Consider the following 144,179-nt stretch of genomic DNA (forward strand, 5'->3'; position numbering starts at 1 on the left):
TTTACACAGCACAAAAGACACTAAACACACTAGATATACATTTATCATCACAGTTTGACAATGATAGTTTAAGGATAATCTTCTACATTAATTTATTTCTTGCTACAGTCTCGGCAAATGTACAATATACTACAGTATTTACAGCGCTGGTGATGAATGTCATCATTATGGGTTTATTGAGAAATCTGTGTCTTCTTCAATATCCAGCTCCTGATCCGAATCATCAGACACGTCTGAATCGAGCTCACTGCGCTTGCGCGTGGCGTCTGGACTCGATCTGTCAGTGTTTCTCTCAGCTCCTCGGTCCTGTAGATCTCTCTTGACGCTCGATGGATTCTCCTGTTTCAATACAAACCATCAAACTTCAGTTTACTTTTTTACTGATCTCAACAACAACGCTAAACAACATCAGACATTTGTCTTGTGTTCATTACCCGAGCGCTTTTTTAAATATATATATTATCTTTATTTAACCAGAAAGAAAACTCATATTTATATATATATATTATTTTTGTTTCTGATTTTCCCACAGAAAATTAAAAAAATCGTTAAATTCGCAAAAGCCACAGCTATTTACAATAATGAAACTTTATTTATTTTACATTGCAGATAGCTTATTCTAAACATTCAACCCTGCAACATTCTGGGTTGTTTCATGTCACGGTTGAGTAAAGTAGGCTACTGACGAATTAAATTAAATTAATCTTGAAAATGTCCTTATCTGAGCCAACCATGAGTTAAAACAACACAGCATTTTTAGCTCCCATATTTTAAAAGATGCCTAAAACGAAAATGCTTTACATTACTAGAATATTTCAGTTAGAATAATTTGCGTATTTTTTATTACATTTAAGTTTATTTTTATAGCCCTTTTTACAATACTGCATTGTTGCAACGCAACTTTACAGAAATTACATTTTTATTGTTTTTTCCACTATGATTAGCTGTTATTAAGGTAGAACCCACAGAAAATGTCAGCAATTACAGTTATAATAATAATAATAATAATATATTAATATGCAATAACAACAACTTATAAAAAAAATCATTATTATTGTTGTTGTTATTTTTATATTATTATGGTTATTATTATTATTATTATTTCATAAAAAATTCGTTTTTAACCATTAAACATTTTTAAATTTCTTTTTAAATATATTTTATTGTTAGTTCGTTTTAGTTTAGTGAAGATTTTCTCACCTGTTTTAGTCGCCTCCACTTCGCCCGGCGGTTCTGAAACCAGGTTTTCACCTGCAGACCATTTGAATAAAAATGAATTTAGATTTAATGACAACAAAATAAAACATCTGACGTACAATTTATATAGTTTTATGAATAAATATATCTAATATAGCCTATTTTTTGTTGTTGTTGTTGTTGTTTATTATTATTATAATTATGAATAAATGCATGTAAAATGTTCTAGAAATGCGCACCTGTCTCTCGCTGAGTTGTAGGATTTTAGCGAGTCTTTTTCTCTCGGGTGGTGACAGATACTTCTGCGTCTCAAACTTCTTTTCCAGCTCAATGGTTTGATCATTAGAGAAGCGAACCTGACCACCTTTACGCTTATGAAGGGGTCGCTGAATAAACGGCGTCCACATCAGAGGTTTACCTAAAAAACAACAACAACAAAAAAACAATCATTACTTTACAAGACAATATGCAGTATACAAAACATATTAATCCTCTATATTATTAAATAAATGAATCCTAAAAATAGACAATACAGTAGCCTATATATATAGAGAGAGGAATGTCAATTTGTGTATAAATGAGAAATGGTTGACATTGAGCAGTGATCATTTAGTGTTGCGTGTTGATAGTAAAATGTGTTGTATATGAACTGAATCTCTTTACAAGCGCGTCTGTCAGCATTCACATCCGCTGAAAGTTTGACTTTATGAGCAGAAGGACTATGGCAAAATTTCCGTCAATGTGTTTCCTGTTGGTTAATCTGGTGAATGGGTCGAACATCCGTCCAATCCACTCACTAAACACATAGGAAACTGCGATTTATCCTCTTTTAGAAAACAATCTTATTAAAAGCTTTCAGAGGTCAGTCTGTCAGCGCTCGAGCTGATCAAAGTTTATCTCCTGTAAACTACAAGAAAAATCTTTTTGGATCTAGTTGTTAAATATGTGTTTAATTATAATTGTATAAGATGTTATTTCTCAGCCGCCTAACACTAGTTGCTATCTTGTTCACCTTTTCTAGATTCAACTCTACTTGAGATAATGTTCAATGTTGCTGCTAAATAAATAAATGTAAATATGTAGGCTAGTTAAAAAATGTTTTAAGTGTGTGTGCACTGTAAAAAAACTTTTTACTGTGTGTGTGTGTGTGTGTGTGTGTGTGTGTGTGTGTGTGTGTGTGTGTGTGTGTGTGTGTGTGTGTGTGTGTGTGTGTGTGTGTGTGTGTGTGTGTGTGTGTGTAATGAGCTAATAGGAATGCATTTGTTTTGGTTATATAAAACTATAGCGGATTTAACAATTCATTTGATTCAGTTCAGAAACATTTTCTTTTTTAGATGAAGGTGCACGAGGTGTTTCATATGTTATAGGGTTCAGCCCATTGAAGGGAAACGAACAATCTGTAAAAAACGGATCCCGGCTATCAGAAGTCGAGTGTTTCCTGAATATGTGTGTATTGAGGATGTGGATAAAATAATCAGCAGTGTGCACGAGTCCTGCTCCAGGAAAACATCTCACAGCTTCTGAAAGCACATTTACTCCTATCGAGAGCTCAAGATTTCCGGAATGAACGGAAAGGGTCAGGGCTTGCTGAACACAGGCAGTTTGAACCTCAGACCAACACTTCTGTTAACACAACACATATGAAACAGAGCTTTTAACCTCCAACTCACCCATCTGTGTGTATGTGTGTGTGTTAAAGACGTTTCCTGGAATGTTGTCTTCTCAATTAATTTTTGCTTTCTTCTCATTTTAATATGTAGTATCAGAGCCACAGTAATGCGCTTTGAACTGCAGTTTCGAAATATAGAAGAGCTTCCTCTTCAGGTCAGTCTGGTTGATATTATTAACCACATGAGCTGTTGGTAAACAGACCTCATATAGCTCTGCTTTTTTTGTCAAATCATTTCGACACCGTTTTACAAATCGTTTCACCACACACACTAAGTGAACAAAATGTGAAAATGTATCTGTTAAAACTAAATAACTATTTAAATATTGACTTAAAGGGCTACACTGCAATAAAAAAAAAAAAAGTTTTATTAATGGAAAGTGATTTAGATTAGCTATAATAAATCTTGATTAGTACTGAATTCCTACCTATAAAAAAGTGGGCCTAAATGCTTACATTTTGACGAGTTAAAATAATGTAAAATCATGACGTATTGATCTGATCATTATTTATGTATTTGGGTCATTTTTTATGTGCCACCCTCCAGTCACACCTGAACTCATTCACCGGTGAAATCCACGGCGATGACAGAATGTGTTGATGTCAAACAGTTGGTGAAAATAAAAGTTTAGATGACAAGTAAATAAAGATCTCACCCAGTGGGTCGTGTCGGATCAGCGCGTGGGTAAAGTCGCCCACGGAGCGCTGGAACGGGTAGATGGACGCGTACGTAGCCGTCAGAGCGTGCGGCGACAAAACCGGGTGGATCGGCGTGGGCTCGTAGATTGGGGTCCGATAAGAGGGTATCAGACTTGTGAAAGATGAGTTTGGAGACGGTAGTGTCGGGGTCGGCACGGCCGGGCTGGACGCGGACCCGTTTCTGCCCAGAATGTCCTCAATGTAGAAAGGCGTCGGGTGAACCGACGGCGCGGGCGTTGGTGCGTAAAGAGGCGCGTTCGCGTGATGGAACTGCATGTCGGGTGAATTTCAGCTCAATAAACTGATGTCAGTAGTGATGAAGTTTCTCTGCAGACCTCGCCGGTACTTCTGCTTCCATGTAGTTTGTCAGGTTGCGCGATGAGGTTGTTGGTGAGGGAGGTTGTGTCCTGTGAGGGAGGGAAATAACGGGTCAAACTTCCTGCAGGTACACGAGCTCTGATTGGTTCTCGATGAAGAATGAGATGAAGATGATAACGAAACCTGGAGAAAGTCTGGATGCACCTGGACGTGAAGACAGGCGCGCTGTATTGTTTCAGTGTCAGGATACAAGCGCATCATAATTCTTATGCTGTTATTTATTCATTCGTTTTCATTTTATCAAAGGGTTTAAATAAATGTTATGGCTAACATTGAATAGCTCGTTTTCTCGAATTGTTAATGATTAAATTTACAATTAAATTAACGTTAAATTCTGTCGGGTTTTTAGTCTTTAGGTTCATTTCTATTTGGATGCGATTTCACGATTTTATCAGTGTATGTGTGCTGAGCCGAACGAGCAAAAGATAAAAATAAATCACCGGTAGCACATGATTGAATGAAGTTTTCTTAAAATGAAATTAATGTTAATTAATGTTAATTTCATATTAAGAAAACATTATTCAGTCATGTGCAACCGCTTTCCACAAGTCTTTTTTTCAGTGTTCAGTCTACAGAACATTAATTAAGCAACAGGCCTCCATCAATAGAAGATTAAAATAAAGTCTTATGTCGACAGAACAACAACAATTGTCGGCTTTATATGCACACAATTGGTGTAATAATTTGTGCACATTTGGAAATATTGTGACATTATGAGTTGTTGTTTTATAATGATGCCCAATCATTCATGTCAACATGTTCGTATTTATTTCATTGAATGACATTTAATTGTGTTGGATTGTTGATCTGGGTCACCATGAACTGATCTACTCATGTGACAGATTCAAGTGGGTCGTAGATCTTACACAGATAAGATCTAATATCACTTTGCATTTATCAGAGGGGGAGATGAAGCCATTTCATACATGAAAGACTGATCTAGGATCGGCTAATATTTGAGCTTTGACAATCATTGCCGTTAATTGATCCGCTGTCACTGTTGGCGCCGCACATCCAGCGCGCGCACAGAAACAAGCGATTCCTGACGAGAAAAAAACAACTAACATTTAACAACAATTAGAGAAAAAACCTCACATTTAATTACATTTAAAGAGAAAAAACTCACATTGAACAACAATTAAAGAGAAAAAAACTCACATTGAACAACAATGAGAGAGAAAAAAACTCACATTTAACTACAATTAGAGAAAAAACCTCACATTTAATTACATTTAAAGAGAAAAAACTCACATTGAACAACATTTAAAGAGAAAAAACTCACATTGAACAACAATTAAAGAGAAAAAAACTCACATTTAACTACAATTAAAGAGAAAAAAACTCACATTGAACAACAATGAGAGAGAAAAAACCTCACATTTACCAACAGTGAGAGAAAAAAATCTCACATTTAACCACAATAAAAGAGAAAAAAAACTCACATTTAACAACAATGAGAGAGAAAAAAACCGCTTTATTTTACAAGAATCGCAGAAGTTTTTTTTTTTTGTTATTTGGCTATTTGATATCAATAATCACGAACTTTACTCTTTTCCAACAATTATATTAATCTTAAACGTATTTTCCTATTTAAAAATCAGTAGCAATTTAAATGTAAGATAGTGTTTTTGCATAATGTCGTCATTTGATACTCAGTCCTTTGATAAGAAAGTATAATCAATAAGTCAGAAAAAGACTGATAACTCTTATCAGAATCGTTAGGCGCTATTGATCACAGGCAGGTTTCAATTAGCAGGTGATAAACATTCAAATACACAATTCATTTACAACGAGGAAAGACTAACTTAATACTAACTAATCACTCAAACACGAATAGGAAACGTTAATGTAGGTGAACAGATATAATCTTCTTTCTCTCATGTGGTGACAGCTGATGTTTGACATGATTCGCTGTCTTTTCTCAATGACTGTTCCTAGCTACAGTTTGATCTTTGTCGTCAATTTCAATCATTCATTTAAAATCAAATAAATACTTTGTCTTAAAAACAACAGTTTAGACTTTATTTGTAAGAACATTAATGTATATAAAAAATAACAATATCAAGAAAATATTTTTTCACAGAATGTTTTATATTTTTCATTACGTAAGATGATTTTATACAGAAAACAGGAAATCACTAAAATAAAAATAATTTAAGTGTCACATTTATTCGTCTAGCAGACGATTTTATCAGAAGTTAATTACAGCCCTGCTAAAAAAACAATAGACACTATCACATAAATTCTTTTGGTTTTATTTGGGAATTTTATTGGTTCTAATGGAATATAGCCCAAAACACACAACATTTTAATGGTCCATTAGAATTTGATTTTTTATTGTTTTTTTCAGCAGGGAAATGAAGGACCATGTAACACTTTGCTTTAAGAGCCATTAATAATAAAAAAATAATATTTTTATCACAAAGAATAATTTCCAGTGTTTTTTTGATTTTACTATTGTTGTTTCTGAAATACTGTGCTGTTTTACATCGTCACCATTTAAATACCACATTTATTAGATCCTATATGTAGGCCATATATGTATTTGTTGTAGCTGTATGTATTTAATTGACCCCCAGGTGCCACCAACAGTTACAGTATTGTGTGTGTGTGTGTGTGTGTGTATACACTCTAAAAAAACAAACGGTGCTATATAGCACCAAAACTGTTGATTTGAATCGTAACAATAGAAGAACCATTTTTAGTGCCATATAGCACCGGTGAAGCACCTGTGTAGCACCTGTGTAGAACCATATAGGGGCCATATAGCACCACTATAGCACCACATATGGTTCTACAAAGCACTATATGGTTCTACACAGGTGCTTCACTGGTGCTATATGGCACTTAAAATGGTTCTTCTATGATTACGAGCAAAGAACCACTTTTGGTGCTATATAGCACCGTTTGTTTTTAGAGTGTATATATGTGTGTATATATATAAACAAAAAATAAATTGGGAAACTGTTGTTCTTAAAAAAGTTTTTTGTCAAATAAACTGAAAGGTCAATGCAGTATTTTTCAGGCCTGTAACACTTTCTGGCATTAAAGTCACTACGGAAGCTGAGCTCAGTGTTCTGAATCTAGAATTTCTATGTGTGTATGTTGTCGTCATCTAGTGGTTATAGTTTGTAAAACATGTAAGTTGGTTTTAACAGGAAACAAGTCTTTGTTAGCACCTAACCAACCCAAATCGTTGAATGTGGAATTTACAGAAATGCTTAAGTGTACTCAACTTAAGTCTTTGTTGAGTAAGTTAGAAGGCGAGTCCTCTTTTTATAAATCAAGCTCTAAATTACATGTGGCAGATTTACAGCAGCTTTTCATACAATAATACATAAAAGTAGATTAAAACAAACACAAAATGATACCTGACAAATAAAACGACGGCAGAGCTATTAAAAACGCAAAGACGTTTAATTCCTAAAGGTGTCACCGGTAATTATGTCCCTGTAACAACAGACCAGCCGGTGGCCTCGGGCTCTTCTCTCGCGTGTTGTGTTTCACTCATATGTGTCCGCCCCCTGATTCTCGGCTCTGGTTGGTGAACATCAGTTCCGCCCCCGGTCGCCATGTATCGCTCCTCACGAAACCTGCAGCGCTTCAGCGCGAGTCTGTCGAACCTCAGAGCCGTGCAGAGATCCATCACCGTCCGGAACATCAGCACGGTGCCAGGCGTGCTGCTGAACCCACTCAGAATGGTAGAAAATCTAACTGTTATTGCAGTGTTCAGTCAAAGTAGCCTGGAGGCCGACGCATGACCTTCATGTTTACAGCTGTCAGATATTAAATATCTTCTACAGTATAATCATGCACGTGCTTCATAGCCGTTTAAACACACACGTGCATCCGCTGTCGCTAATTCTAAGTCGTAACGTTAGATACTTAACGGTGTGATTGAGAAACATCACCGTTAGTAGGCTTTTTACTTTCTGGTTATTTGTCTTGAAATCTTTGCGAGTATTCATCTGTAAAAAGTGAAGAAAACTGTAATCATGTATATCAGATAGTAATTGTGATGATTGTGTGTTTTTCAGGCTAGTTCACAGTCATACAGGATTGAGAGAGACACATTCGGAGAGCTCAAAGTTCCTTCTGATAAATATTATGGAGCTCAAACCGTCAGATCAACAATGAACTTCAAGATCGGAGGAGCAACAGAAAGAATGCCAGTGAGTTCTAGATCACATCATCACACGCTGTAATGTTCTAGATCACATGGGTCTGGGCTCTTTAAAGTTCTGTGCAGTGTAATGATTGTAATGATTTCCTCTCTCTGTAGGTTCAGGTGATCAAAGCCTTTGGAATTTTAAAGAAAGCTGCAGCAGAAGTAAATAAAGATTATGGTTTGGACCCAAAGATTGCACAAGCTATCATGACAGCTGCCGATGAGGTGATTTCTCTTATGTTTGACTTTTACTGCAGCTAGTTTGTCTGTAAGTTTATTATCTGTTAAATACATTAGAACAGTTGAATCATGTGAGAGCTGTTGTGTGTTAGTTGCTGTGTTTTCATGACAGTTAAGGAAATTATCATGACTGTGATGATGACTACTGTATATTAAAGCCAGATTCAGTTCATGTGTAATGTGGGCTCCAGTGTTGCTCAGGTGTTGTGTTTGGGTTCCAGGTGTCTGCTGGGAAGCTGGATGATCATTTCCCACTGGTGGTCTGGCAAACAGGATCTGGAACTCAGACCAACATGAACGTCAATGAGGTGATCAGCAACAGAGCCATTGAGATACTCGGAGGAAAACTGGGTAGCAAAGACCCTGTTCATCCAAATGATCACGTCAACAAGAGCCAGGTCACTGCACGCACGCACACATTTAAAACACTAACATTGAAATATACTATACTTGTAGACACATTTTGTTTCGTATACTTTGTCATATTGCCCAATCCTAAAATAACTCCACTGGTTAAGTGTGTGTGATGTTGTCTGTTGTTTTGTTTATTTCAGAGCTCTAATGATACGTTCCCCACTGCCATGCACATCGCTGCAGCTAAAGAAGTCCACGAGGTTCTTCTGCCAGGTCTTCAGGTGCTGCACGACGTGCTTGCTGCCAAAGCCCAGCAATTTAATGACATCATTAAAATCGGCCGCACACACACGCAGGACGCCGTCCCGCTCACTCTCGGACAGGTACAAGTGTTTCTCTACGGTTTCTTAATGCTGTGTGAATCATTTCTGAAGAGTCAATACTGGAACCACATCCTTGTTGCACTCACACTTTACTACTAAAAAATGTTGTGCTTTTATTTAATAAAGAAACCAAATCAGCAATTTCTGGTATATTTGTGTGAGCAGGAGTTTGGAGGTTACGTCCAGCAGGTGAAGTACAGTATTGAACGAGTGAAAGCCTCTATGCCCCGTGTTTATGAGCTGGCAGCTGGAGGCACCGCGGTCGGCACCGGACTCAACACGCGCATCGGGTTTGCTGAGAAAGTGGCCGATAAAGTGTCCGCACTGACAGGTCAGCATTAAAGTATGTGCCAGTTTGAGTGCAGAATATAAGACATTCAGTAGCCGCTCATTGCTGCCCTCCTGTGGTCTTTCATAGGTCTGCCTTTTGTGACTGCGGCCAATAAATTTGAAGCTCTGGCGGCCCATGATGCTTTAGTGGAGCTGAGTGGCTCTCTCAACACCGTCGCCGTGAGCATGATGAAGATTGCCAATGACATTCGCTTTTTGGGCTCTGGACCTCGCTCGGGTCTCGGCGAGTTGATCCTGCCTGAGAATGAACCTGGATCAAGTATAATGCCAGGTGAGACATCACTGCCAGCCAATCAGAGACTCAGGTTTGTTTTAGATTTTTGATGGTGTCATACATCAACATTTTATGATTTTATGTTTTTTTTGTGTACACTCCTCTGACCCCTTTAAAATGCAACACAGACACACAATATACGTCTCTCTGTTTATCTTTCTGCACTCTTGTCTTTGTCAGGAATGGAAACTGATGGTTGTTTGTTGTACAGGTAAAGTGAACCCCACCCAGTGTGAGGCCATGACTATGGTAGCCGCTCAGGTGATGGGAAATCATGTGGCCGTTACTATCGGAGGAAGCAATGGACACTTTGAACTCAATGTTTTCAAACCAATGATAGTGAGTACAAAATGTTTCTGTTCGTTTAGCTATAAGATTCACTTCAGAAGATTCATGCACTGGTCACATGACTCTTTGAGCAGTGACGCAAACGATTCACTGATGAGATGTTTTCTGGATGTGAACACTTTTTATCTTTTTCTTCCTCTCTGGCAGATTAAAAATGTGCTGAACTCTGCCAGGCTGTTGGGCGACGCCTGTGTTTCATTCACTAATAACTGTGTTGTTGGAATCGAGGCCAATACTGAACGAATCAACAAACTCATGAATGAATCACTGATGCTGGTCACCGCTCTGAATCCTCATATAGGTAACAGACAGCAGAGGGCAGTGTGTGTGTGTGTGTGTGTGTGGGTTTGTGTGTGTGTGTGTGTGTGGGTTTGTGTGAGAGGAACATTTGATTTGATATAAATTCCAGCTGTTTCAGGTTTATTTTTGTTTTGTGAAGCAGGTACTGCATCTGTTGTACTGCTATAAAGAAACATCTGAGACCGTTTAAGAAACATTGTTCTCTGTAGTTATTTAGTGCAAATGTGGGTCATGGTCAAGTTAAAGGATTATTTCAGCCAAAAAATACACATCTTAAAATACATCTTTATCATTTAGTCTGCCTCATGGCTTTCTGCTATGAACAAGCACAGAAATCCATCAGATAGATGTGACTCTGTTGTTGTGTTTTGTATTGTTGGTGAATGTTTTGACTTTGTTCATGACACACATGATGATGTTTCGTACAGTCACATGTTGTTTTTTACTGTATGTGGCTTCTCTTTTTGCAGGTTATGATAAAGCTGCCGCTATCGCAAAGACGGCACATAAAGATGGTTCGACGCTGAAGGCTACAGCCATTAAATTGGGCTTCCTGACAGAAGAGCAGTTTGATCAGTGGGTTCGGCCCCAGGACATGCTGGGACCAAAATAAACTCTAACCACAGGACGGCTCAATGTTACAGGAATTCTGTCTTTGTATAATAAAAGGAAGTTTCTTTAAGATTCATCGCCTCATTGTGTCTGATCATAGTGCAGCAGAGATGTTTTTCAGTAAAGATTTCTGTATGTTAGTGAGTTTCTTTCCAGACTAAGGTTTCTTTAAAATATATATATAAAAATCTATATTAATAGTGCCATACACAGTAATTGTCATAAGACTTGTTTTCATTTTAGGCAAAATAATTCAAATGTTTTCTTGAATAAAGAGCTGGACATATTTTCCTCCATGGTCAATAATGACAATATAAATATTAACAGATATCTGTCTCTTCTGTTCTCATCAGAGCATCAGTTTTTGTCAGACACTTAATAAAACCAGTGATCTTATCCCATCTGCTGAATTAATCATCATACACCTTTATTAAATCTGTCTGAAAGTCTTCAGATGAAATCAACTTGAACAGAATGATTCTGCAGTAACATCATATCTAAGGTTTATGAAGCGGTGGTCTCTGATGATAATAATACTCAGAGTAAAGGTCATCAGCTGATGTTCCTCAAGTCAAACTCTGGCATTTCTCCCGCTCGCTCGGATGTTGTTATTCAAAGCAGTGTGAGATCATTTCCAGTGGCTCTGTGTAAGTTATAAAGATTCATCCTGGACCAGAGGGACTGATGGAGACCAGCGTGAGGTCAAAGTGCCATATGGTTCACAATAGGAGTAATGCTTCTTCATGAGACAGCTAAGGTGAGGTGTGATGGTTACCTAGAGACACACTTGTGACATGTGGCAGCTCTGCGGGGTCGAGCTTTGTGTTTGTGCATAATAAGTTTGTCTTTATTAGAGAAATAACCTCTGTGACCTTCATCATCAGATTCTCTTGAGCTGGAGAATGGGGCTAGTTGTCACAAGGTCTATATCTCAGTACCTGTAAGTTAAACTGTCTGTATAGGACAAGGTTTGTTCAATACAAGTATTAATCCATACTGCTGACTGTGAAAGGTTTCTGTCTATATCGGTGGTCTCCAAGAAGTCTGTGAGTTGCCCACCAAAGCACATTCTATTAATAGCTTTAATTTTAATATTTCTTTATTATTTTTTTATATTAGCTTAGCTTCTTTTATGTATGTTCACATTTTAAGGAATGATTAAACAAAAATATCAAGTGAAATCATTTTTTTTAGTAGACTCTATCAAAAAGTAGCCCTTCAGATTGTTTTATCCGTCATGGTAGCCGTTGTTTAAAAAAAAGTTGGAGACCCTCTGGTCTATAAAAAACAACTTTAAACTTCTCTTACTTACAAAAGAGCGCAAAAAAGTCTTCTCTCTGAATGTATATATTTAATAATAACTATCATGTATCACTCATTGATCTGATGATAATGGATAATTGATGTTGTATCTTAACACAACAGACAGATTTTGACTAACTTCAGTCTTTAGCTAATGAGATCCTAACATAAAATGAAGGAATGATTGAATGTTATTGAGATGTGAGAGAGTCTGTATGATGTGATACAGCAGATCTGTGCTCTGTAAGTAAAGTTGATGCTGACTATATGTATTTACAACCCCTGGAAATCCTATAAACTTTAAAAGCTTGTCATTATACTTGAGATTAATGAGCACTTATACTGTATACAAGCTTTTAAAGTTCATTTGTAGAAGAGTTTTCATGTAAATCATCAACTGACAGATGACTAATGCATGAGCTAGCCTATGTAAAAATGTTTTTAATTTAGTATAAAAAAAAAAAAAATTATTAGAATAAATTTAATCAGATTTTTTAAACTGTGATTTTCCTCCGATCTTCTAATAGGGTTAGTCCACATCAATTATTTATAAATTCTCTTTAAATGCAATGTTTAAAGTGCAGAAAAAACGGCCATATTGTGACCCAATAGAGTTTTTATTGATGCTAGATTTAAAGTGAATTATTAAACATAGCCTACTGTGTGTATGGCGACAAAAACTGCGGCGGGTCTTGACAGCATGAGCGCGCCTTTGATTGGCCGCGGACCGCTGCGCGTTCACGCTCTAGTTGTGAGATTTGCGCGCAGCCGCTCACTGGAGGATGGCACATCACTAGTTGTCATACCGAGGGGTAAATACTCATTCTTACCAATGAATAATCACCAATTTCCCTCGACTCCCAGCTGACAAACTGTCCTGCGCGACTAAACGCGGAGAGAGGAGCGTCGCGCGCGATATTGTGTGAGGTAAATTACGCTTTTATTCGACGCATACGGGATGAAATCCTTAAACACCTTCATTTCATCCTCATCAGTCCGACAGCTTCAGATCCAAAGATCTTCTTCAGAAATCACCTCAGATTCATCACGAATATCGAGCTGTTTGTTTGCTTTTACTTTCTTGTGTCTTGTGAAGGACTCGGTGTCAGTATGTTGTTGTATTGTGAGAGATTCAATACTGCAGTAATGTTTTTAAAGGTATTTGTCCAGATGTTATTATCACTAATGTATGACAGCTCTATTAATGTCAATTTAAGTGTGCTTTTTTTAGCATGACAAAAACTGTACATTTGTATTGGCAAAACATTTGCAGCTTGGTTGTGTACAAATAAAAGTAAATAAAAAAGTAAAAATAAAGCAAAGTATATATAGTGTAAAATATTAAGTTATAGAAATAAAATAAAAGAATAACCAGAAAACACACAAGTTAAATAACAGAATAAAGCAGTTATATATATTGGGGATGTTTCCCGGTTTAAATTAATCCAGGACTAGGCATTAGTTATATAAAGACATTTAAGGAGTTTTTACAAACAAGCCCTTACAAAAAACAATAGTGATGTGCATCTGTAGAACTTGTTAAAGAGTAACTAAACCCTAAACCAACTTTTTTTAGTTAATGATCTGTAAGAATGATGCTTTATTAGTGCTGTTCATTTATTTTAGTAACTTTTTTGCCATTTGGATATAAAGTGTTTCAATACTGCAATATATGGTGTAAAAACGTCTGAGTGCTGCCCTCTTCAGGTTGAACGGTGGCTACTGCAGTTGAATTTTCCTATTGGGTGTTGGGTCCAAAAAATGACTCGTGACGTAAGCAGGTTTAAGCTCACCACGCCCTTGTTACGATCTCACCACACACTTGGTACGAGCTTAGTTCGTCCCCTCTATCTCCGTTGGGATCTTCCCACTTTTCTTGCATTTTTCAAATATTGCCAGTGGGCGGAGTCAGGCTCTGACCAGGGGTTTAGTTACGCTTTAAGAAATGTCCGTGCAAGTTGTTTTTAAATGTAGGCAGCTCAAACATGCGTTTTAGTCTTGGACTACTAGAATAAACCCTGTCTTGGAAACTGCCTCATAAAGTATCTACAGTACACTTAACAGAGAGATTAAAGGCAGTGTATGTGATTTGATACAGAAACATTTTTAGTTATGTTGGTTAAAAGTTTAATCGATAAGGACTTTGTGATCAAAAGCTGTAGTACATGAAATAGCTGTGCATAATATCGGCTGTGCGATTTAGAATAGTTATCGGCCAGGTGTCATTAGTGTATATTGTAATTTATCATCACATTCATAATTTTTATAAATAAATGTCCTCTGTGAAAGGAATAGGACCAATACATTTATAACCAATTATTGCCCTCGAACAAAAAAAAAATAATTAGAAGAATGCAATTTTTGTTCTCCTCTGTAAACTTGTTTTTGTGTACCACTGCGCACCCTGTTCATGCCTGTGTAATAAGTTTACCATGAATGAATACAATACATTATCCCTTAAATGTCACCCTTAATTGAACATGTTTGTTCGTCATGGCTCAAAGCCACTTGCTGTAAAACTTTTCTTCGTAATAGCTTTGCGTTAATTACAAGTGAGATAATGAAATATTTAATCTCTAATCAATATTTTTAGCAGATTTGACATATTTCCCCCTTTTGCAGCGACATTTCTCTTGCAAGTTCTGCAGACAGGGTGCCCATCCTCGATTAAATTGCCGTCAGGGCCCCTATAATAGCCAAAATACAACCACACCTCAGATTTTGTCCTCTTGGATGGCTGAAAAATCGCCATGCCTTCTTGTGCAAAACTATGTTGCATGTGCGCGCCTGCGTCAAACTGATTCTGGCTAGATAGGATTTACCGTGAGTTTTCAAAATCACGTAATCAAACGAACACGGTTGTAATGATAATTCAATTTTAAACGATAATACTAACCGTCAGGACATTTTATCGTGGTTAATTGTTAACTGGTAATCGTCCCATCCCTACTCTATTTAAATCAGAACATTGTAGTTTGTGTACCTTTACGAATAAGCGTAACAGTATTTACATTTTTAAAATTACAAGCAATCTACTACGTCTGCACAACAGAAATTGTGCTTTATTGAGGGTGGGATTGTGATTTCAGTGCTAGTAGGCTTAAGTTAGCATTTTTCAAAATCGTGCACACTACCTTTAAGTCAAGGCACATTGATTTTCTCTTATATTATGACATGCAGACACATATTGTGCTGTTATCTCTCTCTGTCTGTTTGTAGGAGTGTCCTGCAGGAGGTCTTGCTCTTCTGTTTTAGTGATGGCACAGCCGAGCACATGCGGTCCGAGCAGCAATGGTGTTACTGATGAGGCTCCTAACATGCTGGTCTACAGGAAAGTAAGTGCCGTGACTGTCATGTGTTATTCTTGAGCACCTGTAAACAGCAGCAGGTCTCCGTCTAATACACAATCCTGCATAGATGATGGGCTTGAAATGGAAATCAGGCGCGAAATTGACTGCAGACTGATTTAATTTCTGCAGCTTTCATTTCCGCTGGATGTCCTTAGGGATTTGTGTGAGGTGTTTCTAGGCTGTTTTATGAGTGAGAGACTTCTCTTATCTTGTCACAAGAGATCAGGTGATCTAGTTACTTGTATTTATGGTCTTAGAATTTACATTCAAGGCCATTTTAGTTCAATAATGAACTTGAAAACTAATATGTGTCTTGTTTGAGTCTGTAGGGCAGGTATGGTTGATGATTTTTTATCTTTGGCAGATACCTGTAAGATTCTCACAGTGTTTTTTTTAGTCTGACAGCTGCTGTGTATCAAAGGCTTGAAAAAATATGTTACTGTTGTTGATATGACTATTCAATGTGGATCAAGACAGGTTTAGTTTTGTTGGGCACAGCGGGTCGGTCGGCAAGACAATAAAGGTCTCAAGAATTAGAAATGGTTAGACCAGATTGAGGTGAGACCATAGGCTTCTCGAGCCGTCTTTTCCCCTAAAATATATTTGGTACAGCTCCTGGAGTCTTTTGGCCAATCAGAGTTAAATTAACAGCATCATCATCCTGTCCATGGATACAGACAAGTTTCCGTGGCACAGTACGTTTGAGAACTAGAGCTGGGCAAAAAAAACTCGCCTGCGATTCTCCGATTCTCAATTAGTGATCGGCCGATATATCGGCCGGCCGATACATCGGGCCGATTTTAGCAGGTTTTAGGTGTATCGGCATTTCCCCGGCATTAATTACAGACAGGCGCCCACAGGCAGCTCTGTGTTGCTGCCTGCAGCCCGTGCATTGCCCCTCCCCCCACTAGCAGAGCGGAGCGCTCAAAGACTGCTCTGGTAAGTTTTAAACTTCAAAGCATCTTTTAACTGTTTGACTGAAATATTGCCATATTTGAAAGTGTAAACACGTTGCTCTATATGTGCGTGCAACCATAGCTAAGAAAGTTTGGTGGTCCTAATGGAAAACGCGAATGCCTATAAAACTGCTTGCCATTGTATTTAGGGAGCTTCAAATAGCTTTTAGGCTAACCGTATGCATACGGCAGCTGTTACGAACACTGGTCATAGGATTATATAATGCTGACGTTGTTCCGTGATTTCGTGGTATTAATAGGAGTTTTATTCAGCGACCACCAGTCTGACGTTTGGATGCGACGCGTGCTCATAATGCCGCAAGCGAACGCAGGTCATGTGATCAGCCGAACAGCTGATCATAGCTGGACAGGGTGGGTTTTTAATTCTCATCTCCATAAATATATGTAGTAGTAAAAGGCTAAAAATCTATATCCATTGCTGATAGTTTCTCGTCATTGTGGAGAGCGCAGTTCATGGTTGCATACGTTTATGGTTGTTAACGCGGAGTTTCGCGGAATTTTCGTCAGCGAAAATAAGAAATTCGACCCAAAGCACTTAGTTCCAAACAGTTCACACATGACTTTTATGTGACCGGAGAAGTCTTTTTTTGTAAGTTTTGTCAACATTTCCGTTCACTGGGAGCGCAAAGATACATGCACTCTCTCATCCATGTCTCTCTCACTGCACCTCTCCCACGTGCACGCGCTCTACTATCTGACCGAAGTCCGTACACAAATCCTCATGTATTTGTTCAGTTTTATGCGTTTTAAGCGAGCTGAGGCAAACTAACTATCCCTCGCATTTATTATAGGGCACTAGGGTGTGTGAGGTACAGAAGTGGGGCAATTGGCATGTTATTCAGAATTCTTAAGTTGTTTTTGATCAGTATTGCTGTTAACATTTTCCTTGTCTTCTTATTAAAGACATTTGCTCTACAAGAGATTAAGTTAAGTGCACTAAAACTTAGACCTAAGCATTAAATAGGTTGTAAATAGTTGGTTACTTTCATGGATAAAGTAAAGTGTTCCCCTTGTTATGCTGCTTGGTTGCTGCTATTGTGTGCAATGGTGTAATTATTATTTTATTTATGTATTTTAAGCAGCACTGAATTTTCTTACTTGTTCTACCTCACCTTTTCTTACTATTTGTTAAATATAGTTCAGTAAATGTTCCTTTTTTAAATTAAGAGTTGTAACATTTGGTTTTATCATTGTGTCATTTTTATGATATAAACTGAATGAGAAAAAGCAGTATCGGCTCCAAATATCGGCTAAAGAAAATCGGCAGCCTGTATCGGTCATCGGCTAAGGCTGATGGAAAAAAATTGGTATCGGCACAAAAAAAATCCATATCGGTCGATCCCTATTCTCAATGCGTGTCTCCTCAGTAAAACCGGTTCGGTGATTTGTAGTAAATCACAATTACATGCTTTCAGATGGATCAACATTTACTAAAAGAAGCTGAATTTCACCAAAAAGATTGCAAAATCGTGTTCATAATTGTGGGAAATCGCCTCCTATATTCTATGCGATTTTGCCTAGCTTCTTTGTGAAATACGGCTCTGTGTAGTAAATGCCGAACCAGCTTTACTGAGGAGACACTCAGGCGATTTTATTTGCCCAGCTCTAAGCACAACAGTAAGGCTAACTTGTCAAATGCAGTTAGTAAGTGTGTTGTGATACATCAAACAACTTATTAGCAGGTAAGCTAATGTTTAAGCTATTAAAATGCCAGTTCAGAACCAATCAGACTAGTTTTGCTGAGTTTAAGGCTAACTCCCACTGTACGCATATCCTTGGCTACTTTATGTTTCCTTTGTTTAAAGTTGTTATAGTATCCTGAAACAGTTTTGACCATGTAAGTGCGTGTTTTCTACCTGTCCTTTATACAGTTTTATAAAAGTCATAAAGAAGTACATTTAAGCTTGGGTTATACATCAAATAATGAAAGTTATGAAAAGTAGTTTGAAAGTACAAAGCATGAAAAATGGTTAACTATCTCTCAAGACCAAACTATAGAATATATATATATACAGTAGATTAGTTAGTTTTTAGGGTCTCCACTCATTGGGGGTCATGGGGGTACATGATAATGATAGGAGATGTTTAGGGGAGCTTCAGTTGCAAAGGGTTGAGAACCACTGCTGTATTATTTTTCAGTCAGCAAGTGTGCAGGATTTTTTTGCTTTAAACCAAAAAACTTGTGGAGGCCAAATTACCAAAATAAATCTTTTTTGATCATCTAGACTTGAAGTTCGAATAGATTTGATTGGCTGTCAATGGTTTATCGTTCATCAGTTGGAAAAAAAATTGCCGGGAAAGTTATTCCAACAACATCGGTCATCGTATCTTTAGCGTTATAGTTGTAGTGAGAAATCCGCTTTTCTCTTAATATAATAAAGATTTTTAAAACTATACTTTCTAAAGTTATAATGTGAACGGCTCTTTAATCCCCCTCATCTTCTACGACCTGATCAGATAAACTCTGTGTTTGGTACACAGGGCAGAACTGTAGGTCGCTAACCGGTTGAGTGATTTGACTCTAGTTGTGTTAAGTGTCTTCTACAGGATGATGTTTGTGAAGTGCTCTAATGGCTCATCATCACTGATGCTGTGTGTAGGTGAGCGCCTTCATCCACTTTGTGTCAGCATGTTTGTAGGTGGTTTTGTAAGTAAGTTGCTCTGTGTTGCTCTTTTGGGTTGACTGACTTCTTTTCCATGTAGAAAAGTTGAAGCATTTGTGGATTCGAACCCTTAACTCATCAGTGCAACACTCTCTACTTTTAGTTTAAATCCTGCAACCTGTTGGCTGGTCACATTACCAGTAAGAAATATTGTTGGTTGATGTTTGTAAGCAGAAAGTAACTTCTCGTATATTATTGCCTCCCTAAGACAAATCACTCTTTTATTATCTTCTTAAGAATTGTAAATATGGCTGCAAGAACAGAAATAAGCAAAAGCTCTGAATAATTGATGGTCTTCATGAGCAGTTAACCTGCTGTATGTTTCTGTCTGGAGTCTTTGACATTAATACTGTTAGATGAGTGACAGGTGGATTATTTATTTTATAAATTTGATGTGTCTCATTTCTTTAAACGCACTCTCTCTGGTGTCACACACCATTTGTGTTTGCTCTGTGAGTTGTCACTGTGGTTAATGATTGATAAAAACAGAACCAAAGCTCCTTTAATTTATGTTTCACCAGGCAAATGTGAATAGTTGTGTTTGATTATTTAGTTAAACAAGACCACTATAGTAATAATAAACTATCAGAAGTATTTGACTTATGATATCAGGTAAAAATTTTTTTACCCTCAAATCTTTTAAAAGAAGTCCAAATTAAATGTGAAGATTTTGTGTTTTTGTATGGATGTAATTGTGTGCTTGTGTGCATATGTGTGTACTTATCTAAAGACTGTGTGTAGATGGTTGTAGATGGGTGTTAAATGACTGATCAATAGTTAAGTTAACATGGACACCTTTAGCCTCCATCAGAATGAAATCATTAAATCCTATCATAGCGTTTACATGAACACTTAATAATGCGATCGGATTGATGTGGGTGTTTATATGGCACAAGCTTCAAATCAGTTTTGATCATCTAACATTCGCACATTGCACAAATATAATTTCATGTTGTTTCAAGATACGCATACAAGCCATCCTCATAAAATCGCTATTCATCTATTTCAGGTCATAATTAGTAAATGACGAGCACATAAAGCTTTGTGCCGTGCTGATTATCAAGCAGCAGCAAAAACACCCATTCCTGTGTGCCCAAAAAACGTGTTTGACTTCACACGGTGCTGCAGAGACCGACCGTGAGAGTCCACAGTTTCCTTTGTACTGTATCACTCCAGCAGCGCAGTGTGAAGTTCAACACACGCATTTGTGAATCAGAGTATAAATCGTGAACTGGCCGGACAAAGCTGTCTCATATCACTTTACAGGGGATTGGAAGGAGATTAGGAAAATTTAAGAATGACAAGACAATCACTTCATGTGACTTCCTTCAACAACACAAGCTAAAACACAGCACATGCCATCGCAACAAGAAGTTATGGTTCAGCTCTTTGACACAGGGATTTAAACACAGATCAACATTAACAATGAGAAATGTCAGCAAACTGAGATCATTCACCAGCATGACAGCACAAAGCATCACACGCTCCTTATCATCTTATCATAAACAAACATGTATGCTCACTTCTCGAGAAAATTTATGGATAATTAGCAAACTTTATGGGATCTTTACGGTAGGTGTGTGAATGCACGCATATAGGTAATATGATACAATGTAGTCTTATATATCTACATACATTTAAAAAAAAATGAAAATATAAAAGACTTTGTAGGATTTATGATGCTGATGACAGTTGTACTCAAAGTCTTGTGAAGAGTTACGGTATACATTAAGCCTGAACATTAACAAACGCAGGCACAGACCAATCGAAACGATCAACCAATTCTAGTCCTCATGACCTTTTTCTTTAAAAAGAACAGATTTTGAACAAGTTTTGCCTTTTAGGCATGTATATGAGTTATTGTATATGAGTTAATTCACAAAAAAAAACTTACGGTAGAACTCCAGCGGTTCAACATCCTGAATAACCACAGTATGTTTTCTCTTCAGATATTCATGCATCGAGCTGTGATATGCTAACAAAACCTTACCAAGTTTACAAACCAGCCTTTTATTACCAGCTAATCTGAAGTACTCCCATACTTTAGACCCCTTTGGCCTTTGCAAACTAACTAGTTTGTCATTGCACTCGACCCCGGTTCATCCATCATCTTTGGAAACGGTGGACTGGTGGAGATGGGGATAGACATAATGTTCGCACCTTCTTATTTTAGCGTGAGAACAAAATTTAAAAGGTAAAATAATAAAATTTATTATAAATATTGTTGTTGTCTAATTATCAGCATCGACGCAGTCATTTGTGTCAACCAATCACGCTAACTTTACTGAGATACTAGAAACCAGATGTAGATGATATTTTGTCATTTGACAGGGCAACTAAATGCAGGTCGAAGAGTTTGTTTGTTTTCAGAGATTTGAGTTTGCCAGGTTTGCAGATTAGTGCCATTAAATCTTTAAAAGACTTTCAGAGTTTGGTTTGAGGCACTTAGTAAACTATAGATCTACTTTAAATCATGTATTATTTATCATGTATTACAGTTTTTTATTTCTGTTTTTTCTCACTCTTGAGAGCAGAGCAGTGGCCGGTTCGGTTTGTCTGGAAAGCTCAGCAGGACTTTGTGGAAAACAGAATTGATTTTTTTCTCTCGATCGTTTTGAAAAAGATTTGATCATCAATACTCTCAGCTGGAGGAATAATACATCAAACACCACTGCAGTACAAAGACAGTCATGCATATTCAATCAGAAGAACCAATTAAATACTGTATTATATGGGACTAATCTGGTTTGATGAAGCAGGTAGATGTTGTCTTAAGTGTTTACTCGTGTTGAGCTGCAGACAGACGTATTAAACTGAAGGAATGGGTCAGACCTGAGCGTTCATTCATTCATCTCAATAACACAAGCAACATTCATTAACTATCATTAGTGATTATCTTCATCTGTGACCGCATTCAGAAAATATCAAATTAACCCTGATATCTAATAAGTTTTGATATTAAAGTGCTGACTATATACTACACTGATAAAGTGTGTCAGCCTGATTCAAATCTGTGCAATATTGAGTTCAATCCAAGGGGCAACCTTCTGATCTCTCAGATGAACCCAATACCAATGCATATATTTATAATGTATTTATTTAAGGTATGCCTATTAACAACCGGCCGGGGACTACAGCTAGAAATTAGCCGTAGAGGTCAAAGCTGCTCCTTTTATGAAAGAAAACTAAACTAAATTAAACTACAGAAGTGATTTAAACTACAGTTGATTGACTGCAAGCCCCGCCAACTATTGTGTTAAAAAAAGCTCTTCACAAATCTATGGATGACGTCAAAGACACTTAGCCCATTTTTTACAGTCTATGGTTCAATCAAACTCTTTCTCTTTGTCTTTGTGTGCTAAGTTTGGTGGCTGTTAAAGTTTAAGATCGAGGTCATGGGAACAAACACACACACTTGTATTTTTGTGTGTCTTTCATTGCTGCTGTGAGCCTGTTAGTGCTATTTACATTTCATCTCAGTCTCTCAATGGATTACCCAGCATGCATCATGCTGTGCTATCCAAACAGAACAGAGACTGAGAGAATGATGGAGAAAACGTGCCAGAAAGAGATCTTCTGATGAGAACTTCCATCTTGTCAAACATGAAGTGTTATTTTAATTTCAAAGCTTTCTTCTGCTTCAGACATGTTGTGTAGCTAAACCCAGCACAAACACTAGATTTATTTTTATATATAACGTATATCATGTATGTTTTTGTCACATTGTTAGGTGGTAGGCAGTGGGTTCTGAGTCACAGAGTATTTCTTCTGATGGGTCTGCAGTGTTAATGTAATGATACGATAATGAAAGGTTTTATATGGAAAAGGTCCCTGCTGTTTCTTTATAATGTCCACCTAAGCAATTTAAGTCCTTCTAAGCACAGCTCACTTTGTGTTAAGTGTAGTTAATTGTTTAATAGTAATATTTCTCTGTTTCTTCACAGACTGTGGTACAGTTGTTCTTACCAGTGTTGTCACCCTATACTAAAAGCTTAATTTATTGTGAATAAGGGCTTTAATGTAGATCTGGATGAAATATAGTCACTGAGACTTTTATGAGGCTTTCTTTGGTATTTAAGAGCTTGACAGTTTCATGTGATATATGAGAACAATAGCCTTCTCCATTTGTGATCCACAGAGGACTGAAGGTGTGATGAAACAGTAAAGCTTGGCTTGTCTAAGTGAAAAAGAAAACTTGGTTAAAGGGTCATGAAATACTAGATGATAATAGAGGAGGTTGTGGTGCACATCATAGATAGAAGACAGTGTTAGCATCCGTTCATTTTAAGAGATGGAGAAAACTGGGTCATTTCATATTCTGGGTTTAAAATCTACATTGTGTCTCATAATTATTATTATTTTTAATTATAGACAAATATACAGTACTATGTATGATGCTCCTGAAATAAAACAAATGTGTGTGTTCGTTAGGGGTGCTCCGATATATCGGCCGATGATTCTTGCTATGCTTCTCAATGAAAATGCCGCTACATCCAAAAGCCAGAGGGCGCTCTCGTGCAGAAACTCAATATGCGCTGTAGATGAAGAACCAAACATACGCATCTATGACACGCAGCTCTAGGAAATGTCTTAAGGATATATTTATATTGCTGTTCTTCAAACCTTTTCAGGTAGTTCCATGATAATAAAGAATATGTATAATGATTATGTTTGACAAGTATTGCTTTTTCAAATGCATGTTATAAACGACTCAAACTAACAGTGATTTCAGATCGATAAGGACTTACTGATCAAAAGCCGTAGTACATGAAATATCTGTGAATAATATCGGCTGTTCAATTCAGAATAATTATCGCCCACGTATTATCAGCGTATATCTGCATTTATCGATGCACCCCTAGTAGGGCTGTTCAAAAATATCATTACAGCTAACTATCGTGGTAACTTTTTTACACAATAGTGTATTGATATTTCAATCTCTATGTCGATATTTTTAAAAGCCCATCATATGCCTCTGTGTGCATCAAATGACCTCCTCTGCGTCTTCTGTAGTTGTCGCTGTCCAGTTGTCTGTCATGTCTCAGAAGTTAGCGGGAGTGAGAAAATTTAAAAACACCTGCAGCTTTCAAAGTCGACGCATGGGAGCAAAACAAAAAAGTTTATTAAAAAGGCAGCTCTATTTTTTTACATTTTTTTATATAAAAAAAGGAAAAAGTATTGCAATGTATCGTAGCATGCAGTTTATTGCAGCGTTTTGTGACACACTGTATCATGGGTCATGTACTGTGATATGTATCATATCGAGAGGCCCCTGCCAATACTCAGCCCTAACCCCTAGTGTTCATGTGTGTGTGTTTATTTCCTCATGTCTTGAGCTTTATGTTCAATGAGTTTTAGAGTTCACATTTGATATCTAGTTTTCTCTATATTATGTGTTTTTGGATTCTAGTACCTCGGGGTGCACAGTCTCTCTCGATTATGTTTGTCTAAAGTCATTCAGATCAGCTTGTCTTTTTTGTGGGCAGCGTGCATCAGCGGTCATTATAGATATCCACAGAAAGCGAGGTGACAGATGTTCTCTCATATGTGTCCTGTTGTGCTCTTCTTCGGTCTTTCTGCTGGTTGCTGTATCGTTATTGATAGTAGTTGCAAACAGATGCTTTTAGCGTTTGTAACTTGATAAAAGACTGGTTTAATGTGTAATATAACACGTGTTTGAGTTCCCATGTGGGATGGACAGTAATAGAGATAGACAGTAGTTGGTTGAACTTGAGATCATGAACAACCCTTCCTCCTTATATCTACAGTACTTCTCTTAAAAGCTTCTGATGTCTTGCTCTGGTTCGGTTCGGTTCTGATAAAAAACTACATACATTATCGGTTGAGAATGTGAAAATCATGTTTGATGAATAATTTTATGATGAAATTATGTTGTTATAAATCCCATCATCTTCAATGTTTCTCTTACAGACTTTAAGGGCAGCAGTTCTGTAAGACTTCATTGAAATGCCATGAAAAACAAAAGAAATTTAAATGTGGATGCCCTTATAAAAATATATGTGCTGAAATATATTTTGAAATATGTTTACAAAAATATATTTTTCACCAATATATATTTTGGCCATTTTGTTTTATATTTTAACATATATTTTAAAGCATTTATATTAACGTTGCATTGAAAAAAATTGTATGTTACAAACCTGTAAACATAACAGGTTTGAAAAGATAAAAAATTAATTGCAAAAAAAATATACTTAAAATTTTATATTTTATACATACTTATACATTTTAGATGAACTTTTATATTTTGGCAAGGAAAAATATATTTTTTGCGGTATGGGTTGTAAAACTAGAAATGTATTTGTTACCACTGAAATAAATTTTGAAATATATGTTAATATATGAAGGTTCAAACTAAATATATTTTCAAATTCAAAATATATTTAATTAAACTTTACTCTCTACAAAATGTATTGTATGTATTTTTGGCCAGAGAAAAAAATGTTTTTGCTGTATGGGTAAAACAGTTTAATGAGCAGTAGGAGTGTGTGCTGGTAAACAGCAGGTTAACGTCACGTTCAGATCACCAGCGACTATCAGTAGCAGAGAAACATCATTCATTTTAAAGAAGGCTTTACGACTTCCTGTGATACGAGTGAAAGTGATCGTTGGCGTCAGGAAGTGGGCATGTGCAGCAACGCTACAAAGTTGAGAAAAGTTTAATTTTATTCAAATGATAAGGGACTTTCAGAAGTAAGTAAGTTCTTTTAAATTTAAAAGAAGCAACTACCAATGAGAGCGAAGCATTGGAGTTCATGTCATCGTCCTCATCAGCTACTGTAGTGGACGCTACTCATTTATTTATGACAACCAGATTTAGAGAAAGTCGCTGGTGGTGTAAGAGGGAGTTTAAGCTGTCAAATGTGAGGATGACCCTATGTTTGATCACACAGAAATTAAGTTTTAATTACACAGAATAAGATGTTAATTATAAAGCATTAATTATTCCAGACATGAGGTTGATCTCTTGTGTGTTTTCTAGATGGAAGACATCATCGCTCGCATGCAAGATGAGAAGAGCGGGATTCCCATCCGTACAGTCAAGAGTTTTCTGTCCAAGATTCCCAGTGTGTTTTCAGGTACGAGTGAAACTATTTATTAATTTTTTCATTTAGCTGATGTTTTAATCTCAAGTGACTTACAATTGCTATATATGTCAGAGGTCGCACACCTCTTGGGTTGTGTGGGTGCCAACTATGGGTTAAGTGTCTTGCTCAGGGACACAATGGTGTGACACAGTGGATTCAAACCCGGGTCTTTCACACCAAAGGCGTGTCTTATCCACTGCGCCCACCAACTACACAGTGATTTAAAAAAAATAAAAAACTTTATTTGGTTTAAAGAAATTCTGCCTCATATTTCAATTTAGAAAGGAATTAAAAGTAATATTTTACATAAAGTATAGGATTTTTATTGTGACATTTTCATGACAATTAAACCTGCTTAATTTCTTTACTACAAAGCCAATACAAATCCCATACTCATTACTGTAAAATCATCCTGTCTGGACATTTTTTAATAAAAATAATGGAGGGTTAATACACTAACCGTTATGAAAACAATGAGAGAGAGAGAGAGAGAAAAGATTTTTCAATCATTTATTATAAATAGTCTATTTTGTGTAATGAAATAAATGAAATGAAATAAAGTACCTTTCTATGTAAAATATTTAATTCACTGTATATTTCTTAAAAAGATGTGGTTGATATGAATATTAATAATCAATAGGACTTGCACAAAAATACCTGTATTGTTATATTCATTGCAGCTGTATTATAAATGTACTCATACTGTGATGTGAGATACGGTCATACAGGCCACCTCTTGAGAAAGCCCATCAGAATCAGAAGCCTTTTAATAGTCCTGTCGCTGATGATGGAGACACACGGTTAGACACTGATAACAGAGATGAGCTGAACGCTCCACAGAGGAAAAGTCCTGATGTGCACACTAATGAGGGAACCATCAGACAGAAAGCACACGAGTGAATGAAGACAAACAGAGATGAGATCGAGTCTTTGAAGAGAGGTCACTGCATTGAATAAACACAGACTGATATCTCCTTCAGTAAATACAGCTTCTGGTGTTTTATATAAGCATTGAACTAACATCTAAACCATTAAACGAGAAAACGTCTTTTTTCATTCATTTTGTTCCATAGACAAAGTAACAACATTTGGATCAAAATGGGGGAGAAGAAATGATGACAGAGTTGTAATGTTTAGATGTTTATGATAAGTCACTTCACAAAGAGAAAATCAGCAGATTTAATGATTCATAATGTCTGAGTGGATAAGAAACGGTTAAATCCTCTTCAGATCTCCTCTGCCTGATGCTCTGGTTATATAATCAAGTATCTTACATAATCATCTTCATTAAAACACTGAGAAACCTTTACCACTACACTACAGACATATGTCTATACAAAACACAAATTCAGTAGTGTGTGTGTGTTGTGTATGTTTGTGTGTGTGTGTGTGTGTGTGTGTGTGTGTGTGTGTGTGTGTGTGTGTGTGTGTGTGTGTGTGTGTGTGTGTGTGTGTGCTTGTGTGTGTGAAGTGAGAGAGATCCATATGGTCCTGCTGCTCTCAATGTGATCATTTATTTTGATTACTTTATTGCATAGATAGATAAACAAAAACAATGCATTAAACAAAAACACCATTGAACCCATTAGGAGGATTGACAAAAATAAACAAATAATAAAACAAATATATAATAAAAGATTATAAATCTAGAAACTCATTCCAGATATTGATATGAATACTTGTCCAGTGCGTTGCAAGCACATTGTCTCATTGTGTTATTGTGTTCTGATCAGCTGACAGTTGTGTTGTCACTGTATCTGACATTTGTTCATCACATTTAACTTTAATGTCATGTGAGTGTGTCTAGATGTGATAGTCTTTGATCTGATTTGTGATGTTTTGATCTTTGAAGTCGTAGCTAATGTATTGGCTTGTAAATTACATCTGTTTTATTTCCAGTTGTTATTGTCAATATGTTTTGGCTATGTTGTGTCATGACTGTTTGGTATTTGCGTGAGTAGATTACATACAAATTCAATGCAAAGATGCAAATAGATGAGACCTTGCACAGGGCGATGCAAATTATGCGAATTGGGCGACGTGATTGATGCGGGAAAAAAAACGCTATTCGCCTTAAACGCCTGTTTGCACAAGTTGAAAATATTCAACTCAACTGAAAAATTGGCATGACAAGAAGTTAAATCCTGCGAGTAATCTAGTGCGAGGAAAACGATGCTTTGTGTTTGGTGTGTACGCCCCATTTACATCCCTGCTGGAAAAACCAACATGGACCAGCATAATTCCCATGCTGGTCTATGCTGGTCCATGCCTGTTTGGTGCTGGTTTAGCTGGTGGTCACCATACAACATATGCTGTACTTGCTGGTATGACCAGCATGGGATGCTGGTGCTGGTATGCTGGGTTTTTCAGCGGGGATTCTGTTATATTTATAAGTAATGTGTGTTGTTATCTTCCATCATGTGCAACACACACAGTGATCTGTTAACATCTCAAAAACCATGTTTGTGTTAAATGACCCTTTACATTTTTTGCCACATTCTGTTATTGGTTTCAGAGCTTTCTCCAGCTGAGATGTGTTGTGTTATTGTAGCAGATGTGTTGAGTTTGTCCTTCACTGGTTTTATCAGGACTATAAGGTGTCTGAGCTCTGAATTAAAACCAGCACGCTCTTATTTTGACTTCATCCTTGCAGACGATCTGTGTGCGCAGATGCAGTCGTCTCTCGCAGCCTCTGGGGTTTTTCCTCTCACGTAACAATCTCAAACACACCAGGTGTCCCAAAAACCCACTTTACAAGCAGTCCTCCGGCTGTATTTGCTGTAGTAGTAATGAGGCATCATCGTCCAGTTGATCTGTGTACTCTACAGTAGGTATGAATACTGAGCTTTAGACACTGAACCTGTCATGCTTATACAAACTCTTGATTTGAGCTCACACGGCCCCCTTTTACATTTTTACACCTGCTCTATAATCTCATCATTACTGTAAATGCAGAAGATTCAGGTAATGTAATAAACAGTGATCTGATTTGTGATTTGATTAACCATGAGGACTGAGATGTTAAGAATAACAGCTGTAAACAATATGCTGAATATTCACTGGTGTGGGTGTGCAGAAGTGCTGATGTGTTTTGTGTATCATTTAGTAAGTTTGTGTCTTTTGTGTTTCTCAGGATCTGATATTGTACAGTGGATGCAGAAAAATTTGAACATTGAAGAGCAAGGTAAATATCTCGAAACTTGTGTGATAAATGATAATTTCCTCATCTGTTAGACCAGGGGTGTTAAACTCAATTTCATCCTGGACCACATTAGCATAACGATTGCTCACAAAGGGCCGGGTGTATTTGTAAGCGTTCCCACAGGTCGTTGAAATCCTTTAAAGTTTGTGAATCTGGGGGAAAAATGTCCAAGGCCCTGGGAAGTTTTTGAAAATATACATACATACATACAGTTCATTAAAAGTGCTTGAATCTATTTTATGCAAGAAGTTTTCTGTAAAAAAAAATCCACATTATTCCCTGTGTAGTGTAGGATAATATCATAAAACTTCTAGACTTTTCAAACACACGACTTTTTAAATGTTGATTCATACCAAAATGCTTTTTTGCATAGTTGTGTTTGACACATGAAAACGTCTGGGGTTACGTATGTAACTGTTGTTCTCTGAGAAGGGAATGAGACGCTGCGTCTCCTTTGCCATACTTACTGCGTCCCTGTAACGCCATCTTTGGCAATATTTCAGATAGCGATATATTTGTTAGCTCCCACGTCACATGTCTTTGTTGTTAAGCCTCACCATTGGTTGAATTTGATAGACACATTCAGACGCACTTACCCCTGGAGGCGTCTTAAAGACACAGCGCGAGTTCACTCGAAAGGGAACTGTAACAATAATGTATCTTAAAAGGTAACACAAGGTAACCTTGCTCTCAATTGAAATGTGTCCCCACATTTAGTCCTTGAATTTGAGGGTATTGGACCTGGAAACTCTTTGAATTTGAATTTAACTAAGGTGTGGGAACCCTGTGTAAGACTATATGAAGGTATATCTTTTAAAACATTGCATATTTACCTTTGCAATTGATTACATATGGTTTTGCTAATAACACAATTAATACCTAGCTGTGAAAGCATATGCAAGTGTGCAACTATTGTACAGATTATTTATAATAATAAATATATAATAATGAAATAAATTATACATTAAAATATTTTTTATATAAATTATGCATTTAAATAAATTATCACTCATAAATAAAAAAAGAAGAAATGCAGGAAAAAACCTGCAAAAATAATACTTTTGATAACAATAAAATAATTAGTAAGCTGTTGCGGGCAATATAAAATAAGGGGGTCAGTCGGATTTGGTCCCTTGAGTTTTACACCCCTGTGTTAGACCCTCCTAATCAATACACACACACAGTTCCTTGACCCTTGCGTTCAGTGAACTTCATTGATTCAATCTCATGTGACCTGCACAACATTAGCCTTTGCTAAACATTTTAGCATTTCTGTTACTAACAGATGTCTTCTCAGCTTTCATTAAAGTGTTAGTTGAATGAATTAATCACCCTCATGTCATTCCACACCCCTAAGATCTACGTTCATCTTTGGATCACAAATGAAGTTATTTTAGCTTTTAAACACTCGGTTGACAGCAAAATAACTCCCAACTTTTATGGCAGTAAAGACATCATTAAAACAGTCTATGTGACTACAGCGGTTCAACCTTTATTTCATTATACTGTAATGTCAGTCTCTGAAGCGTATTCACAAAAGCAGCACATGTATGTGGTAAACATTGGGGTCGTGTGTCAGCCATAGGTTTGAACTATATATACATGGAGTCCTTATTCGACCACTCCAAAGATGTGAGCCATTAAAAGGGCATCAGTGTGTGGCCGTCATTTAAAACTGATGTATGTGCAGCTTTCATGAATAGTACGGGTGTAAATTATATATGCGACACAGACTTATATAACTGTCCGATATCAATTCTGAATTGAAAATGCAGTATTATGCACAGCTCTTTTATGAACCATGGCTCTTTGATCAGCAGAAAGTCCTTATAACCTAAAATCACTGTGGGTTTGAGTCGTTTATAACATCTCATCAACTAAAGCAGTCTTACCTGAATAGGTGCGTGTGTGTGTGTGTTCGTGCATATCTCTCTGTATGTGTGTGTGTGTGTGTGTGTGTATGTGTGTAGGGTGTAAAACATGCAGAAGTACTTTGTGTTTGTGTGTGTTACAGTGGAGGCTCTTCATCTAGGGACTCTGATGGCAGCACACGGTTATTTCTTCCCCATATCAGATCACGTTCTTACACTGAAGGATGATGGAACCTTCTACCGTTTTCAGGTGAGGCTGATGTTATGATGCACCTCTCAAGTTGAACATTTAAATCAGTTTTTCAGATTTGTTATTATTTAACCATGTGTAGATAAGGTAGAACTTTAAAATGTGTTGTGTGTCATCTGTTTAAGTGATTTAATTCTGATATAACGTCTCTCATCACCAAATGACTGTGAGGTGGCACAAGTAACATTCACCAGAACCTTAAAACACAGATTTACCCATCATTCACTGTTCCTCTTCTCTGTTTGTATCAGACTCCATACTTTTGGCCATCAAACTGCTGGGAACCAGAGAACACCGATTATGGTAAACACACACACATTCTGGTTTCCATGTTTTGTGGGTTAGGGTTAGCATCACCGCTATAATGTAAAAGATTAGTTTTACCTTCATGCTCGAGTCTCGAGTAAATCTGTTGTCATCTGTGCTCTGCTGTAAGTTCTCAAACTCCCTTTTATCAATGAAAAACACCCACAGGTTGAGAATCAGAAACACCATAACAGTTTTTTCCAGACTTGCAGTTTGTGATGGGACATTGTGTTGACTGACGCCAATGGTGTTTGTCCAGAAACTGTCAAGTGAGACAGAGGTAGTGATAAAGGCAATGTGCAAACATCTAGATTCTTTTTGTGGTGGTAAATTTTAATTTTGTGGCAGACTGAGAAACAAATGAATCTATGGGAATGTACAACGACCCTCTCACTTGTATGATGTCACAGTAGTGCAAATATAAGGACACGCCTATAATCCCTCCCACTGCGAAGTGTTACTAATCTCGATGGAAGAGCTAACCAAGCCAAAGTGGGGGGAACTGACCCGACCTGACACAAACCAAACCGTGTGGTACTATGCGATTGAAAAGCACCATTACTGTGAGGTGACCCACTGAGCCACTGTGCCATCCTAAGTGAAAGCATTATACTTGCATCATAATGCATTACGAATGGCCTCATAATAGGTCAAACTTTGTGTGTCTTATATTTGTCTTGCTGACACAAATCTCTCTCTTTTTCTATCTCTCTCTCTCTCTCTCTCCAGCTGTGTATCTGTGTAAACGAACAATGCAAAATAAGGCTCGTCTGGAATTGGCTGATTATGAAGCGGTAAGCGTCTCTTTTCTTAGATCTCAGTGTCACTGTTTGAATAAACCGAATGTTTGAACTAAAGTCACATGTAGGGCTAAATGTGTTGCAGGAGAGTTTGGCACGATTACAGAGAGCTTTTGCACGTAAATGGGAGTTTATATTTATGCAAGCAGAAGCACAAGCAAAGTAAGTAAACACATCTCAGATCAGCTGACGTCATATTGGCTGGCACGCACTGTACACACTATAAAGTTTTAGAGGTGACAAACATTTAAATGGAGGAGTGAATCCTCTAAATGACTCACTAAATGACTCACCCCTGAAACTGTGATGATTGACACCCAGAGGTTACCATAGCAACATTCGCTCGTCTCGCATGGTTAGCATTCATTTGCTGTGTCTAAAATATCGCCCTACACCCTCATTCACTATTCCCTACATTAGTCTACTAATATAATGCACTTGAAGGAGTGAATGAAAACAAGTGAGTGAATTCAGACACCCGATGCCCTGCAGTGCAGGCGCCATCTTCCAGCAAGACGTGAGAATTAATTCGGTGTAAACCTCGGTGGACGAGTAGCAGCTAGTTGAGTGAACATCGCTTGTATTATTACAGTGCATTGTGGGGTTGAATGAGTTCACTCAGTAATATCCACTATGATTTCAGACATCACTAAAAATGGATTTTCAGACACTATTTTAACCTAAGTAATATTACAACATTACATCGCAGAGTTGACTGAATTGTGTGAGAAATTCTTGAACCGATATAAAGAGACACAAATGTAAACCTGTCTGTCAATATGTGCCTCCCTCCCTCTCTCTCTCTCTCTCCCTCTCTCTTTCTCTCTCTTTCCCTCTCTCTCTCTCTCTCTCTCTCCTATAGAGTGGACAAGAAACGAGACAAAATTGAGCGTAAGATTTTGGACAGTCAAGAAAGAGCGTTTTGGGACGTTCACAGACCTGTGGTGAGTTTGAATCACTTGATGGCCAGTATTGAAGATAAATGTATTTAAATGCAAATTGTAACCTGTTACTTTCTGAGAAAATATATTTAGTCTAACCGGTATAAAAATTCCTTTGTGCCTACACTGTAAAAAATTAGCTGTAATTATGCAGCTGGTTGCCAGTAACTTACTGTAGAAGATAAAGATTGAAAATGTTTCATGTTTATCTAACTTTGAACAAACTGTTTCCAGTAAATAACATAAATGTAAAACCTACAGTAAGTTACTGGCAGCTAGTTGTAATACTGTAATTTCTACAGATTTTTTTTATAGTGTAGTGCTGTAAAATTTTAAATAGAGAGTTAACTGAGATTCTGTAGTTCATTTTTGAGAAAAAGTGATGTATTTATTAATTGGATTTGGTACCATGTTGTGTTAGCCTGGGTTTTCCCATGCTGCCTTGTGTGCAAATTTATTCAAGTCTAGCATGGAAACCATGGCCCAAATTTGCTTGTGAAATAGGGAACCAATCACAGAAAGGGGAGGGGGCAGCAAGACAACGACGACGTCGTCTATGCACACCGATTGGCTATGAGCTACGTACAGATGCATTTGATAGACATTCGTAACGCCCAATAAACGGCTATGGGTATTCGTAAACCACACCTCAAATACGATAAAATAAACATGTGGTTTCCAGACTACGTCTCATTCTCTATGAGTCTGATCTGGTGTTAGTCAGGCTAATGTTGAGTGATGTCCAAAGCAAAGTATATTCTGTTCTATTTAAAATACAAAATACATCAAGATACATGCATATATCTGTGCCGATGACAGGATGGGAAGCGCAGGACGTGCTTGATTTTATATTAAAGTGCAGAATACTGTGAAAGGGAACTCAAATTCAGTACTCGCATACTAATAGGCAGATTTCTGTGCTTGAAAGGTCCGGACAGATTTCAGTCTAATGGTGATATTTCACTGAATTTCACACATATCTTGTGTATTTTATTCAGAATATGAAATACTCTATTTGTCTTTAAATAAAATATTTTGACTCAGCATTAGGTATTTTATTGTGATACATTTGAACTGAGGTAGTTTGTATTTTGTTTTAAATTCATTTTAATGTAATCTCTGATCATTGTGTCAATCTGAGCATCTACAGCTCTCTGACTTCATGACAAACATGAGCCATTATAGACCTACTTTATATCAAGACATCTCTCTCGCTCTTTCTATTTGTGTGTGTGTGCATTTTAGCCTGGTTGTGTAAATACAACAGAAGCAGACATAAAGAAATCTTCCCGAATGAAACAACCTCACAAAACACGGAAGGTAGACATGCACACAAATAAATAATATAATATAATATATAACTAAATAAAATATTAAATAAATAATTAAGGAGAATTTCAGGATTGAGAGGTCAGATCATCTCTCTCTCTCTCTCTCTCTCTCTCTCTCTCTCTCTCTCTCTCTCTCTCTCTCTCTCTCTCTCTCTCTCTCTCTCTCTCTCTCTCTCTCTGCAGTCAGTATATGGTTTACAGAATGACATTCGCAGTCACAGCCCAACTCACACTGCAGCACCTGAAATTAAAGAACCCACAGAAGAAGAACTGCGCAACCAGGTACACATGGACCCTTATGCACACACATGCACGCACCCATGCACACACACGCACCCATGCACACACACACACACGCACGCACGCACACACACTTATGATAAGATAGTAAGACTGAGAAATAACACAGAGAAGAGCTGCTCATTTATTTATGAGAACACATTTTCTAGTTAACACTTTACTAAATGTAGCCCTGTCACATGAAATCTTGATGACTGTTTTAATGAGCTGTGAATAGGCTGATAAACACTACACAGATTAACACTACTACACAATCACATCTTTATTCTCAGATTTTATTCAGATCTGATCTCGTGCTCGCTCTTTCTCTTTCAGATCTGATCTCGTGCTCCCTCTTTCAGATCTGATCTTGTGCTCGCTCTTTCTCTTTCCGATCTGATCTTGTGCTCGCTCTTTCTCTTTCAGATCTGATCTCGTGCTCGCTCTTTCAGATCTGATCTTGTGCTCGCTCTTTCTCTTTCAGATCTGATCTCGTGCTCGCTCTTTCAGATCTGATCTTGTGCTCGCTCTTTCTCTTTCAGATCTGATCTTGTGCTCGCTCTTTCTCTTTCAGATCTGATCTTGTGCTCGCTCTTTCTCTTTCAGATCTGATCTTGTGCTCGCTCTTTCTCTTTCAGATCTGATCTCGTGCTCGCTCTTTCAGATCTGATCTTGTGCTCGCTCTTTCTCTTTCAGATCTGATCTCGTGCTCCCTCTTTCAGATCTGATCTTGTGCTCGCTCTTTCTCTTTCAGATCTGATCTTGTGCTCGCTCTTTCTCTTTCAGATCTGATCTCGTGCTCGCTCTTTCAGATCTGATCTCATGCTCGCTCTTTCTCTTTCAGATCTGATCTCGTGCTCGCTCTTTCTCTTTCAGATCTGATCTTGTGCTCGCTCTTTCTCTTTCAGATCTGATCTTGTGCTCACTCTTTCTCTTTCAGATCTGATCTCGTGCTCGCTCTTTCTCTTTCAGATCTGATCTCGTGCTCGCTCTTTCTCTTTCAGATCTGATCTCGTGCTCGCTCTTTCAGATCTGATCTCATGCTCGCTCTTTCTCTTTCAGATCTGATCTCGTGCTCGCTCTTTCAGATCTGATCTCATGCTCGCTCTTTCTCTTTCAGATCTGATCTCGTGCTCGCTCTTTCAGATCTGATCTCATGCTCGCTCTTTCTCTTTCAGATCTGATCTCGTGCTCGCTCTTTCTCTTTCAGATCTGATCTCGTGCTCGCTCTTTCAGATCTGATCTCATGCTCGCTCTTTCAGATCTGATCTCATGCTCGCTCTTTCTCTTTCAGATCTGATCTCGTGCTCGCTCTTTCAGATCTGATCTCATGCTCGCTCTTTCTCTTTCAGATCTGATCTCGTGCTCGCTCTTTCAGATCTGATCTTGTGCTCACTCTTTCTCTTTCAGATCTGATCTTGTGCTCACTCTTTCTCTTTCAGATCGGATCTCGTGCTCGCTCTTTCTCTTTCAGATCTGATCTCATGCTCCCTCTTTCAGATCTGATCTTGTGCTCGCTCTTTCTCTTTCCGATCTGATCTTGTGCTCGCTCTTTCTCTTTCAGATCTGATCTCGTGCTCGCTCTTTCAGATCTGATCTTGTGCTCGCTCTTTCTCTTTCAGATCTGATCTTGTGCTCGCTCTTTCTCTTTCAGATCTGATCTTGTGCTCGCTCTTTCTCTTTCAGATCTGATCTCGTGCTCGCTCTTTCAGATCTGATCTCGTGCTCGCTCTTTCTCTTTCAGATCTGATCTCATGCTCGCTCTTTCTCTTACAGATCTGATCTTGTGCTCGCTTTTTCTCTTTCAGATCTGATCTTGTGCTCGCTCTTTCTCTTTCAGATCTGATCTCGTGCTCGCTCTTTCAGATCTGATCTTGTGCTCGCTCTTTCTCTTTCAGATCTGATCTTGTGCTCGCTTTTTCTCTTTCAGATCTGATCTTGTGCTCGCTCTTTCTCTTTCAGATCTGATCTCGTGCTCGCTCTTTCAGATCTGATCTTGTGCTCGCTCTTTCTCTTTCAGATCTGATCTTGTGCTCGCTCTTTCTCTTTCAGATCTGATCTTGTGCTCGCTCTTTCTCTTTCAGATCTGATCTCGTGCTCGCTCTTTCAGATCTGATCTTGTGCTCGCTCTTTCTCTTTCAGATCTGATCTTGTGCTCGCTCTTTCTCTTTCAGATCTGATCTCGTGCTCGCTCTTTCAGATCTGATCTTGTGCTCGCTCTTTCTCTTTCAGATCTGATCTTGTGCTCGCTCTTTCTCTTTCAGATCTGATCTCGTGCTCGCTCTTTCAGATCTGATCTCATGCTCGCTCTTTCTCTTTCAGATCTGATCTCGTGCTCGCTCTTTCTCTTTCAGATCTGATCTTGTGCTCGCTCTTTCTCTTTCAGATCTGATCTTGTGCTCACTCTTTCTCTTTCAGATCTGATCTCGTGCTCGCTCTTTCTCTTTCAGATCTGATCTCGTGCTCGCTCTTTCTCTTTCAGATCTGATCTCGTGCTCGCTCTTTCAGATCTGATCTCATGCTCGCTCTTTCTCTTTCAGATCTGATCTCGTGCTCGCTCTTTCAGATCTGATCTCATGCTCGCTCTTTCTCTTTCAGATCTGATCTCGTGCTCGCTCTTTCAGATCTGATCTCATGCTCGCTCTTTCTCTTTCAGATCTGATCTCGTGCTCGCTCTTTCTCTTTCAGATCTGATCTCGTGCTCGCTCTTTCAGATCTGATCTCGTGCTCGCTCTTTCAGATCTGATCTCATGCTCGCTCTTTCTCTTTCAGATCTGATCTCGTGCTCGCTCTTTCAGATCTGATCTTGTGCTCACTCTTTCTCTTTCAGATCTGATCTGGTGCTCACTATTTCTCTTTCAGATCTGATCTCGTGCTCGCTCTTTCTCTTTCAGATCTGATGTCGTGCTCTCTCTTTCTCTTTCAGATTCAGTATTGGCAGGTGCAGTTAGACAGACATCGGTTAAAAATGTCCAAAGTTGCAGAGAGGTAAGTGTGATACACATTTAACTCAACTTCATATTATTACACATTAATCTATAAAGTCTCTCTCTCTCTCTCTCTCACTCTTTTTCTGTCTCCCTCTTTGTAGTTTGTTGAGCTTCTCAGAACAGTATATTGAATATGACCCGGTCTTCACATCACCAGAACCTTCAAACCCCTGGATCTCTGATGACACCACATTGTGGGAACTGGAGGCCAGGTGTGTGTGTTTGTGTGTGTTTGTGTGTGTGTTTGTGTGTGTGTGTGTGTGTGTGTGTGTGTGTGTGTGTGTTTGTGTGTGTGTGTGTGTGTGTGTGTGTGTGTGTGTGTGTTGTGTGTGTGTGTTTGGAAACACCTCAGTTTCTATTGGCTGTATTTTCAATTTATTAAACTTTCATTTACATTGAGTCATTTAACAGATGCTTTTTGATGCTTTTGTAAAAAGCGACTTGTAAATGAGGTAAGAATAGAAGCAATTAAAGCATCACAAGAACAGCAACACATAAGTGCACTAGAACTAATCTCATCTAGTCTAACACAGTATACATAGACAAGCATTAGTTATACATAGACAAGCGTTAGTTAAACATAGACCAGAGGTGTCATGCCCATTGAAACTGAGGGGCACATGCTGGATTTGTTGTTGCTGCTGCATTTTGCTATCTGAGGAATTAAAAGCGTAAGAAACGCTCACAATATTCACAAACCCCAGTACGGCAATGTGCAGTTAACCTCCTCTGTGTAGAAAATGTATGCTTTAAAATGTGAGCGTCTCGACGTTATATTAGTAGAGATTTTTAGATTCATCTTCTTATTACAACGCCAAAGTTCGGCAGAGTTCACGGGGGCTCGGAATCACACATGCTCACATATGAGGTAAAATTGAATGCAAAAATCCATTCCTCTAATAATTTTATCTAAACATTTTTTTTAATCATTATGAACATAAAACTCAGTCACATGGCTATAGCTTATGTCATTTTCGTTGTTTATATACTTTATGAATTTAAAATTACATACATTTCATACTAGGATAATGCAGTTGTGCAAAATTCATTAAAGAAGTCATTAAACAAAACTTAAATAAACAAAACATGTCGTTTCAGATGTAAATATGTATTATATGTATATCATTTTTTTGCAATGTCAGATTGTGCAGTTTTATGGTTAATGGAAATCCAGCTTGTGTCTATTTTTAATCTATCTGAATGAGAATCAATGAATGTCAGTAGAGTAAATGCTGTGACAGTGCTGTTATAGTTAAATTAATTAAACATCATCAAACATGACAGGACACTTTATACATCATCATCATCATCATCATGCTCCTCAGAAACTGATGATTGTCTTCTTATGTTTCAGTAAAGAGCCCGGACAGCAGAGGGTAAAGCGCTGGGCGTTTGGGTTTGATGAAGTATTGAACGATCCGCTCGGGAGAGAACAGTTCCTGAAGTTTCTTGAATCTGAGTTCAGTTCAGAGAATCTGAGGTAATGTGTTTGTTTGTCATGTGTGAGACTCGACAGCTCCCTCTGCTGACTCTTATACACATCAACATTACAGATTGACTGTACATCTTCATCTTCATCTTATCTGTCATTTATTGTTGTGTACTCTCTTCTGTTCTGGGGTGTCTTGTGTGTCTGTATTATTATAAGTTTGTATTTCCTCTACAGGTTTTGGTTGGCCGTTCAGGAACTAAAGAAGCGGGCGAATCGTGAGGTGCCAACAAGGGTGCAGGAGATTTGGGAGGAGTTTCTTGCGACCGGAGCTCCGAGCGCGATCAACGTCGACTCCAAGAGTTATGAAAAAACCACCCAGAATGTTAAAGATCCGGGTCGCTACGCTTTTGAAGACGCTCAGGTCTGCTTGTACGGTACAGTACAGTTTATATTTGATTGATGGTTTCATGCTGTCTGAGGAGTTTCTACGCTTTGATTCTTCATCAGGAGCACATCTATAAACTCATGAAGAGTGATTCATACAGTCGATTCATCAGATCTAACGTCTATCAGGAACTTCTGCAGGCTAAGAAAAAGGTAAAAACTCTTAAACGCCTGGAAACTCACATCTAACCTGCAGCACAACAACACACAACACAACACAACACACAATCACATCATGTCATGTTACAGTTTTCTCATTCTTCACGCTGTTATTTTTTTATATCATGTGTCTGTGTGTGTGTGTGTGTGTGTGTGTGTGTGTTTGTATGTGTGTGTGTGTGTGTTTGTATGTGTGTGTGTGTGTATGTATGTTTGTGTGTGTGTGTGTGTGTATACAGACAGTAAACTATACATCATGTTGGTTTTTGTATTCATCTCTTCTGTCCTGCACTTGTCGCTCTGTGTTTTTTTATTCTTTGCTGTCAATTTTGTTTTGAAGTTGTGTAACAGGAATCACTGAAGCTGATTTACTGTGGTAAGTTTTGTTTGACTGTGAATAAGTTGTGTTGTATTGTCAGGTCAGTTCTGTCTTTGTAAGATTCAGCTACAAGTGATTGACCTTCATCCAGACAGAGATTTCATTTCAAGTGTAGTGACACATTTTACTCCGTCTCTTTTAGACTTTGACAGAGATGCTTAATATGAGTTTAGTTTTTCACAAGACAGTGTTTCATATGAATGTCAGGTGTAAACTAAACTAATACAGCATCATTCTTTAAAGGGGACTGAGAATGAAAACCCATTTTTACCTTGTCTTTGTTGAATAATGGTAGTCTACCCGCATTCACAAACATACAAAAAGTGCTAAACATGCTAAACATCTCAGTCTCATAGTAATTCCTCTTTTAGAAATGTCAGCCAGAAAACGGCCCAATCTGAAAAACTGATGCTTATACATCACAGGCATCTAACTGCTCTTCCACTTTAAAATAATTGGCTACATTTTTTGAGTGGCAGCAAAGTCAGCCAATCAATAAGGAGATTGCAAGTTAAGCCAGTAGGGGGAGCCAAATAGGTGCAAAACCACTTGTTTAAAATCCCCCACCCTAATAGAGCTATCTGAGAGAGGTTTTTAGGAAGCTTCTAACGCATTACAGACCCAAACAAAACATTTTTGTCTACATGTCACATCACAGAACAAGGATAAATACTCTGTCCAATTATTCTATGTCACCTTTAACCTGAAAAGCAGATGACCGATAACACATGAGCGTGTGTGTGTGTGTGTATTGTAGTTTAAGTGAGTTTAAATCATTAAATCTTTTTATACTGTAGTTGTGTTTTTATAGTGAACATCTTTCTCTTTGTTTTTCTACAGAAAAGCAAGAATCTTTTCTAGAGTCTGAATGTCAGGTGAGATTTTCCTCTTGTTTAAATCATCTGATCAGCAGAAGAATGAAATCCAGCAACAGTTTTATAATGGAGATATCATGAGTTTAAGATTTAGTGTTTCAAATGTTTCTTTCTGTATTTCTTTTGTTTTATGGCTTTAACTACACATCATTTTCATAGGAAATATTTCTTCATATATATATACTGTATTTATAGTTGTATTTAGTGACTTTAATATAGTTATTTCTTTTATATTTACTGCTATTTCTAAATCAGTGATTGTTGTTTATGTCAGAAATGATAAGTGACCAAATAACAGCAGAAACAGATCTTTGTGTTTTCAGTCAGTCATAGTAATATAATATAATGTGATTGTGATGTGATGTGATATTGATTTGTGTTTGTTTTTCTCTCAGATGCTGTTAGGATTCATCATTAATGGAGGTGATTTATTTCATCATATTTACATTACTTTACACTTTTACTTGAGTATATTCATTAATCTGCTGTCTGTTGTTGTTATTAACATCACAACAGTAGATCTGTCATTGCATATCACAGGAAACCTTTTGTGCATCATTGCACTGTGTGATGCTGATGTTACCTGGAGGTTTCTTTACAGACTCAAGATCTTTGCACACTATGTCAGAAATTCTTGTCAAAAGTTTTCACACCTCACGTTGTGTCAATTACGTTTACACGCTGCCTCTGAAATGTTTGTCTGTCATTAAAAATGGGTTCAATGTTCTGCATTTTTTGGCATCCGTAGCAAGTGTTTTCAGAGGTGTTTTGACATTCAGAGCCACCGTACAAAATCAAGAATCCAGTCTGACTGTTCTGATTCACTTTGTTTTCTGCACTTTGTGCTGCGAAATGAAGAGACAAAATATAAAGACAGACTGAAAGTGACGTTATTGTCAGATATGGTAGCCCCCTCTTGAAATGTGACCTCTGCATTTAACATATACCAGTAAGTAGTAAACGCAACACACGCACGTGCGCGCACACACACACACACAAACCGGTGACCTTCGGGTACCAAAGATTACAGAGTTTTATGCTAAACAGTAATAAACCAGTAAGTTGGTTAAACAATTGCTTGTTACCAGTGTCATTCATTCTTTCATAGTGAGTAGGGCTAATGTTATCCACATCCATGGATTAATTATTACGCATCAGACTTAGTGTGCAAGGTTTTTGTGTGTAATAAATTTGTAGGATGATGAATAGAAAAACACAGAAATATTTCAGACTTCAAGTGTGCAAAGATCAATTTTTATCAGTTGGTTTTCCTTGCTGAGTTTTACTTGAAAATAACCGCAAATATTTCAATAGTTTCCTAAATCTCTTTTTTTTTTTTATTGTATAAACTAAATCTAAACATGTGATAGTTGATTTGCTCTTTTGCACTACAGATATACAGTAATAGAGTTAAATGAGTGCTTGATGCAGAAGTTGTTTCTCACCTCTTAGATTTATTTTTTTACTATATTTAAGAATGTTTTTTTTTGTAAATTTGTGCATAAATTCCTGGAAAATCTGCACGTTGGACATGAAAATATGATTTGATATTCAATAAGAAATGAATCTATTACTATGTTTCTCTCCCTCGTCTATATGAAAACACAATGTTAGGATTTATAGAGGGTCACTGCTGACAGTAGTATGATGAATAACTTCATATATGGATTAGTACTGTATGCAAATGATAATGAATGGTAATGTATAGGTGCTAATGTATACAGTGTCTGGTAATGTATGGACTGATGTACAGATGGTGAAATATGGACAGTCATGTATTTTGGTAAGATTTATATGATAATGATGATATGATCAGTAATTGTTGAGATTGTGTGGATGTTAATGGAGAGTTTGTAAAGAAATAAATGAGAAATATTTGGCAGTATGGATGATAATACTGTATATATAAAACCTTTAGTGATGATGGTGTTTAAATATCAGTGAGAATGTATTGATGTATGAATGATAGTGATGATGATGATGATGATGATGTGTGAATGGTTATGTTTGATGATAATGTAATGTAGTCAGTCATTGAATGTCAGTTGGCTGTAATGGTAACTTTACAAACCAAGAGATTTGTTCTGTAATGAGATCAAAAGATGAACTGAGGTGAGCGAGACAGCTGTCTGTCTGTCTGATCATGAACATAATGATTGTGTAAGTACATATCAAAATCAAATTAATGGACTGGAGAAAATATAAAGAGGTTTACTCATCAGGTTGACTCGTCGTTAAACGGCTGCTGAACTCTTCAATAACAAACATCTTTCACTGAGATAATATGTTAACTTTTAGGATGAATTCTTTCTTTCTTTGTTATGGCTGTTATTAACATTGCTGGTAAAGAAGTTTAGAGACTGAAGAATTTGGTGGGTGAAAGTTTCAGTGTGACCAACAGAGGGCAGAAGAATCATTCATGAAAAAACCCTTTTAGTGCTTACGTCATGATTACGTCACAGCACTTGATGGAGGCGCGACCCATTCAAATCAGCATAAAGTCGGCTTCACAAAATAATGCAAATTTCATCTTGTACAAGCTCCAGTTTGTGATTTTATGTCGTATCTGCTGTCAATGCCAGGCAAATAGGCAAGGAAAGTTTATTTGTATATAGCACATTTCATACACAGAGGTCACTCAAAGTGCTCCAGGGACGGATTGGCAATCTGTGCGTTCTGGAAAAGTCCAGAACGGCCGTTCAACGGAGGGCCGTCGCCCGGCCGATGGCAAAAAAAGTCTAATAAATATGAACAGCCAACAGCAGAGGCACTAATACGATCACTTATATGCTGCTACGTGTAAAAAAACGAGGGAGAAGAGTCGGCCTACTAGTCGTGATTGGTCCACGGATTCCCGGAATTCGCGAGCATCTATGTTTGCGAGCCTGAGCATCCACAGCCTGGTCATGATGAGGGACAGACCGAGTTAACTTCACATCAGCAAGAGCTAAGTGCCAGTAGTAGCAGGACACGTGACATTATAATATAATATACACGATATAAAAATAAATAAAACTCGCGTGAAAATTAACGTAATGCGCAACTAGTGTAAGAGAAAGACGTGATGTGAGTGTGTGCGCACGCGCGCGTGTGTGTGTGTGTGTGTGTGTGTGTGTGTGTGTGTGTGAGGGAGAGAGAGGCGCGGGCGCGATTGAACAGTGGAAATATAAAAACAATACATACTCTGTCATTTTGTTCATATGGGACATAATTCAAACATCAAAGTGTTTGCTTATATTTGTATACAGTCGCAATAAAACAAAACATTTTGCTTTTGTCAAACTGTAAACTCTTGTCAAACTGTAAACTCTTGTCAAACTGTAACCTACAACTGTCATCTAACCAAAATCACACACATCAAAGCAAATAATATTTATCCAACCCCGTTTAAAAACAGTCTGTGGGTGGACATTAATCGTATTGCATTGGTTTTAATTTCTTTCATTGACTTTATTGTATATGAGAGGTTGTAGTGAGCTCACATTTTCTGCTACAATGAAGACTATTGAATTAAACGGGTAAATATCAGGCATGCATTGCAACCACTCTAAACGTGCTAATAAGAAAGGGGGCTAAATAATTGACCAAATATTAGTTTAACCAAAAAATCCTAGCTTGCACTTTCTGTCTGTCTTCCATCAGAGTGCAGTTTTTCCTTGTCTTTCATATTTGTGTTTAGTATTGTGGAATTGGCAAAGACCTGGTGGTTGTTTGTGAAAGCTGTACAGACAAAATTAATAGGCCTAGCTATTTTCATTATTTCACAGCCTTATTATACATCAAAGTTTAATATGACATGGACAAAATATTAAATATCCTTGTCTAATAGTCTGACAGTATTGTGGCATAGTATCAGGACATCCTTGTGTCTGTTGTGCACGGCTAGGGGCGAATGGCCGGATGATGGGCCTATTTGGGAAAAAGTCCAGGGCTGTTTTTTAGCCCCAGTCCGTCCCTGGCTTTACATAGAAATGAGAAAACAATAAGAGAAAAAAAGTATGTAGAAATAAGAGACACAAAAAAATCAAAGATACATGAATTTAAAATATCAATTAAAAGAAAATAAATGTTATTTTAATAAAAACTGAGAAAATAAAAAGAGAAATAAAAAGAATTAAAATAGTGCATATAAAATATACTGCAATAAGTTCGGACGCAGCATAGTGCTGAAATAACCCGACGACAGCTGTGTTTAAACGAGCATCAAAAATCCTCTCGTGCCCATTGAACTCGTACTGTAGTTATAGACATCTAATGAGTTAATTTCTCTTTACTATACACGCTCGGTAACTTTATCTATGAGATGGGTGTAGATGTCCGACCACTTAACCAGTGGTTCCCAAACTTTTTCAGCGTGTGGCCCCCCTTGTGTATGGGGCATTCCTTCGCGGCCCCCCAAAGAAAATTTGTGCCAAAAAACTGTTCTAAAACTCAATATTTTAATAAGAAAAATTTAATTATACAAAAAAGTAGTGCTTTTGATTAGTAGCCTTATTTTTTTTTAGGTTTAATTACACAGAATTCATGATAAATTAATGTATTTCATAAAATGTCATAAAACTGGGGCCCCCCTGGCACCATCTCGTGTCTCCCCTTGGGGCCCTGGCCCCCAGTTTAAAAACCACTGCACTAAACTACTGGAGATAATCCAGTCACGTCATCCATCCATTGAGGGAGCGCCAGTCTGAAGTTGGATAAAATCAGATTTTGTCTTGTAACTTAACGTTTACTGTTTGAAAACGGTAACAGTTCACAATAAGGTTGTATTTGTTAACAGTTAATGCATAGACTAACAATACTTTTACAGCATTTATTCATCTGAGTTCATTCAGTATTTGGGGCAGTTTCACGGACAGGGTTTAGATTAATGCAGGACTGGGCCTTAGGAAATTTAAGTGTTTTTTACAAACATACCTTACAAAAAAACAACACTTGTGTGCATCTAGAGACAAAACAATACCACTGGTATCTGTTAAGATATGTCACGGCAAGATGTTTTTAAATTAAGACGAATCAAACATTATTTTAGTCTTGATAAACCCTGTCTGGGGAAGCAGAGTTCTTGTCATTTCGAGAGATGTCCAGCGAGCGGCGCTATAACTCACATATAAGACACAGCTAAAAGCCCAGAGACTTATCTGATAAAATAAAACATTAAAGTTCATTTCTGTATTAGATATATCCGAAACAATTCATTAATATTAATCATGACAAACAAGTTCTGTTAAAATATGGGTTATAAATGTTATAAAAGTTGAAACTAATCTAACTCGCCCACAAAAACTACAAAGTGACAGCAAAACATATCAATCCAAAGTCAAAGCTTGTGCTTGTGTGTTTACAACTTTTTTAAATGTGGAAAATAAAATGATATATGTATATATATTGAATAGGTGTCCAAACATCTAAACAACATGTAAGAAAGTTTAAAATTGAAAGTGTGTAGAGGGGGAGTGTCTGAGAGAGAGAGAGAGAGAGAGAGAGAGAGAGAGAGAGAGAGAGAGAGAGAGAGAGAGAGAGAGAGAGAGAGAGAGAGAGAGAGAGAGAGAGAGAGAGAGAGAGAGATGAGTTGGCATGAGTTGTTTGGTGATCAGAGCCAATAGAAATCTTGCAGGGTGATAAGATCCACATGCGAGTGGAGGAGAGGAGCCAGAAACGAGAATTCAAACAAACAGAGAGAAAGAGAGAGAGAAAAGAGAGAGAGATATTTATAAAGTCACCTAGAGAAATCTGCATCAAAGTCTTTGTGGATCAGTCCCAGAATCCTTCAATCGTCTCTTAGACCAGAAACTAAGAGTTGAACAGTTTTGGGAAGCAGTGAAGTTCTGCAGACGACGACTCCTGAGGGACCTCCGCCGATGGGCATCATCAGATCCTCCTGTCCACATCTCTGACTACAGCTGGAAGACAAACCTACAGTGAGGTGAGTGATGCTCTCCACACATCTCAGTGTCAGGTTCAGACTCTAAAGATGACTTGATGTCATGTCAGGACTTTTCCCTTCTTCTCTGTGGAGTTTCCTGACATTAACACTGCTCATATTTAACACAGATCAGCTTTTCTTTACTTTATCTAACAAACATCAGGCATGAATGACAGTTTAACATCAGGCCAGCATCAAATATCAAACGATGATCTTATACGGTGTGTAACTGGATAATTGTGTGTGTGTGAGACATCTGCTCTGCGGTTGTGTTGTGTGTTTATTTTGTCAAGTCTGTGCTTGTGTTTTGTGAGAGTGTGTGATCGGATTATTGGTGCCGTTCTGTGGTTTGGTGATTTCTCGCCCTTGTACTGTTGTGTAAAGAGGATTTGTGTGAGCGCTCTATAATCAGCAGTTTTCATTTAGTTTTTTCATCAAATATCAGTCACATAACCCAAAAGAAAAATGATCAAACACACACACACACACACACACACACACACACACACACACACACACACACACACACACACACACACACACACACACACACACACACACACACACACACACACACACACACACACACACACACACACACACACACACACACACAGTTTTACAAAGCATCATTACACTGTAAAAAAAAATCCAGTATTTTTTTTCAAATCAACATATACTTTTATGCTACTTTAACTTAAAAAAACAACTAGTTGATGTTGTTTAACTATTCACAGGTCAAAACTTAAAATAGTAGCTTAAATTGACTTGCAAAACCAAGTCGTTTTAACTTTTACAGTGTAGAGAAAAGTACTATTCAGTTTAATGTTTTGTGTTAAATAGTTGAGTTTAAAGCTTCAGGGAAACGATAGCTTGATTTTTTTTTGTCTGTAAACGCAGAGCGATGAAAGCGATCAAGTTTTTAATAAAAAGGTTTGGTTGGGTCTCGCATGAAAACTGAGAAAAGCTGATAGTTAATCATAGTTTATTACAGTCATATATTAGTTTAATAGACCGGCGTGTAAACGCTATTCATCTAAATAATCATCATTAATTCACTTCATTCATCTGCTCTCTGTCTTTACATGAACACAAACATCAACCTACAGGATTATCATCTGGAATAATTCACTAAAACATTTATAATGCTAATAAAACATCTCGTATCTAACAGAACAGACAAAGAAATCAACATCATTCATTGAGCAGAAACTAAATTCAACGCAGGATTCAGTCCATCTGTGTCAGATCCTCACAAAACTAATCTGAATCTTAGAGTTTGTTTGTTTGTTTGAGTCACTGATGTGAGATCAGGTGGATCTGTGAAGATAAACAATCTCATCTCAGAGTAAAGATGACTGAATAATGAAATGTTGACTGTCAGATAAACGTCTCGTATTGAGCTTAAGGGGTTTGTACAGTATCTGTCAATCTTTATATTTTAAAGGCTCGGTGGGTTCGTGAGGATGAGAGCGTTGAGATGTTGATATTAAATCTGAATCTCTCTCAACTTCATCCTGGCTTCTCTCTCAGAGGAGAAACACTTTTCATTTGAAACATTTACACTTATGCCGCACCTCATCTTACTTTACTTTTATTTAAAAATGAAGAAATGTAATAATTAAACTATGAAATAAAACCAGCAAGATATGTGTCAATTATTTAAGAAATGATATGTTTGCACTTTATGTAGATTATAGCTATAGCTCTCTCTCTCGCTCCCTTACAAAGATTCATTATGCACTATTTGCATTTGTCTACAAAATTAAAATGAAGTTAAAACCGAAACATAAATTCAGTCAATTGTGTCCAAACTTCTGACTGCTGGTGAAGTAGTGAAGAGATGTTTAATGTCTGTGGTTTGATCAAATGAGACTTCAGAAGATGAAAGTTTAGCTTTAGTTCTCCACAGAATGACCTGAAGATGTTTCTTGACTTTCACAAACAGAACTTTGAGCTAAATAATGATAGAAAATGTCATATATATATATATATATTTTAAATAATGCTGTAAGAAATCCTAATCGATGTACTGTAACTTTACTATCATGTCATTTATTCTGCTTTCACTAATGTTTAACTCATCTTATATTCAAGCAGCTCTTCAGTTGGACATCATAACCTTGTTATTAAATGAGAGTTGATTTAATGTGTGAATGAATCATCTGAGTGAGGAAATGACTCATGACTGATTCATATAAAAGATCCAGATTGAAGTGATTTCTCCCTGAACTCAACACAAACACACAACTATAACATAAATCATACAGTAAAGTTGATGAAATGACCGTGAGTGATGTGACAGAAGTGTTTAACATGTACATGATTGTGTTAGCAGCACAGAAGGTCATGGGTTTGAGTCACACAAACTCAACACAACACTACACTGATATCAGATGTGTGCACAATGAGGATGAGATGAAAAAATATAAACAGTTATGTTGTGTGTGTGTGTTGTGTTGTGTGGTGAAAGGAGTGTTGAGTTGAAACTGTTCACTTGTGTTTTGAAAACAAATGTAAAAGATTTAAAAGCAGCAGATGATGATGAAGATGATGAAGATTGACTGTTTGATAACACGTTGTTCATTTTCTCTCTATGTTTTGTGTCGTGTGCTTCGGTCAGACTGACTTTTAAAAGCATATTATTAGATCTGAATAGAAATCTTTAAGTCTCTTTTAACAGCTTTTTGTGGCTCATCGTTAACAACACACAATCAGAAAAATGAATAACGTCTTATATTTTCTGATTGTTTTGGGGTTTTTTTTAGAGTACTGCGACTCATTGTTTCCTGCACAACATCAATGCTTCATATTGTCACGACTTATGCTTACTGTAGATATAACGTACACTGTAAATATCCATCTTCAAAATGTTCTTTCAACAAAAATAATTAAGTAACTTGAAAAAGGAATTTCTTTGTTGAAGGGGGTCAATTCATTATTTTGTGTTCACTGAATGAATAAAGCAACAGCTAAACAAACATTATTTTGGACTCATTCACCCAACTTGCCAAACGGAGTAATCTGAACACGCAATTTAAAAAAAATCTGCGGTCTGAATGGTTCCCAGCATGCATTGTGAAATGTTCACTTCTTTGGTTAATATTTACTAAAAAAGATGAGTGTTTTAATGTTTGCTGGATTTATTTATGTTGTTAATGTTAGTTATATGCGAGTTGTTTTGAAAGAATGATGTTTGTTACCAAGAATCCTCATGCACCTTTTCTGTTTTTTTCTTCAGATTTTGGTTCCCTGTTATTTAACAGTTTTACTCTGTAAAGATAAAGACTTATTCATGTTTAATGTTCATTTAACTTAAAGCGTAAATACCATATATTATATCTACAGTAAGTTACTGGTGACCAGCTGTCAGTAATCCTGTCATTTCTACAGACATGTTTAACGGTGTAGAGATGAGATGGAAAGCTTAAGAATCTCTTAAACAGAAACAAACTCTTCAATTCTGATCTTACAAACATCATCTACAGATTTCCTAAGATGTTTCATGATCTCAACCGGTCAGATACTCAAACCAGATGTGTAAAGTGATATTGAATGTGGAATAAAAAGTATGATATTATTCTTTAAAATATATTGAAGAAAATAGCCTGATAAAGTACAGATAGTTGTCCTTTAATAAAGTAAATACTTTACACCTCTGAATGATTTCAAATGTAATGTTTTCACAGAATGGTCTTTATATTATTGGATGATTTTAGCAGAAAACAGTAAACCTAAAATCAAAACAAAAAAGAACATACCAAAATAAAGTCCATGAGACGGTCAGGGGCAGTGAGACGAATCTTCACAAACTTTGACTGATCCCGTGTGTCTTGTGTAACATAAAGCAGAGAAATATGAAGGAGTGTCAGATGAAGTTCAGAAGAGTTTGAGCCGTAAGGGAGATTTATGAGCACCAGCGACTCCTGAACCCAAAACAACTCAACATTTATAATCTTTGTGAAAACCGCTGCACGACTCGCATGGGATTCATAAAACACTGCCATTACTGGAGATTTGAATCAATAAGAGTCAGCTGAACCTCTGGGATTTCATAGAGAAGTGTGGTTTCATGATAAAAGAGGCACTTTGTAAATATTTCATAAGAATCAATCGATCTGATTTGTTTTGAGGATGTAAAGCATCTGCTGTAAAGATGTGTGGATGATTGACAGGTGATCTCTTGCGTGGATGATGCTGTAATCTGTGTGTGACTTTTGTCTTTATATGAACACACACTTCAGGATTAAAGGATCAGAGATCGGCTGTTTGACAGAAATCCACTACAGATGCTTGTAAAAGTGAGAAACTAAAGCTGAACCATCATCATAATACAGCTGGAGTCAATATTCACGATGTTTCAGTCATTTTGTTGCTAATATAACAGATTAACATTGTGATGAGTTTTTATCATAGGCAGTTAAGTTCCCTAAAACATTAGCTGTAATTTTAATGTGTTAATCTTTTAGCAGAATGTGAATGTTTATAAATGTTTTTTTTTTACCAGAGTTTAACTCATTTCCATCACATGAATGTGCCGTTTAAACAGACCGAAATGTGAAATAGCTCAGTTATTTTTATATCTGCGTCATGAACACAAACACAAGACAGAAAGTTCTTGCTCATTTTGGGGGAATAAAGGTGAAACACTGGCTGATCCATTTAGTTTCCCTTTGTAACAAAACTTTCATTTAGGTAGCACCTTGATCCTTTCAAATCCTTTGTTTAAATACATCATTTTTTACTATACTTATAACTAATGCTCCATTCCATTCCATTTCTTTGGAATTTGTTTTATTCATAAACAAAAATACTCTAACTTGCGGCCAACTTTTCCACATTTCCCCTAACTAACTTTAACTTTTCCACATTGATGCATTCCTCACATCCCTTAGGTTGGTTAAAAACAAGAACAGATATTTTAAATTTGATGATTTTTGGGTAATGTCACTGATGTTTATTATTTTATTTTCTATATTTATTTATTCGTCTTTGCTCTTTTCTCAAGTTTTGGGACATTGTTAGCTGGGAATTGTAGAGACTTTTTGAATATAATCATTTACATTAGACTAAAAATCAATTAAATCAGGTTTGATAAACTTTGATATCTGTCTGGATACGACATGAGGATCTCTCTGGCTCTCAGCAGAGACTTTAATGTCGACTACCAGCAAACACAAAGTTCCCATAATGTTAGTTTTTGGTTTCCAAGGTTTGTTTTTGGTTAGTCATGAAAGTTTTCTTTATGAAAAATAGAATGTTCCTCTACCTTTCCTGGTTAACTAACTAACCTAAACGTCCTGGCTTACAAACTAAAGTTACTAAAAATAACGTTCTATTTTCGTAAAGAAAACTTTCCTGGCTAACCAAAAACAAACCTTGGAAAATAACGTTCTGGAAACCAAAAACTAACGTTAGAGGAACATTTTGAGAACCAAAAATTGTTAGATGAACCTGTGAGGGCTCAAACCTCATGGCTCTCGTGTGTTTATCTATTTAGGCTTTAAACGCCTAAAGGATTTTAACTCACCTGACCTTCAGTGATTGGTGTCATTAAAGAGGGCATATCATGAAAATCTGACGTCATGTTTAAGTGTTATAATTGTGTCCCCAGTGCTTCTATCAATCTAGAAAATGTGAAAAAGATCAACCCAGTAACTTAGTTTAAGTAAACCATTCTCTACAAGCATGTGAAAAAATAGCTCATTGAAATTTGTCTCCCCTTGTGATGTCAGAAGGGGATCTTATTATAATAATATATAATAATCTGTACTATCCAACCACAGCACTGCTATTTAGTGCAGAGAGAAAGCGATTGAAACTCAATTGTGCGGTTGAATATTTTCTATTTCATCAAACCACCATTATGGTGATCAGTGTTTGCATTTCATCAGCTCATTTGCATTTAAAAGGACACACCCAAAAACGGCACATTTTTGCTCACTCCTGCAAAGTGTCCTCCTTAAATCTCTTTCAAACTGATTGTTTGTTTTGTTAAACGTTAATTCTGATAATTTTCTGTCTCTTTTAGGATGAGCCGTAAGGTCGCGCTGTGGCTGCTGTTCACCGCCGCTCTGTGTGGCGTCTCCGCAGCTCGCAAGAATCGACCGCCGAGCTCCATCCCGTCACCTTTCAAAAACAACGGCAACACCTCAGACCGGCGCGGCCGTAAGCAGGAGGTTCTCGCCTCGAGCCAGGAAGCTCTGGTGGTGACGGAGAGAAAGTACCTGAAGAGCGACTGGTGTAAAACTCAACCCCTGCGGCAGACGGTCAGTCAGGAGGGATGCAAGAGCCGGACGGTCATCAACCGCTTCTGTTACGGCCAATGTAACTCCTTCTATATACCGCGACACGTGAAGAAAGAGCAGGAGTCGTTTCAGTCGTGCGCGTTCTGCAGACCACATCGCTTCACAACACTGACGGTCGAGCTCGACTGTCCAGACCTACAGCCGCCGCTCCGTTACCGCAGGATTCAGCGCGTTAAACAGTGTCGATGTATGTCGGTGAGCGTGACGGAGTCTGGGAAACAATGAGTGTGTTACTGTATAAACACTATAGGCTGCTATCTGAGGCTGTAGGACTGCACGCGTTCAGCACAGCGAATCAAGAGGAACCGAATCACCGGCCTCCATTAGATGAATCACTCATACAGTTCATTTATCCGCTTTCATTAGAAGCGAACAGAAGTTCCATAAAGGCCCACGTGGTTCTGCTCGAGTCTTACTGACTGAACCTGAGAGAGACTCGAACCCGCCGGTGCTGCTGAGGTTACTTTAGAGTTAAAAACATGACGACCTATAGACTATAGAGCGACTATACAGAGATTCTATAGTACAGTAAATCTGTATTTATCTAAAGAAAACTGATGTTAATATTAAAACTATTTTAAATAACCATCTGTTTATCTCTTCTTTTGTTTGGACATCGAGTTAAAGCTGAAGTTTGTGGGGAGAAACCTTTCATCAGCCCAAACTTAATGTACAAAATAAAACCTGTTAGCAGTTTGAACTATTACACACTTCACATTCACAGGTAGTGTTAGTAAAGGTTAAACTGGATGGATTTGAATGTTAAAGTGGAATCCGTGAATAATTGAGTGATGTTGATCATCAGAGATACAGTAAAGTAAACACTGAGTGCATACGTAAGAAATAATCAGAGACGGGCTGTTGAATTATTCAAAAATAATGCACACCCAAGGTGGTAATGTGAGCATTATTTTCATTATATATACCACGGGTCTGTTGAATGCTTTATTCTGATTGGTTGAGAAATGTTTAATGGGTGGGTGTTGATTATTTTTCAGTAAGCGCACACCTGATCTGTCAAATGTCCTTAAAACAACCACCTGAGAAATGTCTGTGATAGCTGTGGTATAAGAGGAATATTTGACTCTGATCCTTTGAATTATTTGATAATAATGCACACCCTCATCGTGTATCTCTGCTTCGCGTTGTGCCACGAAACCACTTTGTGTGTGCGCATTATTTTGTAATAATTCAACAGCCAATCATCAGTTATTATTATCATCCTTACAGAATAGAAAAAGACCGGAGTCAATTATTCCTCTTATACCACAGACATTTCCCTGGTGGTTATTTTAAGACATTTGACAGGTCAGGTGTCCGTTTATTGAAAAATAATCAACACCTGTGGAACATTTCTCAACCAATCAGAATTAAGTATTCAACAGCCTCGTGGTATAATCCCAATAATACACATGTATTCATTATACACTTTAATAAATCAAACCAGTTTAATGTTTTCTCAAACTGTTTGTCATTTTGTAATGATCGATTGAATGGATGTTGCCAACCCTGAAAACAGCCAAATATTGGATGACCAGATCCTGGATCCGTATGAAGAATAAAAACAGAAAGTGTGATTTGTAAAGTTGTGTATCTTGTGTTCAGTGTACATCACATTAAAGAGAAATGTTTGAATTGAATAATCCCTTTATTTTACATAAATTACACTTCTCAAAACCATCAAACATACAAACAGTTATTGCACATAGAGAGCAGACATCAGTCCTTCATCCAGACGTCCAACACAAACATGCTAAAAACAAACAAGAATGCTACATAAAGATGTTAATATCATTTACATTAATTAAAATTACATTTAAATACATTTTGTCAAACTGTGTGTCAATGCAGTGAGATAAGAAAAAACCTTGATGATGAATTAAATGAGCGAGAGACACGATCACCAGCTGTTTCTTCTTCTTCCTCCTCATATTCTACATGCTGAAGTGTCTCTTTCAGGTCCTGTAGTGTGCTTTTAAGATGTTAAGGTCAAGGCTACAGGACTCAATTCAGTGAAAACCATGTGCTGATGTTTAAAAAGCAGACGGATGAACTTCATATCACACACAGACTTTCTCTTCTTCCTTTTATCCTCATCTATTAAAAATAAAGTTGAAACTTTTTTGATGATATTGCTTCAAGACCTCCAGTACGTCCAGTGAACTTTAATGTCAATGTTGTGTGAGGTCGTCACACAGGATATGACATCACAGTCAAAGAGGGTAAACTGCGTTCATATCATAGATGACCAAAGCAACAGTGAAGTGATGTCTGCTGTGTGTTTGTGTGTGCGCTCGAGTCTTTAAAAGTCAGCAAGGGTTTTTGAGATCATTCATCCACAAGTCTTAAATCTTCATACCCAACTTTGCTTTCTGAGAGAGAAACACAAATAAAAATCAATCTCTAGACTCATCTGATCAATGTTATTAATTCAGAAATAAATAAATAAATGAGGAGTCTTACGATTCCAGATGCGTGTTTGGGTTTGATGCTGTATGTTGCTTTCTCCTTCACCTGTCTGAAACTTTCTTCTGCGGCTTTTAGTCTGAAGACACAAACATACATGAACACACACACACACACACACACACACAGATGAACACACACACAGATGAACACACACACACACACACACACACACACACACAAAGACGGACGTGTTATTCTTACATAATTTATATATATATATTAAAAAAATTCACAATCCAACTAGAATTTATCTGTAGCTGCGTTACCATTGTTCGTACATTCAATTTTCAATTTAAAGGGTAATGGAAATTTCGTAAAATCTCCCATATGTAACATGAGGAAGTGTTTCAGGCAATTCAGAGAAGGTGTATTCACATTTTCAGGTCACCTGATGTAAGTAAGTCCCATAATTATTATTTAAAGATGAAGCCATCTCGAGTCTTCGTTCAAGTTTCATTAGTTTACTGAAAGTTCTTGCACAAACACAAAATAAACATTAAGTAAACTCCGGTCAAAAACTGTGGTGCTCCGTCTTTCCTTTGTTCCTTATAGGAAGTGAATAAATCCTTAAGGGAACGTCCATCTTAAAGGCGCTAAAGACACTTACAATACTAAAACAGAGCAAACCATTACAACATAAACAGGGAGGTGTTTAACGAATGTACATAAATAACATAAACCTAAATTATACTTAAACATTTAATCCTTAAGTGTTACATTTTAATTATTTCAATTATGGTTCTTACACGTACGAAACCTCCCAGAAACACCTCTATATGTGTGTCTGCTCCTATAAAAGGCCTTTCTTATCATTAATGTTTGGATAACACTCCTACATCTCTCTTGATTTAAAATAACACCTAGTGCCTATACCATGATCAGTCGATGTGATGTTTGAAATGACTTCGTCAAAAATAACTGAGATCTGTTCTGTTGCTTTACTCAAGCAAAAACAAAACATCTGGAGTCAAATGTAAAGAACTTGAATGTTAACGGTTTGGTTTCTAACACTGAATAATCAGACACAAACCGGCTAAATTTAATCAGATTACCACGTTGTAAACCCATTTCAATGTTTGTTTACATGCACTTGCTGTATAATCTGCACAGACACAAACTACTAATGAAAGAAATCCTCTCAGCTTTGACCTGCAGAGAAAAATTGACTTTACAATGAACCCAATTCTGATCACAGTGAACTTTCTACATTTATCCAGAGATGAAGCGTGTGCAGCGTTACAAAGTTAAGGTATGGTTGGAGAAAGATTTGTTTTCACATCAGCAATGGAAACAGACATTTTCTAATGGCACCAAACCTATTTTTATTACATTACATAAAGTAATAAAGACAGAGACCCTTCAGAATGTACAGCCGGTATTGTCTTAACCTTGCCATGAATGTATGGTGTGCTACATATAAGACAGAAGCACAATCTGCACTGGGTATTTTAGGATTCACACGTTTACAGTACATGCTTGCTTGTCTCTTTTGATTAGATGGATTAAGGTGTTTACATGAAGGCTAATCGATTATAAAAAGATTATTTAGTTGAATGTAACTACTGATGTTAAAGATCCCAGAGACTCTTTAGTCTGGTGATGTGACCGCTGGAAGAGCAGCACCCCGGTAACACACAAACATGTTAACTTTAACTAGTCCTGACAGATGTGTGGAGGACAGCCGGTTAATCTGGACACGTTCACATCCTCCGTGTTCAAACAGCATAAAGAGACACAGACCATTAAGAAGAGTTTACCCACAATCCTCTGGCTCTTCAATGAGGGTTTGTGTGTAAGTGGATGAACGGCAGGCGCTTCTGACCAGTCAATGAAACCAAACCACCATAATTGGCCATGTTTTGAGTTACAGGAGAGACACGCTCACATCCTGATATGAACTCATTTACTGTCATTAAATACCAAATCCTGAAAGACCAAAACTAATTCCTAAAACAGAACAATCTTTAACTAAATACTTGATACGTGCTCAGCTAATATAAAGATTATGATTTAAAACACATAAACATTAGATCAACTCATTTCATCAGTGAAGAAAAAACACAAAACAAACACAAAGAGCCGAAGTCATCATCGGATGACAAAGGAGAATAAGCTATGAAAGATAAACTTCATTCATGACCTTGACGAGCTGAAGCTCATAAAACAAGACAGATCTGAAGTTTCGTTTGAGTAAAGCACAATAACTCAATCACTGCGGCGTCACACCACAGACCTCAGACCTGAAGTGTAAAGCAAACATCATCTGCGCGGATCTATTCAACTGCTAAGAGCACTGTGTGTACCGACCTTCTGACGCTTTTAAATGTTTACAGGAGAGAGAGAATTATGGACAGCAAGTAAAGAGAGCGAGAGCGAGAGAGAGAGAGAGAGAGAGAGAGAGAGAGAGAGAGAGAGAGAGAGCGAGTGAGCAGGATTGTAAGTGAGAGCGAGAGAGCGAGAGCGAGAGAGCGAGAGCGAGAGAGCGAGAGCGAGAGAGCGAGAGCGAGAGCGAGAGAGCGAGAGCGAGAGCGAGAGCGAGAGCGAGAGCGAGAGCGAGAGAGAGAGAGAGAGAGAGAGAGAGAGAGAGAGAGAGAGAGAGAGAGAGAGAGAGAGAGAGAGAGAGGGCGAGTGAGCAGGATTGTAAGTGAGAGCGAGCGAGTGAGATTCTTCAGTAGCAGCAGAAGTAAAAACATCCTTCTGTTGTACAGTAAAGAGAATCAGACAGACCGGATGAGATCAGATGGACTCTGTCTTTAGCTCTAAATATGGTGGTGTTTGAGTTTAAGGTCATGATCTGCTTCAGAAGTGTCTCTTTCATGATGAAGTGAGCGACACACGGCTGTTAACAACTCTACAGCTGATCTGAGATCTGCTACTGAAACTCTTAAACAAGAATAGAAATATTCAAGTCCATGCAGCCTTAATGCAGTAATGACTTCAATAAAAGTGTTAGTTTCAGTTCTTCATTCTGATTGGTCAATAGCTGTGGTTTATTTATGATAACACACATCTATGAGTGCTGTACTCAATGATTCTGTGTATCATTGCACAATGTAAACATGTGTGAAACATTCTCGCTCAGGGACGATTTTATCCAGCGAAGTGATTTTACTTTAAAGTTGTGTTAATGCAAATACTTTTATTTATATATATATATAGAATGTGAACTGTTTTATAAAAGCATTCGAGGTGGGTCTGTATGGTGAATAAAACACAACTGAAGGGGTTGCAACTATCAAATAAATTCAAGCTAATTTACTAGAAAGAAGTATTGTTTCAATTACAGCACATTTAAAGTGAAATCAATCAGTTATAAAAGTGATAGAAAGCAGACACACGAGCTCATGATTAAAATCTCTTGGACGCGTCTCCAATTCTAATGAAAGTGTTAAGATCTTAGCATCTTTACAGCCTGATATCAGTCTTTTATTGTTTTAAAGGTGCAGTGTGTACATTTTAGTGGCATCTAGTGGTGAGGTTGTGAATTGCAACCAATGGCTCAGTTAACTGCTCACCCATCGCATTTAAAACATCATCAAGACTATTGGTCCTCCTAGTTGTCAGTGCATTTTTTTAAAAGTGGAGAAGGCGGTTCTTTTCTAAAATTCGGGAAAATCCTCCGCTACACCTTAAAGGGCTTCTGTAGAAACATGGCGGCACAAAATGGCGACCTCCATGTTAGGGGATCCTCAGTATGTAGATAAAAAGGTCTCATTCTAAGGTAATAAACACATAACGGTTCATTATAAAAGGTCTTTATACACCCCTGATCATATAGTTTTGTATATTATTTTGCATTTCTGTCACGAGATCCTTCTAAAAATTACACACTGCACCTTTAATTCAATCAAATAAAAATATTGACAGTGTGAAAAAGATTTTATATCCATCACAAGCTTACAGCTAAAAACACCTGAATGATCATTAAATCTCTTCATATTAACTTTTTTTTGGTAATTTTAAAATAAATAAAATAAAATAAATAAATCACATTTGCAATCGTGCTCACAGTATATTCATAAAAAGCTTTCTTGCTGTTGTGACATTCTTATTTAATCAAATGTTATAATATAAAAAACCCTAACCATCTCATATAAGCACTTTTGTGAACTTTATCAATGATGGACGTTTTATATTCACCAACATCAATGATGTTAACAAATAAATCAGACCTGCAATTCACAAAAAACTAAAAATAAAATCTTGAAGCTTTTTGTGTCAGACCAAGACCAAGTACAGAAGCAACGGAGATGGAGACCTTTAAAACTCGGTCTTGAGTACTACAACACTATTAAATCCATTACTGAAGCCAATGATTGGTCTCATGCTCAGATGTGCCACATCGAGATCGGTCCGCTCAGAGTCTGAGACTGACTTTAAGAAACAAACAGACGTTGGAGCCCCTTCTGAAAGCGGCACCATCTGCATCATCTACGGGGCAAATACAGCGAGACAAGACCGAGACAAAGAGTCCGACAGAGCGACACCGCTCTTCACTTGAGAGCTTTCTGTGTCAGACAGATCCGTCTCCGCTGGCTCCAGATGGACAGAGACCCGCAAACAGCCCCCCGTCTGTTCCAGCGTATAAACCACAAGCATTCATGACAAATTAGGCCTGAGTGACAGAGAGAGAAAATTCTTTGGGGTTTTAGGTGCCATTGAAGGAGAAAGGCAAACACTTTAGCAGCAGATCGTCTGATTACGGGGCAGCATATGTCAAAGGAAACGCAAGACTTTAGCGTCTGTCTCTGGGAACTCATCTATCAGATGCCACGGTGTTCAGAGGCCACAGAGAGAGAAAGAGACACAAGAGCCCGAGGAGTCAAAAGTGGAGTTTCACCGCTCAGATAAAGACGCTCTGTGCTGAATAAAGCAGCGTCTTATCGTACGACTGTTGTGAAAGAGGTCGTCTCACCGGGGGCGCTAATGTACGAGTAATAAAACCAAACCAATTAAGAAACATGCATTTAAAAGACGTACTGTTTTACATCTGGACAGGCAGAAGCGCTCGACTCAATCCGTGCTTCAATTATGTTTCGAATTATACGCCTCGTATCGAATTTCATGCCCTGGCAGACGAATGCTCGGCGCTAACCTCACCGGTCCAGCGTTTCAGAGAGGCCAGACGCTCCATGGATCGGAATTGCCTAAAATTGCTTACAAATTAGGGAGCATTTGTACCCGTTCCCACGTGCCCCAACGTTAAAAGAACCGGGAGGGTCGGAGGGAAGAAAAGGAAATATAATTTGCCATCGTTTCCCTCGGCGCTCTCGAGTGCCCGACAGGTCAGACCCACAAAACGAAAAGCCCCTAATCTGCATCTGAGAGCAGAGCGACGCTTCAGAAAAAGAGCGAAACGAGCCGTCCGTTTCGGGACAGATGTAGAGATACGGCCGCCCGTTCAGCGCCTCTTCTTCATGAATAATGTAAGAGAGACAAAAGCTCGCCATTGTTTTCGGCCGAAGGGGCTAATTTGTATTTGTTTACTTTCGCCGTTATCGTGAGGTCCGATCGAACCACCGAAAGCCCACAGTACCGCTCTCCAGTATTCTTTTCATTACTGAGGTTAAAAAAAATAGATGGGGTTCATTTCACAAGCGCTCTCCTTTTGAGTGAATCTTAATGTGGCAGATATAATCTAATATTAAACACATGGCACAAGTTATGGGAAAGTTGTGCTTTAAAGAGAGGACTGCTTTCAGAAAAGCCACCGCGGGTTTAGAAGCAAAACCAATCGTCACGTAATGCATGACTCTTATTAATATACAGCGATTCAACGGACTGGTCTGTCAATAAAAAAAACAAGATTTCACTATTAATGATGTACAGGTGCACACTTTATATCAGGGGTCTTCAACTACTCTTCTTCTTTCAGGGCCAGACTTAAAAAATTTAAATATGATGAGAGCCAAACTTTTAACCCTATTTTTAACTTTTCTTTTTTTTCTTTTACCCATATATATATATATATATATATATATATATATATATATATATATATATATATATATATATATATATATAAACTTATGTTGTTTTTGTTACTTTTTGTTATATGTCATATATTAAAAAAACATGCATTTTTAAAAAAGATGCACCCATCTTGTATCCAGATTTTTGCCTTTAAAATATTTTTGACTTTTTTTCAGTAATTTAAATACAGTCTGACTACCCAGGGCCCAGGTCAGGAAACAGATAGATCGGCCTACCCGTCCATCTGTTAGCTGCTCTGACATGTCAAGATCACATATATCCCAGAGTCTATCTTACCAGAGTATCAACACATTTCAACTGTGTGCGTTCCTCGAACAAACGAATTCAGAGCACCGTTTACCTCGTCTCGTACAAATCTTACTAACATAAAATTAGAAAACAATACGTTTACAGATGAACCTCGAATGTTAAAATTCGGCCTTCTTAACATTAGATCGCTTACCAATAAAGAACCCATTGTCAATGAAATAATTACTGACCAAAACTTAGATGCACTCTCTTTAACAGAAACCTGGCTTAAAGCAGACGATTACATTAGTTTAAACGAATCCACCCCACAAGACTACTATTATAAACATGAACCGCGATTAAAGGGGAGAGGGGGTGGTGTAGCTACAATATACAACAACATTTTTTAAACTTAAAAAGGCTGCTAGAAAAATGGAAAGAAACTATAGAAGCACAAAGTTAGAGGTATGGCGTGCAGCATGGAAAGAGAGTGTTAAACACTACAGACAGGCTATAAAAATTGCCAGTTCTACGTATCTCAGCAATCTTATTAAAGAAAATCATAATAACCCTCGCTTCCTCTTTAGCACAGTTGCGAAACTGACTAGAAATAAAGAACAAACAGAACCCACTAATAAACTCCCACACAATAGTAACGACTTCATGAACTTCTTTACTAAGAAAATTATAATTATGAGGGAAAACATTGTAGGTACCCAAGCAGCCACCACTCTACCCAGTAATATATTTAACGCTAGCTTACCATACGAACATCTTGAGTCATTTAAACCTACTACAATAGAAGAGCTATCTAAATTAGTAGCGTCATCCAAATCATCATCCTGTATATTGGACCCTGTTCCCACAAAATTACTCAAAGAGGTATTCCCTATAGTGTCTAACCCAGTCCTAAATGTATTTAACTCATCACTAGAATTAGGCTACGTTCCAACAGCTTTCAAACTAGCAGTTATTAGACCGCTCATTAAAAAACCAAACCTTGACCAGGGAGATCTAAATAACTTTAGACTAATCTCAAATCTCCCTTTTCTTTCCAAAATATTAGAAAAAGTAGTGGCAAGCCAGCTACGTACATTCTTAGCAAATAATAGTACGTATGAAAAGTTCCAATCAGGATTCAGGCCCCACCATAGCACAGAGACAGCGCTGCTTAGAGTTACAAATGACCTTCTATTAACATCCGATCGTGGCGAAATATCATTCCTTATATTATTAGACCTTAGTGCAGCCTTTGACACAATAGATCACACAATCTTACTCAATAGACTAGAAAACTATGTTGGCATCAGTGGTCAAGCGCTAGCCTGGTTCAGATCGTATCTAACCAATCGCTATCACTTTGTTTATGTAAATGAGGAGGAGTCACATCACTCCCTGGTTAAATACGGCGTACCGCAGGGATCAGTTTTAGGTCCTATCCTGTTCTCGTTATATATGTTACCTCTGGGAGATATTATCAGGAATCATAACATACAGTTTCACTGCTACGCAGATGACACACAGCTTTACATCTCCTCACATCCTAGCGAAACACACAATTTTTCTAAGCTATCAGACTGCATCAGCGATATAAGTGACTGGATGGCACATAACTTTCTTATGCTAAACTCCAATAAGACAGAGATACTTGTTATCGAACCGAATCACTACAAATATAATATGACAGACTACAAGTTGCCTATAGATGGCTGCACTGTGGTGCCAACCTCCACGGTTAAGAATTTAGGTGTGATGTTCGACAGAAATTTATCCTTCGACAGCCATATCTCCAATGTCTGCCGCACAGCGTTCTTCCACCTTAGAAATATCTCAAAAATACGCCATATGTTGTCTGCATCAGATGCAGAGAAGCTTATCCACGCTTTTATGACCTCTAGAATAGACTATTGTAACTCGTTACTCGGGGGATGCCATGCAAATCAGGTAAACAAGCTTCAGCTAGTTCAAAACGCTTCTGCGAGAGTTCTTACTCGATCTAAGAAGTATGACCGCATAAGCCCAATTCTGGCATCTTTACACTGGCTACCAGTTAAATATCGTATACAATTTCAAATATTACTAATCACCTACAAAGCCTTAAATGGCCTAGCACCCTCATATCTTAGAGAATTATTATCAGAATACAATCCATCACGTGCATTGCGGTCACAAAATTCTGGCCTCTTAATTATCCCTAAAATATCAAAAGTGTCTAAAGGTGGAAGATCCTTTTCCTACTTAGCCCCTAAGCTATGGAATGATTTACCAACCGACGTCCGAAAATCAGAGACGGTAGATAACTTTAAATCTAGACTTAAAACTTTTCTCTTTAACAAGGCATTCGCATAGTTTGTTTTAGCAATAGTACTTATCTCCCAATAGCTAGCTTGTACAACCTAATAAATAAATAAATAAATGAATAAATTAAAACCTTTTTTTCGTCAACACTCCAAAGCATGGTAAATGTCATTAATACTCTTTAGTAATATGCTGAAACTTTGAATTGGTTGTCGATTGAGTCTTAATTGCCAAATATGGTCGGTTTGCAATTTTGGCCTTTTCCCATGGCCTTAAAAATAGTATGTCATACAGAACCGTTTGCCACTGTACGTTAGTATTAACGACGGCAGTGGGGCCTCTGGCCTTAGTCAAACGAGTTCTGTTTCTGTTTCTAAAATCATCAACTATATGTAATACACTTAACCAGCAATAGTTAGCCTGCCCGGAACCGAGCTGACTAAAACCACATTACTGTGTGACACCTGCTTTTATGTGAACGGCCCCTACGCTAATAAGATTTTGTTTCTCTCTCCCTGTCTCGTCCTCAATCACGAGGACAATAAGACAAACAGATCCAGATCCAGTTCCTGTAAATGTGAAAGTCGGCCGACCTCTGATCTACTGGCTGTTCTTCAACGTGATGTCCAGCTGATGCCTGACCAAAGACCACCGGCAGAACCCGCTTAATCTCGGCTTAATCTCCTTCCGTTTCATATATATATATATATATATATATCCCAAGGGTTTTTTCCTCCTAGGCCTTTTTTTTTTACTTCCCCGGCTAAAATTCCGGGGTTTTTTTCTCCTAGGGGGTTTTTCAACCCGGGGAGGCAGCCTTTTTGGGCTTAACTTCTATACGTTACATTAGTAATACGTTTGCTTATAATGTTGATTTATAGCCGCAGCAAATTTAGCTGCTTGTGCTATCGTGTATTATGTTATGCTATCTGTCGATTTTCTGTGCTTTTCACTACATCTATTATGTAAAGCTGCTTTGATACAATTACCAAATTGTGAAAAGCGCTATATAAATAAAATTGAATTTAATTGAATTAAAAACAAATGCTATGTTTAACATTTCAGGACTATGAACATCTGCACAATAAAAGTCCAAGTGTAAATGTATATATGTATAGCAGTAACTGTAATGCAGAGCTCTTAACTTCTTTTGTTTATTACTGTTTAACTTTCATAAATTGTTACATTTCAACATATAACATATAGCGAGTCTTCTCCTAATAACTAAAATTGCACTTCATGATTTCTTTTTTAACATTTTAAAGATATATCGGCTAAACCGCCTTTCAATTGTACACTACATTCCTACACGACTGTTGGAGTTCGCCCCCTAGTGGCGAAATTTCATTTTAATTGTAAGTCCATGTCAACATGGGAGAGAAGCTCATTCCAGCACAAGAGCCTTTGATCTATGAATATATTTATAATTAATAATTTACTTATCAGTAATCAATGGTTTTTAAAGGATTCAAATGTTACTAATAAAGTTAAACAAAAAATTATTTATAATTTTCCACCTTGTACGCAGTGTTTTTATTGGAACACACTGAAAAACATCACTTCTGGTGGTGTGTCACATGCGGTGTAATCGCACAAGTTTATTTCTTAAATGCATCCAAAGCTTAAATTGACCCTCTTTCTGTCATTTGTCATGTACAGTGGAAAGGTAAAAGTAACCACGCTGATTTTAAATCAGACAAAGATGACCGGCAGGCCGGATAAAGATGATTGGAGGGCCGCATTTTCTGCTTTAAAATGTCATTTCAAAGGCTTAATGTGAAACAGTCTGACACATCACATCAAAACCGTGAGATATGAAACAAATACAAAACACAGATCAGGACACTTTACAGGGGATCTGTTCGGCGGGGTCGTGACACAAGCGGCTAAAATCCACAGCTTTGATCTTCACACAGCAGATTACAATTATCAAAGAGACGCATTTAGTGTAGAACAAACACACGGCGGCGCTCAGACAGCCGGACGACACGTTTAGCCGAAAGATTCATTCGCGTGGAGGAACGGCTAATTCGAGGAATGCGCTTCGCTCCACTTTCCAGCGTCAGAACAAAGCTCGGCTCATCACTCAGACGCGAGCTGTAACAAATCTGACCCCAGTATTTTCCCTCTCCGACTCTCCGACAGATAGTTTGGCACGCACAGAAGCATATTTCAGCCTGGCAGAGGAGAACGTAACTTTCCCATCATGCACCTGTGCACGGCTCACCTTAAATCACCGAGCTGCCAAAAACTCGCACGGACGGCAGGCGTTTCTAAAACCCGCTTCACCTCACCCCTCACCTCCCGTCCTGTCGGCGAGTCTTCTCCTGTTAAGAAAACAGTCAAGCGCTGTTTCCAAAACATTTAAAGAGCAACTTCTGACAGGAAGCTTTTAATTGAAGTACTTAATAAATCAGTGCCTACAAACAGAATGAAAAAGGCCTCGGGCAAAGATTCGGGGTTTTCAGAATCGGTCGTGAGAGTTTTTTTGGGTGGACGTCCTGCATTCCTGAGAGATTACAGCGTCGAGCCGGCCGTGATCCTGGACTAAACAACCACGCGTTTTATAGAGAAAGAAGGTAAAATGTGTTTGTTGACACAGCTCTTTTGTTTGATCCAAATATATTTAACTACTCGGAGAAAACCCACACATACCTCTCCTGTAAAATAACCTTGTTCTCCTTTTTCCAAGCGTCTTTGAAATCGGTGGAGAACTCGTGCCAGATAGAGAAGAAGGTGTTTGGTGAAACTTCTTTCTCACCGCCCTTGGCCTTCACAGAGAAGAACGAACACAACTCCAGAAACCTACAGAAAAAAAACACAGCTGAAATCTACAGACGCAGAAATCAATAATTTCAATTCAGTCTTTCTACATTTACTATTTATACGTATGGGGTTAAGTTAAATGATCATTTTTCAACTAACAACAATATTTCTGCCAAACTTTTAATAAAAATGATGTTTTTATTTGCATTTATTTACTGAAAATTGAAATGGGTAAAACATGGTCAAGTGTTTTCTGATCTTCTAAAGTTTAAATTGATTTCTCAATAACAAAATAAAAAAGTTTTTAAATGTAAACTGATTTTGTGGTCACATCTTTCATGGGTCGGGTCATGGTCTCAGTCTTTAACATTTACTTTTACAGAAATGATGATGATTAAAGTCAAAACTGAAGTGGTGTTTTCATTTTCTCCTTGGCTGTATACAGTATACATGGCTGCTGGTTTACCATTGGGTCTAATTTATGTTTCTATGTTTTGAACACATTTTCCTCACAAATATCAAAATATAAAGGCTTTGAGCGCTTACACTTTGTGAGTGTCACCGAGTTTCATCTCTTCAGTTTCCAGCTCGGTTTTTGCTGTAAAGAATAAAAAAAATTAAGCTGTTCTGCAACTTCTGAGAACATGTGCATTACAATTTAACATTCATTAAACACACACACACACACACACACACACACACACACACGCGCACAAGCAAGAGAGCGAGAGAGACACTTCCTCAAAAGTGTAAAGGTCATCAGGGGTCATTGCTCAAGGTGATCTTTGACAAATTGAGGCCGGTAGTGGTTAAGGGTTCAACACCATGAAGGGCCTGAATCACATCACCCCAGCCGACCTGTCTGTCAAAATAACTGTGGTGTGTGTGTGTGAAAATCTGTGAATGAAATAAAATCCACTGCATATCTGTGCAGAGTTTGATAAAATGATACAGATTTCCCACAAATTAAAAGTATAAATCCTGTGGATGTGTTCACAGTCCTCTGATAGGTCAGAAGATCAATGTGTGTGACTCCGAGTTAGTTAATCTCATGCTTTACATGAGGATGCATTAACAAAACCTGCCCCCCTCAACACACATCTTGCCCATACTAATGGCAGTCAGGCCTGTAATTTCCAAACAGCCCTGACTTCAGTGATTCTCAGGAGACAGCGAGGAATTCGTTTCCACCACAGATGTGAAGAATTTGAGGAATTCCCAGTTTAATTGACACCAGTCAACCCTTAATGATCCCAATATAACCCTGATACACACACACACACACACACACACAAGCTTACAAAGGAAAAAAGCTCAAATTAAGGAGAAATTAGTGATGGGAAAAACTTAAGGATTTTTATTCCCGACATGATTGACTTGAAACCTTCCAGCCTGATGATAAATGCAGATGTATGAGATGTGTTTGATTGACTCACCTTCACTTACAAAACTCTCCATTTTATCTTTGAAGGGTTGCAGGTGTTCATCTGTGGTACTCAAACAAACCTTCTGTACTTCTGAAGTACAAACTGAGTACAAAAAGAAAAACACAATGACAAACCCTTTCAAGTTTTTGTATTTCTTTCTATAAAAACCTTTACATGAACATAAAGTTGTAATACATTTGATGTAACAATGAAAGGTCACAGATAGCATTGGAGATATTTAAAGTGCATGAATGCATTAAAGGTGAAGCGAGCAGGATTAGGAGGATGAGAAATGTGATGTTGTTAACCTCAGAGATTAAAGAGGCACACACACTTCCTTTAGACAACACAAACCTTTCATTCACAACTCAAACATTCAGCAATTACTGCAATTACATGGAAATCAGTCTGTGTAGAAGTCAAGAGCTTTAGTTTCCTCAAACACTTTCATTACAATAAGTCTGGGATTCCCGTGATTTCAGGTTCATGTTATTTCTAAACTCGGTTCTCAATTGAATGAATGCAGATTTAACACAGGCATTCATTTATCAGCTTTCTGATGACTTACAAAAGTTTTTCAAACTCTTTTTCACACAAACTTCATTCAGCACACTTGAAAATATCATTCAGGACCTCTTTCACCACTCCATACAATTAAACTTCCTATAGCAATTCATGTTAACTAATGTAGTTAACTAATGACCTTATTGTAAAGATTTCTTTTATTTTTGCAGTGTGATGTTTGCTTGTGTCTTTAGTGTAAGGTTTATAGTATGTAGTTTATTGTTTGAGATGATTTCCGTGATGTTCTTCGTGGTTTCTGATATTCTGATGTCTATGTGCTGATGTTTCAATGAAAGCTTAGTTTAATAGAGTAAAAACACATCAATAATAAACACATTTACAACACACGGTCTAAAAATCTGATCTGACATTAACACATTGACAGCCGATCACAGAAAATAACAGTGTGCCATTTAATATCTTGAATACCTTAGACATGAAAACCATATCATTGGTTGCTTAAGTTTTTCCTCTCAAATTCTCATCAATATATACAAAATAGCATTGAGTTAAAATGTCCTGGAGTGTAAAGTTTACCTCGCAGATCTTTCTTGAGCTTCAGTAAATCTTTATTGAGGTCCTCAAACTTGATCTGAGACGCCAGAAACAGGTCATGAGGTTCTGGAAGAGGAAACACACACGACTCCCTGCCAGCGTCCTGAAATACACACACACACACACGTTATTTTTTTATAACTTTAGGTGCGATTATACATTAGTACCAAAATTATTTCAGACATATTAAAGTTCATCTGTGTCACACAGAAGTCAGTTAGTCGTATGGGTAAAATAATAACATTGATTTTGTTTCTGAATGCATCTCACCTCATCAAAGTGTCTCAGGTAATAAGACACAATATAAATCAGCAAACTTTTACTGTTGTCCTGAAAACAGCAAGAGAAATGTTTAAGACATCACACTTATTGGAGATGTATGTTTATACATGTTATTTTTGGTGTGTATGTGTCTTACGCTGCTCTTAACGTCCTTCAGTTTGGGCAGAATGTCCAGCGTGAATCCGTCTGCTTGACCTCTGGTCCGGTTTCCTCCATTCATGTAATTCCCAAAAGCCAAAACTAAACCAAGCAGCTGCTGAACACCCGAGGAACCCTGAAGAGTCTTGAGAGAGAGAATCCAGAAATTCAGATGAAGTTTGTGTGTTTCTGTACGGTTACGCAGGTGTTTTTTGTGAGCGGGTACCTTGCAAATCCTCTGAAGAATCTGGAGTTTGCGCTGAACCGATGAGATGCATTCAGTGAAGGTGGACTGAAAGAGAATACAGAAGACTCGACCCGAGAAATCAGGAATCTGATGGAGCTGATGGAGGAATCTGTGAAACATCATGGAGTATATATTACAGCTCATATATTGAGAGATATCTAATGTTATCTCTGATGTTATATGGGTTTCTTACTGTTCAGGTTTGTCCAGAGGTTTGCTGCCATCTTTATCTTTTGAGGATTTAATGTGTTTGTCTATTTTGTCCAGTTCATCCTGCTGAGCTCTCTATAAAACACAAGACAACAGTTTCCCAAGTGTTTTTATAAAACAGCGGTTAATTGAGTGATAGATTATTAGTTGTTTAAAGGACAGTAAATGTTATCTCGGACAGGATAAAGCTTCAGTATTTGTGTCACAGACTGTTTATTATTGTGCCATTTCACATTTATTCGCTCTTTAACGGCGTCCTCACGGCGCTACAGCATTACTTTGATTCGGTGCCGTACTTCCTCCAAACACCGCTAATAATAATGCGGCTAAACACAAACAATAACAGCCTGCATATTTGACTCATAAAGACTCTGATTATTGCGAGTTTACAGCCAATTGAAGCCGCTCATAAGCCAAAGTCATTAAGAAAGCCAGAGTCCAATAAAAGCGACGTATAACCTCACAGTCTACAGTGTTTCCTTTTCTGCACTCTTTAAGAATAACACAAACTGTGTTTGAGGCCAAAATGTGGTCTTGTCAAACTGTAAAGACTCCAGTAACACCAGAAAGACACAACTCCATATACTTTTAAGTGATGTTTAAGTTCAATCTCACTTATGTCACTCAGTAAAAGAGGTTTAGAAAAACACAAACATTAGAAAATCCTTCAGGTTTTGTGCTACAGACATGAATGAACCTTAAATCATGAGAGATGTGATTTCAGGTGAGAGTGAATTAACTCTTTCCCCGCCATTGACAAGTTACCTCGTCAATGAAGAGAAAACACTTCCCTGCCAATGATGAGTTTTTTCGGCAATCATTATTTCTGCTATTATCCACCAGGTGGTGCTCTTACAAAAATTATAAAACTTGAAAGTATTCCCTAGGGGCAAACAGGGAAAACTGTGTGAATGTTTTGATCACTATTCTGATCTCTATTAGAATTCCTTTACAAAAATGTTTTCTCAAAATTTTGTAATTTTGAAGAAACCTACCCATATTTGAGAGGTGATAAGAAGAACTAATGAAGATAGGATTAAACTTTTTTTCTTTCATTTTCTGGAAGACATTAAACTTTGGAAAAATCATGAAAAATGCTGGCGCTGGCTGGTAACTTTTTTTAAATGCTGGCAGGAAAGAGTTAAACAGGAGAGAAAAACAAAAAAAATAGGGGGCCCAAAAATACAATAACAACTGTCCAAACAAAAGTCTAACACTGAGTTTTTATTTTTTTAATTCAACACTGGAAAAAATGACTTAGTATTTTGTCTTGTTTTCAGTAATTTATCAGGATTTTCATAAAGAAAGTGAAGTAATTCTTTAAAGATTCGTCATGCTCAAAGCTGCAAAACTGTTCATCTTTATATTTCTAAATTGCAAAAAGTGATTTTATTAGTATTTTTGTTTTTTTAGCAGAAATACCAAATAAAAAAATCTTAAATCAAGATATATTTTCTTGATTAGCAAAATGACATAAGAACATTTTTTGCCAAAAATATATAATACTTAATTGAATTTCTGCTTAAAGCAAAAAAAAAAAAATCTACCAATGAGATAAGACATTTTTTCTTGAATTAATGGTTTAAGGCAAAAGTTCCTGAAATCCCTGAAATCTAATACTTTATTTATAAAATAGTGTTAAATTAACATGTTTTTTGTGTATTGCTTTGAAACCGAAATTGGTACAGAGAACCGTATTTTTTTTGCAGGTATCAATACCATTTACAGCCCTTTGGTTGAATGTTTGTTTATTTGGTTACTAAACATAGGACAAAATATATGTACAGAAAATTCATTACAGACAAAAATGGTAAGCGAACAGGTGTAGGCTGAAGCTGTGGCTTATTGCGTCTACCCTATGAAGCTGCATTGAAACTGTAAACTTTTGAGGTCCTATAAAGTCCACTATATGGAGAAAATTCCTGAAATGATTTCCTCAAAAACTTAATTTCTTTTCCACTTAACAAAAAATAAGACTTACACATCTTAGATCAGTGATTCCCAACCAGGGGTACGCGAAAAGATTTAGATTTTGCTTTGATCTCATTTACTTTTAATAAAAATGTCTTTTGTTTGTCCAGTCACTGACCTAAGATTGAATTTTGTGAGGAAAGCAGACTACTTTAAATGTCATTTTAATCTCATCATTGATATTATTCAGCTGTCGTGAGTAAATGCACTGCATGCTCCAAAATGCAATAGCGATTTCCAACTCAAGAATAATCTGACTATTTTCAATGAACCTAAATAGTTTCTAAAGACACAAAGTTTATTAACTATAAATAATGTTCAAATAATGATATTCATGCCCGCAGGGGCGCCGCTAGCAATTTTGGGCCCTATGAAAAAATAGGGGGTCAGGCCCCCATACCCATTTCGTACCAAACATACAATCCAACCTACTGTAGCTATTCAAAATCTTAGTCTGTAATTTAATAATACAGAACTATTTATTTTGCTATCGTTTTGACCACAGTTATCAGTATTTATAGATACCTAAAATGTCTGCAGCTAAGATAATGTATTGTGCAATGCAAATTTAATTGAAAAATACAGTACATTAAATCAAATATTCAGAGAAAATGCAACATTCTTAAAGATTAAAGATGAATGTGACCATGCCTGTGAAAACCCAGCTGAAGTATTTCTTTGTGATTTACTGTTTTCCACATAAAATCATCCTATATAATGTAAAGAACATTTGTGAAAATATAAACTTGATATCTTTAATGTTGACTGAGTAATGTCATGTCAGCGATTGAAATCATAGTGAAATGAATGCTTGAAATTAAACTGTGATGCTTTTTATCTCACAATAAGATTTGAGGCTTTAGTCTGATTTTCAGAGACAGTCTTAGTGACATACTGTATACTTGAGCTGTTACACACACGACATTGTAACATTTAAAAATGGCGAACAACAACAATGCATCTTTTCTATGTACATTCTGCCTGAAATAAGACTGGGTCAACAATGCTTGACCAAAGCGGCGTGGTGAGCTTGAACCTGCTTACATTACGAGGCATTTTTTGGACCCAACATTCAATAAGAAAATTCAACTGCAGTAGCCACCGTTCAACCTGAAGATGGCAGCACTCAGACGTTTTTACACCAGTATTGAAAAGCTTTATATCCAAATGTCAAAAAACTTACTAAAATCAATGAACAGCACTAATAAAACCCCCTTCTTACAGATCATTAACTAAAAAAAGTTGGTTTAGGGTTTAGTTACTCTTTAAGAAAACAGCTATAGTGTTATTAAATGATTCTTCAGACTGTTTTTTAATCAACGGGGCTCTAAAATGAAATGAATGACAACTATAACAGATTACGACATAGATTTCCATTGATTTCTTAACCCTGTTGCAAGTTGAGAAGCTTTAATATACATAATTTGACTAGTTTAGCATTAGTTGCATTTCAGTTTTATCACAACCAACTCGATTTACGACTGCATAAAAATCCTTCCTTGGCATATTGCGTTACAAAACAAAACAGTGTGTAACCGATCACATTTCTAGTTTATGTTAATTAGCTTATACGGGCTACGTTAATTTAAAGGAGTAGTCCACTTTATAGATGGGGCCCATTGACTTTCCATAGTATTTTTTTTTCCTACTATAAAAAGTCAACGGACCCCATTTCTAAAGTGGACTACTCCTTTAAACAGCTTATAAGGGCTGACTTCGCGTTAGAATCATAACACAAAACAGGGAACGTAAATCACCTTGTGTTTTTTTAAACTGGTGTGAACAAAGCGAAGACTTTACAGTGGAAAGAAAACTGCATTGTATTGATCCAGCGTCACATTGTGTAAACTGCATTTATAGTAAGGAAGTGCACATATGCAGATATCATAGGAAATAACAGTAAATACACACACCTTGTTCTCTTCTGAAGTTCACGCGCACTGTGAGACCGTGGATTGAAGACGGCGCTAAAACGCAGAGTAAAGACGGGGCGGAGCTACGAGGGCTCAGCTTAAGGGGGTTGCGTATGCGGCACAGTCCTTGGCTGGGGCCCTCAAAAGTTCATGGGCCCTTAGAATCGTCCTAACTTTCCCCCCCCTTACGGCGCCCCAGCATGCCCGCTGCCATTGCATTTTCAAATGAGACAAAAAACATTTGTCTTTAAAACACAACTTGGGTTTAGTTTCGATGAAGGGGTACTTGAGCCTTCCTGATACGGCTGTGGGGGTACTAAGGGCTAAAAATGTTGGGAACTACTGATTTAGATGACATGGGGGTAAATAAATTATCTGAATAGAGTAAATCTTTAACAAAGATACACATTCACGTCTGATCCTGATCCAGTAGGTGTGCAAAAGAATCAAACAGACGGCCGAGTTTCCCTCGGAGCAAAATAAATATCTTCATAAACATTCAGCCGACATCAAACAGCACAGAAACGCACATCTGAGCGCTTTAAGACCATCAGGAGAGGAAAGTGATCAAAGGGACAAAACAGCTTTCTCTTTGACAAAAGAGAGAAACAAACAGTTTGGTTTAGAGGAACGGCGTGAGCGGCGACAGACGTGTACAGTTCAGGCGTGAATATAAACTCTGGAAAACTTCTCGGCTCCATTAAGCATCATCACGAGATCAATCACAGCCGTCCGTTCTCTTCACGTACGCGCGGCCGACTTCAAACGCGGTGATTAACCGACCGCTGCGCTCTGCATCCCATTTACTGCGTTTTTTAAGTGTAAATACTTTTAATATGAAGCAGCTTTCGGCGCGCTGGAACGTTCGGCTGTGAGCTCCTTTAAACACAAACTGGAAGGCAGATATCAAAAGACAATATACAGACGGGAGGGAGAGCGAGCGGCCTGCGGCACGGAGACAAAAAAAACTTTTACTCGTAAAACATTTACTACATTACAGAAGGAGGAACTCGCTAATCTCTGTACGCTTGATTTATCATCAGCCTCTGAATTCAATAATTAAAGTTTCAGATGAAGTTTTTGAGGACTGTCTCAGGCAGAAAGAAATAAAAAACACTGACCCTTCAGTCAAAAAAACTGACATCAAAGTTTAAAAACAAAGTTTAAGAAGATCCTGATGTCCATCAATGTAAATCTATAGAACTGCTGGTTTTTTATTTTCTACCAAGGAAAAAAACCGTTTGTGTCGGATGTCTTAAATCAATAACATCATCTCAACATCTCATTCATGTCTGTAGCACAAACACTAAACTTTTAGAGTCATTATAAATCAAATGCATAACTGATGTTGATTCCAGCAGATATTTACAATAAAGAAATTTGTGATGTTATGAGTGTCTGCTCACGTTCTCATAGAGCGCCTGTAATGTCTCCAGATCCACCACCGTGTTGTCCAGATTCAGGATCGCTTGAAAAACCGAGAGAGATCAGAAACATCAGACAGATCATCATCATCATCATCATCATCATCATCATCATCATCATCATCACATCAGACCACAGCATCATCATTAAAAAAAATCAGTTCATGAAAGTGTTGTATTGTCTATTTTTTTTAGTTGTATGAAGTTATGTTATCTTCAAATATGACACTCAAATTGATCAAACTCCATTAAGCACATCCATCCATCCATCCATCCATCCATCCATCCATCCATCCATCCATCCATCCATCCATCTATCTATCCATCATTACACAGCACTCTAAAATGCTTGATTCTGATTGGCCAATCGCAACATTACAAAGCTCTTCTTTTCAGATAACTACCGCTCAAAACTAATAACACACGGTAACTCGGATGCTGCAAATCATTTTGACAGGTACAGTTTAATATTACACAAAATTAAAGGAGCATTTCACCAGTAGAAACATTAATCTTTATTGAAAGTATGTCATATGTGTAGTGGAAATCTAACATACATTTAGAATTTGGTGCCTATTTGACCGAGAAAAGGGGTGTTTCTAGTCTCACCCCCTCTACAAAGATATTGGACTTCCTTCTTTCAATGATGCAAAATGATGATTTTTACATCATTGAAAGAAGGAAGTGCAACACTGAAATCTGTATTTCTCCCGTCTCAGTGGAAACTGAGGGAATGATGCACGACCATTAAAAAACATGACTGGGGTTTTAACTATACAAAGATTAATGCAAATGGGTGAAGTGGCCCTTTAAATATAAATGAGTCTTTAAATACATTTTTGTTTGTGACATTTGAACATCTTAAAACTCTAAGTAAACATGTTTTCCTCATGAAAGGCCTGCATTCATTAAAAATGAGCAAATAGAATATTTTGTTTTCTGAAGTGAAACTATATGTTTAAAAGAGAAAACCATTGATATTTTAAACCTATTTAGCAAAACTAAAACCAAAAACTCAGCAAATATGAGGAATAAACTTTGATAACTTTTGTTCTTGTGTAGAAAACACTTGAGAACCAATTAGATATACAGTGATTTGCCATCATATACAGCAGGGCCATTCAAATCTTCCCCTGGAGGGCCGGGAGAGTTTAGCTCCCACCCTGATCAAACTTACCCACCTGTGACTTTCTAGTGATCATGAAGAGCTTGCTCAGGTGTGTTTGATCAGGGTTACTCTGCAGTGCCCTCCAGGGTAAGATTTCAATAGCCCTGATATACAGTATGAATTCAGTGGGCTGATCTGCATTTGTTGTGGTTTCACTAAAGCCAAAATAAGAAGTTTGCTCATGCACAGTTTAAAATAAACACAGCACACAATTTAAAGTTTATAGTTTGAGATGTCTACACAAGCTGAAGAGAAATGTGATTTTTATGTATACTGTACGATGAGTTTTATATAATGATATTACAGGTCTGTGTTAGATTACAGAAGACACTCGATGCTTTATAACCTCACGAGATGACAGGAGAGACTCATACTGTACTGAATCTCCTCCTGACATGTGCACCAGACTTTCAAACACAAACACATTCATCCTTTCATATACTGACATTCAACTAAAACTCCTGCAACAGTTTGTGCCGCTCAATATCACATTATAAACATCCTAAATAACAGCTCGTTCTGTTTCAGCTCAGCTCACATTACAAAATACAAGGACGCGATGTGAAAAAAAAATCAGGAGGGGGATGTTTTTCAAATATTTTTAATCATGAAAATAAATGACGAAACACAGGCTTATATTGATTATTCAGGGCACATGTGTCAAAAACAAGGCCCGCTGCACATTTGCACACGGCCTGCGCAATGATGTGATCTCTGTGTCTCATACTAGACGAGACCGCTCTATAGCACTCCAGCATAAATGACGGACATCACTGATCTTACAAAAAACATGGCCAAAAAAAGCTAAAAGGCTAAAAGGCAGGTCGTTCTTATCCGGTGCCAGTTTGTTATTAGTTACTTAAATCTGACCCTAAAGAAAAAGAAAAGATTTAATGTTATATTTTTTCATTATAGCTTTTTCGATCTTGAACGTGTTGAAAAAATAAACATTTTAACAGGCGGACATTTCGAGAGATACAAATAGAAAGGAAGTTTTCTTCTGTCAAGTCAGCAGATGAGTGGTATGTTTAGCATTAATTGTCACAATGAGCCGCACGCGGGTATAAATAGCCTACTTTAAAGGATTTACCAAAGGAGAAAAGACTGATGAATCAGTAAAGTCCAGATATTTAACTAAAAATTAAATCATTTCGGCATAAAAGCCATTTTGAATAGAAAATGTAAGGTAAGGAAGCTAAAACTGAATGTCAAACATCTCTTCATGTACTATTTTGCACATGATTTCAAATGACATCATACAAACCAATTTTGTTGTTTTTTCCACATTTAAGGGGAAAATTTTCATTACTGCAATGTACCCATGACTTGGGTTCTTTGACATGAAAATATTTATAATTTAAAAAATCCAAAAAATAAAAAGCTTCAGTGCATGCTATAAATATTTACAGGAAGAAACATGTGGTATTTGGTTATCATTGGTAAATATAGAGACAATAATAAGAAATATAAATGCGTCCAAGAAAAATGTTCTCATCCTCCACAACAATTTTCAAACATTGGAACCTCAAGGAACTAACATTTTCAAAAAAAAAAAAAACTTGTTGTAAGGGACATAATTGACTGACACTCAAGATGGCTACCATGTAAGCAGTTCTTATTTTCTCTCCAGATAAAAGTTGAAATTTTGTTTGTCATAGTACCTAGACAACTTTTTAGTTCTCATTACCGAAACATGAGTTTGTTAATGCATATATTTCATTTAATATCATGTTGCGGTAATGATCATTTTTGATAATGATGTAAATAATTCTATAGGAACTATGTTTAAAATTTTAAAGACAGGGATTTAAAGACCAGAGAGGGGATAATCACACCCTACACTTTCATTCAATACATGTTAAGAGCACCTGAAACGGACAGAAGTTACTTTGGGATTCAGATGTTTTATAGGTAAAGACTCTTAGTGTAAAATTATACTGCTTATAATAAATCACATCCTTCTGTCATCTTACAGACTCTGATTCGGTCTGAATGCAATACACGCACACATCCGAAAATTTTCCCATTTGTTTGTTTAGAGAGTCTGCTCATGTTGAAATCATCTGATATGGATCTGATGGTTTTCTCCAGAGCTGCCTGTGACCTTCAGGCTATCAGAAGATCAGAAAACAGAATCACTGCCACCCAGAGAAAACCAGACGAGTTCATGACTCCAGACGACGTCAATGCCCAGACCAGCATTTAAACCAGAGAGAAAAATTTTGCCAATCAGGAAAACAAAACAGAAAAAAACATGAGAGCGAGAACAAAACCTTTAGTTTTCACGACGGCCATCTTAACATCCTCTGAAGACAAACAAACAAACACCTGAGCAGAGATCTTATAATAATAAACACTTCCCATCTGCTGGAAACATCTCATCTGAGAGATACACAACCTCATGAGTTTCATTTCCAGACGTGGCCGTCTCCACCTTTCTAAAGCTTTATTAACAAAGTTAATGTGAGGAAATGAAACACAATAATAAAGGAAAGCTCACCGTGCTGAATGTCTTTCATGTCGAGATGTAAACTGGACATCAGAATCCCGACAGCCTGAGAACGCTTTGTATTGAGCAGCTTTACCACCTGAAACACAAACACAGATGAGCATTTAAAGGTAGGGTAACAGATTTGATCCTGAAACATTTTTAGTTATGCTGGTTAAAAGTCTCCTCACATTCTGTTAAGTTGTTTAAATGTATTTGTAAAAATTTATGTCATCTGTGAAAGGCGTAGGACCAAAAAATGTTCAACAAATCATAGATTTCGGTCCGAACGGACGTTTCCTTTTATGTCCCTCATACGTAAGCGTAATTTGAATTCCCACCGCGCAGCAAGTCCACACAGATACCATACGTCATCGGCGCGTTCACGTGCGCTCTGTCTGTAAACAGCGAGAACAGCAAACTTTTCTGCTGAATTGACAACCTACACAGGAGCAACAAAACTAAATGCATCTTTTATAACAACAACAGCAAAAACTGCCTGGATCAGCAAGAGCAAAAACCCAAATTAACATCTGTAACTTTACTGCTTTACCGCGAGATGCAAAGGTGCAGGAGGCAAAGGGTCTGAAAGGGTCGTTGCACTGTTTATTTTGCTAAGGTAGGTACGCGATATGTTTGTATTGAGATGGATTCAGATATTCTACTTTGATGAAACGTTGTGTTGCTTATGAAATTTGTGTTCGTTTTCCGGATTAGCATAACGATATAGTTACTACGTCTACACAATCGAACGTGTGCTTAAACTAATTCTGATGTAAACCAGTTGTTTATGTTGGTTATTTTGGAAGTGTTATTCACTTTGTACTGCAAAGTTTTCTCACTGGTGAATGAGACATGAGACGTGACCGTCTGATCTGTGCGTGTTCATGTGTTTGGAAAGAGGCGTGACTTTGGATGGCGATTTGACTTGAGGGTGGGATCGGGATTTCATTGCTAGGCGGCTACCGTTAGCATTTTTCAAAATGTGTTACACTACCTTTAATGAGCGAGAAATAAAGCAGAGGTTTAAATACAGGTCAGTGTGAATGACTCGAACAAAGTAAACTTCTCTTAAATCGATCATATACAGACGTTTCACTTGATGCACCGGCATTGTCCCCGTTGTGCCCCTGAACCGAAGTGAACATCCGGTCTGTACTTATTTATGGGTCTGGCTAGTGGCTAAACTGACCTCTGAAACAAATACCTTGTGGAAAATAAAATATTTTGGTTTGATAAAGACGATGGGAGACGACGGGCGTAGATCACAACGTGCTGAGAGGTTTGGCCACATGACTTTCTCCCATGACTCCTCTGGATCATCCAAATGGTCATTGGCAAACTTCAGACGGGCCTGGACATGTGCTGATTTAAGCAGGGGAACCTTCCGTGCCATGTATGATTTCAAACCATGACGTCTTAGTGTATTACCAACAGTAACCTTGGAAACTGTGGTCCCAGCTCTTCAGGTAATTGACCAGCTCCTCCTGTGTAGTTCTGGGCTTATTTCTCACCTTTCTTAGGATCACTGAATCTGATGGAGATTGACAGTCATGTTTAGCTTCTTCCATTTTCTAAAGATTGTTCCAACAGTGGACCTTTTTTCAACTTAACTGTTTGGCAATTTCCCCGTAGCCCTTTCCAGCCTTGTGGGGGTGTACAATTTTGTCTCTAGTGTCTTTGGACAGCTCTTTGGTCTTGGCAATGTTAGTAGTTTGATTCTTACTGATTGTATGGGGTTGACAGGTGTCTTTATACAGCTAATGACCTCAAACTGGTGCATCTCATTTAGGATAATAAATGGAGTGGAGGTGGACATTTTAAAGGCAGACTAACAGGTCTTTGAGGGTCAGAATTCTAGCTGATAGACAGGTGTCTATATTCATATATTCATATAAAAATCATATTGTGATTTCTGAATTTTATTCTGAATTTTTTAGATTCTCTCACAGTGGACATGCACCTACAATGACAATTTCAGACCCCTCCATGATTTCTAAGTGGGAGAACTTGCAAAATAGCAGGGTGTTCAAATACTTATTTTCCTCACTGTAGGTGATTGACAGACATTGTCTAACGTCAGAAGAATCAAAACACAAAACAAATGACAGTGGCCATAGCCCAAAACGGATATACCGCAGATCTGATGCTCAAACTAAAACTGAAATGTAAAAGAAAAAAGTGAAGCAAACAACAGGAAGCAATTCCAGATCAGAAAGACTCCTGAAAAGAGAAAGAGGGCAAAAACACAGACGTTCCTCAAGCTGTGACTAAATGAGAAATACTTTATTTAATTAAACAGGAAACTCTGGCAAACAAATGAGCTTTAAAGCCGGTTGATCTTTCTTCTGTTGTTGATTTCTGCGTTCTGTCGTCTTGCTGCCAAAAACACAACCGCAAACATTATAGCCATAAACTGGACAGGAGCGGAGGCGTGCAGCATCTCTCTCTCTAATCAACCTTTAAACCTTTTATTTAGCCAAACATGCAAGCAATGCGCAATCTTTGCTCAAAGTATTTCAGCGCAGGAACTCAGAACAGGTCACTGACGCCATTACAGGGTGAAACACAACTATTTCCTGGCACGGCGACTGCTGTGGCAATTATTCTAAACAAAACGCATGACTTTATCAAAGGAATAGATGTTGCCAAGCGACTCCTGACAGTTGGAGAAAAACGCGTGCAATTATTTCAATCATTATTCTGTCTGAGTTAATGTTTAAAACATGAGACCAAACAAAAAGAAAAAAAAAGTTATTCTGTGTCAAACAGGAGATGCTCCCAACGGCCCCTCAGTGAGACAAATTACCTCCAGACCCTTCATACATGATGAGAGGAGTCATCTGAGGTCTCAGAAATTACCATTTCAATCACATTTAAACAAGAAAAATACTATTCCTTTAGGATCAAAAGATCCAGACTTCTCACCCTTTTTCAATAAAACTAAAAATCTTTGGTACACCAAACTAAAAGAGGGAAAAAGTCCATGCACGGACGGTTAAAGCAGATGCGGCAAAGACGAGGGTCACATAAAAACACATCTCCATCGGCTCGCAGACAGAGCCACAGGCGCCAAACACCTTAAAACCACACAACACTTCTGTCCCAAAAGCCCCTCTGAAGTTATATACCATCATCTACACAAACCTCACAAATACTGAGGGTCACACATCTACACAAAACACTGCTGATAAAAACATCCATCTAATGTTAATAGAGTCATAAATATGTAAATATTGAGCTGGATGAGCATTAATGTGGTTAACCTCAGTTCTGTTCCTAGATAAGTGTAAAACTGAACCACCACACATGAGGGCGAATAAACTTTGACTTTTAAAAATCACTTTTATTTTTTGGGTGAACAAACCCTTCAAGAGTTGGTTGTGGGATTTAATCCAAAACCTCTTTTTTGACTAGATCTGTCTTTTAGTTTATTAAGAATAATCTGCTTAATAACAGGAAAGCTCATAAATGGCGTAAGCAAAAACTGATCAGCACAGGTCGTTTTTTGTTTATTACCCTGATTTAGCGCTGTATGCAAACACCTTAACCAGCTTTCTCATGGTTTTGTTTATGTGCACATGTCTCTGCGTGTGAAAGATAAACGTCACATGTGGGAGTAAGCTGAAAGTAACAATCATGTGGCAGTGAAACTGTGAAAAAATAAAGTTCATGTTACATTTACACTGCATACACGAGAAGAGATACAACAGTATAGATTAAGACAGATTACTCGTCGGCTTTGTGAACGACTACTATGTACTATAGGTCATGATGTCACGGTCTGCGAGATATGACAAATCTCCAAGTCCCATGTAAACGTGGTTTTCTGCATAGCTGGTTTATTGATTTGCATGTAAACGCATGAAACCTATTGTCTATCATTTTTTGATAGTTATCTGCTTAATCTGTGCATGTACACGCACTGTTAGTTTAACTGGAGTCTGTATTATTTCATAGTTAAGTTGTGTCTCTTGACTTCATTGTTTTAACAGACAACAAAGATGTTTCCTTCTGGTTGAGACTGTAATTCAGCACAAATGTGGTTTGGTTTGTGGGCCTGCAGGCTCGGTCCGGTCAGGCTTTGATCAGGAGGCAGAACCGAGCAGAAGAAGAAGTCAAACAAACAGCCACACGCACTGCTGCTGTTAATCTAGATAAGAGCTTCTCTGGATCGCTCCGGCTCGACAGGACCGCAGATGAAGAAAACCCAACATTTACATCTGACAGAAAACACAGCAGCCTGAGGAGAAAACATCAGCATACAAACTGAAGCTCTGTCAGGTGATGCTTTACATTCACAAACACTGATGAAACTAAACAACCCTGATACCTCTGTCAATGCATTCACATCTTAAATCATTATTCACAAATCATATTGATTAACAGTGCCAAAAGATTTTCATAGTTTATGATTCAAAGGAAATGCAAGCAATACTTTTGCAGTTTTAAGGCATCTGAAAAGTAGTAAAATAAATGCTCAAAGGTGCACTAGAATGTAAAACTGTATTTATAGGCATAGATGAATAATAAGAGCTCATGGTAATGAGCCTCAAACACGATTGTTTCCTCCTTCTTATGTAAACCTCACGCATGCAAAAAAACGCTGGAAAACAGACCAATCTCAACATAACACCAACTGTGACGCCACTGAAATCTGCGGAGATATTAAAGTGCCTATATCTGAAAAACTCCCGAGCTATTATAGAAAGATCTCGAGCTCAGGATGTTTCAACATAAACGCTGTAAATGAGTCACCGTCATGACTTCAGTACACAAATCTTGTTTTGGACAGTATTTATGATCTAAAACTACTCAAGGTTCTGCGTTTCATTGATCTTTTGGTCATATTTTCAATTAGCAGAATTCCTCAGAGGGAGCACAAGCTGGAATTCATCATTTGTGAACATCGGTGCCAAGCAGTTGGGCATTGATTCAAAGCTGTCTGCGGACGAGCCCGAGGTCTGTACACAAATGTCAGAAATAAGTCATGAAAACACTTTCCTACAATCGACCACACGTCGACGTATAAAACTGTACTGAACCTTCATCAGCTCCCCCTGCATCTCAAACTCATGACAGCCCAATGAGCTACAGTTTGTTAATCTTTAGAGAAAGTTCTGGTGTACAAGTTTAATGAAACGACACACGTGCTGTGTAACGCTCATATTCATGCATGCAGTCAGTGAGACGGCAGAATGTTGAGGAGTTTGGTATCTCTGCTCACCTGTTTGGTCTTTGACCGGCTGATTGTGTCTGAAAGAGGTTTCTTCTTTTCCTTCACTGCTGTTTTGGAGAACATATCAACAAATTCCTGAAAATCCACAGATGGCTCATCGATCTTCTCCCAAACAAGAGAAGCAGAATCTCTGCAAAGAAAAAGACACGAGAGGACTGCCATTGACTAAATTAAAAACAGAAAACGAATGATCACTCATAAAATAAATGGCAGCAGTTTTTCACTGTAATTTAGATTTATTATTCGATTTTATTTGTGGCTTCTTAAAGCTAAGAGCTGCAGCTTGCAACCAATTTACTGAAGAAAACAAGCACACAGCTCCTTCACTGGAGACAGAAATCATTTTATGAAAACTGAGGAACTGACTGCTGTACTTTTTGGTGTGAAGCTGTATCCGGGTCCAGTAGAGCGGTTTCATGGGTCTCGGAGGTTCTACCACATTTTTGCGAGGCGGTTTCTCGTGTGCTGCTCCCAGTGCGTACAACCCCAGAGGCAGAGGAGGCGGCAAAGAGCCCAAGCCAAAGGACAGAGGAGGACCACAGGCCCCAGACGACGGACCAGAATGACCCGGAGGGGGTGGTGGAGGAGGAGGTGGAGGAGGCGCTGACACTGCGGCAGGGTGAGAGGGGGGTGCAGACAGACCAGGTAGAGGAGGTGGAGGTGGCGGCAACGAACTTCCTGGGAGCGGAGGAGGTGGAGGGGGAACAGACATTGAAGGGAGGGGAGGTGGCGGTGGTGGCAATGAACCACCTGGGAGTGGAGGAGGTGGAGGAGGAGCAGTCATTAAAGGAAGAGGAGGTGGCGGTGGTGGCAATGAACCACCTGGGAGTGGAGGAGGTGGAGGAGGAGCAGTCATTAAAGGAAGAGGAGGTGGCGGTGGTGGCAATGAACTACCTGGGAGTGGAGGAGGTGGAGGAGGCACAGTCAATAAAGGAAGAGGAGGTGGTGGTGGCAATGGGCCACCTGGGAGCGGAGGAGGTGGAGGAGGCGCTAGCATTGAAGGGAGAGGAGGAGGTGGAGGAACGGTCTCCCCTGGAAGAGGCAAAAAACTGCTTGGCAGTGGAGGTGGAGGCAATAAACTGCCCTGCTGCTTTTGGCACACACACACAAAAGCAGGTACGGCCCGATCGGGGTCTGATGTCGTTTCTGAGGCCAGTAAAGGCTCGCTCCGCCTGGGCAGCAGGAGCTCCGCAGGGCTCTGCTCCAGAGAAGGCACTTTAAACCTGAAGCTCTCCTCCATAGGAGACGTCTGCACTGATTTGGCCTCCAGCGCCAGGAGTGCCAGGGTTTCGGTCTGTAAGTCCACATGGCAGACGTCTGGAACGAGATCTTCCTCACCGCCGCACTCCTGATCTTGTGTGATGATCTCTCGCTCCAGCAAGGGCTGCTGTTTCTCCAGCTCAGCGATTTTACAGCGCAAGTCTTCAATGGTTTGCTCCAACTGCTCGATCACACAGACATGTTCATGTTTCAAACGCACCGTCTTCAGCACAGACTCCTCCTGAAGAGACAGACAGACAGACAGGTAAATCAGTTTGTTGTTAATTCTGCATTACATTCACCTGAACAGATACGTTTCTTTCTGTAAGAATGCATGGACACACTATGAATCAAAAGACCCTACAGGACCTAACAGAGAGCACAGATTTCTAATGCACACATAGAATTAAGCTGTTTCAAAGTTCTAACCAAGCAAGTTTACAGAAGGTTGAAGTTACTTCAACTGAAACACACAAGATCCTCTGAGGAACGTTAAACTAATCACATAAACTAAATGATGCAGATAGAGTAAAGTGTGCATGTTTTGCTGGTGCTTTGTGAGGTTTTAGCCCAGCGATGGTTCTTTCATATCAATAAACATCTTCTTCATCAACACTGTCCTCTTTCTGTGATCTTGTGTTCATTTCTGTCAATCTTACAGCTTTGCTGCCCCCTGCTGGCTGAACACAATGATGTACAGGACTGGTGCTTATTTACTCCTCATGAAATCACACAAACTCTGGGAACTATTAATCTTTCATTCACTAGATGTCAAAAATAAAACAACAGGACAAGAATTATCCAAATAATCTGCATCAGAGGCACACATATGGAAATGAGAATCTGGTAGAAGACATCTGAAGCAGTCATCCAGTGAATTAATCAAGATCAAATATTCTCACAAATCAAATCAATAATCAGTTTGTTTATAACACCAGACACGAAAACGCTTTAAAGAAATATTTAAAGAGAAAAACATTAGATCTTAGTGAATGTAATCTCAAACACATTGCAACAGATCTTTCTTATGACGATGCCACGTACACTTAAAAGTACTGTGTTACGATTTTCTTCGTAAGGACACGTGGAGCTTCTAAAGTTAAAGTGAAATAAAATGACATATGAATGTATGTAGCCCATCAAGTGTGTGGCTCGTCATGTCAAAATGTGTGTAATCAGAGTTTAGTGTTAAGTTAGTGTATAGAGATTATTTTGTGAACGTGCGTCTCTTTTATCATAAACCCTTTCAACACGTGTGGAGCAGACATGTATTTTAAAGTGATGCATGATGTACATAGGTTCACGATGCATCGGACACATACTGTATTTTGAATTTACACCCCTCGGAAGAGAAGTCACTGGCCACCACTTTATGAATGTTACTCAGATCAGAAGAGACGTACCTCAATTTGCCGGATTTCTTCATCTTGTTGTTTTTTTAAGTCTGAAACGACAGCCTGATGCTCTGAAACACACACACACAAAATCATCGGTTTGATTTTTGTTATAAATCATATCTGATCCATGAATGAAACTACATGAGTAAGTTATTAAAAAATATGAAATGTGTGCGCGCACACACAGACACACACTTGCACACGCACACACACACACGCACACACACACACGCACACACGCACACACACACGCACACACACACGCACACACACACGCACACACACACGCACACACACACGCACACACACACGCACACACACACGCACACACACACGCACACACACACGCACACACACACGCACACACACACACACACACACACGCACACACACACACACACACACACACACACACACACACACACAATGAATGACTGGTAAATTGTTCTGACAAAACCAATCATTCTGCACTTCAATATCCAATCAACGGTCTCATTTTCTCATGACATGACGATGACATGATGGACACATGCTGATGTCAATGAATCTGTCAATCATCACTTTTTGCTAAGCAACTATCTATAACTATTTATATATAAATATTCAGTGAATGAAAGTTATTTAAGTCTTAAATGTTTGTGTGTTGTAAAACTGTGTGAATGAAGATGAGAGATTAAATGAGATGAAGAACAGAGACATCAGTGATGGGAGTTACTTACCCTCTTCTTCATCTACTGTCAATGCAGAAAGCACAGAAAATAATCGAGTTTAGACACCGAGAGCCCTGAACACAAACAAAACCTCACACAACCTGACCCTGGCAAACATCCTAAACATGTGCTGAATGTTAAAGACTCTTTACTAAACTTCAGAGGGCCTGAATATATTAACTCGCTCGCTCTATAAATCTGGGTACTAACAAAAGGAGCAGCAGTCAGGTTTTACTGTAGCACTTTCTAGAAATAGAATGTGAAGACATCAAGGACTTGTATTATAATGACTGCAGGTCTCTCTGTATCCTCAGTATAGTACAGTACAGTACAGTATAGTTTGTTTCCATACCAGCCTCTGTGTATTTGGCTTCAGGTTTGTCTTTCTCTTCCGGTCTGGCTGGGTGCCACAGGCTCGAGAGGTGATCGGGTAAATGGACCTCCAAACGCTCCAATGACTGAGGCGGCTGACTCACTGCTGCCCATGTGTATAACTGATCATGCTAAAAACAGAGCAAAAGAAAAGCAAGAGAGCAGATTTGAGCAAAATGGGTGAAATGTAAACCCAGCTCAATAAATGATTGTCTAAACTTCTTTATTACTGTAAGCTTAGGAAGTTTATGTTGAAGAGGCATAATTACAACTTTTATTTTGGTCTGATGCAGCTTGGTTTGATGACAAGGCTGAACTACACAAATGATATTTTTTATTCATGCGTCTTTTTTACTTTTATTGTGATTTTAAATGTTATTTCTAAAGTTTTTTTCTCTTACATTGTTTTCTCACTTCTATGTTAATCATGTGAATCTTCTGTGTGGACCACAAAACCAGGCATGGGGTACATTTGCTTTAGACATCACCTGAAATCTGAATAAATAAGCTGGATAGTTTGGATAGGACAATATTTGGTACAATTACTTAAAAATATGGAATATGAGGTTGCAAAAACATAAAATATTGAGAAAATCGCCTTTAAAGTCCTCCTAAGCACTGCATTAACACACATAAATAAAGAGTTTTTAAATTTACCGTGGGAAATTTACAAAATAACTGAATAGAACATGACCTTTACTTATTATTAGGATAATTTTGACCCATACAGGTACATGTATTGTTGGCTACTGCTGCAAATATACCCATGCCACTTATAACCAGTGGTCCAGGGTCACAAATAGCAGTGCAGTACATTCAGTAATGTAATGAGAATAATAATGGATTAAGATTTTAATAAGATAATATTATAGCAGCATGCACTGCACAGTTCAGAATAAAACTTAATATTTTATGATGACTTGTGCTAAACATTTACAGTTTATTATTATATAGAAAAATAAACCAGGGGCTGTGAAACAAATCAACATTGCAAACACAATCCAATACTATAGAGGTCTGATGTGAAGTCAAACACGAATGATCTCATACTAAACTTCACACGCAAATCAGACCACAAACACAGATTCCTCACATACTCATGTGTGGGACAGAGCAAAGTTTCCCTGATGCTTTACAACATGTTAACATTCAACAACAGATGATCTGACTGTGAGTAATGATGCATTTATTCAGCACAGTCAGATCAGACGTGTAATGTGAAGTAAAGAAAACAGTCAGATCTGATCAAGAGTCTGTTAAATCATCATACAAACATTCCTGATCTGAATTCACTAAACCGTGTTCACATATAAACATCATAAACTCTTTAAATATTGATTCTGATTAAACAATCACCACACAAACATCTGGCATTCACACGAGGGCTCCTGTAGCTCAATTGCATTACATCATATGTTCAGTTTCCAGATCTGATCAAACACAAATCTCTTTGAATAAAATCATCTGTCAAATGCCAACAATATTTCATTTCCATCGTGAACACAGAAGCACGTGATTGACGTGATAAAGGTGAGAGCCGAGTCCTGTTCAGTGACTCTTACCTCTCCGGTAACAAACTCCAGCACATCCCAGATCTCTAGAGACCCAGCATCCATCCTCTCAACCTGCACCTCTCCTCATCGCCATAGCAACAAGCACACGTGCAGCACACATCAGTGCAGTAAACAAACACACGCGCAGACGGATCGCAGTATTGTCCCTAAGATCATCACCACATCAAACGACGTCATATCAGTGAGTCAGCACAGAGCAGACACTGCATCCTACACAGCTGCGCAGTCGCAGTCACAGACCATAAACTTTAGATCACAGCTGATGCGACTGAAACCTGACCCTTCACATTAATACTTAAGATCCCGCAGTGAGATCACAGGCACACACGCTCGCTCGCTCTCTCTCAGGATAAAGACAGCTTCAGGTGGTGTGTTACAGAATAACAGCAATATTTGCAAGGTGACGTCCTAAAATGTTCAATGGTGGTTGATGGGCCAATGGGAAGGCTCAGATTTACCCAAGAGCCAATCACATGTGCTGAGGCTCTAAATAATGAAAATGCAGCTGAACACACAATTTGGTAACACACACACACACACACACACACACACACACAAAATGTTGCAGCAAACACAGACTCTATAATAAACACAATGCCCTGCCCCTTCTGACATCACAACCTCTTAAAAGGCTCAGTTCAGACAAAGCCTGTGTTTTTCTTTTATTCATGTCATATATGAACACCGGCAGCATACAACTAAACAAAATATCTGCCCACATAGTGTGTGAAACATTAATTTAATAATAAAACCTTATTAAAAAAAAACATCACACTCATACAATCATGCAGAGTACCTCACAACTGTCAGCCAATCACAGCCATGATAAGATTCAGCACTAAGGTAGCGTGCATACCAAAGCTTTTACGCTGGTGGCCAGGATGTTTTCAATGGTTTCCAATGGAAGTGCGGCGCCGAAAATATTCAACTTTGGTTGAAACGCTCAGCACATTAATGTCAGTTCTCACATGGCCGTCCAATCACAGCGGAGGAGGGGTGGGACAAATAACATATCCAACCGCTGCATCGCATCAGAAGTATCACAGCAACCTAAGAGCTCAGCTGAAAAAAAGCTGTCAGTCGGCATCCGCCTGGTGTTTCAACCGCGTTTAAAAGCTTTGGTGTTCAAACGCCCTTAAGCATGACTGCAAAAGTTCTGAATTTACACTGCAAATCTTGATGCCCAGTTCTGATTTGTTGCCTGTATCTGATTTTCTTTGACGACCCGCTTACATCATATTTTAAAAGCGACTCATATCTGATATCAACATTTACACTATAGACATACAAACCTCAGAGGAAGTAAAATGTCACGATATGCAATGGACACAAACAAAATGATTACACAAGATTATAGAGGTTTATTTCTGTAACAACACATAAAACTTCAACATTACTTCACAAAGAGGAGCCGTTGTCCTCCATTATGCTGCTAATAAGAGTCACGTGATCACGTGTGGTGTCCATCTCAGTTGACGTCATTGACCAACATCATTTTATCAATGACGCACGACACATCTTGAGATAAGAATAACCGATCTGTTTGTTTACATTGCAGATGTGAATGCATGTATCCGATTCATATCAGATTTATTTTCATATATAAATGAGGCCTGAAACCAATCAGAGAATATCAGAATCTGTCTGCTTTATTTCTGCTTTCATGGGTCATATCACATCTGTGCGACGTGATAAAAATGGAACTGAGTCACTTCAAACATGCGGTGTAAATGCAGTCTAAGTTAAGAAACACGACAGCAAATCTATTTTTACAAAAAATTATTTTGGCAACGGTGATGTTACGGATTACGGTTTCTTTAAGACTTTGTTGTGTAAAAATACTGCAGCATCAGAATCCTGTTTGTCAGCAGATGGCACCCTGACTCTCTCGCTCGCTCTTTGTGTGTTTGTGTCTGTGTGAGTGAGTGTGTGTGTGTGTGTGTGTGTGTGTGTGTGTGTGTGAGTGAGTGAGTGAGTGAGTGAGTGTGTGTGTGTGTGTGTGTGTGTGTACTGTATGTGTGTGTGGTAGCTTATTGGCAATAAAAGGATGACTCAGAGCAATACACAGTTCCATTAAGGACCAATCGCAAGAGGCATCTCTCATAATGCCTGCATCAGCCAATAAGAAAAGAAGATCAGTTTGATTCAGAACTGAATGAGTTTACAGATATTCCTTTCTAAACAAATGAAGAGTTTGGTTCCAAAACGCAATAAATCCATTTTGACAAATGTCAGTAAAAACAAGTTTTCTATACCAAGAAAGTGACCAGATGAAAACCACTATTTTCTGTTACAAACTTTCACATAGCATCTTTAAAAAAATCCATCATTTGATTTTCAAAGATTTATTATAAAAACGACGTTTCTTTCCCGTCACAGAAAACCACCACTGGTTTATCAATGCCATCAAAGTATTCTTTTGTTTTTGTTTGTTTGTTGATCACGAAGTACAAGAGGAGGAAAACTAGGACTCTGTGTACTCAACCCACCACCATTGTTTGTTTACATTGCATGTTTTGCTGTAGATTTTAGTCTCAGATGTGCAATTTGAGGTTTCAATAAATAAATGTAAGATTATCTCTTTAATAGTATGAATGGATCTAAGTGACATTAATGTGATATTTATATACTGGACTTCATATCAGACAATTAATGAGGTTTCATTCATTCATCCAGATCAGATTGATGTTATCTAAGTGAACACAGTGAATGTAAACTGAAAGGATGCTTACGTCAAACTTAGGTGCGAGATGTCCGCTGCTGTCGTACGGCTCTCTGAAACAATCACTGAACGGAAGCAACAAACCCATCGCCAGAATCCTGGAGCAAAGTCTCTCCGCTTCCTCAGGTTCACTGGAATCCTGCTGCTGGAAAAACTTCTCCAATAACGTCCGACCTAAAGAGAACAACACACACGGATCAGAACAGAAACACACAGCTTACAGGTTTCAGACAGAGTCTGGGTCTTTAGTTTACAGATCTGATCCTTCAACACCTCATTAACTTTATAATCTCGGATGATTCAGTGTTTTAACAACTGAAGAAGAGCTCAAGCCCCTGAACAGACACAAAACTTCACATCATTTCTAAATGACAAAAATCAACCAGTCAGAGAGATCTGATAACAGTGTGTATGAGATCAGACCAGGGCAGATATCAGAAGATTGGAACGGAGAAGTGGATCTTAATACAATCTGATAAATAACACAAAGTCAAATGATGATCTCTAATGTTTATCGGCTGTTGTTTCCTATTGATCAGTGAATAGTGGAGGATCTCACAGGTCAATACTGTTATAAGAGCTTATAAAAACAGACACCATCCTCACAGAGACTCAGGCATTCATCTGATTGGCCGAGCGTGAGAGACTGATGTCACTAATGGATCGGAGTCCTCGGGGCCTGATGTCATCTGCACTTAACTGTGTGTTAGAGACTCATAATAAGGTTTAGTTAGTGTAACATTAAAGGAGGGACCCAAGTCATATACAGACCTGAAGATGAATCTTCTAAGCTGGACCATTCATCCTCATAATGTGATTATAATGTACCTCATGTAAACAAAATACTTCAATAAAATTATGCAATAATAATTGCAGCAAGTATAATCATATTAACGTCACCAGTGGCGTACGCCATTTATGTGTCCATGTAAACACTTTAAATGCATCTATACCTCATTAACTGAAGTGCATGTGTGTTTTTGTCATGAACCTTAAGCAGGAATTCATTTTAAAATTGACATCAGGATGTTTTTCCTGAACTCTGTCAACACGACTCAGTCTGCCTTCATCCGGAAACGTCTCAAATAACACAACAGCAGCGTATAAAACCATTACAAACACAGTCTTTATCACGGCACCAAATAATGAAATACCTCAATAAGAACGCGTTTGTCATTTAATGTAATTAAATTAAATTAAAACAGTGGACAGTATATGTGAGTTCATCATTGGGCTATGAGTGAATAATCAGAAAATATAAACGGCATGTAAACCGAAGTAAACAGGTTAAAGCTCCAGTCATGTAAACATCTTACTGCCATTAAGTTTTACCCTGATTATTGGAAATAATCACATTATTGGTGTACATCTAAACTTAGTCAATGATGTAAACATCACTCACATTTTCTGCAGTAAATGAAGACGACATCAGGTTTATTTTGCAGTACTTCACTGTAAATGTCACTAAACTCATGGACCCGATGATCTTACTGAGATTCACCATCAACACAAACTATAATAATAATCATGACCTTCATCAGATAGTCATCTCAGAAGAAAAGAATCAGAGGAGTCAAACAATGAACAGAAGAGAGTCAGTCTGAATGATTCATTCATCACATCATTGACTAACACAGAAAGCTCTGTCATCATCACAACAGACTGAAAGAGTCTACACAATATATTCAAACCACACAAATGAACAGAAAGAGAGAGAACATTAAGAGACATTTCTCTACATCATCGCTGCATCTTTCACTAAAGGTTCACATTTACATTTAGCAAATGTTTTGTCCAAAGCGACTAACAAAGATTAAAAAACATTATCTGATTGAGAAAAAAGAAAGAGTTAGTTTAGCTATTAACTAACCCCAGGTGAAAATGTAGTGCACTTCCATAATGTACTTAAAGTGCTCTATTTTCATGCACTAATTTTGTATTTAATATGGTAAAATTCTAGACACCATGCATATTTTAACATACTATTTCTGTGTTAGAAAATGTATTTAGTTATTACTTGTAGTAAACTTGAACTTGAATTTTAAGCACATTTGAGTTCATATTCATGGCGCTTCGAAATAGCACAGATAAGTACACTTAGATAATCTTAAGAACATGGATGCATGAAAATAAAGCACTTTAAGCACATATTAAGTGTACTTTTTCACCTGTGCAGTTTTATCTCGTTGACATTTTTGAAATCCTGAGGTACTGTTAAACACAAATATTCAGTTTATTCCCTCAAATAACATCAGCTATAAGAACTCACCTGTAAAGACCTCGTGAAAGCCGCAGGTGGAAGCTTGAGCTCCTGTTGTCTTCTGTGTCGCGCTGCCCGTCCTGAGCGCCCCATCGGATCCACCGTACTCCAGGTAATCAGCTGAACCCGCTGCTTTAGGAGGGAGCGTACGAAGCTCCTCCGTCCAGTCTGCCGATCGGCTGATGGGCCCGGTGATGCTGTACGATCGCTGTCGCTTCACTCGTCTCCTATCTGCCCTGGCGACCGTCGCCGAGGAGTCTCCGTGGCCTCTCCGTGCGAACAGCGGGCTGTGAGAGGGAGACGGTCCTGGCGAGCAAGAGGGCGAGCTGAGTTGACGGGTGGTGGTTTTGATGTAAGACGTGCTGATGGGTGGGTACGGCTTGACCGAATTACAGGTGGTGGCGCAGGACGTCAGCGCGGACTTTAGGAGCCGCGTGGCCAGCGGACTCTCCGGCTGCGCCCACTGCGAGAACGTGACGCTGCTTTTGCGTCTCTGGGTGTCCGGAGCTTCCTCCTCGGGCGGTTCTGATGCAAGTTCAATGGCGGTGACGCACTCCAGAGAGCCCGCGGACCCGAGATCATTGCCGCCGGATAACGTGTCAGTGCTAGGGGCGTCTCTGGGAGAAACGTCAACATTTTCCTCTTCGATGGCCTCTGTAGCACTTTCAAAGGAAGCTGTCAGATCCGGGAAGCTGGTGGTGCTGGTTGTCTTGGTAACGGGGCTCGTGGCCACGGGCAGAGGGGCGGGGGGCTCGCTCACTGCCTCTGGCTCTTTTGTCACAGTCACCACGGCGATCGAGGCACAAAGGGCCCCATCCGAGGGGAGAGGTTCTCCAAAAGCGTCTGTCTCCTCTTTGACAGTGGGCTGCTGAGGGGGGAGCAGGCTGCTGATGTGACCGTTCTCTCGTTTGGGAAGCGCCTCCAGCACGGTGAAGGGCTCAGAGTCGGGGGTAGGAGTGCTGTTAACATCACCGCAGCCGGTTTGTTTACAATCCTTTTCCTCTGGGAGGTCGATGACACTGTTCAGAATCACACTCTGCTTGAGACGGATGGCTTGCTGAATATCGGCCAGCAAATCTTCCTGCTCTGTAGCCGAGTGGAAACTGTACATATCCGTATCTGATCCGGAGCTCACCACCTTTCTCTCCTCTTCCTCGGGGCCGTCGGCAGCATCCAGCGTGGTCTGCCTGCTGTCTGCCAACAAACGAGGCCTCTCTGCCTCCGCGTCCGACTGGCCGAGCTCATCTCCAGAGAGATCCGGCGTTTTGTTGCATAAAGAAGGAACGCTGTCAAGTTCATCGTGCTGGGAATCTAATGCATCCTCTTTAGAGCCTCCCAAAAACCCCTTCCCCTTTCCTTGGTTCTTACGCTTCCGTATGTGAGGAAAAACAGATTTGGAGTCCGATTTGTTTTTCTTTTTTCCTCCCTCACCGTGTTTGTTGTGGGATTTCTTCCCATGGAATTTCTTTGTGCCATTATTCTCACGGAGAGCTCCGCACTCCTCGGCCGCGCCTCCCGCATCCCCCCCGGCCGAGCGCTTGAGCTTTCCGTCTTGATTTCCCATGATCAGGAGCTCGTTCAAGGCATGGCCGCTCCAGTGCTTGCGTTTACGTCTGCGCGAACGGCCGGTCGCCCCCGACGACGCGCTCTCGCCGTCAGATGACGAGACGACGCAAGGAATAGAAGATGACGCTGTGACGAAAGAGAGATAGAGCAGGTCGCTCTCGCACTCGCTGCATCCATCCCCCCGCTCATCCTCCACTCTGCGGATGGAGCCGGTGCGGGAGGGGGAGCGGCCCCAGGGGACGTTGGCTTTCGGCTCCTCCTTCTGCTCGTGATGAAGGTGGGGGAGATGATACTGCTGCCGTCTGCCCAGACTTAAAGCCTCCAGCAGCCTCTGTCTGAATCCTGGGACCTCCAGCATCTGTACGGGCTGCATTATCACACACAGCAATACACACTGACTGAAAAAAAAAAGAGACAGAGAGAGAGACAAACAAATCATGACAGATATCAAAGACATTTACACTGAAACACAAAACATATTCTTAATCACTGACTGATTTATAAACAAAGAGATATTCTGTAAAACAAGCAGTTTATTACCAGTAGACTTTAAAGATATAGTTCACCTAAACATGTCATCTTTTTCTCATCATTTATTTTTACTGATAATGAAGATATTTTGATAAATGATGGTAAGCACACAGTTGATGGTACCCATTGAATTCTATTCACTATGGATGTTTACAATCAGCTGTGCGCTAACCATCATTTATCAAAATATCTTCATTATCAGTAAAAATACATTTATACAGGTTTAGAACAACATGAGGATGGAGAAAATTACAGAGTTTTTATTTTGGGTTTGGTGATGCTGCTTTTAGTCGTTATGCTCCTCACCTCTTAAAAACTTTCCAGAGAACATAACATGTGCTGGAAACATTAATAGCTTTAAATCTAAATTAAAAACATTTCTTTTTAGTATGGCCTTCCACTAAAATCTTATAAAACTTTTTATTTATTGTGTTTTGCTTTGTTTGTAATGATGTATTTTATTTTATATATTATTATATATATATATATATATATATATATATATATATATATATAATATATTTTGATTCTTATAAATTCTATTTTTATGTGTCTTAATGGGTCTATTTTACTTTTGTTTGATTTCATTTTATTAATTATTGTATTTATTGGTTCTTTGTCAAGCACTTTGAATTGCACCAATTTGTTAAGAAAAGTGCTATATAAATAAAATTGGCTTGCTTGCTATAACAAATGATATTTGTCTGAAAATTAGAAAAAGAGATTTGTTCACTGATTTCAGAACTAAACTATCATTATTTTTTTTTATACGTCATATTTAGTATTTTTAAGATAAATGTGGCAAATATTTAAAAATATTCAAATACTGTAACACAAAGATCCTTTATTTATTCAGATTATAAAACAAAAACTATATTTTGGTGAAAACTGAAATAACTAAAAGGTCATCTAGGTTAATAATAAACTATGTGCATGATGTCGTGCTTTAATATAATTGACAAGCATACAGATGATCTTAGTAAAAGTAATAATAGTATGAGTTATAATAAATACTCACATTTATACTCCATGTTATTGACAACAAAGTCAACACAACAAGCAGGATAAAATCTTATTTCAAAATAAACTAGTCAAAATTTGAAGTGGATCAAAACCTTTCAAAAAAGTCGATTGAAATAACAATATCTGTTCTTGTTTGAGGAGGAAACCTCCAATTAACTTTTTGATCCACTTCAAACATGGCATTTTATAGGAAATATGACTATTTCAAACTTTTTTTGTGGGGAAGTTTCCCAGACTGAGACCAGTGAGAGTATTTCACAGAAGTATTTAATTCAACCCTTATCTTCATTTAATATATTTTTATTCATACTTTTTTATTTAGCACATTTTCATGGTTCATTAATGTTGTTTTGTCACTTTTGCAATAAACTTAAGTATTGTTTGAGTGTTATGTTTGTTTTTAATCAAGTATTAATTCAGTCGATTAATCGGTTTTCGGCAAGTACGAGTCACCGGTATGGGTAAAATCCACTATCGGTCAAGTTTAGATTTAGGACTAGGCCTAAGTTACGTTAGGATATTTAAGCAGTTTTTACAAACATACTTTACAAATGAACATAACAAAATGATAAAAAACATTGTCAGTGATATATTTTAACTAAGTTATGTCAGTGCAAGGTGTTTTAAGTCTTAAGCCCTAACACTATGATGTCTCATTAAAGCCTGACATCTCTACAGTTTTCATTACTGCCTTTATACTCTCTCATACATATTGAGTTTATTCAAATATATAATATTTGTATTGTGTGTTAAAGACAGAGACGCTTTGCTTTAGTTAGCTGCTGTAACCATGAGAGAATCTTGACATTCTTAACAACAAACTTGTGCAATTATGCGTTTTCAAACTTACATTTTGACATAAAACTGATATTATTAATAAATATTAGATTTCTAAGAATTTGTCCCATGTCTTGAACGAGTTTTCAAATGATTTCTCGCGTTAATGATCTCAGTCATTGTGTAAATATCACCTCACCGCTACTACAGATGACCAGAAGAAATCATCACAAAGATTTAAAGTCTGAATAATTGTATGAAGTAAATCATCTGACGAGTGTGAAGAGAATATACAATATATACTTACTGTGATATACGAATAATGAAGCTTCTTTATACGTCATCTACTGAATCTTTAATAATCCCATCAAAATCACCACAGCGTGTGTAACTTAACCATTAACTATAACATCAGTATTTCTACCTGTTACCCTTAACTTTCAACAAGATTAAACACACACTGTGTGTGTCTGTGTGTTATACTCACTCATGAATCACGCTTCATGACCCTGATTGTGTGAGCGTGTGTTACTGTGTGTGTGTATGTGTACGCGCGCGCGCGTGTGTGTTGACTTTTCCCGCCGGCAGGATTAAATGTCACACCTGTGAAACTCCTGAGCACGTGATTTCTGCTGCACTCCTGACATCTGCTGGTCATCTACAGCCATTACGTCACAAAAGAAGTAGAGCCGCATTTGCTGTTGAATTATGCGTCAGATGCGCCGCCATATTGGACCGGGCTGTCATATTAACACTCACTGAGATGACGGAGGAGCTGTGTAAATTAAATCATACATGAAAGATACATGCACAAAACACATCTACTTAATAAAACAATCTTTTGTCATTATCACTTTTTAATAATAATATTACAGAATATGAACACATTCAGATACAAATACACAGACTTTTCATTCTGTCCTGATATAAAATTACTTCAAATCTGAGTGTATTTATGTATTAGTAGCTCACTTACAATAAAACAACACAACCACAGCTTATTTTATTCATCAAACATTTCTGTATAGACATAACTCAAAAAATGTACAACCACTATGTATATAATTATATATATATATATAAGAGATAAAATGTATTACTCCCAGTACTATAGTAAACAATATAAAGCTTAACAATTAGATGAGTAAAAAACAAATGTGTATTAATTTAAACAGAGCAAAATATAAAACCCTTGCATAAACACAAGCTGAAGATCAGTGATGATTTTATTCTTTTCTGTCAATCTTCAGGATCAATATTTTTATTTTAACCACTAGATGGGAGTGTGTGTTCACATTTCACGTGAGGTCTCATAAAACCTTTCAACCAGAGTAAGAGCTGAAGACACAATGATAATAATATTACAACAAACCAAACCACAATTCCCATAGACAACTTTAAACAGTAAAACTACCCGACAGTCTTTATTTCACAGGACAATTATGGACTAAAGGAGTAAAAATGAGACAATGTTTTAGTTACAGAACTAGTCAAGAAAATTGATCAGATGCTGATATTTCTTGTGTTTTATTTGTATTTACAGGATTATGTGTTGGACTGGACTCAATAAAACCTTTAACAATACTGTACTGTATGTACAACGTCAATCCTGTCAGGTGAGAAGATGAAAAGCGTCTAGACTTCAGTTTTCTTTCTGTAGGCCACTGCTGCTTCTCTCTGCTGGAGCTTCTGGTTGTGGTTCTTCTGTTCCCACTCGCACAGCAGGATGGATTTAAAGGTGCTGCGGAAAGTTTTGTTACACAGAGCGTAACACATGGGATTTACTGTGCTGTTGACATAACACAGCCAATAACCCAGAGCCCACAGAGCCTGCGGGATGCAGTCGGTACAGAACGTGTTCACCAGGACCATGATGTTATACGGCGTCCACGTGATGATGAAGGCCAGCAGAATGGCGCTTAACGTTTGAGCCGCTTTCTTCTCCTTCACCAGAGAGATCTTCTTGCGTTTGTTGACTTGTGTCTTGTGTTTGGTGTCTTTGATGGACGTGTTGGGTTGATCTTTTGAGTCCAGGGTGAAATGGTCAGAAAATCCCTTTCTGAATGATCTCACTTCGGTGTCTGGTGATCGCTGGTGGTGAAACTGCTCAGATTCTCCGCCCCCTGCGATCGGGGGCACGCTCAGAACAGTGGAGAAGATGGGTTTTTGTTCTTCTCCATCCTCTTCATCATCTTCGTCTGACTGTTCGATGGAAATCGTCATCTCGTTGTTATTCCAGCTGTCGCTTCTACTGCAGTCCACGTCTCCGTCGCATCTCCGTCCTCCTCTGCGGCACGGCGGCCAGAACCGGAAGCATCCTGGTTTCGTCTTCCCAGAGTTCCTCTGTCTGGACAGGTTGTGCTCGCGGCCGTGCACGCCACCCGTCTGAGGCAACACAGCTGCTTTGGATTCTTCGTGACCTCCGTAATTCCCTTGGTTTCCTGAACCCTTCAGTCCGGCGAGCTCTTTTGAGCGGTTCTCCGTCTCTTTATAGATGCGCCAGTACAGGACGGTCATGATGGTGACAGGCAAATAAAAAGCTGCGATGGCAGTACAGAAGGTGATGATCGGCTCGAAGAGGAACTGTATGTAACATTCACCGGCCGGGACCGTTCGCTTCCCGACAAAGTACTGCCAAAACAGAATGGCGGGAGCCCACAGAACGAAGGAGATGGACCAGGCCAGTCCGATCATCATCATTGCTCGTTTCGTGGTCCGTTTGGCTCTGTAGGTGAGCGGACGCGTGACGGAAAAGTACCTGTCGAAACTGATGACCAACAAGTTCATGACAGAAGCGTTACTGGCCACGTAATCAACGGCCAACCACAGGTCGCAGGCCCAGTTCCCCAGAGCCCATGTGTCCATGATAATGTATGTGGTGTAGAGGTTCATGGACAGAACCCCAATAATGAGGTCAGCAAACGCCAAACTGAGCAGATAGTAGTTACTGACCGTCTTTAACTGTTTGTTCACTTTAAACGACAGCAGGACGAGTATGTTTCCGATGATGGTGACCAAAGAAAGCGACCCACACAAGAACACGATTATCACCACCTGCCAGATGGTTCGGCCGCCGAGTGGGTCGTATGTCACGGTGGGTGGGAGAGTTGCGTTATGGCTGCCGGTCAAGTTGGCTCCCTGCGCGAGGAGAGAATCGTTGGCCGGCCAACCCTCGGTCTCCATCCGGACGTTATGCGGTACAAATGCAGTAACGGGAAAGGCCCGCATTCCCGGAGAGCTGTTGGTCAGGAATATTCCGGCTTCACCCATCACCATCAGATTCATGATGTTTGAATCTGTAGAGAAATGTCACAGACAGAAAAGAGTTAGCATGAAGAAATCTTATTTACATGCAGACATAAAACACAGACTGTTAAAAGACTTTTTTTGCATTTACTTTAGCTCAGTAGATTAAACTCATCAACATTAAAATACAAAAATAAATCTCTCAAATAAAAACCTGAATTAAAAATAATAACCTATTTATTTATAGAACCTCATTCAAGTCCAATCATTTACTTCTGATTATTATTGTGTCACAGAAACACACACGCACGCACGCACGCACGCACGCACGCACACACACACACACACACACACACACACACACACACACACAGTAACACAATGTTCAGTATAATCCTGGATATCTGTTCACCTGAGGTCAGCTGAAGGTCAGAGGTCGCATTGAGCCAATTCTGTATTACAGTTTTTTTCGATTGCTAAACAACAGTGGGCACAACTGGAGCTACATGTGCAAAACTCTAACTACAGTCTGCAATACCAAAAGTCACCTGAGCTAAACTGTACATATCACCTGCAAAACTCACTTCAAGCAACACAACTCTAAACACATGACTCAAAACAGCTTAGTGCAGCCAAACACTAAACACAACCCTCACTGAGATAACACACACTGTCACTCACAACACACTGAGAGGAAAAACACTAACATCAAACACCAATACACAAAATACTAACTTTTTATCTTTACAGTTTCAACAATTTCAGTGACTTCATACAAAGTAATGTTTTCTTCAAATAATTATTTATTTATTGATTGATTTATCACATGATTTATTGAAATTTTTAGAACAGAACAATTCTTTAAGGTAAATGAAAATTAGCAGTTTGCTTCAATAGTTTGTAGTAATTTATGGAATTACAGTAATGAGAAAAAAAGGTAGAAATTAAAAGTACATACTGTAATTCAAACAAATAAATGAGGGGCTAATCCTGCCTCTCTCTAGCATCAGGCCACTACCTGCCACCCTGCCCCCTCACTCAAACTGATTTTGCCAAGTGGTTGATGTCCTCAGGGCAACATTATGTTAACCCTGGAACAACATTTCAATCAACCAATCAGATTTCAGAAATAAGATTATAGTTTGTTTTACGTAAATTTAAGCTTACAACCAAGATTAGCTGTTTCTGGACCATTGTTTTTTACTTATCATGTCCCTCTGATTTTAGGGTTTGGTTATGGTTAGGGTTGGGGTTTGGGGTAGGTTGGGGTATGTTGCCCTGAGGACATCAACCACTTAGCAAAATCAGGAGAGCCCTTCTGCTTCCACAAACCCGTCATTTCCTAAATTTGTCTTTCTGAGCTATACCTATCATAATTTATATTTATATAAATTGCAATCAGCAGTGTTTGAAAGGCACAAGACTGAAATCAATTGTGTTTTGAATGTGTGGTTCACAGTTTTGACAGCAGTGTGTTAGCATTTGAACAAAGTGCTGTAAATCCACAGTGTTGTGCAGGTTGTGGTTAAAGTCATGGGATAAGTGTGTAAAGTTTTGAAAACTGTGTTCAAGCAATGAAAAATGAACTAGAGTTTGGTCCACATGAACTGCTGCTGTGCAGACTGTAGTTAGAGTTTTGCACATGTGACTCCAGTTGTGCCCACTGTCGTTTAGCAATCGAAAAAAACTGTAATGAGAAACACTGAGTGTTTGGTTTGTGTTGTTTGTGTGTGTTGTATGTGTATCGCTTGGTTATAAGACCATCTGTTGCTTTTCACAGCCACACTCAAAACTGAAAGTTACACACGATGTAGAGCTCACACACGCACAGACACAGACACAGAAACACACAGACACGCACGCACGCACGCACGCACGCACGCACGCACGCACACACACACACACACACACACACAAACTTGTACTGTAGCCAATGAGACACAGAGACAGAAGTATACACCAACCATCTGCCCAACTATCCAGAAACTCTGAAAATAATTTCATCTTAAATCTGAAATGAATTTGTTGCGACCGCAAAGTTGCTGAATAATAAACAAACTTTAGTATTTGCTAGATGAGTTAACAAGATATACAAACTCACACAATATACACAACAGACTCACACATAGTATTGGCACACAAAGTTGATTCTTGTTTCTTTCATTGTTTGTTTTGTGCTCAAAGTTGAGTGTGTGTGTGTCTCTATGTGTGTGTGTGTTTGTGTGTCTCTGTGTGTGTGTGTCTCTGTGTGTGTGTGTGTGTGTGTGTGTGTGTGTGTGTGTGTGTGTGTGTGTGTGTGTGTGTGTGTGTGTACAATTTCTGAACTTCAAGAAAAATGATTTAGTTTTATGATTAAACCGTTTATATGAACCCAGTTAAAACTATCAAAAAATGATCAAACGGATGAAATATTTATCAATAAAAATAAAACATATTGATTGTTTAAATATAATCAGGTGCCATTACAATAACTAATAAACAATAAGTGAATACATTTAACATCAATAAGATTATTCACAATTATTTATAATGCTCAATGTAAATGACACTGATCTTTATTTTCAGAAGTGTTTCTGGATGAGGACATTTCATTATTAAATCACTGCAGTAAATCACTGTTAACACTTCATCACTACTCACTTCAGTTTCATAAACATTTCACAATTATGTTTATAGTAAAATCTGTCTGATAGATTTGTTTACTGAGATGCTTTTATTCATCAGATTATTATGATAAAGATCACAGCATAAACACATCAGCTTCACTAAAGAGTCACAGACAGAAATTCATCATGGATAAGATTCAAAGATTTGCTCTTTTTCTACACTTTGATGCATTTTTTCCACTTAAACCCTACATTTTTGTTTTCTGCACTAACAGATTTGAAGATTATCATACTTCAAGATTATTTTCAGTTTTTCAAAATTTAATAGTTATAGGTATGTGTTGGGGGGGGGGGATTGATGCTATTTCATGCAAAGTGTCAAAAAAACTGTTGAGCATTTTTGGGCCAAACTCACGCCGCCTCTTTTCTACAAGTTTAAGAAAGTTTTTTCGAACATGGGTACCCATTACATATCAGGGACCCCATATTTCATTTATGGGCCCACATGTCAATCAGAGTGAAAATGATGATGCTCATTAGCATTGATCCTTTGAGTAGAAGTCACAGACATCACTTCACGTGACAGCTTTGTTTAATATCAAGACTCAGCGATAGCACGGAAGAAGAAGAAGTGTGTTTTTGGATGTAAGAAGAAGAAAGCCTTGTGTTATGGGAGTTTAAAGGTGACATAGAATAATTGAACGGGGTATTTATCCTTGTTCTTTGATGTGACATGTAGACAAAAAATTTTTTGGGGGGTCTGTAATGCGTTAGAAGCTTCCTAAAAACCTCTCTCAGATAGCTCTATTAGGGTGGGGGATTTTAAACAAGTGGTTTTGCACCTATTTGGCTCCCCCTACTGGCTTAACTTGCAATCTCATTACTGATTGGCTGACTTTGCTGCCACTCAAAAAATTTAGCCAATTATTTTAAAGTGGAGGGGCAGTTAGATGCCTGTGATGTCATAAGCATCAGTTTTTCAGATTGGGCTGTTTTCTGGCTGACATTTCTAAAAGAGGAATTTCTATGAGACTGAGATGTTTAGCATGTTTAGCACTTTTTGTATGTTTGTGAATGCGGGTAGACTACCATTATTCAACAAAGACAAGGTAAAAATGGTTTTCATTCTCTGTCCCCTATAAGTAAAATTATTACTTTTGCTTCATTCTGTTAACATTTCTGCCAATTATTATTGGTAAAACAGGCAAAATAACGAAAAAGATGCAATGTTTCAGATCTTGATTACGGCAAAGAAAACAAGTTTACATATATTTTAGGAACAGTTCAGAAGTAAACATTTGATGAATCTTTCATTGGTCTTGGCATGGCTCTCAGTCTTTTACTGTACATTGCTGTTGGCTGACTTTATATCACTCCTGAGGTTTGATTTTGATTACAAAATTATCTTTTGTGGCAGTGGTCCTAGAAACAGACATATTTTCAGTTTATACATAACTGTGAATTTGTCCCTCATTTAGAGGAGAAGACTTCTTTTATTGTACTGAAAATCCATTTATCAGTGAACAAAGAAAGATGAATATAAGCATGAATGTGGATATGGTTGTGTCTTAAGTGAAAGTGTTGTTTTTTCATTATGAGAAGGGATTAAGTGAAGGTGTGAATGTGATGTATAGGTTTGGCTCAGGTAAGGGGCGGAGTCTCAATGGCTTCATTTAGTGGCTCAACTTTACCAAACATCCACTGAGAGAAAAGAATAAAGCCCTTAAATACAGGAATTCACAAAAATACATAAAACGGAATAAAAAGTGTTTCGAAGCCAATAACTGTATGCAGTATACACAATACTTATTTTCTAATCTGAACACTGATATTACAGCCTCCACCTATCACATACATGGGTTTAAAGAATGAATAATAAAATCTGATGTCATTCTGTTATAGAGTATGTGTGTTTCTCGCTCAGAGAATATTAAAACTATTTATTTTCTGAATGAGTCAGGAGCATTTATTGTACAGAAGTGACTTCAATGCTGGAGGTACAGTACAGTATAATCTGTCATACATAACTCTCTCTCATCACTCGTTTCCTGCATTGCCACCTGAAAATCCAAATAAACAACGATCCAATTACAGCTAAACAAATCATCAAACTAAAGGCATTCAGTTATAATTCAGCACTGAAGGAAGTTTTGTTGCAGGTGAGAAGAGCTTCATGAAGATTCAGACACTGATAGTTCACAACAGGGATCATGCAAATCAGGTAACACACATGAAAAGACCCGAATTTGCACACCAGGTTTTCTGTCTCTTCCAGTAAATCAGCTTTCAGAGAAAGTAATAACACAACATTAACTGCATCAGTGCTAAGACATTTTAATTATAAACCTAATTTACACAAAACTATTCATAAAAATACACCTGCTACAGAGATACTTGCTGTATAACATCTGACAAAATGAAGTGTGATTTTACTTTAGAGAAATGCTAAAAACACAATTTACTATCTGCCAAGTAAAAAAATATACTGATCTTTACAGTATTAAAAGTAACCCAAAAACAGCAAACAGAAATCTGATGAGTTTATTTTGTTTTATATAAATCAAAAGTCTGTGGACTTTACTGCTCAAGCTGAATATCACTGACTAGTACACACACATGCACACAAACACAAACACACACACACGTGCACAGACACACATGCACACACGCGCGCACACACGTGCACGCGCGCACACACACACACACACACACAGTTCGTGAGTGAATAAACCTGAGCACAAAGCGTTGCCAAATAAAATCTCAGAGAAGTGATGATGACCATAAGAGGAGCTTTGAACTTCAGCAATGGACCGAATGATTGGACATCAAGTCCCAACACACACACAGAAGCCATTGAAAGATTTCACTTTAACAATACGTTAAAATTGATGTTTATTCTTGTTCATCATGTTATTGAAGTATGAAGTAGAAATGATTTCACCTGTTGTGTTAAAATAACTCAAAGCAAAGATGTTCTGCTGTTGTGTTTGTGATGTAAACAGATCTTCAGATGATTTTGACATAGATTAGCACGGCCTGTAAAGAACTCGATAGACATCACTAATACAGGCTGTACTAATTAATGCCACAATCATCAAATACATCTTCAGAAAACTCATCAACATCATCACATTTATATTGACAGCACTCACCTGATGAAACCAACCTGTTAACAAACATCTCAAGAGAAAACAAAATAACACACAGACATGTGCAGACACACACACAGTTCTCTCTCTGTAAACACATCAATATTCACCCTTTCAATTCAATCACAAAGACATTACAGTGATGATCATTAAGATCCATTACAGTAACATAAGACAACTACTTCATTCAATCAAATCTTACTAATAAAACATCCATCAATAAAGACAACACAGCATTCATATTAAAGCACAAATAGAACAATGTTAGTCAATAGTACAACCACACAATCAATAACAAACCAGTGAATGAATGAATGAATAACAGCTGTATTACACAAACCCATCTGAATGTCATGTCAACAGATGATTTACTGCTTCATGTGTGACGCTCATAAAAACACCGTGAATCAGACTCATGTGTGATGATAGATGTAGATGTCCTCACAATGACCTACACATTGATTTACTTCACAGCGGACCAGAAAAATACTGCTGACGTGACACAAAACACACCGAGAGTCTGAATGTTTCCTTCTGTTCCTGCTTTGACTATCAGTTTAACCCCTTCAGACCACTGGATTGAACATCACATGTTTTGTGGTTCAAACACACAAAAGTGCTGATCAACCAATCAAAATAAGGTACACTGATTCAAACACCTGAAAAATCAGGTCTGAAGGGGTTAAATTCTGCACATTATGCTGATCAAATCCCTCCCACATACACAAGAGACGGTTTGACTGACACGAGAAACAACCAATCACTTTTGATCTCGTGACTCTACCTGCTGTTATTTGTTTGACTCTCAGGATTTTTATTTTGGACTTTGACAGAAATCACAGCTCACTGCTGTCTGAAGATATGAAACATCTATAAAGGGTCCAAAAGATTTTTCTGGATTTAATCAATTAAATCTGAGATGTTTCATACAGAAGAGAGAAGAGAGAAAAAAAAGATATCCAACCAGAAAACACACAAAGAGCAGCAATGGACATAACAGCAATGTGAATTTACAGATGAGAGATGAATTCAAAGTTCTTTTCATTTTATAACATCTCTGTGTATGACAGAAACTCTAAGAATATTTGAAACCTTTGAACAAAAGATCTTTCTGCTTTAAATAGAAAAATTCCCGTTCTACACATGCAGATATTGATTGGTTGTTTAATCGATTGACTGAGAAATTAAATCAATAACTCATCATTTATTCGACTGAAATAATATCTGAGATCTGGTGACAGAATGACACAAACTGTATGATCAGAAACATCAACATTCATCAAAAGCCTTTTAAACACATCTGAGATGATTTCATAAAGCTCTTGGCCATCTTCAGTTTTAACATCTTTGATGGCTCTGACTTCTCATGCAGGATTCATTTTGAATAAATAAACCTCAGAATTTAATGCAGCAAACAACAATAAAACAAACAAATAAAACTGAATAAAGTCTGTAAGGTTTAACTAAAGGATTTGCACTTTAAGGAAATATTTAAAGAAGTACCTGGTCAGTGAGTTCATGAACCGTGTGCTTCATCTCCTCATAGATCCTCACTGTGTGACCGCAGATGTTCAGCCAATCAGATGAGCTGTATATGCCATGTGACTTATCACTCAGAATCTACAGGAAATGACATCATGAGAACATTAATTGGCTGACTGATGACATAAGAACACACACACTTATAGAGGTTTTGGATGTAGTGACTGTTTCAAATCTTTACTAGCCATTAACCAGATGTCCTCAAATGCATATACTGTATTTAATTAATACAATTGAAAATACGTGCATTACTTGATATAGAATATGTTAACCACTATACAGTAAATATAAGAATTGCCCAAAGAGAAGCAATATAAGATTGTGTCAAAAATAAAGTTTAAAAAACTGAGAAATATGATTCTTTAGGTAACTACAGATGAATTGAAGAGTTTGTTTTTGTTTCCTTTGTACTGTAACTAGAAATAATAATCAGTATCTGTTTCTCTACATGAGTGCAAAACTTTAGTATCAACCAAAACTATCTCAAAATTCAAAGCAGTTGATCAATCCGATCGATTGAAAGAATATAAACACCTGTCATTCATCATATTCTGTAAATGTAAGTTTGGTGATGACATATTTCTGTATGTTTCTGTATGTTATATTTCTGATGATTTTAAAAGTGTAAAACTCTAAGCTTATGTTTGGGAATCAGTAGAGAATAAAGTCTGGGTCTGATTATCATCATATTCATCTTATTCTGTCCTGACTCCAAGAGACGTTTAAATAACAGATGTAGGACATGTTGTGGATGTGAATGCATTAAATATCCATCAGAAAAGCTTTTAGATTTAGCAGTGATTGTAGAAAGTGTTTAGAGGAAAACTCTTCAGCACCCAAATGAGGTACAGACGAGGTGTAAATGAGGTACAAATAAACATTTGAGTGACAGATTGACTGTGAGGTGTCAGATCCCCAGTACTGTAGGTCTAGTAAATCATTTTCAAGTACCTAAAAAGGATATGTTATAAATATTATGCATAACACAAGTTTATTTAGTATCATGGTCTCATCTGTCTTCAGTCTAAACTCCTCTGACAGAATCCTTGAACTTCCAGATATTTACAGTAATGACATCTCTGAACGTCATGAAACCTGAGATGATTTTTTTTACTTTGTGTTGCTCAGACTTCAGAAAAGAATCCTACAGATTTTTTAAATCAGTTAAAACAAAACACACAGAACAGATAAACACAGCTCCTGAATAATTCTGCTACAACACAAATACCCTTGACAATGACAAACAGTTCAAGTTCAGATGAAGATTCTGTTACTATTTCCATACAAATGGTTTTAATCACATTCTGTTAGTCAAAGTTCATCATGAAAGACATCTGTTGTGTTGTACAAAAAAACAAATAGACTAAACTAAATCATAATAACAGTATAACTGTAAACTAATGTACAGAACTGTAATCTTCTGAAGTCACAACAATAAAGCTTTGTGTCAGCAATAAACATTATTAACTAATAATCTAACAATCCAAGAACATTAAATATTCTGAAGTAAATACTAATATTTAGGGTTTCAGTAACACAATCAGATGACATCATCATTTTATAAAGTGTAACAATGTCACATTATTTGATCATGCACTGTAACAGTAACACATTCCCCATCCCAATAACAAATACATTCTTCAAGTGTTTTTCTTTGGAAAACTTTTACTTCACTACATTTTTTTATCATTTTATCGCACTTTTATATTCCACTACATTTTATTTAATACATAATTACATTAAAATATAGTGCTTTTTTTAATTTTACTCAAGCAAGTATAAGTATTAAAGAGGACATTTCACAAAACGTTTTTAAGATGTAAAAATAATCTTTGGTGTCCGCAGAGTACTTTTGTGAAGTTTTAGTTTAAAATACCCCACAGATAATTTATTATAACATTAAAAATTGCCACTTCGTAGGTGTGAGCAAAAATGTGCTGCTTTTGTGTGTGTCCTTTAAAATGCAAATGAGCTTATGAAATGCAAACACTGATCACCATAATGGTGGATTGATGAAATTGAAACTCAATTGTGCTGTTGATTATTTTCTATCTCTCTCTTTCTCTGCAGTAAATGGCAGTGTCATGGTTGGATAGTGCAGATTAAGGGGGGGGGGGTGTTATTATAATAAGATCCCCTTCTGACATCACAAGGGGAGACAAATTTCAATAAGCTATATATATAGAGAGAGATACAAACACATGGACTGTGTGCTTTACACTTTCAGACTGATGATGGATAAAGATTTGATTTATCAGCTGGACCTGAAGACATTGAATCTGAGCTCTTTATAGCATTACATTAAACAAGAGCTTTGAGAAATGTACTCCATGTTTACATCAGCTGTTTCACAGACATACAGTACACACAACAAACACTTCAAATAAAGCACTGATCAACTCTTATTAAACTAAATTTATATCTGTAAAACAATGAGTTAAATGATTTCTGCTGAGCAACAGCAAAAAAAAAAACAAAAAAACACAAAATAACCCAACACAACACAGCGCACAGATGAACAGAACAGAGATAACAGAACAGCATCTAAACAACACAGATATTAGAATTTAATAAATGAAAATAAACAAGAAATGACCGAATGTTTTTACATCAGATGAGACGTCACACCAGAAATATACAAAACAACTCTTTTGAGTGCTTTTGTTTTGTTTATATTTCTAATAAATAAACATTCAGAGAATGACACGTTTAATGAAGTGCTCTCGGGAATGAGATATTCTTTGATATTCTATTTATTATAATTCTCTTAAACAATACAACTGACTGCTATTGACATCACACAGCATCACATACAGTACAATACAATAAAATCATCTGCCTCTCTCTGTTCATAGATGTTTAAATTACTGTGACAATCATTCATCATCATCGTGATCTCTATCTTATTATTCTGCTGATAGACAAACGAAATAATAGGCTACAACTAAAACCACCAACGACCACACAAAACCAACAACAACCACACAAACGTTTCTTTTATTAACATATAGATTTAATTCGAATAATAATACACAATAAATGCTATATGAATTTAAATGAATAAAGATGAATTATTATTAATGATGAATTTATGTCATTCAGGTTTGATGATGAAACACAAAGATTATTGTGACAGTTTAACCTCACAGCAACAGATACAGAAATAAAGCATCCCGATTATTTAACAACAATATTAATTTATACAGCAATAACTACAGTCTATAGAAACACAAAGCTCATCTGTCCTCAGATCAGTCATTTCTTTTCAAAATTAATTTAAATTTTATGTGAAACATTTATCAGAACTCTTATAAGAAATGTAAAACTTTATAAAAGCCTGACGTCAAATCAATGTTTTCATGTCTAAAAACAGTTTGACTTTAATTATAAATCATGTAAATCACGCACCTGTACCGATGAGTCTGGAAAACTGCAGAATGTCAATCAAACTGTCATCAAATCTACTCCTCACATACATCACTGAACATCATCATCATCATCTTCATCATCTTCTGTGTTTCTTTAGTGATGTGCTGCTGCTGCATCTGTGTGGACAGACTGACTCGCAGCTCGCGGCAGGAGTCGTTGTACGTGACGTCACCAGGCGCCGTATCCACGATAAACGTGTGAACGCGTGCGCGCGCGCTCTGTCTTCCTTCAGATCGCGACGGTCACAAATGATTGATGAATATCTGAGCGCCGTGATTAATGACAGAAAACAGAGCAGTTGGGCAATAAACAAACGAGGATCAGACCGAAAGTGAAGTAAGAACCTTTGACTGAAAGCTTCACTGGAGAACCAAAAATGGTTATTTTGTGACATCACTTCGAAAAACCGTTTTAGCGCCTTTTTTTAAGAGCGCAGCAGCTGTTGACCTTCCACACATCATCATAGCGCCATCTACAGGAGACAAATACCTTCAGACAAACACAGAGAAAAGAAATAAAAACAAACCATTCTCCAAATATTTCACTGAAACACATGAATGTTGTTGAACTCACAGGTTAAAGCATGGGTTAAAGACATCAGTGTGTGCGCTTGCATCCTCCATGGTGACTGCAGTCTCCTCAGTTGTCATAGTGACAGGTCGGAAGTAATAAGTTTGAGTGATAAAGTAAATTACAGTGAACAATCCATTTAACATTTAAACATAAATTCAGCAATGTTGATTATGTATGTAAATATATTCTAAATATGTACACCAATGTTTATACTCCATTTATTATATTTATACTATAGATGCTTTCAACAGTAACAACATAAACAAACAGTTTTTGTGGAGCAAATGGAACTTCCTGTAAATTAATACAAATAATCAATAACATCAGATTCCTTTTAGAGTAACTTATATTTGATAACAAGCAAAATAAATAACAAGTAGATGACCTTAGTTCAAATCATAGCTAAAGGGTATCAAAAATGACACTGAGCTAACTGAGTTACTGTGTAAAATGTGTACTATACAATCTTAACTACAGATCGGCTGCCAAACATAGTGCTGATCCATGATCGCCATCTCCCCTCATCTTTACAAAAACAAAACATTTGCTATTTTTCATGAGCTATTTGTTCCAGAGTTCAGTTTTGCCACTAGTCAGACCATTAAACAAACAAAGACAGCAAATTCTCTTACGTTAATTAATCATGGTTAAAGTGTAACCATGCTTTTTAGTGTATTAAAAACCCAAAAGAAATAAAAACGAAAATAAATAACTTCCGGTAGCGCCGCCATCTTAGTCACGTCCGCATTCAGGAGAGAGTATTAGCGTAGTGTACGCACTTTTCTTAGTGACGTATGACAAATTCGGAGGGCGGAGGCACAGAGCAGCATGGGGGGGAAACTCCTGTTTACTCCGTGATTGAAGCCTATTGATTAACGTCTGTAGAAAATACAGACCAATGACGTTTGAGCCCGCGCGGGGCGTGGCACACGTCCCTATATAAGCCGGGGAAATACGTCAAGAGCTCATTACTTTTCTCCTTCAGCGCGAACCTTTTCGCTGCTCCGAAGAAGAAGCCCTTACTCACGTCGATCTAAGCACTGCAGCGGACTACTACACACCAGCGTGTTCCCCTGCCGCTTTCCGGTGAGCCTAAAAAGAGAGATTTCATCTAAAAGAGCAGAAGCGCGTTGAGATAATGTCGCTTCGGCATTGCGGCTCATGCCGAGCCCCTTTGCCTGTGGAGGATTTCCACAAAGAGTGCGTCATCTGTCTGGGTCCTGCCCACGCCGAGGCCGTACTCACCGAGGCGGGCTGCGCCCACTGCGAGCTCCTTCCCATCGCGGTGCTGCACTCCTGCCTCGAGATCTTTAAAAGGAAGGCTTCCCGTGCTCTCCCGCCTAAACAGCAGTGGAGCCGTGAAGCTGGAAGACGCCCCGAGACCGAGTCCACGCCGGCTCATCCCCCGCGTGCTCTGTCTCCCCGCCGTCATCCTGTCACCTTCGCCCATGAGTTCCTACGCCCCCTGCCGAGTGCTAGCGGCATGGTTTCCTTTGGGTCCGGTGACAACTTGGAGATGATGTCATCCTCTGAGGAGTTAGAGGATTGGGGGGCTTCGGATGACGACGCCCACGCAGCCGCCGCTGAAGAACCAACCGAGTCGCGTCCTCACGACTCTGAGCTCATCCGCATCTTGACGCAAGCTACGGCGGAGCTCAACATCAAGTGGTCGCCGCCGTCAGAGCCTCAACTCAGCCGGCTGGACGAGTGGTTTCTGCAGCCCGGGCGCCGTCAATCATCCCGCCAACGGCAGGCGCCGTTTTTTCCTGAGGTTCACCTAGAGCGCACCAAATCCTGGCGTGCTCCCCACTCCACCCGAGCTCAGAGCGCCGTCTCCCACGTCCTCTCTGTAGTGGACGGCGCCGACGAACATGGCTACTCCAAAATGCCGCCGCTTGAGGAAACTGTCGCCGCCCATCTCTGCCCGTCTTCAGCCGGCGGATGGAGAGCGAAGATGAACCATCCATCAAAGCCCTGTCGTCTGACATCAACCCTGGCGTCAAAATCTTACGCCGCCGACGGCCACGCTGCATCCGCTCTCCATACGATGGCGGTGCTGCAGGTATACCAGGCAAAACTCCTCTGTGACATGGACAAGGCAGGCCCGGACCCGTCGACCTTTAAAGACCTGCGCAGCGCGACTGATCTGGCCCTTCGCGCTACTAAAGTCGCCAGTCAGGCTGTAGGAAGAGCCATGGCCAGCCTGGTTGTTCTGGAGAGACATCTGTGGCTGAACTTGACGGAGATCAAGGATACGGATCGGGTTGCCCTTCTTGACTCGCCCGTGTCACCGTCGGGGCTCTTCGGCTCTGCTGTGGAGGGGTTCACCCAGCGCTTCACTGAGGCACAGAAATCGTCGCAGGCTATGCGGCATTTTCTACCAAAACGATCTGCCTCAGCGTCTGAGACCGGCCGCCCAAAACCGCCGCCAGCTCAACGCCCTAAGCCAGCACCAGCTCAGCCCCAGCAGAGAGCTGAACCGGAGGTCAAGCGCCAGCATCCTGCATGACCGGCTGGCCCGCCTCGACGCCGCGGTCCCCGTCCCCGGATCACGCTGGACCCGACGCCGGCGCCGCCTCCCTGAAGAGAGTCTGAGGAGGAAAAGAGGCTCTGGTCCCGCTTCGGCCGGCCCGCCCTCGAAAGTTCTGCGTGTTTCAGTCCCCTCGGGCGCTGGACACACCCTCGCTGTAACAGCGAAAAACAAATTTTTACCTTTTCACAAAAAGAGCAAATTTCCTCCTCTATACACACACACACACATGGCTTAACGTCCATAAGCATATCGACGCTCGCCGTCAAACTTCACGTTTGGCAATCCACCCCCGGTATGCCGGGCTGGATTCTAAACGTAATCCAACACGGTTATTCACTTCAATTTGCTCTGAGACCACACCGGTTTCGCGGCGTTCTCTACACCACTGTCCCAGGCGATCGCATGCAGATCCTCAGGGAAGAGGTGCGTTCTTTATTACTAAAAGACGCGATAGAGGCGGTCCCGGCGGAGCAAAGCGAATCAGGCTTTTACAGTCATTATTTTCTCGTTCCAAAGAAAGACGGCGGCCTCAGACCGATATTGGATCTACGCGTTTTGAATCGCGCTCTTGCCAAATGGCCATTCAAAATGCTTACAGCCAGACGAATCATGGCGTTAATTCGACCGGGCGATTGGTTCATATCAGTGGATCTGAAAGACGCTTACTTTCACATTCCGATAGCACCACGTCACAAGCCGTTTCTAAGATTCACGTTCGACGGGACAGCATACCAGTACAAAGTCCTGCCCTTCGGATTATCTCTGGCACCACGCACATTTACCAAATGTGCGGATGCGGCTCTCGCCCCTCTCAGACAAAGCGGCATCCGCATATTGAATTACCTCGACGATTGGCTTATTCTAGCCCAGTCAGAGAGGGAAATTATTACGCACAAGACCGTTGTACTCCAGCATTTGGAGAATTTAGGGTTCAAAATCAACCTCCAGAAGAGTTTGCTCACCCCCACGCAGCGAATCGCGTTCTTAGGCATGACGCTCGACTCGTTAAAGATGCGGGCATGGCTTACACAGGAATGCGCGCTCACGGTCAGACGCGAGGCGGCATCGTTCAAAGCGGGTTCACATCTCCCTCTCAAACGATTCCAAAAAATGCTGGGTCTGATGGCAGCAGCATCCCCACTGATACCGTTGGGAATGCTGTTCATGAGACCGCTTCAGTTTTGGTTGAAAGCGAAAGTTCCGCCCCGTGCTTGGTTGTCGGGCCGCTTATTAATCAAAATCACGTACAGCTGCGTGAAAGCGCTTTCGATATGGACATTCCCTCGCATTTTCCTCTCGGGCACGGAGCTCGGCTCCGTGAGTAGGAGGAAAGTGGTGACTACGGATGCGTCTGCGACGGGTTGGGGCGCTCACTGCGACGGCGAACCCGCCTTCGGTGCGTGGAACAACCAGTTGTCTCAGCTTCATATCAACCACCTCGAGATGTGGGCGGTTATCTTAGCGCTACGACACTTTCGACCGAAACTCCAACATCAACACGTTCTAGTGCGGTCGGACAGTATGACGGTGGTCTCGTTCATAAACCACCAAGGAGGGCTGAGATCTCGCTCCCTATCCAGGCTGGCGAAACGGCTTTTATTATGGGCTCACGCGAACGTACATTCGTTAAAAGCGACTCACGTACCGGGTGTAGCCAATACAGGTGCAGACATTCTCTCGCGCAGCGGTCCGCCGCCGGGAGAATGGAGGCTGCATCCTCAGACGGTCGAGAAAATATGGACCGTCTTCGGCCGAGCGGAGATCGATCTGTTTGCATCCGACGAGAACGCGCATTGCCCGATCTTTTTCTCGAGACACCACGATGCCCTGTCGCAAACATGGCCGGCGTGTCTTCTATATGCTTTCCCTCCAGTAGCTCTGTTACCACAGGTCCTCCAGAGGATAAGAGAGACGAAATGCGCGATAATTCTGATCGGCCCCGTTTTGGCACAATCAACCGTGGCTCCCCAACCTATGGCAGCTGAAAACTTCAGCACCATGGCCAGTACCGCTGAGGAAAGACCTCCTATCTCAGGCGAGAGGGACGATATGGCATCCACAGCCGGAGCTATGGAATCTACACGTTTGGTCTCTGAACGGCAACCGTCATGCCTTTCAGGACGAGTGTTAAATACGCTAACTGAAGCTAGGGCCCCATCTACCAGGCGCCTTTACGCTCAAAAGTGGTCTATTTTTTCTGACTGGTGCACGACGAAAAACTTAAACTCAAACACCTGTGAAGTGGAGCATATTCTCTCCTTTCTGCAGGAAATGCTGGACAGCGGTCGCGCGCCCTCGACGCTTAAAGTATATGTGGCGGCGATAACGGCGAATCACGCCCTTATCGCCGGTCGCACCGTGGGAAAACATGATCTCATCATTAAATTCCTCAGAGGCGCTCGCAGACTAAACCCACCGCGACCTAACACGGTCCCGTCTTGGGATCTGTCCACGGTTCTGAAAGCGCTGCGCGGTCCCCCTTTCGAGCCCCTCGAGCAGGCTGACCTGTAGGAAAATGTAAGCATTGTGGAAATGTGTTCACTGACTGCATATTGTGTGAAAACGACAAGAAATGAATGAATTGTATGGCCACAAAAGACCGATGCTGTACTAATTGTGTTTAGAGTTTTGAAAATGTAACAACTGATTGGCCAAATGCTTGTTAGCGACTGAAAAAAAACTGTAATATCGTTTTTGGCCGAACTATCCCTTTAACTATAGTTTTTGAAAAGCATGGTTGTCAAAACCATGGTTATTTTGTGGTTACTTACTCATTCACTTAGCTGACGCTTTTATCCAAAGCAACTTAGACTTGCTAGATATGTCAGAGGTCAAACGCCTCTTGAGCAACTAAGTTTCTTGCTCAGGGACACAATGGTGTGTCACGGTGGATTTGAACCCAGGTCTCCTACACCAAAGGCGTGTGTCTAATCCACTGTTCCATCACCACCCCTACCATGGATTTAGTCTATAGTAACCATGTTTTTGTTTTAACTGTTGTAAATGGTTTATTTTCGTAATGGGGCGAACACACCAAATGTGAATTCAATGATTTGCACTAGTAGATTACATAAAAAGTCAATGCAAAGACGCCAATAGACCCAAACTCACACAGGGCAATAAGAATGATGCAAATTGGGTGAAACACAATACAGTACAGTATAGCTGCAACAACACACACGTGTCCGATGAAACGTCTATATATGCATATAAATATAACATCTACTTCTCAGCTCAATTGAACATTTTAACAAATGGAAGTGTAAAGCACAGATCTCTGTTTCAGTGTTTGATCTTTATGCTGGAATGGAAGTTGATGGCATATTTATTCTGTATGTTCTATCGAGTTCTACTGATGAAGTGCACAATATAAATCTGACTGCCCATTGGTCACTGGATTTATATCAATGTTATTTATACAGTACAGTGTTATGGATGTTTAGTTCATCTTGCTTTATATGACACTGAGTTCTCAGATGGGTTTGGCTTAGGACCAATTAACCGATAATTAAATGGATGTGCTGGGTATGATTGCGTTATCTACATACTGCTGCTTTAAATATTATTGGTCACTGTTGGCAAGTGGATGGCTGTTGTTAACCCAATATATATTCCACACAGAATATAACTTACTGTAACTTAATCTATACTGTAGTTGTGATATGTGGTCATCATCATGTGCGTTGAATTCAATCAGATGAATGGAAGTTTCAGCTTTTGTCTATAGGAGGTTTACGTGTTAATATAAAGAGATCACAATGTCAGACTGCAACAAGAGATTTAAATATAGGACTGAAATTTCATCAGAGAATGATTCTGGTTGATCGTTGCTTTTGTGTCTCATAATTACAGAAACGCTTTGTGTCTGTCTGACATCAGTGAGGTGCATGATGGGAATATTTCTCAACAAGTTTTGTGATTGTTGTTACCTCCTGAAATTCAGAAGTGCTTCACACAACACATTTAGATCAGCTGTCATCCATTTAATACTAAATATTAACTTTTCATCTTGATTTTTCAGTGTTTTCTTAAGCTGCTTTAAATATTTTATGAATCATATTTGAAATGTTAAGTTTATTGTGTTGAGGTGAAAAGGTATTTTTATTCTGATATTGTTATGGTTCAGCTGGAGGAGTAAACTGACCCGTGTTGATCTGCAGCTACTGTTAAACAGAGATTATTTACAGTATTTTCTTTCTCATAACAAACTATAAAATAAATGTCATTAATCAGCCCGTCAAAATACTGAATACATCTGCTTATATGGAGGAGAAATTCATTCAAACAAACTTTGAAATGGCAGACTGCACATTGACTGACACTTTAGAGTTTATTCAGTCCTGTGTTATCAAATGCATCTGTAGTGGTAATCCATTAATCATTAATCATTTCATTCTGTGGAATGTACAAACATAACAAAATATTATTTTCTAAAATGAAGTTCTGGCCTTCTGTTCACAGGACATCACACTACAGTATATACTACTTTACAGCTTCTTAAACCTCAGTCTTTCTGTAAAAGCAGATAATAATCTTAATATTGCTCATTTAGAAATAAAAACTAACAGCTATGTTATCACTCAGTGAAATGTTTCTATTCAAGAGACTTTTGTGAGATGTGTCAATCAAACGTATCCAGATAAATCAGATGTAATGAGTTTAGAGAGGTTATATCATGTGATGAGCGTCAGTATTGTATCATGAAAGCACACAGATCAGCCCTTGTGTCATGATTTACATTTCTTTATGCCTTTTGTTGTCATAAAATATTGTATCATTGCACTATATTGGTGTTTTAAAGAATAGTAAACATGCATGAGACATTAACCAATGGCCAACATATCCAAAACAAATATTACAATGTGCTATTATCATCTCAAATAAAGGCATGTCCATTCTCATTTCTGAGGTTTTTGTCATGTGGAAATTTGTAAAATGATGTATTTTCTGTTTTGATAGAGCAGCATCCTGAAACAAAACACCAGGTTTAAAGAGCATTCTCTGGATGTCCATCTCTCACGGCCTCGGTTTGAAATCGACATGGCTGCAGAATGATTAATGCGTATACTTCTCTGATTGATGAATGTATTTGAATAAGGGTCAAGTTGACGATCATTGTGAAGCAGCACTGAATTTTGTACAGTAGTTAAGAATATAATATAAGTGCATGCAGAATATCTCTAGATTTGACAGTGAAGCAGATGCTCGTGCAGTGCTTCTATTGTTTCTGTAGTTTCACTGGACCTTATTCAGACTCATCAAGAGCAAATCTGCTAAAACTCAAGAGGACTGAACAACAGTGAGAAAACAGCCAAATATGGACAAAAGGATTTATTTTGTCATTTGCTGGGACTGTGCTAATATTAAAGTCTCCATGAGTTGTGTTATGGTTCACAGCTAAACTGAAATCTGTTGATTACATAGAAATGTGTTCAGATGTTCATGATGGGAAAGTATTTTACATCAAATCTTTTTTCAAGCACATTTTTTACGGTATTTATCAATTAGATTTTTGAGATAAACGTTGTTGAAGAAATATATCATTATGAGTGACTATTTACTTTCTAAATACACGCTGCTGTGGATACTCCGTGTGACAACTTGCCCCATCTCCTTTGGGCTATTTCCCATGCAGATCATGGTCTTTAATACACAATGAGCAGAAGAGTGATTTATGATGCACTGTCAGAAATAAAGATCCCTAGCTGTCACTGCGAGTATTCTGTCAAGAAGTAAACCTATAGAGTTGAGTCATTATTAGTACCTCAGAGGTGCAGATTAATACCAAATGTGCATATCTGTGAACCTAAAGGGTACGCATTCAGACCTTGTTTAAAGGGTACTGCTTCAGTGACGGTTTGGGAAAAATATTCTGACAGTGTATGAATGACAGCTGATCTTTATGTGTCCGGCAAGAGGAACAAAACAAGGTGAATGAGAATTTACTGGACTATTCACAAACACACAATGATCCTCTTTAGATGTTAAGTGTGTGGTTAAAGACATACATAAAGACACTCTTCAGATCTCACAGGATCAATCATTTAGACATTAAACACAATATCTTTCTGAAACACATGACTTTATAAATATAGAAGTGTGCTGGAGTTAAATTGCAGGAGTATGAAGAGCTGTCAGCAGCCAGTGTCATATGGGAGATGAGGATCTATCAGCACAAGGATAAACATCAAACACACGCTTGTTCTGTAAAACTATAAATGATTTTCATATAAACATTAATGTGTAATCAGAAGAGATCAGATCTGTCAATCATCACAAACTTTTTGACACTATACAGTCACAATGACAGTCCAATAATCTGATTAAGTCTGAGTATACTGATCATTATATTAGGAAAACCTCCTGTAGGAATACTGAAGAGGTTTAACTCAGGAACACCTCTGCAAAAGTTTATTTATTACTGCACTCAAAACTCCAAATATAAACATAGAAATATTAAACAAATTCCTGTAAAATCGCTGCGGTATTTACTCTATACTACTTAATATTCTTTAGTATTTCACACAAATAACTATATGTTATTATTATTCTGAGAATAAAGCACCCACAAAATGCAAATTCATACTAAAAAAAAATAAATCTCCACTCCAGCTGTAAGGCTAAAAATTACACCACTGAAAAGTAAGTTAGTAACATCGTGTGTGTGTGTGTGTGTGTGTGTGTGTGTGTGTGTGTGTGTGTGTGTGTGTGTGTGTGTGTGTGTGTGTGTGTGCAGGTCAGAGATCAGTGATGCTGTGTCAGTAATTAAAGGACCTGTCACTCTCTCTCTCTCTTTTACTGTCTCACACCACAGATGAAGTGAGAGAAGAGTCAGTGGGTCACAGATTTTTCTGTCAGACAGACATCAGTTCTGTGTGTCCTTCAATCTAAAAAGAAGTGGTGCTAAACGGCACTAAAGTGGTTCAGTGGCTCGTAGTCATAGGGGAAGCACTTTAAGTGTTATAGTCTCTATAGCACACATACGTTATGGAGTGGTGTTATAAGTGGTGTTATAGTATAACTACAGTACTGTATGTAGTTCACATATGATTACTAGCCAGTGAAACACTTTTAGTGCTAGTTAGCAACTTTTTAGTGTGTTCAGTAGATCACAACAGTCTGATATTCTTCTCTTTCTGCCTCATGTGTGTCCATGATAATACAATCATAAACTATTCTACACAAAACTCTAATAATGATGTGAAAAACAGCTTTTACCAAATCATATAAAACTTTAAAGGTGCCAAAGAATGCATTGCAATAATCTGTTAAATTATTCTCTGATATCTACATAGAAGGTTTGTGGCTTTATTAAATGATCCAGAGTCAGTTTTACATGTTCATTTACAACCCTTTGCATTTATAATGAAATGGTCTATTATTACCTTATAAGGAAGGGTCATGAATAATAATGTTGAGCTCTGCTCTGATTGGCCGTTTCTCCTTCAGTAGCTCTGTGTGTGTGTAAACAGATCTTAAGTTTGAGTCTGGATCAGATTTTGAGGAATAATCAATTGTTTGGAGATTGTTAATGGACGTTTCTGAGTGGTAAGTTTGTGTTTTTTTTTTAAATATGGACCTGCAAAACATAAATGCATTAACTAGCATATAGCGCTAACTCAGCAGTCACAACTTTGTTTTTAGCATTGTAACAACATTATAGTTAATTTAATGTTGTGGTGTACATCTGGACTGTAATGTCGCAGTCTGTGTTATGTTGTGATTGGTCTGTTTTTCAGCGGTCTTTTGAGGTTTACATAAGAAGGAGGAAACAATCGTGTTACATTCTATGGCACCTCTACGATCAGATGAGTTCAGTTTAAAAATCTTCTGATGTTTCTCAAATTATCAAAGTGTTTTAAGAGTTTGTAAAGATAAACAATAGTGAAGTAGAAATAAATGAACTTCTAAGAGAGTTTGACTCCTGTACAGAACACATGTTGATTTAACCAAGACATTTCTTTCTAACTCTCTCACCTGACTGGCACTGAATTATTAATGAGTGTGACTAAACTCAAGGTTAATGTAATGCCTTCAGGTCTATAACACATCTGATCACTTACCTATAAATTTTACGTGTGCAAAAACATGAGATGACATCTGAATATCATGTGGCTGTAAGTTATATGAATCTAGATTAGTAAAGATCTCCAATGAACAGAATAGTTTGTTTTTACATTAGGATAATAACATTGAATTGGCCTCTAAACTCAATGCTGTGAAGAAGCTCATGACAGCAAACATTCAGGTTTAGTTTTAGACTGAGTAGTGATGTTTGAAAAATGAATGAAATGTCATTTACTGTATGTTTCTTCTGATAAAGCAACAACATTGAGCATGTTAAATATATGAACGTCATTGAACACATGATATAGTTTATACTTCAGCAGACATCTCTCTCTCTCTCTCTCTCTCTCTCTCTCTTTACACTTACAGTAGTTTAAAAAAGCAAACACCTCTAATTTTTTGGGGGTAAAAGGTTTTTGAAGGAGCGTATAAGAGAAACAGATCTCTATAATGAAAGTGGTTTCTCTGTGGACTGAAGACGGATGTCTGTTGTTTTTATATTTCAGTGAAACTATATGTTAATGAAAGCAATATTTCAGCTCAGTTTGTCTGTACAGAAATCGCCTGCACAACATCTGTTAACAAAACTACACATGAGAGAGAGAAAATCAGTTCAGGAGAAAATGACTTTTTACTATTTAAATCATCTCGCTTTCATTTTCACCCATACCCCTGAAAGCATGAAATTACATTGACACTTAAAAAGAGGAGTGCAGCACTAAATGAATAACATTCATATGAATGTGTTTGCATGGAGTTTCACCTCAGAGAATATCATATCAAAAATATGGGAAAATGTTCGGTGGTGGTAAACTGTGCATTACAAATGCTGGGTTAATAAGATGACATCCCGATGCTATTAGTCATAAATATAATTATACTAAAGGGCCCCTAACCTAGGTGTTTTCAGCAATATAAAAATACTCTCTGGTATCCCCAGAATGTGTTTGTAAAGTTTCAACATGCTCTGTTTTTTTGTTTCTTTAAATGCAAAAAAAGCTTCTGTTTCTCTCCCGAATGTAAAGTAGGGGGAAAAGCACTTACACATGTACGCGCTCATAAGGTGCATTCTGTGAGAGCGGTTATTGGTGGGGTGTAATTAATGTGACATCACACTGATAGGGGATCCCCAACAGCCTGTTTTGTGTGACTGTTGCGGTTTAAAGGAGATCACACAAAGATATAATAACAGGAGGTTTCTGCACACACACAGACTCATTTTCTGATAGAAACACATTTAAAAGTGCATTTTTAGGTTAGGGGGGCTTTAAATAAATTAAACTAAAGCAATATCACTGCACATGCATGGGCTAAAGATCATAACATTTTATGAGAAATGTTTTGCAGGTGTAGAGTTTGATATTTTGATCATTATCACACATGAAGTGAGATGTTAATATTTAAGAAGCTCAGATGCAAAAGTCTCTAAACGCCACATCCATCAAAATGATGTAACTGAATGCTCTCAATGCGTATTAAACGTTCATCAAATACTTAAAATCTGCTTAACTCAGATCTCAGGTCATTCAAAGCTTTAACTTTGTTTGCAGAATCGCACTTAGAGGGGTTTGCATCTGAGCTCTTCAGTCCCATCATCATCATCATCTTCCTTCAGTCTCATCAACACTGCAGACATTAATGCTGCTGTTAAAAAATAATGATGTGTTGATTGTTTTCAATTCAATCTTTATTTGATGGCAGTAATATCTGTACTGAGAATTATTATTGTGACACTGGTGAGCAATTAGCAATTACTATAATAACTAATCAGAAGAGAGAGAGAGAGAGAGAGAGAGAGAGAGAGAGAGAGAGAGAGAGAGAGAGAGAGAGAGAGAGAGAGAGAGAGAGAGAGAGAGAGAGAGAGAGAGAGATGTGTAATATGTGTAATATCAGAATTTGAGCATCACATTGACATTTACAGGACGGTGGTGAAGGTCAGAGGAAGACGTCAGTGTTGCAGACTGTAAACCTCAGCACATCACTTCTCCACCCTAACAACCACCAATTTTCCTTTTTAACCATTTATATTTATTCATTTAGCAAATACTTTTATAAGTAACTAACCTTCATGAGGAGATCATGGGTCTCTATCTGTATCTCATGATTGTGTCTGAAAGCACCTGCAGATGAAGTTAAAGAAATACAAGAGACCAAATGACAAGACATGATAGAGACACACAGAGGACTGAGGTGATAAAGATGTTGTTATCTCTTTTTTAAAGCGATAGTTGGCCCAAAAATACAATTCTGTCACAATTTTCTCATCCTCATGTTGTTTTAAATCTGTGTGAATTTCTTTTTTCTGATGAACACAAAAGATATTTCAATAAATGATGGTAAGCACACAGCTGACTGTAACCATTGACTTCCATAGTAGGAAAAATAAATGTGATAGAATTCAATGGTTACCATCAAATGTGTGCTTACCAACATGTATTAAAATATCTTCATCATCATTTATCACAATACTTCCATAATATTTGCTTTTCCTACTATGTTAGTCAATGGTTACAATCAGCTGTGTGCTTACCAACATTTATCAAAATATATATTTTTTGTGATCATCAGAAAAACTCATAGAGGTTTACAACAACATGAGGATGAGAAAATGATGACAGAATTTGATTTTTTGGGTGAACTATCCCTCGAACAAAGAATAAAAGCTGCAGATGACAACAGAAACCAGCTCACACATTCAATGATTTTGCTTCTCTGTGAGGTTTCTCATGGACCGAGTTTCTGTAGACGGCGACAGAAATCCTCCAGATGAACAAAGACCACAGGAGGAAAGATGAACGTGATGAGTCTCATTATTAAAAACAATACAGGCACAGTCAAATCCCAACGTGCTTGACGGATCACATTAACCTGATATTAAATATCATCTATAGACACACTGTTGCAGTTTATTTTACTGATGGAAATGATTTTCTGCTTCTGTTTAATATTTCCACATCTTAACTTTTAAATCGGTTTCATTATTTGAAGTTTTTCTTTCAGTTCAGATAAAGTCTACAAATCTCTACACTTTTTACAACGCTTCACAGTACAGGTATGAATATTTAGCAGCGTGTTTCAGCCTCATTTGCCTTCCTGTTGTATAATGTTGTGGTGATGATTAAGATCTTTCATTAATAATAAACAGAAGATATGAATGCTGATGAATTTGAGATACTGACGGTGTTCAAACATTTGAGCAGATCAAAAAGTTTCTGTTGACATTAAAACATCCCCACCTACAAGCATGAATAAATAATCCTTTTATTTGTCAAAATCATGCATGTCTTTGAGTTCCCTTTATAGATGACACACAGTTATAGGCTCACAACTTTACACAGTACACTACAGATTATTTTCCTATGAGGTTTTTTGTTATCAAAATTCTTTACATGAGTAAAATTTCTCTCACATATTTGCGGCTGGTTTTTTTTAGCCCATTTGTTGTTATTGCAATGACTTCACATTGTTTGTATAAGAAAGAAGAAAAGCATCTTGTCTTTGTCATGGCTATGAAAGAAAGTGCAGTGATTTTCTGAAGGATGGAGATGCTGGAGTCCTTTAGTATTTCATGTGCTCTCATGTTGAAGTTTTGCAGTTGTAAAGCCTTGTAAACTGTGTGAATGTCTCTCTTTCTCTCTCTCTCTCTCTATGATGAAGGCTGGACTTTCTGAGATACTGATATTGCTTCTGCATTAAACTAATACTACGATGAAGAGGTTTGTCTCCGATTGCTGCGGCTCCGTCTGGTTTTTGGCTAATGACAGAGGAAAAGCCCACAATATACTTCAACAGTACAATGTTATCTCTTAAATGTTCTTTAACCTATAAAATTGCAGGTGTGATATAGATCAGCTTGCGTAAGTTTTCAAATGTTTTCCTTAAACTTGCATAATAAACATGCAATGAAACGTTTTTAGAGAATATTTTTCTAGAGCTTGAATATAAAGAGTAACTCGACCGTCACTTGGGTGCATTACCAAAATAAATCAAAACAAATAAAGAGAATAGCAGAGGAGAATATGTAGCCAACATTAGTCCTGAGGGGTACAAGCTCGCTCTCTCTCTCGCTCTCTCGCTCGTCCAGGGTGTCTTTATCGTCTTGCATAGCTCCTCTTTCTCATGGTAAGGCACTGTATCCCCATCACAAGAAACTTTCAGTATTTGGCCCTAACACAGGTCATCAACATCATCATCATCATGTGTGTCCTTCATCAGTTCCCCTCCTCTTCATAAAGTCTTTGTTAATTAAATAAATGAAATGAAGAAGCGTTGGATAGTCCTGCCCACCTTCACTGTGACTCAAAACACAGCCGTACAGGACAGTGTTTGTGTTTGTGTGCGTTTTAATTTAGCTGGTCCTCGTATTGTTTCCGAAAACAGTCGCCAGCAGGAAAGAATTCCCAGCAGCGTTCCTGGTACATTTTCCAAACGTATGATTCCTGAAAGACAAACATGAATCGGATGTAAACAGCCAGAACTGAATATTACAAAACACATCTTTGTGCTTTGGCAACACTTATGTACAGTTTTTGTATTACCTGGCCTGTGTGCTCTGTTTCATCTTTGTTAATAAGATACATAAAGAAAAATCTGGAAACAGACACAAAGTCACAACACACATCTGTTAGCTGCTGCTCATATACAGGTGAATTATATTAAAATATAAAGAACATAAATGTTGCATAGAAGCTTTAAAATGAACTTTTACCACTGCAACACTGATGTCAGTGAAATGAGAAAATGTACACATCACCATCATCACCATCATCTTCATCATTAATATCAGTTAAACCTTTATTCTTTATGATTTACTATTGTCTACATTATTAAAATAATAATGCAATTAAATAACAAAAAGTAACACAAATTATGACATGACTAAAAACACTGTAAACAAATCAAAACACAGCAATATTTGGCTGTAGATCTCTGTTCACTTTATGGTGTGAGATGATTTAAAACTCCACTGAAAGACACCTTGAATGCTTTTCTTTCTTTCTTTAGTCCTTTTGTAAAGAAATTCATACATTTGTCTTTTTTAAGTCATTGAAAATTAAACTTACTGTAAATTTTTTAAGATTGAGAGAAACACAAATGCAGTTAATAGTTGTTTTGGAGGTTTACATCTATATAGATACTGCAGTGCTGACAGTAAATCAGTCTCAATTCATTTGATCTTTTACAGCATCTAATTCACATCATCGCTGAGGGTCACATGACTCTGATCTTATATTGACATGTAAGTGATGTGTTATGGTGCACTTCTTTAAATTATTACCTGACATTCAGAAAAATCACCAAATATTTGTCAATTTCACTTGCATTAATATTCATACTGAATCCTGTTAACATACAGATGTGTTTGCTGTACTTCATGTGTTTTGTCTTGATCTCATGCTTTAGGAAAGAATAATGAAGTCTTGTTGAGCATTGAGAAATGAAAACAGGACTTACAGGTAGTTGGCCAGGTTGTGTTCTTGTAATGTGTGCGTTTCAAAGCCGTGTGGAACCGTGTCAAAATAATCATTTCCAATTCCACAGATGAAACATTTCGTCTGCGAGGAGAGAGACAGATTTCATTAAACACTGATATTTATCTCAATAAAAAAGTCATGCTTATATTTTACTTTAAAGTCTCATTAAAAGTAAGAGAAATCATGTCATCATATATAAATTCAAGCCTGTTTTAGAAACATTATTGACTTTATTTTCAATTTCATTACAGTGATTAGCATCAGTGAAATATAATATAATGAAAATACAATAATGCCACAATTGAATGTGCACTTCTGACGGGTGAAACACTTCAGCTCATACTCGACTGTAGAAGAGAAAACGATGAGAGAAAATCTAAATAGATATAACAATCATAATCAGAGTATTATAAAATAAATCACTAATAATTCAGCTCAAGTCCCTGAGATCACATTACTCTTAATGCTCTCATATAACACCTCATCTCTTTAAATCTCACAAGTCCAGAATAATTCACTCTCACATTTCTGCTCATTTATTGATTAAACCAAACAGGATTAACACACACACGCACACGCGCACGCACACGCACACACACACGCACACACGCGCACACACACACACGCACGCACGCACGCACATGCACACACGCACGCACGCACGCACACACGCACACGCACACACACACACGCACACATCCCTCAAGTCAAATACACAAAACTCTCTACAGATTCATTACGTACAGTAACACATCACATCACATCACATCACATCATGCGTCTTCTTTTTGTCTTCAATCATCTCCATGAATCATGTTTATATTATCAGCACATCAGATCACTGATGTTCTCAGTTCACCGGATGGGTCCGATCAAAGCTCATACAGATTATACACTGAAACATTGGCTTTTTAAGTCAGAATGACTGTCGAGCATTTTTAGAAGTGAGTCATTTATGGATCATCCGTGTCTCAAGTCACACATTGTTTGAAACAAAAATTTGGTTAACTGGTACAAGCCGTCGACTACAATACTCAGGTCAAATAAATGATGAATACATGAACTGGACATCGCTAGTAGGGTCTCACCTCCATGTCTTCTTTCACCTGCTCCTGTTGGTCCCTCAACTCACCAAATGCATCAATAATTAGACCTGAAAAACACACACACATCAAACACAAGACACTTCAGAGAACTACAAACAAAACATCACACAAACACGCGCACACATGCATACACATACCTTGAATGATGGCCAGGAGGATGACTATGACAAAGAAAAAGAAAGTGATGTCAAAGATGATCCGATAGATCTCATACTCATCACCCGCTGGATCCTCGATCTGATCACCGATCCCACCGCCAGCCCGAACTCCAACGTACATGTGGAACATATAGCACTACACAAAAAATAAACACAAAACACAAGGGTTAATTTTTTGTGTACATGTTTTTAACTTAACAACAAGCAAAATGTTCATTATAAAACAGAAAAAACTATAATGTCGGATTGGAAAAGCTATTGGACAAGTATCGACACACATCTGATATTATTAACTAAATCAGAAGTGAACATCACTACACTTTACTCGACTGTCATTCTGAAGAGAGATAAACTAGATACTGTGACTGTTTAGTAAACTTTATCTGAAACACCTCTTCATAAAATGTCTTATTGAAGATCACAAAAAAGCTGTGCATTACAGTGAGTTTTCTACAGTTTGGGGGAGTTTTATGATACACTGCTTTATGTCATTTGTAAAAACACAACTCTCAGAATGTAGTTTTAAACGTTGGACTGTACATAATCTTTGTCTTGGCAGTGTAGATCTGCTGCTGGCATGAGTGAAGGCTTTAAGGGTGAATCATTAGAGAGGATATGAATACATGCTGCTGCTGCTGTAAGAAGAACCCCTGTAGCAGATCTACTGTAGACAGGTGGTGCTGGGGAGGAGCTGGGATAGAAATAATCACATGTAGCGCTGCATTGAGATAAACCAGGACACAACAGAATAAAAATGGGTCATGTTGATAGGAATGAAAGATGGATTGGCTGCGCTGCCAGCTTTATGAGAACCATAAACCATAACCAGCTGCGTGGAAGAGTTTCATGACTGAACTGGGCATTCATTCATGATAAAATCCCTATAAGGCACGCAGTCTCGTGGATTACTTGAACCTGTTCATGTCTGCAAACACTCCTAACACCAACACAGAAAATAAATCCACTGGAGTTTTGTGGATTAAAGGCATCTGTCACTCACTCATGACAAAAGTTTTCTGTGCACTCCAACTGTCTTCCCTTATTAGAAGAGGAGAATGAGAGAGAAAGACAAAGAAAACAGCTAGAAATGGTTTTCTACGGATGACTGCTTCAGAGCGGATTAAAGCTCACACACAACGCACGCACGCACACACACACACACACACACACACACACACACACACACACACACACACAAACACACACACTCATCATCACACAAAGACACCCCTCAGCACTAATGTGAAACACCTCACTGACCGACAAAAGAACAGAAGACAATCACTATAATTCAAAACCTAGTGAGCTACCTACATAGACAGCATCTTTAAGCAGCTTTAGGCATACTGTATGCTGCCTTTTAAGAAACCTTTTTTGGATCAAAATCAAAAATTGCAAATAAATATCAATCAATATTTTGTACCATGTATTTATGCTCATTAGTATCACTTTATTAAGTTTCCCTTACTGTATGTGAATTAAGTGATGTATGTATTTATTACATATTCACCACCTGTAGCAACACCCTTATGTGTAACCACACCCACACGGGTGGCCCCGCCCCTATCTCTACCTGTGCTGACCAAGTCCAAAAGTGTTGAGGGGTCATTTAATGTGTGTGTGGGTGTGTGGGTGTTTGAGTAGCACGCATCATTCTAATATACAGAGTTAGAATAACCAACATTTCTATTACTTTCTATTATGAGCCCAAATAACATGATTTGATTGGACACTCAATATTTAAAGAGGACATTTCACAAGACTTTTTAAGATATCAAAAAATCTGTGGTGGCCCAGAATGTGTATGTGAAGTTTAAGCTCAAAATACCCTACAGATAATTTATTATAACATGCTAAAAATGACACTTTGTAGGTGTGAGCAAAAATGTGCTGTTTTTGGGTGTGTCCTTTAAAATGCAAATGAGTTGATGAAAGCAAACACTGATCACCATAATAATGGTTTGTTGTAAATGAAACTCACTTGTGTTGTCAATTATTTTCTTTCTCTGCTCTAATTGGATAGTGCAGATTTAGGGGCGGTATTATTATAATAAGATCCCCTTCTGACATCACAAGGGGAGCCAAATTTCAATGAGCTATTTTTCACATGCTTGTAGAGAGTGGTTTACCTACACTCTAAAAAAACAAATGGTGCTATATAGCACCAAAACTGTTGATTTGAATCGTAACCATAGAAGAACCGTTTTTAGTGCCATATAGCACCGGTGAAGCACCTGTGTAGAACCATATAGGGGCCATATAGCACCACTATAGCACCACATTTGGTTCTACATAGCACTATATGGTTCTACACAGGTGCTTCACCGGTGCTATATGGCACTAAAAATGGTTCTTCTATGATTACGAGCAAAGAACCACTTTTGGTGCTATATAGCACCGTTTGTTTTTAGAGTGTAAACAAAGTTCCTGGGTTTATCTTTTTCACATTTTCTAGGTTGATTGAAGCACTGGGGACCCAATTTTAAAACTTAAACATGGAAAAGTTCGATATGTCCAATATTTTATGATATGTCCAATTTAACATCAAGAAAAGAAGATGAGAAGAGAGACAAAGTGGTTTATTTTATTGTGATTTCATGTTCACTTGCTCTTATCACTTAAAGTAAATCAATGTTCTCTCTCTCTCTCTCTCTCACTGTTGTGGAGTTAATGATGGTGTTATTCTAGTTGTTAATGCAGTCCTCTTCTAATGATCGTCCGGTCATTTGTGCTTAGCAACAATAAATAAAGATCATGAGAGCAGTGACGTTCTCATGTCAACACATTAAATCTCATGGAACCAATTAAAAGTCAAACCCCGTCCTCAAGCGCTGCAGAAAATCACACGACTGACATTTCATGATTCACATTTCATATATCTGTGACATAAGATTTAATGAAGCCTGACTGGATGCTCAGAATACCATATAGACCAATTTCGTGTTTGCAAACAGAGATGACGTTTTTTGTGGGTGGAGCCAAACTGGTTGCAGAAAGTGACTGCTCCGCAGTAGGGTTGTGAAGTGTTTTAGCATTAAACCGTGGTTTTTATGGATCCGGTGTTCTGTCGAAGTCTGATTCCCCTATGTTTCCCTTTAGTGCAATGTTTCTTATAGGGTTTTAATCACGTTACGTTTATTTTTTTAGATAGATAAAAAGTTTACAGTTTTTTTCAGTCACTAACAAGCCCTTACCCATACTTCAGATAATTTTTCTAAACACTTAACACAGAGTTCTACATACAAAACACAATTGGCCAAATGCATAATTTTCTTCTCAAAAACACATTTTGTTAAATATATACTAACTCTTCATTTCAAAATAGAACACATCTTTCTCTGCACATAATAACTTTACCAAAACACTGGAAATCTGACTCAAAATAAAATTATTCTTTCAAGGAATAACACATCTTTTCACTTCACAAGGTACATGGAATCAATTAAAGTACACCAGGTTTCAAAATACTGGCTATTGTTGACATTACAAAAACTGCATAAACTTTTATGTTTCAGTTTTACAGGTATTTGCATGCAAAACATGCAATCCACCGTTTTTACGCTAAATGTCTTGGTTGGGAACTGTGTGCCCACATGTACAGCAATGTTCACATTCAAAAGAATTTTAGTAAAAAGCAGTTTTTCCCCTTGCTCTTGACTACAGGAGGTAAAGTAGAAACACGATATGATAGAACAGAAAAAGTTTTACAGTATTGATCTTGATCATTTTTGAGGAGCTTTCCTCTTCACCCAGAGGGTGGAAGACGTTGCATTCTTTAGAGGGACAATTTTTTTTACATATGCATTACTGTATGACCTTATTGACATGTCAAGTGAGAATAGAAACAATCCATGTAAAATGCAATACTTACCTGTTGGTTTGTTGAAAGATGCGTATAATGGAGGCAACCTCCTAAAATTGGGCTGCACTCTTTCACCAGCCTCTCTTACTGAAATCAGTGAATTTCATCACTGACTACTGTTCTTGCAGCCCTTGGAATGCCACCACCATGCATTCTTACACCTCTACATTGCCCTCTCCTTGGGTCTGCTCTTCTCCCTGGCCCTGCTCCTCTCACTGCTCCTCTCACTGCACCTCTCACTGCACCTCTCCCTGCACCTCTCCCTGCACCTCTAACTGCTCCTCTAACTGCACCTCTAACTGCACCTCTCACTGCACCTCTCACTGGGCCTGCTCTTCTCCATGTGCCCCTTGCTTTTATGCTTCCTCGTCCAGACATTACAGTGTTTGTCTGTTTCTGTTTTCAAAAACATCACTCCTCAAAGTCCTCCTTTTACTGTATAAGTATCAATGTAAAAGAAAAAATAACCTAAGCCAGACTGGAATCAGCTGTGGTTGGCCCAATTTACCCAACATCAAGGTTTTTATACTGTATCTATGGTTTGGAATATTGTTTTTGCTATTGTGGGATGTTGTGTTAAAGCATTTGTAAATACTACAAAAACAATCCATAATTTTGGTGGGAGGTATAGCTTGTCTGTTAAGAAAATGTAAGCATTGTGGAAATGTGTTTACTGACTGCATATTGTGTGAAAACGACATGAAATGTGTGAATTCTATGGCCACAAAAGACCGATGCTGTGCTAATTGTGTTTAGAGTTTTGAAAATGTGACAACTGATTGGACAAATGCTTGTTAGCGACTGAAAAAAACTGTAAATGGCTTGGCTACTGATATGCATGTATGTAATGTATATGTATTGTTCTTTTTTGCTAAATCAATAATTTTTACAGTCTGAATCGCTAAAGTACATATAAAAGCAATACTATCATGTATTATATATAATAGCGTTTATTAAATATTTCATAATTTTCCTGTTTTCTATTATTTCTTCCTTATATTTATCTTACGTGTTTGTTCTAAAACTATTATAAAAGTATTATGTTTAAACATACATTAAAAAGTTCTGTTTATATATTAATAACACTTTACATCATGTGTGTGTGTGTGTGTGTGTGTGCTATATTTATATATTTATTAAGTATGTAAACATAATAATTTTAGAACAAACAGGAAGAAGACATAAGCTAAGATATAAGGAAATAAAAAGAAATAATAGAAAACGAAAAAATTATGAAATATTAAAAAAAATTGTGATATTATTGCTTTTTCAGTATAAAAAAAACATTTATTCTGAATAAATTATAATTGTAACGTGATAAAAACGCTACAAGAAACACATGGAGGGAACAGACTTCGACAGCACACCGGACATCTTCTCTACTTATTTTCTATTCTAATTATTAAAAGATTTCCAGATGATTTCCTCGCTCCATTCTGTCCGTTTAAGGGCTTATTGTAATCATAAACACCTACGTTTATCTTCAAATGATGTCTTTGACGATGGTATTCTATAAAAATGAAAGCAATCTTTTTTGGCATTCTTATTCTGACACTTAACAGCACAACAAGACATTTTTTAGTGAGTTATCTTGCTCTTTTCACTCGTGTCTAATTCATTTCCACTGTTTTTCTGCAAACGCATTGCGCGCGCAGCTTGCAGTGACGTAACTGTGACGTCTACTCTAAATTGGTCTATAGATAAATTTTTATAACATTTTAAAAATGACACTTTTTTTCTTCCATCTTGATCTCCTTTTTTCGATATTTTAATTGTTTTACTTATTTATTTATTTATTCATTTTAAAGTCGCCTATGGACAAGTGTTGCGAATTAGCACTTGTGCTAAAACACTCAAACAATACATCTGGTTTGTCCAATGTAATTGCTATGTCCATATCAAATAAAATGTCTTTCATTCATTTGTTCACTTTGTAGGTGTGAGCAAAAATTGTTCTGTTTTGGGGTGTGTCCTTTAAAATGCAAATGAGCTGATGACAGGAAATTACATGACTGACATTCACATTTCATATCTGTGACATAAGATTTAATGAAGACTGACTGGATGACTTTAATGGTGGGTGAACCAATAATGTGTGAGTTCCTCAGGTGATCTACTGGTATCAATGTGTGTTAAAACATCTACATGGACTAGAACATACAGTACTGTAGTATCTCCCAGAAAGACCTGTCATTAATGTATATGATGGTATTATATTAACACTATTTATGACCATGGCCAATCTTATAATATTTCAGATGTTAGAATTACCACGGTACTGTACTGTATATGTCCAAAACAACATAGTAATACCACGGTGCACTGTTAACTGTTAACTGTTATCTTACCGTGAGCATGTCGTCACACTTCATGTCTGGAGATTCTCCATCTTCACTCTTATTGTAGAACTTACGGAAGAAGTTGAAAGCCACCACCGTGTAGAGATAAACCACAACCGCCAGCAGACCTACAGTCAGGACCAACTACACACACACACAAACGCACGCATACAGGCACACACAGACGCACACACACAGAGTTTGTGTGATTAAGAGTCGATGCTCACAGTTTATATCAAGATTATGATTCTGACATCTTTGTATGGCTAAACCTCACTACTGTAGGTATCAGAATAAAGTTATAGTCTGTTGTTAATGTGAATGTGAGTCTTTAATAAGATTTTATAATGATTTATGTAAATGACATCAGGTTCATGCACCTGTTTGCCGTTGTGGGTTACAGATGACAGGATGGTCCTCAGGGTCTTAAAGCCCATGGCGATGTCCAACAGATGAGCAGCAAAGAAGAAATTATTGTAGTGTCCGAGTATAGACATGCTCATATACCAGGCCAGATACAAGAAAGACTGCAGCATACAAAACAAATAAAAATCTGAAATCAGACTCACGTTAACACATAAAGACAAATATAAGGAGGATTTATTTACATTATCTGTGAAGACGACACCTAATTTCCAAATCTGATACTTCACATCGATTGAATTCAGCCTGAAAAGAGAAAAATTCAACAGTGTTACTGAAAAATCATTTCTAAATGTTTCATTTCTGAGCTGAATCGCTGTGGTTGTCATGAAGGAAAGTGACAGACTCATTACTGCCATCTGCAGGGATCTAAGAGATGAAATACACAAATACACAAACACACAAAGTACACACACTCACACTGCTGCTAGTGAACCGTCTCTCTTTGGTTTTCTCTTCTCGTGAGCGTCACTGAAATCCAGAGCAGCTTTATCCATCCCGAGCAGTTCACTGATCCGATCATTTCCATAAAACTCTCCGTATTTATCCATCACCTACAACACACACTCATCATTCACGTGGGTTTTATTAAAATAATTCATCACTTCATTATTCATGTGTGTAAAATTTGTATTTACCTTCCTCTTCACAAATTTATCCCAGTAATTGTTTGGGAATGACCTGAAAGACAGAGATAAAATAAAGCAATAAACCCCGAGAAGCAGTGGGTTACCACTGCATTTTATAACAGCTAAGGGGCGTTGTTAGGCACGACGCGAAGCGGAGTGCCTAAACCCCCTTAGCTGTTATAAAATGCACTGGTAACCCAACGCTTCGAGGGGTTTATTGCGTTTATAAAACGGTTACTTCATATGCATAACGTTAGCGGGATTTTATAAAATAAAACCCAAAAAAGTTGTAATTATATTAGTACAAATATTACTCTTCCGCCAAACAAAGTAGTTCCTCAGAATCAAGTGTGACTGAAACAGAGCGCAGTTCCCAACCAACACAGACACAGCAAAGACACAATGAAAATATGATTTAAGACTGTGGTGTTTATTTTATAAATCACCATTCATCTAATTTATACATTAACATTTATATCGTGCAACTGTTGAAGTGATGATCAAATATGCTTGGAAGCATGCTGAACTCTTTCCCCGTCAGCGTTTTTTTTTTTTTAAGTTGCCACCCAGTTTTATTTTAATGCCTTCCAGAAAATTATCTTCTTTATATAAACATAAAATATCAAATGAAAGAACAGACCATCCGCTTTGAAACAAAAACAAACAAAAAAACATTTCATCCTACCTTCATTTGATCTCTTATCACCTCTCAAATTTTTTTATTAAAAGCGGAGATAATTCCATTTTTGTGAAGAACTTTAGTAAGAGATCAGATTCAGACGGAGCCATGAACAGTACTACACGGTGTTTTCAGTGAATGCGTCAGTGTTTAAGTTGGGTAAGATCGCCACCCAGTGGATAATAGCGGACGTATGAACTTGAGTTATATAAATCCTATTTATTGACATTCATCTGGATATCGCCATTAATTGTGCAATTGTAGACAAATTAAAAATATGATTTAAGACTGTGGTGTTTATTTTCATAAATCAATACGCAGTAACAGTGGCGCAGTGATACTTATGTAATGTGGTCTGAACCGTGAGGTTACCGGTGTATTTTATCACGGCTTAGAACGCGTTTCAACCAATCAGAATGAAGAACCAGAACTGCCCGTTTTATAATCATCTTTACTACAGTAACAGATTTAGATAATAAAGAGATGAGAATTATTACAAGATATACATTTAAAAGACGTATTATTACTGCAATCTGTCTTAATTCAAAACAAAGACCTTTTATCCTTGTACTACAAATAATATAAACTATCTTTAATTCATTCTGCTTGAAATAAATGGATTTTGTATTGTGTGCATTTCTTAATACTACAAAATGTTGTTCTGCCTTCAAAGATGTATTTTTCTGTTTTTCTTTCATCTGTATTTTCTGTAGACGTTGTATTCTTATATACATGTATCATACAACAATGATTATGATCAAAATCATTTTACACTAACATGCACACGGATGTGACCATCAACACATCACAATCAAGGTCATCTTTGGTTTGAGGTCATCTTACATTAGTGTCTTGCGAGTATTTTGTGAATGTGAGTGTCTGTTTTATCATGTATGATGAGCCACACACATATTTTGAAATCACGCCCCTTGAAAGAGAAGTCATCGACCTTCAGAATAAAGAAATAATGTAATAAAACACCAGTATTTTTACACATAGGGTTAAAAACAAACGAGTGTAGATGGTAGCGTTGTTGACTATAATGCGAGGGTGTAAATGAATGGCCAATATTATTCTCATCCTTCATTAGTTCACCTGATTGGCATTATGTTTTCATTAACATCAAGTCATTGGGGTCACTCACTGTGTGTTTATGACCAATCTGTCCCATTGGCCTTTAATATCATCTTCTGATGGCTGTTCGGTGATATACAGACCATCAAACTCCAGCTTTCTGGCCACCTCCTTCTCACGCTTAAATATCACCAGAGGAACCTGCGGGGGAAATAAAAACACATCACTTCATGTGAAGACTAATACATCTGCCGCAATGACCATTAAATATAAATGTAGCGTTTATTAAAACCTCTTTAGACCGATACTGCAAGGCATGTTATATTTGACAGGTTTATTGTTTCTGTATTATATCACCATTTCATTATTATGAAGTCAGAAGCAGGTCACATAATAATATTTTGAAGAACATAAACAAGTTATGACGTTTTAGGTTTCTGGTAGAAAAACACAATGCTAACTTAAAATATTATAACAACCTCCCATATCCTCTTGTGCACCCAAAAACTGTATAGTTTATCTAGAGATGATGTCATACCTTTAAGCAGTAGTAGCCAATGATACAGAAGAAGGAGATGACCGTGTGCAGAATGGCCAGAATCCGTAGCGTGGGCTCCATGTAACCGCTGCTCTCCTCCAGTACAAAGTGTACGGTGACCGGTCGATTACTGGATCTGCTCAGAGGATCCCACTGCACGCTGGTGTCTGATGATCCACTGAACAACACATCCTTCCCTTCAGTGACCGCTGAAGACGTGGACACCTTAACACGACAATAAACAAACATCAGAATCTGTACACATCTCATGAGGAAAAAACTCAAACTCGACTCAAACATCACCTCATGAGCATAACAGCTCAACACGTGTGACAGCTTAAATCATCGCTGATTGAAAAAACTACAAGAAACTACTTGACTTATAAAGACCTACAGACTGGTTAACTGAAACTATATAAAGATTTAAGCATATAGACAGTTTAATATTCAGAAATACATCATTTCATGTTTACCCAGACAAAGCTAACTTTACCCAAAAACATTTTCCTGAAAAACAGCAGAAACATTACTACACTTTAAAGGTGCTAAAGAATGCATGTTAATAATCTGTTCAATTATTCGCTGATATCTACACAGAAGGCTTGTGGCTTTATTAAATGATCCAGAGTCAGTTTTTCATGTCCATTTACAACCCCAGGATTTGTCTTTATAATGAAATGATCTATTATTACCTTATATGAAAGGGTCATGAATAATAATGTTGAGCTCTGCTCTGATTGGCTGTTTCTCTGTATGTGTATAAACAGATCTTATGTTTGAGTCTGTATCAGATTTTGAGGAATAATCAATTGTTTGGAGATTGTTAATGGACGTTTCTAGGTGGTAAGTTTGTGGTGTTTTTAGTATGGACCTGCAAAACGTAACTGTAACGTCAATAGTAGAACTTCAGCCTTAACGTTAGCATATAGCATTAACTAGCATATAACGTTAAATAGCATATAGCATTAACTAGCATATAGCAGTATGTGAAGTTTTAGCTCAAAATATCATAAAGATTATTTATTATAAGATGTTAAAATTGCCACTTTGTAGGTGTAAGGAAAATTTTTCCGTTTTTGGGTGTGTCTTTCAAAATGCAAATGAGTTGATCTTTGGGGACCCAATTATAGCACTTAAATGTGAAAAAGTCCGATTTTCATTTTATGTCCCCTTTAAAGTGTAATTTAACACAGTTGGTGTTATGTTGTGATTGGTCTGTTTTCCAGCGGTCTTTTACATGCACAAGGTTTACATAAGAAGGGGGACGCAATCGTGTTTTCATTACCATGAACTCTTACTGCTCATCTATGCCTACATAAATACAGTTTTACATTCTACGGCAGCTTTAAAAACAAACTAGTCAGAATTACCTTGTAAAACAGCAGAATAAAGTTGATGGCAAACGCCACAAACAGTGCCAACATTCTCATGTTGTAGAAATTTCGTGCGAAATAGTTCTGCAGAAGAGAAGACACATACTGGATTAGTCTGACATGAGATATACAGTACAGTTTATTTAGTTAAATCTTCATTCATGACTGCTGAGGTCTATGATCCATCAGATATATTATTTGATTTGTGAGGATCTCAGACCAGAAGTTTGCGTTGGTAGGCGATGATCTTTTTCCAGAAAGCCGACTCTTGAAGGTCAGGTTCATCCGCTCTACGATAATGCAGTCGCACTTTACGCTTGACTTCATCTTCCTTCTTCTTTTTCTGGCTTTTCTCTCCATTTTCCCCTCTGAGTAACACAATGAGAAATTTCATGTGATTAAAAAGCCTCTTAATTTCAAAAGGATTACAACCTCTGGCCACAGCAGACTTGGGGAAAGAGTCTGTAATAACTCTGGATATTTTATAATAAAATAATACAATTATAACCACAGATATCTAATCTAAGACTTACTCAGATTTTTCAGGGATTGATTTGGTCTCCTCTGTAACCTCACTGTTATCCACTGAGGATGAAGATCCTTTCGTCTGAGAGACCCAGAAGAAATGAGCCATGTTTTTATTATACACATATATATATCAAAGTCTATCTTATGTTTGAAGTTAAACGTCGTCCTCTTACCTGGTGTCGTCTGCGGACTTCAGGCGACGGTGTTGGAGGAGGTGGGACGGGTGTGTTGAGCAGATCGGCGAGGTTGGCGTTGGGATTGTGAGGCATGAGTTTATACTGCCCCCCTTCTCTTTTCAGATCCAAACCAAATATATCAGACAGGAGATCGGTGTCATCCGTGGCCACGTTCAGATCAGCCAGGTCCTCCTCGGGTGAGGTTTTGTCTAAGAGTTTCTTCTCGCCCTCCTCGATTTCTCCTCTCACTTCATCTTGAGTCGGATCAGGCATGTTGGCAAGGAGCTCCGACACCTTCATGGTCTTGGCGCCCTCCACCAGACTCCCTCCCAGAAAGCTGTTGTATACGATACGGAAGAAACCTCGTGCGACGCTGAAGGTGAAGTGCAGGAGGCCCAGCAGGACGCTCCAGTAAAAAGACACAAGCGTCGTCACCATGTCTTTCACCGTCATCTTCTTTGCTTTCTTCACCTGCTTCTTGATGCTCTTCATGGAAAGCACCTTCATCAGGAGCATCACATTGTATCGTAGAGCCAACAGAGCCGTCTTCACGGTGGCGATGGAGAAAAATCCCATCTCAGGGCTCTCCTCCTCTGGTTTCTCCTTCTCGCTGTCCTCTTTGCTGGCCGAGCGTTCGCCGGCATCGGACATCTGTGCGGCCAGCTGCATCTCGAAGATGGTGTCCTCACAGAAGTTCACGAAGAGCTCCATTTTCTCCTTTTCGCCTCCCTCATTGACAACATCAAAGATGAACTGCCGTTTGGACTCTTTGACCTGCGGCTTCTCCCACTGCGTGCGGCTGGACTCGCTGATCTCGAAATACACACGCTCGATGCGCTTGGCGCTGCCCATGATTTCAATGCGGCCCAAGTACGGCTGGAAATAGTTCAGCACGCTCTCCGCGAGCTCCAAGAAGGTCTGGAGACGAGAGTCGTGAGGCATATGTTCGGAAAGGTTGGTAAGAAGGACTGCGACATTGAAGCCGATGTCCTTCGCCGGTTCGTGAAAACGTTCGACAAACTCTTCGTAGTCCAACAGTTCGTTTTCGTCCGGTTCTGCACATGAGAGGAGGAACTCCGTCTCGGATTGGGTATAATGTTTATGGCTTTCCATAGCTTTATGGAAATCTCTCTTGGATATGACACCTTTGCCATCCGGGTCGTACTCTTTGAAGGCGTCCGATGATGTCAGATCTTTCAGTTTGAGGAACATGTCAAAGAACTTCAGGATCATCTCAA

General features: G+C 38.1%; 7 protein-coding genes across 18 annotated transcripts in view; 3 read left to right on the top strand and 4 right to left on the bottom strand.

Moving 5' to 3' along the window:
* Positions 1–3,973, bottom strand: part of hhex (hematopoietically expressed homeobox) — a 4,003-nt gene extending 30 nt beyond the window's left edge. Inside the window, exons 1-4 of the mRNA XM_065272312.2 lie at positions 3,523–3,973; positions 1,437–1,615; positions 1,201–1,251; positions 1–339 (exon numbers count right to left, since the gene is read on the bottom strand). The exon at positions 1–339 is cut by the window's left edge and continues 30 nt beyond it. Of these exons, the coding sequence (XP_065128384.1) occupies positions 166–339; positions 1,201–1,251; positions 1,437–1,615; positions 3,523–3,841 (723 nt within the window). The 5' untranslated portion in view covers positions 3,842–3,973 and the 3' untranslated portion in view covers positions 1–165. The remainder of the gene's footprint in view (positions 340–1,200; positions 1,252–1,436; positions 1,616–3,522) is intronic.
* A 3,493-nt stretch (positions 3,974–7,466) lies between these two features.
* Positions 7,467–11,043, top strand: fh (fumarate hydratase). Its single transcript, XM_065272838.2, has 10 exons — positions 7,467–7,644; positions 7,981–8,115; positions 8,226–8,336; positions 8,573–8,749; positions 8,906–9,088; positions 9,254–9,419; positions 9,507–9,710; positions 9,925–10,052; positions 10,209–10,362; positions 10,832–11,043. The coding sequence occupies exons 1-10, from the start codon at positions 7,516–7,518 to the stop codon at positions 10,972–10,974; spliced, it is 1,530 nt and encodes a 509-aa protein (XP_065128910.2). The 5' UTR covers positions 7,467–7,515; the 3' UTR covers positions 10,975–11,043.
* Positions 11,044–12,971: 1,928 nt separating this feature from the next.
* Positions 12,972–43,522, top strand: rgs7b (regulator of G protein signaling 7b). 5 transcript variants are annotated; one of them, XR_010536309.1, is made up of 19 exons: positions 12,972–13,087; positions 15,495–15,610; positions 26,269–26,365; positions 29,508–29,558; positions 31,591–31,697; positions 31,949–32,000; positions 32,733–32,797; positions 32,889–32,965; positions 33,666–33,747; positions 34,990–35,064; positions 35,259–35,357; positions 38,281–38,342; positions 38,446–38,556; positions 39,699–39,824; positions 40,011–40,197; positions 40,284–40,373; positions 40,720–40,755; positions 41,599–41,633; positions 42,029–43,522. XR_010536309.1 is itself a non-coding variant. In XM_065272271.1 (18 exons), exons 1-17 carry the CDS (start codon positions 12,976–12,978, stop codon positions 41,617–41,619), a joined length of 1,530 nt encoding a protein of 509 aa, XP_065128343.1. In that variant the 5' UTR covers positions 12,972–12,975; the 3' UTR covers positions 41,620–41,633; positions 42,029–43,522. The 5 variants fall into 5 exon arrangements, 4 of the variants coding, with proteins under 4 accessions (XP_065128343.1, XP_065128342.1, XP_065128344.1 ...); XM_065272271.1 differs by lacking the exon at positions 40,720–40,755; XM_065272270.2 differs by lacking the exons at positions 40,720–40,755; positions 41,599–41,633; positions 42,029–43,522 and having other exon boundaries at positions 40,284–40,537.
* Positions 43,523–47,244: 3,722 nt separating this feature from the next.
* grem2b (gremlin 2, DAN family BMP antagonist b) lies at positions 47,245–55,502 on the top strand. The gene is made up of 2 exons (XM_065272793.2): positions 47,245–47,556; positions 53,588–55,502. Exon 2 carries the CDS (start codon positions 53,589–53,591, stop codon positions 54,087–54,089), a length of 501 nt encoding a protein of 166 aa, XP_065128865.1. The 5' UTR covers positions 47,245–47,556; position 53,588; the 3' UTR covers positions 54,090–55,502.
* Positions 55,503–55,511: 9 nt separating this feature from the next.
* On the bottom strand, positions 55,512–97,639 carry fmn2b (formin 2b). Its single transcript, XM_065272311.2, has 18 exons — positions 95,550–97,639; positions 93,291–93,454; positions 88,965–89,115; positions 87,909–87,970; positions 85,620–86,746; positions 85,234–85,375; positions 80,019–80,106; positions 76,333–76,394; positions 71,026–71,117; positions 70,812–70,941; positions 70,584–70,730; positions 70,436–70,495; positions 70,148–70,268; positions 69,056–69,148; positions 68,166–68,217; positions 67,509–67,658; positions 56,328–56,409; positions 55,512–56,236 (listed from the first exon to the last, which is right to left on the bottom strand). Exons 1-18 carry the CDS (start codon positions 97,561–97,563, stop codon positions 56,210–56,212), a joined length of 4,764 nt encoding a protein of 1,587 aa, XP_065128383.1. The 5' UTR covers positions 97,564–97,639; the 3' UTR covers positions 55,512–56,209.
* A 2,723-nt stretch (positions 97,640–100,362) lies between these two features.
* chrm3b (cholinergic receptor, muscarinic 3b) lies at positions 100,363–113,530 on the bottom strand. Its single transcript, XM_065272255.2, has 3 exons — positions 113,389–113,530; positions 109,942–110,058; positions 100,363–102,733 (listed from the first exon to the last, which is right to left on the bottom strand). Exon 3 carries the CDS (start codon positions 102,720–102,722, stop codon positions 101,073–101,075), a length of 1,650 nt encoding a protein of 549 aa, XP_065128327.1. The 5' UTR covers positions 102,723–102,733; positions 109,942–110,058; positions 113,389–113,530; the 3' UTR covers positions 100,363–101,072.
* A 14,296-nt stretch (positions 113,531–127,826) lies between these two features.
* ryr2a (ryanodine receptor 2a (cardiac)) overlaps positions 127,827–144,179 on the bottom strand; it is a 108,760-nt gene continuing 92,407 nt past the window's right edge. For all 8 annotated transcript variants that reach the window (XM_065272385.2, XM_065272382.2, XM_065272383.2 and 5 more), the window contains 16 exons: positions 142,939–144,179; positions 142,771–142,844; positions 142,458–142,605; positions 142,235–142,321; positions 140,865–141,089; positions 140,397–140,527; positions 138,583–138,625; positions 138,365–138,498; positions 138,130–138,190; positions 137,902–138,048; positions 137,531–137,665; positions 131,300–131,456; positions 131,145–131,209; positions 130,037–130,137; positions 129,121–129,172; positions 127,827–129,021 (listed from right to left, as the gene is read on the bottom strand). The exon at positions 142,939–144,179 is cut by the window's right edge and continues 66 nt beyond it. In XM_065272385.2, coding sequence (XP_065128457.1) covers positions 128,926–129,021; positions 129,121–129,172; positions 130,037–130,137; positions 131,145–131,209; positions 131,300–131,456; positions 137,531–137,665; positions 137,902–138,048; positions 138,130–138,190; positions 138,365–138,498; positions 138,583–138,625; positions 140,397–140,527; positions 140,865–141,089; positions 142,235–142,321; positions 142,458–142,605; positions 142,771–142,844; positions 142,939–144,179 — 2,897 coding nt within the window. In that variant the 3' untranslated portion in view covers positions 127,827–128,925. The remainder of the gene's footprint in view (positions 129,022–129,120; positions 129,173–130,036; positions 130,138–131,144; positions 131,210–131,299; positions 131,457–137,530; positions 137,666–137,901; positions 138,049–138,129; positions 138,191–138,364; positions 138,499–138,582; positions 138,626–140,396; positions 140,528–140,864; positions 141,090–142,234; positions 142,322–142,457; positions 142,606–142,770; positions 142,845–142,938) is intronic.

Source organism: Paramisgurnus dabryanus, chromosome 1 (assembly GCF_030506205.2).
Source record: "Paramisgurnus dabryanus chromosome 1, PD_genome_1.1, whole genome shotgun sequence".
NCBI lineage: Eukaryota > Metazoa > Chordata > Actinopteri > Cypriniformes > Cobitidae > Paramisgurnus > Paramisgurnus dabryanus.

Coding starts and splice junctions, on each gene's coding strand:
- fh (XM_065272838.2), top strand. CDS start 7,516: ATGTATCGCTCCTCACGAAACCTGCAGCGCTTCAGCGCGAGTCTGTCG. Junction 8,116..8,225: donor GAGCAACAGAAAGAATGCCA/GTGAGTTCTAGA, acceptor CTCTCTCTGTAG/GTTCAGGTGATCAAAGCCTT. Junction 8,337..8,572: donor TCATGACAGCTGCCGATGAG/GTGATTTCTCTT, acceptor TTTGGGTTCCAG/GTGTCTGCTGGGAAGCTGGA.
- rgs7b (XM_065272270.2), top strand. CDS start 12,976: ATGAGCGCGCCTTTGATTGGCCGCGGACCGCTGCGCGTTCACGCTCTA. Junction 32,001..32,732: donor ACCAGAGAACACCGATTATG/GTAAACACACAC, acceptor CTCTCTCTCCAG/CTGTGTATCTGTGTAAACGA. Junction 35,065..35,258: donor AACCTCACAAAACACGGAAG/GTAGACATGCAC, acceptor CTCTCTCTGCAG/TCAGTATATGGTTTACAGAA.
- grem2b (XM_065272793.2), top strand. CDS start 53,589: ATGAGCCGTAAGGTCGCGCTGTGGCTGCTGTTCACCGCCGCTCTGTGT.
- fmn2b (XM_065272311.2), bottom strand. CDS start 97,563: ATGTCTTTGATATCTGTCATGATTTGTTTGTCTCTCTCTCTGTCTCTT. Junction 76,395..80,018: donor CATGAAAGACATTCAGCACG/GTGAGCTTTCCT, acceptor CGGTTTTTCAAG/CGATCCTGAATCTGGACAAC. Junction 69,149..70,147: donor GCTCAAGAAAGATCTGCGAG/GTAAACTTTACA, acceptor TTTTGTACTCAG/TTTGTACTTCAGAAGTACAG.
- chrm3b (XM_065272255.2), bottom strand. CDS start 102,722: ATGAATCTGATGGTGATGGGTGAAGCCGGAATATTCCTGACCAACAGC.